Consider the following 144,179-nt stretch of genomic DNA (forward strand, 5'->3'; position numbering starts at 1 on the left):
TCCATTTTCAAAGAATAAGGCCTCATAGACACAGCTCACAGAGTCTGTATTTAGCTGCCAACTTGGCAGCTGTTCGCCATATCACATATATATACGTGATCCCGCACTACCAGGTAGGGGCCACGAATGTGCGCCGCCAACGGCTCCCTTCCGCTGTGATTACACACACATAGCTCCCAACTGTCCCTGATTTCAAGTGACTGTCCCAGATTTAGGATAAAGTCCCTTTGTCCCTCTTTCCTTCTCATTTGTCCCTCATTTTGGTCTGATCTATACAGTTGTATATAAAATACACTACTTATCTTTCAAAAAGTGTTTCCCAGTGCTAAACCTTTCATCCAATTTCTAAATTGCTGCATTTGTAAATTTCAACAGTCAGTATAAAGGAATAGTAGTGATTAACCACTTGACCACCGGAGGATTTTGCTGTCTTCCGTCCAGGCCACTTTTTGCGATTCGGCGCTGTTCGACTTTAACTGACAATTGCGCGGTCGTGCGACGCCGTACCCAAACGAAATTTATGTCCTTTTTTTCCCACAAACAGAGCTTTCTTTTGGTGGCATTTGATCACCTGTGCGATTTTTACTTTTTGCGCTATAAACAAAAAAAGAGCGTTTATTTTGAAAAAATAACAATATTCTTAACTTTTTTTTATATGAAATTCCCCCCAAAAAAAATGTAAAAATCAATTTTTTTTTTAAATTTTTGGCCAATTTGTTTTCTGCTACCTATGTTTGGTAAAAAAAATCGCAATAAGCGTATTTTGATTGGTTTGCGCAAAAGTTATTGCGTTTACTAACAAAGGGAAAGATTTCTGTCATTTTTGGTGTTTTTTTTTTAACGCGTAATGGCGGTGATCTGCAATTTTTTTTGCGGGACTGCGACATTGCGGCGGACAGATCGGACCCTTGACTGACATTTTTGACACTTTTGGGGATACCAGTGACATTACTGCAGTAATCAGTGCTATAAATATGCACTGTTACTGTAAAAATGACACTGGCAGGGAAGGGGTTAATTTTATTGGAGAGGGAGGGGTTAATGTATGCCTGGTGCTTACTGACGTGTGGGAGGGGAGGTGACTGAGTGACAGAAGGACAGATCGGATGTCCAGCTATGCTGAACACTCCGATCTGTCAGTCCCTGTCACTATGGAGATCCGCCCGCTCTGTTTACACAGGCGGGCGGATCTCCTCACTAGATTCCCCGACGATCGGGGCAGAGCAGCGGCGATCGTCGGGCCCGACTCCCGCTGTGAATGAAAACAGCGGGAGCGCGCCTCCGGCGGCGCGCGAGCGCTGCCTACAGGGGGAGGAGTCCAGCGACGCAGGTCTACGTCGCTGGACGGGAACGAGCCACTTTGCCGCAGTACGCTCCATGTGAGCGGTCGGCAAGTGGTTAAAAAAAAGTTCTTGTGGGTTTAATGAGTCATTTATTTTTTATTTTTTGTATACTTTTCCTTTAAGGGGGGTTGCAGGGAGAGTATCCTATGACTACATACTTTTGGTAATGGGTGTCCCCATCTCAAAAAGTTGGGAGGTACGCACACAGTGGGAGCCAATAAGCGGATAGCGGGTACGGCATGTCCGCTGACACCCGACGATCATCAGGAAGAGAGAGACAGAACAGCAATCTGCCTATGTAAATGAGGCAGATCGCTGTTGTAACATATCCCCATTACTTGGACCCAGTATTTCTGTCTTAGGTCTATAGAATCTCACATGATGCAGTGACCTGGCCTCTCAATTCCCCCAAAACATCAGCCCAGGCTTGATGAAGGGTAAAACAAAAGACACTTTATTCACCAACTCACTTCCAATATATACAGTATCATGAGTTTGATTTCACTATCATATGCAAATGTAATTATATACAGAACTTAGTTAACATACCTTGGCCTTCTGAAAAGAGACAATAGGTGAAGGAGACTGCAACATTATCATAATTAATTCAACAAACAACAAGCCCACAACATAGCCGAATACGCATTCCTAGAAGTGTGAACACACTTCACCTCTAAACAGATGAAAGCAGAAGACATAGGCTCTCAGACTGCCCGTCTCCATTTTCAACACACCTTATCATAACTTAAGTGTCAATTCACTTCCCCCCAGTATACCATAGTTGATGTCTTATGTCATTAGCATCTGTTTAGTCTCTCATGGTGTGAAGTCCTTTGTTGTAATATGCAGCTTAGGCCCAAAGTCTGTGTCGCTTGGGGTGACAGGGACTTGAATTCAAAGTAACAGTACTCCAAGGGCCCCCCAGCATACACCCCCAACCAGAGCCGCGCTCCCCTACAAGCCAGGGCCATAGTCCGTGGGCAGGAGGCTGGCCTCCACACTCCTCCAGTAACCCGTGACGAGCTTCCCAGCAAATGGGCGTTCGTCACATATCTCCCTCCTCCTGGGAGACTAATCAGACCCCAGACCTCCAACTGGTTTGGGTCTGTGTTAGTCTGGTGTCTTTTGCCAGGCTGTGTCATGCTCCAGAGGGCCTCCTGCCCTACGTCCCAATTAAAATATCCGGGGTCTTCCTAGGCAGGGCATCAGCTATAATCCACTCCAGAGGCATTCCATGGTTGCTGGAGGGGCAAAATCAGGGTGACATGGGCCCCCATACTAGGGGGTTGGGGATCTGGGCCGATTGCCCAGCATCTCTGTAATCCAGGGGTGGAGGTCATGGCCCCATCCACCCTTCCATGCCAAAAGCTGCATGGACTGGTGGGCAGATACCAGTGGGGTTTTGCCCAGCTGCCAGCTCTTCCGCTGGGTAGGCACTCAGCTGCTGGGACAAGGGACCTACAATCGCCTCTCCTGGTAATGCTGGCTGGTGCTGGGTAGTGGGCACGACCATCTCCACCCCCAGTGCTGTTGGCTGCTGCTGGGATGAGGGACCTACTATCGCCTATCCCGGTACCGCTGGCTGGTCCTGGGTAGTGGGCACGACCATCTCCACCCCCAGTGCTGTTGGCTGCTGCTGGGAGGAGGGACCTACAATCTCCTCTCCCGGTAACGCTGGCTGGTGCTGGATAGTGGGCACGACCATCTCCACCCCCAGTGCTGTTGGCTGCTGGTGGGACGAGGGACCTACAGTCGACACTCCCGCTAATGCTGGCTGGTCCTGGGTAGTGGGCATGACCATATCCACCCCCAGTGCTATTAGCTGCTGCTGGGACGTGGGACCTACAATCGCCTCTCCCGGTACCACTGGCTGGTCCTGGGTAGTGGGTACGACCATCTCCACCCCCAGTGCTGTTGGCTGCTGGTGGGACAGGAGACCTACAATCGCCTCTCCCGCTAATGCTGGCTGGTCCTGGGTAGTGGGCACGACCATCTCCACCCCCAGTGCTGTTGGCTGCTGCTGGACCAAGTCTAGGAGGTGTTGGTAGTCCTGTTCCAACCTCCACTTGATGATAACCAGGTAGATGAGGTCTACTCTCAGCTCCAACAACAACTGGGCTGGTAACATTCTTCTCCGGTAATAATAAATAGCCCAGAACCACGACATCGCAGGACTGCCAAAATCATCATCCTCCTCCATGGCCTTCCACAACAGGCATGGGCCATCATAGCCCCCCCCCCCTCTGGTTGAATGCCTTCTGCCAACCAAGGGTCTCGTTGGACTGCGTACCACCATAGTGCCCGGTATGAGTCGTCCAGCATAATTTTTCTCTGGACCAGGCACTCAAGGTGCCTTTCCCACTGCGTCAAGGGTTGTTCTCCCAGGATAAACATCCATTGGCTCACTTGTTCCTGCCAGCGTTGCGCTGTACTTGGAAGCTTCTCTTTCCGCTGAAGCTGTGCTACCTCCATGGACTCCTGCCAGAGTTTTTGCATTACATATTTTCTCCAGTTCCCCTTGTCCTTGGCTGACATATGGCCCTGTTCCTTTGCCAGTATGTCTTGTAGTCTCCGCTGGAACTCCACCTCATATAGGAACACTGCCCGGTGACTAGCTCGCTCCATCTCCTGAGTTCCTCCTTAGACCGAGATGCTGCTGGGCTCCTCACTGCATTCCTTGTTTGGGATCTATTCAGAGAAGAATCCCACCGCTTGCCACCAGTGTAACAGATCCCCAATACTTGGACCCAGTATTTCTGTCTTAGGTCTCCAGAATCTCACGTGATGCAGTGACCTGGCCCCTCAATCCCCCCCCCCCCCCCCCCAAACATCAGCCCAGGCTTGATGAAGGGTAAAACAAAAAACACTTTATTCACCAACTCACTTCCAATATATACAGTCTCATGAGTTTGATTTCATTATCATATGCAAATGTAATTATATACAGAACATAGTTAACATACCTTGGCCTTCTGGAAAGAGACAATAGGTGAATGAGACTGCAACATTATCATAATTAATTCAACAAACAACAAGCCCACAACATAGCTCAACACGCATTCCTAGAAGTGTGAACACACTTCACCTTTAAACAGATGAAAGCAGAAGACATAGGCTCTCATACTACCCGGCTCCATTTTCAACACACCTTATTATAACTTAAGTGTCAATTCACATCCCACCAGTATACCATATTTGATGTCTTATGTCATTAGCATCTGTTTAGTCTCTCATGGTGTGAAGTCCTTTGTTGTAATATGCAGCTTAGGCCCAAAGTCTGTGTCGCTTGGGGTGACAGGAACTTGAATTCAAAGTAACAGTACTCCAAGGGTCCACCAGTATACAACCCCAACCAGAGCTGCACTCCCCTACAAGCCAGGGCCATAGTCCGTGGGCAGGAGGCTGGCCTCCACACTCCTCCAGTAACCCGTGACGAGCGTCCCAGCAAATGGGCGTTTGTCACAGCCGTTCTGACGGGGGAAGGGATGCAGTTTGTGTCTCTGCAAAGCAGGGAATAAATTTCATCTCTTTCCCTAGTAAAAGCACCTCACACAGTTCACATAAACACTGGTTAAGCACACGGTTAACCCTTTGAATGCTCCTGATGTTAACCCCTTCTCAGTCAGTGCCATTAGTATAGAGACAGTGCATATTTATAGCACTGATCACTGTATTAGTGTCACTGGTTCCAAAAAGTGTCAGGTAATGTCAGAATGTCTGCCGCAACATCATAAATCGCTGATCACAGCCATTACTAGTCTTAAAAATAAGATTTTTTGTAAGATCTTACCATAAAATCTTTTTCTCTGATGTCCATTGACAGGCGCAGTCTCATCTCCATGAACTGAGTGGGTTTATGCTCCTCCCATCAGGAGTAGTCTATTCAGGAAAATTTGAATACACACGCCCAGGGCGCTGTCCCTCCAGGCATAAACCCCCGCTGCACAACCCAGCACATCCGTTTAGTTTAAAAGCAGTGAAGACAACAGAACCAACCCCAAACAGAGGGGGCAGGTGCTGCCTCTGTCAATGGGCATCAGAGAAAAAGATTTTACTGTAAGATCTACAAAAATCTTATTTTCTCGATCGTCCATCGATAGACGCAGCCTCATCTCCATGAGCTGAGTGGGTCGTCCCAAAGCAGTATAGGCATGGGGGGGTAAGAAAACGCAACCAGACAGTAACTTTAACTCCAAAAGGCTAAATGTAGCCAACTGGGCAGCATGGAGCTCAACCAAACAGGAGCTCATCCAGGTAAAAGACCCTGAAGAGAAGTACAAACAAACATTCTCTTATGAAGTGAGTGAGTACTGTCGTTTTAAGAGCGCCGATTGCGGTATCCACCACCGATCGCTGTGGCCCTTTAAACCAAACTGATAGCAGAAAGTGCAAGGATATGCTTGTAGGGACCCTCAATACTTTACCACCTCAGACACACATCCTCCTGAATCTTCTACAGCATGGAAAGAAAAGCAGGATGCCCATAAAAACAATAGGAAGCTGCAGGGAAAACGGCTGCCCCATACAAGTCTATGGGGAAAAAAATTCCATTGCCCACACCTAAGATGGCGGCATCCACGGCGCACCATGCGGCTAGGGACCGACACATGAAGGCCTCAGGAACCACAACAGGGACCAGCAAAATTAAAGTACCATGTCAACCCCCCCGAGCACTCCAGGCACACAGCCCCGCAGGGACAGGGAGAAGGAAGGACACACCGGCAGACCAGGAGGATCCCTTGGGAGGCACAAATCCCATTATCCCAAGCAGAGGGCCCACATCCCCCCCAAGGCCAGCAGGGACAAGGGGGGCACAGTTACTCACCATACCATGGACTGTGTGGGTTCCGCTCCGGGCATCTGCTTGCAGGCTCATTCCCCTACGGACAAGGGGGCACCGTCGTGGCTAGGCCTAGGTCGGAACTATAACCTGCTCACGTTCATAGGCCAGACTGGGGGGACCATAAGCATCTAGATTACGAACTCCCAGCTGGCATCGTTGCTTGTAGATCACCAGGAAAATTCTTCCCTGAACACTAGCTAGCAAGTGAGTAAAGAGAAATAAAAGAAAAATTCTGAAAAGAATAAAAAAACTGAGAACGGAATCCCAGCAGGAAACCTAGGTCTACTCCTTCTCTAGGCAGAAAACAAACTGATGTGCTGGGTTGTGCAGTGGGGGTTTATGCCATGAGGGACAACCATCTGGGCGTGTGTATTCAAATTTTCCTGACACAGATACAAGAACATGAGAATGGCAGCGCATAAACACACCGGGATGCAAAGGATTAAAAAGGCAGGTGGACATCCACTGGAAAAGGGGTTAACAGTTTATTGGTAAGGGGACCAAGGAAAAAAGTACATAAATTGCTTACATCACCCTGGACTGGAGTGGAGTGGACAAGGGCACCGGCAGTGAGCGACACGAATGCTGAGAGGTTAATTTCCAAGGCTCGCTGAACGGTGTGTATGCAGACGTAATAAGGAAAAATAGACGTCTATGCATTAAACAATTCAATAGCACACAGGATTCATCCAAAGCTTTGGAGCAGCCTGATCCACCAGTCCTTTAACGGTCAGGTGAGGATACTTCTATTGCTACCCCCATCAATTCCATACCCATTGTCATGGAGATGACAGCATCTCCCTCTGACACTCGCATCCCCAGTACCAACATATTGGACACAGTTTCCCAAAACAAGGTTGTTGTGTCCATACCCACTTTCAATAAGTATAGCCCCCTGTCTCGCGACCTGGAGGGCTGCATTAGGGAAGGTGGTCGGCCTAAAAATATCAATCCTCCCGACATTTCGGTTTTTCAGAATCGGCCTCCAAAGGGAGGGATAAAAGAGAAGAGAAAACTAAATGAGGACAAAGGGGTGGTCATCGTTTTAAGGGTAAACAAGAAAGAATAGAGCAAAGGGACCTCATGATTCGGTAAAAATGTATAATCTATCCTCGCATGTCCTCACCGAGGATGAGTCTGGAGTCATAGTTTTTCTCCTGCTGCTGGACCCAATAATTTTGGTCTCTTTAAAGATCTGAACAAGTTTGTACGCTTACTAACTCTTAGAAGACATTATGCCAGGGACACCAAGGTGGGTGGGGCTACTATGCTCCACCCCCCTCTACCCAGCATGATGATCTTCCGACCGACATGAGTTCTCAGGACGAGTCCATTCTGAACGTTTTGGAGCAATTCTGTTTGGAAAACCAAGTAGATGTCTGGCCCTGGAATATATTTCTTGATCCAGACATCAGGCACACAGGCCTGAGACCGCAGTCCACTTTCAATCCGGTCCAATCCAAAGGACCATACATAGAAACGTTCTATCAAGCCGTGTATAAGGATTTTACACAACTTTGTGAGACTTCCAGGAAGGTTACCCAATGCAATCTTTCGGTAGTAGAAAAACAGGCTCTCAAAAAACTCACCAACAATATTGGAATAATTGTCAAGCAGGCAGACAAGGGTGGCAGTTTGATTGTGCAGGACAAGGCTGATTACCTCAAAGAGGCTAGTCGCCTTCTTGCTGATACAGACACTTATCTAAAACTGACCCAAGATCCTTTGGCCAGATTTCAGTCCGGATCTTGATAAAGAGAGCATGGTGTGGGGGGGGGGGGTTGGTGGATGATAGGGAGAAGAAGTTTCTACTTCCTCCGTTATGTAGTACTCCCTATTTCTACCACCTACCCAAAGTCCACAAGTCCCTCATTAATCCTCCAGGTAGACCTATAGTCGCCGGCACTAATAGTTTCACCAATGGGTTATTTAAATACATTGATTATTTTCTTCAGCCCATTGTCTGTGAACTTCCATCATACATTAGGGATTCCCAACATGTCCTGGAGGCACTCAAACCTTATGTTTGGGAAGATCATTACCTGTGGGCATCATTGGACATTTCGTCCCTTTATACATCCATCCCTCATGAGGTGGGCCTTGCTGCTCTCCAACAATTCTTGCTGAAGGCTGGTGACATCAACTCGGGACAGGCAATTTTTCTAGTTGATGCCACTGAATTTTGTCTGCGACATAACTATTTTACCTTTCTGGATCAGTTTTTCTTGCAGGTTAAAGGCACTAATACAAATCCAAAAAGATCCTGCGTTAAAATAGGTGAACATATAAATTGATAATGGTGAAAGCAGCTGAAACACTTGATCAATAGTAAATCAAACACTATAAGGCAAACAATAGTGCAGCGCTATCAAATATGGTGCAACCCATACAAATGTGAAAACATGAAAAAAATGGGTTGACTTGCATATAGGCACATCAAAGACAAAAGGCAAAACCGCGGCGTCCTGCGTGTGTGGAAGAGCCGGCGTCTAGGGGGCGTGACAGTTGTGCGTGACGCACAACTGTCACGCCCCCTAGACGCCGGCTCTTCCACACACGTGGGACGCCGCGGTTTTGCCTTTGTCTTTGATGTGCCTACATGCAAGTTAACCCATTGTAAGTGCAATTTAAATACATTTCTGTGTGTATTTAAAATGGGATTACGCTATGTGCTACTTATTTCCCCTTACACATTTATGATATTACGTCTGCAGTTCCATATCTTATACGGTGTAGTGGAATATACTTGGTTTTCCTGGTCCATGAAGGATGCGACCCACTTGAATTATATCTAAGCGTGTGTGGCCGTTCCATTAGGTTGGAGGCCTCAGCTTCTGGTAAGCTGCCACTTTGATAAATATATCACGGGTGTATTCCTGCCTTTTACCTTGGGACTCAAGTCTTCCGCTTTGACATCACCTTTCTGGGACTTTTTTTTTTTATTTACATTTATCACTTAATGGACTTTTGTGTTTACCCAAATCATTTAGTGTAATTCACTTAATACTCTTTTTTTTCATTTTTTCACATTTGTATGGGTTGCACCATATTTGATAGCGCTGCACTATTGTTTGCCTTAGATTAAAGGCACTGCCATGGGGGCTAACTTTGCCCCGGGCTATGCCAACCTCACAATGGGTTTTTGGGATGAGAGGTACAGCTGGGCACACAACCCCTTCGCCCAACACATAGTGTTTTATGGGCGCTACACAGATGATATACTTTTGATCTGGGATGGTGGCCTGGAAGTCTTCTCCTCTTTTGTTAATCATTGCAATGCCAACACCATGGGGCTATCCTTTACCCATGTGTTAGATCCCCTGAAATTTGTGTTTTTAGATCTTGTTTTGTCCCCATGAGGGTGGTACCATCATTAGTAAGAATCAAATCAAGCCTAGTGGCAACTCATATCTTTACTATTCTAGTTGCCACCACCCCTCCTGGAAGCGAAACATCCCTGGAGGCCAGTTTAACAGGCTAAGGAGAAATTGCACCCAGGTGGAGGATTATATTAAACAAGGCTCGTCTATGACCAACAAGTTTGTAGACAAAGGGTAGCCTCCATCTTTAATTAAGGAGGCCTTTGATACTCATTTGAGTTCTGCTAAGAGTGCACGTAAGGCCATTACCCATGATCAGGGCACAATTAGGTTCACCACAGTGTTCAACGACAAATATAGAGCCATATCTGGCATCATAAAGAAACACTATAAGATTCTCCAGCTTGATAAACGTTTAGCCCCCACATTACCTTCTGCTCCCCAGGTGACGTTTAGGAGAGCACAAACACTCAAGAATATTCTTACTCCAAGTAAATTACATTCCAGCAAAAATACATCGCCTCTTGATATAAGATTATATTTTGATCATAGGACCGGAATATTCCAATGCAAGAAAAGAGGGTGTCTCACATGCCAGTCCATCCCACACATATTGACTGGCATTAGAGACAGTAAAGGGAGATTGTTTAACATCAAACAATTTATTACTTGCTCGACGGAGTTTGTGATCTATGTCCTTAGGTGCCCCTGTGACTTGCTGTACATAGGGCACACTATACCTTACGTACGCAAATCGGTGAACATTGCAGACTCATTAAGAAGGGTTGTGACAAACACAGCATTCCCCGGCATTTTTTATACACGCACCATAAGGACGTCTCTGTATTAGAAGTAATGGCAATAGAATCAATCCCAAAGGGTACATTGACAGACAATGAGCGGTTTCTACTTCTTTGCAAAAGGGAGGTTTTTTTGGATATGTTGTTTTGGCTCATTGTCACCCAATGGCCATAATGAGGATTTGGAGGTTTACAATATAGTGTGAATCCCATACCGAGTGATTTGTATTAATTTGGTATTTTTGGCTGTTTTTTTACATAATTATTCACCTTTATGTGTTCAGGTTTATATCTTTTTTTTAAATCTTTTCTGTATATGGCACTGTATTTACAGTTTACAGTTTATATGGATTTACATTCTGATGTGTGCATGTATCATAGTTACACATAATGATATCAAGAGATATTGCTGACAATGCCTTTTATTTATTTATTTATTTTTTGCTTTTTATTTTATTTTTTGCTGTTCTAAATGTTTGTTTATATTTTATATCCAGTATTTTATATATTGCATCCTCTAGTTATTATTATTGTTATATATTTTTATTTGAGAGAATATGTGCATATTTTAAATTTTTTTATTTTTATGTTAGTAAGGAGTAAGATAAGGGCACCGAGAGGTTAAAAGTTTCACGGTTTGCATTTACAGTCCCGCCCTTTCACCTTTCTTTAAATTCTCCCGTTGCCATTCTTTTCCATGACTTGATAAAGCGGATGTCACAAAACATGTAGTCATGGCAACTAGATCGTTTGTTTTCCACCCTGGTTCCTGGTTCCTTCCCGCAAGTGGTGCCTGTCCGGTTGACGTCACAATACCGGAACTACAGCGGACTTATTCCATCCCTGCGCCGGCTGGTTTCTGGCACTGCATACACACTGCTCAGCGGTCCTTGGAGTTTGACCTCTCAGCATTCATGTCGCTCGCTGCCGGTGCCCTTGTCCACTCCAGTCCAGGGTGATGTAAGCAATTTATGTACTTTTTTCCTTGGTCCCCATTACCAATAAACTGTTAACTGTTAACCCATTTCCCACTGTATGTCCACCTGCCTTTTTAATCCTTTGCATCTCGGCATGTTTATGCGCTGCCATTCTCATGTACTTGTATCTGTGTCACCTTTCCTATGCTCGTTGGCTGGCAGCATAGCAAATGCTGGGGAGCCCAACAGACTTGCTTTTACCCTCCATCCTACAGGCACCCCATGATAGAATGATATGTGTTTATTGATTCAAATTTTCCTGCCTAGACTACTCCTGATGGGAGGAGCATAAACCCACTCAGCTCATGGAGATGAGGCTGTGTCTGTCTATGGACGATAGAGAAATAAATAAAAATAAGAAATAAATAAAAATGTCCCTGGTCATGAAGGAGAGTAAATCTTCCAGAGGTCAAGTGAGTATCGACATTACCTGGACCCACTGCCATTGCGTAGAGCATTAGGATAAAGTAAAAGAAGTAGCTCTAAGACATGTGTGTCCAACCTTTTGGCTTCTCTGGGCCACATTGAGTGTAGAGAAATTTTCTCGGGCTGCATATAAAATATATACTATAGTTAAGGGATATAATTAATAAAACGCCGCCGCGCCCTTCCCGCACTGCCGCACAGCTCCACTCTTGTTGAGAAAAAAACATTCCCCTCTGGGTGATCTCAGTACATTGCAGGGATTTTAACAAACTTTGTTGCAGATTCCTACCTTTTTTTATTCTGAAGAAATCACTGTTTGTTCCTCTGTGCCTCTGTGCTGACTCTGAGTGGGTCAAATGGGAGTGGTGCCATAATTATCTATCAGCTGTGGCAGCTGCAGGGGTCTAATGAGAAAAGCTGCTGGGCCTGCATCCCTTTAGACGTGTTACTATTGGAAGTATCTAACCAAAAATGATTGTTGCAGGGGATGCCAGAAATCTGACTTGTATCTTAGGCAGACTCATGGGAAAATTGGTGAGCCAATCACACAAGCAGGAAATTATGTTTCTGGGGTGTGGTCAGTACACATTCTGTAGTAGTGGACAAGAAAACAGTAGGGATGATCGAATGGTTCGGGTCGACCATCGGTTCGACCCCAACATTGACTGTTCGAAATTCGACCGAATTCCAAACTTTTTGGGGAAAAAGTTTGGAATTCGGCAACCAGAACCGACCAAAATGCAATGGGACAGGAACTGGGCTTTAAAAGCCTATGATTGGACCAGAAACATCAGTAAAAGCCAATTGAGGGGGCAGGAGGATGCTAGGAATGTGATTGGAGTGACTAGGGGGTCCAGAGGCCAATCAGTAGTGAATACGCCCCCCAGTATATAACATAGCCCCGCCAAATTTCTAGCACTGTAATACAGGGGCTGTGGAAGAGAGTGGAAGCAGTTCTGTTACTCCTGCTGCAAAAGTGTCATTTAGCAATTATTAGTGTGAGGAAAGGGATATCTAGTGTAGTTAGGGTACTATATACCACTATAGTTAGATTCAATAATCTAGTTTCTGTAGGGAAAGTGTTAAGTGTCAGGGTGACCATAGTGTAGTGTAGGGTGAACTGACTCTGACTGTTTTGTCAGGTTGACCGCCATAGAAAAAGATCATTTTTCTTAGAATTTTTAGTAGAGCAGGGATGGGGCTCCGCTCCTTGTATGCCAGGGTGACCGAATTCATCCATGTCAGGGTGACCGCCATAAGAAAAAGATTGTTTGTCTTAGAATTTTTAGTAGAGCAGGGATGTGGCTCCGCTCCTGTCACACCTAGGCGTTTTTGTTTCAGGCGTTTATTGGGCTTTTTTGTGGATGTCTTTGGAGGCAGGCATGACATCTGAACTTCTGTGTAGGGGTATATATATACACACACACATATATGAATATATACACATACTGTAATGTTCTGGTACCTTTGGGTACCCTAATTACTCTTTCATAAGTGTATGCGCCCCACCATTCTCTTTTGGTAAGGTGCGCATACACCTTTAAGACTGATGCTGTCATCACTGAGCGCTGGACTGGATGGCTATTTAGATCGCCGGCTCTCACTCACATGTGTTCGTTCAAACTGCTTTGTGCCTTGATGCTAACCTGTCTTGAAGCTCTCATGCTTGCAAGCATACCTCGCTGTCGCAACCACGCTGCGATGATCCCTGTATCCCGCTACCGGATCATCCGCTCTTGCCGAACCTCTCCTCTGCTACATTGCTATTAGTGATAAGTACCCCACAGGGGAAACCTCTATAACTTTCATACTAAAGCTTACACTATCTAGCTCTGCATACTAAGGACTATTACTACATCTGCATTATCTAAGATTGCTAGCTCTTGAGTCTACTACCACCTGTTCTTGCACTGGGTTGATCTCTCTTGTATGTCCACCTGCTACTCTGTCATCTGCTACCATACATGATTGCTAAACCTATCTACATCCCATCTGCTACTATCTTACTTTCAAGAACATTTCCTTTCAAGTGTCTGTCATCTACCATCTCTACCCAACCTGTCTCTTCAGCCTATCATCACTGTGTTACTATATACATAAGTCACTCTAGGAAACATCTTATTGAGTGTGTGTATTTACTTGCTGAATTGAGATCATCCACACATGATGAGTCATTGAGAGTTGGGAATGGTGTCTCAGCGTTTCTCTACATGACTACTGAAGTGGAATATTTCTGCAGCTGAAAATCCACATCATACATAAAACGCAGGAGCGTTACACATACACACATATAGGTGTGAAAGTAGCGGAACCCCATCCATGCGCTAATGAAATTATTTGCAGGGATGGGGTTCCGCTCCTATCACACCTATATGTGTGTATGTGTATATATATATATATATATATATGTGTGTGTGTATATATACCACTATACAGAAGTTCAGATGTTATGCCAGCCTCCAAAGACGCCCAAAAAATGCCCAATAAACGCCTGCAACAAAAACACCCAGGTGTGTTGTTGCAGGTTTTTTTTGGGCATTTTTTGGGCGTCTTTGGAGGCAGGCATAACATCTGAACTTCTGTATAGGGGTATATATACACACACATATATGTATATACACACATACACACATATAGGTGTGATAGGAGCGGAGCCACATCCCTGCAAATAATTTCATTAGCGCATGGATGGGGTTCCGCTACTTTCACACCTATGTGTGTGTATGTGTATATATACATATATTTGTGTGTGTATATATACCCCTATACAGAAGTTCAGATGTTATGCCTGCCTCCAAAGACGCCCAAAAAATGCCCAATAAACGCCTGCAACAAAAACGCCCAGGTGTGTTGTTGCAGTCATTTTTTTTGGGCATTTTTTGAGCGTCTTTGGAGGCAGGCATAACATCTGAACTTCTGTATAGGGGTATATATACACACACACACATATATGTATATATACACATACACACATATAGATGTGATAAGAGCGGAGCCAGATCCCTGCGCTAATAATAATATTCTAAGAAAAATTATCTTTTTTTTCTGGTTCTGGACATGCTACAGAGCTGAAACTTCACAGGTACACCTTTTAGACCCCCCCAGACACTAAATCCAAAGAAATCTATTTTTTTTTTTCCTCTAATTATTATTTCAATAATTGTCTCTCTATCAAAAACAACAATTTTTAAGAACTTTTTTTTTGTGTGATTAATAGTCCCTGGGGCATGATCCAGAACCCTGGGCACTTTTTAGGGGCATTTATTGGGTTTTAGGGCTTAAAAATTGTGTTTTTTGATTACCGAAGTTCGGGTCCCATTGATTTCAAAGGGGTTCTAGAATCCGGACCCAAACTTTCGGGAAGTTCGGGTGTTCTGGTCGAACCGAACTTTTCAAAACAGTGCTCGCAAAAATCAATATTGGTGATGTAACTATCAAAAATAAATAAGTGTTACCAGTGCTAGTAATAATTAAAGTAATAAAAACAGAATGGTGTAGCGCTAAATTATGAATGACAAACACTTATACTGAATCAAAGTATGATGTTAACATATACAGTCCAAAAAATGAACACTGAAGTCCACAAAGGAAGGTATTGGCTGAAACAGATACCCAGGAAAGGAAAAGCTCCAAACAAATGAAGAAAAGTGAAGATCAGGTGTGTCCAGGAGTAGAAATTAATCCACCAATATAGTGAGAGATGGCTTCTTACCAAATAGCTCTTGCCACTAGATTATAGGTGGCTGAACACTCATATGAAAGAGAGATCCTACAATGTAGTGGAATGGCCAGGCAGGAGCATAGGTCACTCTCTCCGGGGACAACCAATCATAGGTCACAGGGATATCCAGTGTATAACCATGGAAATAAAAAGGGGAAACACTCCCATAGTGCATTACCAATGCATAACTTTAATAAATAAAAAGGGATGCACTCACATGTAAAAACTTTGTATGTCAGCGGAACAAACAATGACATGCAGCCGCAGCGTTCCTGCAGAACATTCCTCCTCGGATCATGGGTCACCCGGCAATATGGTGGAGAGCTAACGCTGATGATCCATCTAAACACCAGGGACCAATACGAACTCTCGCGCCCTCAGGATAAACCACTACATGTTTCGTGATAACTCACGTCCTCTGGGGGTTGGACCAAAGGTGACTATCACCGGTAAGTGTGAAAAGAAAGCATTCTACGAAAAGTGCTAGGTGGTGTGACCGTAGATACATGGTTAAAGTAGTGTGCAGAGGGAAGTGAGTGAAGAAAGAGGACCTACGCAATGCCAGGGTAGGGACGGCTCTCAGCGTCACAATGCAATTCAGGATCGTGGGAGTCCATCGAGCAGACAAGTGTTGCCCAAACTGGTCTCCCTCAAATGAATGCCGGTGGAATCACGTGTCGGGATGCCGGCGCCATTGGAATGACGCCACGCTCCGCACAGAATGACGTGACGCCGATGCGCCGCGGCCGCGACCGAACCCCCCGCCCCCACCCGGGCAAAAGCCGAGGCGGTGACACCCACACTTACCGGTGATGGTCACCTTTCTTCATTGTTCTTTTTTTAGCACTCTGTTGGTTGGTTTATGTCCAGGTTTTTGTTTCTTATTGTCCTACACTCTTCACCCACTCCCCCTTTATCACCTCATCTAGACTGGCTGATATACAGCTTTTCACAATTCTGCCATTTTCTCCTGGTACTCTGGTCTTGGGTCTGTGTACTTTACTAACACAACCTGGCATCTTGGTTTTGGGTCTGTTTATTATATTAACACAACCTTATGGTTTTTATATAATTTATTGATTTGATATTTTTATACAGTCTTACTGGTTTCTCAAGCTAAGCCCTTCAAGACCCACTATGGAGATCTTTATTATTTATATGGACCATGCTCTTTGGCTCTGTGCGGGGGATTATACTCTCTCAGTTCCCAACTTGGACTTACTTCTGGGTGATGTGCATCCTCACCGACAGCTATTACCCTTATGTAAGCGAATATTCTTACTTAACACCCATTATACCCTTTTGTTGGATGCAATATCATTTATTTATATGTATCCTTCTAGATATCAGTATTATGCCTGCTCCTGAGGAAGTGAATACTTTGTTCACGAAATGCGTTGAGCTTATGAGGCAATCTATATTTGCAAGCTCCGTCATGCACCTAAACCTATGAGGCAATTTCTATTTGCTAGCTACATCATGCATCCAACCATTTTCTATTTGTTTTAAACAATTTTTTCTTTTAATATTCTTTTACTGTCTTTTTTCATTGCGTACGGCTTTATCAGACAAATTTTATTATACATACTTCGTGTGTTTGTACAATACATACTTTGTATGTTTGTTTATTGTTCTTGTACTTTGATATGTACCAATGTTAACTGCCATGATATGTTAAACAATAAATGTGAGGTGTTAATTAATTGTACATTTTTGTGCTTACCAGCATATGTATACACCATTAACAATATTTGCATACTGGCCACACCTCATACAAAGTCCCACTCACTCTTTGAACACTATGTGTTCTATTGTTTAATCATATACATAGGGATGGAGACTCATCTAAAGTCCCACTTTTTCCCATTCCCATTCCCATGTTGTCCCTTCCCTTCCCCTTCCCTTTATATACACTGATAGAAAATCAAATAGAGTTGTACAAATTTGTAATATAAAGTATCAAGGTGCAATCCAGTAAAAGTGCAAAAAAACGGAAAATCTATATCAATACTTACCGTAATTTTCCTTTCCTGATGGACTCCATGGCAGCACACGTATGGGTAGGCTCCGCCTCCTCTCCTACCCTATAGGACCCCACTCCCATAAATCTTTGCTCCATACCAGGAGCCGTGTTCCATAACTAGAACTACTCCAGCAGATGGGAGGGGACTCCTGCTGCCATGGAGTCCATCAGGAAAGGAAAATTACGGTAAGTATTGATATAAATTTTCCGTTTTCCTGACAGACTCCATGGCAGCACACGTATGGGAAATAACTAGCCATACACACCCGGGCGGGTAACTGCTGGTTTAACAGAAAAAGGTTTAATTTGCACCGTCAACAGACAAGACTTTTAAACCAAAGTTGACCGAAGATAAAGAAGCCGGTTCAACACAGTAATGCGACATAAAGGTATGAATTGATGACCAAGAAGCCGCTCTGCAAATCACGTCAGGAGCTACATGAAGAGAAGCTGCCCACGACGTAGAGATCCCTCTAGTGGAATGAGCTGTCACCACCTCTGGAGGAGCCAGTCCCTTGGCTTTATATGCCCACTGGATGGTCTGAACTATCCAACTTGCTATAGATCTTGAGGAAGCTTGTTTGCCCTTGTTTTTTCCACAGATGAGGACAAAAAGATGGTCTGACTGGCGGAAAGGAGCTGTAGTCTCCAGATATAGCCGAAGAGTTTCCCCCACGTCCAAAGGATGGACAGAATTTTCATCTTGAGATTTGAACGTGGGTAGGACAATTTCCTGGTTGACATGGAATACCGACATTACTTTCGGATTGGAGCCAAGCATCGGAACCAATACTACCCGATCAGGGAAAAACGTAAGGAATGGTTCCTTGTAACCCAAGGCACCGAGTTCAGAAACCCGTTTGGCCGAAGTAATAGCCACCAGAAAGGCTGTTTTCATGGAGATGTTTTTAAGGAAGAATGGATCCTTCTGATTCAAGGTAAGTGAGGAAAGAAACTCCAAGACCGTAGGAAGATCCCACTTAGGGAACCTGGGCTTTCTAGGAGGTCTTAACCTAGTAGCGCCTCTGAAGAACTGGCGAACCAGGGAGTGTTTCGCCCATGCAGTCCCAGTGAAGGCCGAAATGGCTGAAATTTGGACCCGAAGGGAGCTTACTGCCAATGACAGGTCCAGACCGGACTGGAGGAAGCCCAAAATATCCTGGATTCCTGGGTCAGAGACAGAGCTAGATCTGCTATCCACATAATCCTTAAACTTGGACCAGATTTTTTCATAGACCTTGTTCGTGCCGGGTCTTCTGGCACTCATCATTGTAGCGATTGCCTCGTTTGGACAACCGAGCGCTTTCAATCTTTCCCTCTCAACAGCCATGCCATGAGATGAAGCTGTGCTGGGCAGGGGTGAAGAATAGGCCCTTGGGACAGAAGGTCCGGCCTGACTGGCAGAGGTATCGGGTCCCGACAGCTCAGCTGGAGCAACAGAGGAAACCACGGTCTCTTTGGCCAGAAGGGAAGAATCGCTATGATCTGCACTCTCTCTGTCCTGAGTCTGTGAAGAAACTTGAAGATGACTGGCACTGGAGGAAACGCATAGGCCGTTTGAAAATTCCAATGATCCGTCAGGGCGTCTACCCCGTAGGCCTGGGGATAACGCCACCTCGTGTAGAATCTCTCCAGTTTGGCATTGCTTGGAGATGCGAACAGATCTACCTCTGGATGGTAACCTAGAGACATGATCCATATGAAGGTCTCTGGATGGAGTGACCACTCGTTGTTGTCCAGAGCAGACCTCGAGAGGAAGTCTGCCTGGACGTTCTGGGCACCCGGAAGATAGGCGGCTGACAAGTTGGACAGATGTCTTTGAGCCCAATCCATAATAGGTTTCACTTCTTTCAGAAGAGAAGGACTGCGGGTGCCCCCTTGTCTCTTGATGTAGGCGACGGCTGTCGTATTGTCCAGTCTTAGGAGGACCGAGGCATCGGTCGCCAGATGCTGAAAGGCCTGGAGAGCACAGAACGCTGCCCGAAGCTCCAGCACATTCGAGACCACCCCGTATGTAGGGAAGTCCCATCTGCCCTGGGCCACCTCCGACAGGCAATGCGCTCCCCATCCCGTCCTGCTGGCGTCCGAGGTCATGACCAACCAGGACGCTGGAACGATTGAATGGCAGTTTAAAAGATTCTTTCGCTGAAGCCACCAGGTTAAGCTGTCCTTCATGGACGTAGTTATCCGAATGAGGACTTCTGGATTCTCGAAATTCCATTGTTGGAGGAATCCCATCTGAAAGGGCCTCATCTTCCACTGTGCCCACTTCACCATGGGAGCTGTGGAAACCATGGTCCCAATTATCTTCATGCACTGGGACGCCCGGAGATGAGAGGCTGATAATGCCGGACGAATCCTGTTGCGAATTGTCGGAATCTTCTCTAATGGAAGGGAGATAGTGCCTCTGGAAGTGTTGAAGAGGGCCCCTAGGAAGACCAACGACTTCGTGGGTTCCAGATGACTTTTTTCCAAATTCAGGAGCCACCCGAACTCTTGAAGGGTGGAAATTACTTGAGATCTGTGAAGCAGAATTTGATCCTGATGTTCTGACAGAAGGAGCAAGTCGTCCAAGTAATGGTAAAGACGAATCCCTTTTGCTCTGATCAGGGCTACTACAGCCAGTAAGATTTTGGAAAAGATTCGAGGTGATGTGGTAAGCCCGAAAGGGAGACAGGTAAATTGAAGATGCACCTGACCCACTGCGAATCGGAGAAATTTTTGCATTTCTGCTGCGACTGGGACGTGAAAGTAGGCATCTTTCAAGTCTATGGATATCATCCAATCCTCTGGCTGTACCACTTGCCGAATTGTAAAAAGTGTTTCCATCCTGAACCTCTCTTTCTTGATGAAGGTGTTTAGGTGTGTTAGGTCTATAACCGGCCTCCAAGAGCCGCTTTTCTTCAAGACCATGAAGAGCGGAGAGTAGATGCCTTGGAACCGTTCCTCGGTTGGGACAGGCACTGCCGCACCCTGGGCAACCAGGGATTCTACATATGTAAGAAGAGTTGACTTCTTCACTTCTGAACGGGGTAAGGCCGTAGGAATGAAGCGAAGAATGGGGCTTCTGTCGAAAATCCACACATGTCCGTGTGATACGGTTCTGACGGCCCATTGATCTTCGATCGAGGCTGCCCAGACGTGCGCAAACTGAAGCAAGCGTGCGCCTACCCGCACCGTCTGGACAGGTTCGATGTCAAAAAGACTTCGTCGCCTCTCGGCTTGCTGAAGATTTTCCTTTGGAGAACTTCTGCCCTGTAGACTGAGGGCGCTTCCAGTTCTTCCTGAACTCACGACCGGGCCTGTAAAAACGGGCCTCTCTGGCACGATCAGGATTTTGTCTGTTTTGAGGTCTTCTCTGATCTATCAACCGGCGATCCTGGGGAAGGAAACCAGATTTACCACCAGTGGCACGGGTAATAGCACTGTCCAGTTTATTACCAAAGAGGGAGGAACCCTCAAAGGGAATTTTGCACCAGGCCTGCTTAGAGGCAGGGTCGGCCAACCAGGGGCGCAACCACAAGGCGCGTTTGGCCGTGACAGAGGACAGCATGACCCGCGCCGCCAAGCGGATTATATCAATGGATGCCTCACCCAAGAAAGCCGTTGCCAGTCTCAACTCCTGAATGGCTGAACTCCTGGCCACCTCTTCGGAGACACTCTGAAGTGTAGCCTCCACGCTGTCTACCCAGGCTTCCATTGCCTTGGATGTGGCTGCCAAAGCCAGAGCCGGCTTACACGCCATACCTGCGGAGAGATAAATCTTCTTAAGATCTGTGTCAATCCGCCTGTCAAGAGCGTCTTTGAATGAGACTGAGTCTTCCAATGGTAAGGTTACGTGTTTCACCAACCTCATCAAGGCCGCATCCACCGTGGGAGCGGAGTCTAGATGTTTCACCTTATCATCCTTAAAGGGATACATTCTGGAGACCTTAGATGACAAAGAGTTTCTCTTTTCAACTCCCTGCCACTCGTCTGTAATAATTTCTCCCAATTCCCCTAGGAGGGGAAAATGGGAACGCTCTTTTTTGAGATGTTTGAAGTATTTCTTCTGTTTAGCTGGGGACTCAGCTGGATCTTCCCATTTTAATGCCTCCTTAACCGCCTTAACTAGCGGTGGGACCATAGCAAGTTCAAAACCTACATTCTGGTCTACCAAATCATCTTCACTGTCTGTAGAATCTTCTGACAGACGACTTGGTTGGGAAGTACCTGGCTCCACTTCATCCCTTGGGAGGAAACCAGGAGCCTCTGAAGAGTGACCCGAAAGCCTGCTCGAATCCCAATCTCTAAGGGATTCTTTTACAATCCGCCTGACCATAGCCTCCACTGGTTGTGCAGTGTCTTGCTTTTCCCTCAAAACCCTGGAATAACAGGTATCACATAGGGATCTATCCTCAGGGATATGGGCTCGACAGCCCCAGCATGATTTCCCTGAACTGCGGTCAGAATAGCGGGATTGCCGCGGAGCGACTGAACTGGAAGTGTGCTCATGTCGTTTAGACCTGGAGCTAGACCTATGACCAGACTTTGATGAAGAATGCCGATGGGCTGAAGGAGAACGATCCTTTGATCCAGAAATAGGGCGTTGGTCAGACCTAAAAGGGCTAAATAGGGAAAGAAAAACACACTTAGGCTCCATTCCACCAGCCAACGCAAGCAGGTAAGGGTTAAGAAAAACTAGCTCACCTGTTGCGCAGGGACTGGCCACCGGGGGGTGGTGAAGCATCCATTTGCAGATAGAAGCAAAAGCCTGCACAGGAAGAAAGTAAGCATACATGTACTGACTTTCGTCTCCACACCAACCCTTTTACCCCAAATGGCACCTGGATCAAAGCATGACTCACCGCTGAAGAGCAGAGAAACAGCACAGGGAAGCCACCGCAACGCCCGCAGACATCCCATTGTAAACAGGAATGACAGCTGCTTAAATCTCCCGGGCGCCGCAAAGCCACGCCCCAAACGACGCAATATCGTCATAGGAGATCGGGAGCGATGCGCGCGCATGCGCAGACGATACCAGGGCCAAGCCTCATCCTGGACAACCAATTGAAGGTCCAGCGAGGCAGGGGGAGGAGCCTAAGCGACGATCTGGAACGCAGGAGCGCTCCACCGCACAAACAGGAAATGCAATGAAACCAAAAGAAAGTTTTATACTTTACCACCATGACGATAAACGAACAGTCTCAGGCCTGGATGAATTCATGCGTGTGTGACAGGGCACCAGGGCCTATCCGCTCAATAGCAAGGACGTATTGGCCATCAATGCAGCCCACCTCTCATTCAGGATTTACGGCATCTTCAGCATTTTAAAATAATATTGCCCGGGTCCACCCGATAAATATCGAGATTGCTGAACATAAAACAGGAGGCATCCGACATCAACAAGGTCCACACGCCACCAGCTCGCCTGAAACCGATAGACGTCCTATAAGGTAAGACTTCCTTCTCGCAGGAGGAGGACGAAAAAGGAACACGGCTCCTGGTATGGAGCAAAGATTTATGGGAGTGGGGTCCTATAGGGTAGGAGAGGAGGCGGAGCCTACCCATACGTGTGCTGCCATGGAGTCTGTCAGGAAACAATAATTTGTGCAAATTAATAGACAATTGCAAAAGTACTAGAATATCATGTGTAAATGCTGATAAAAAGTCCAATAAAACTATACAAATTTATAATATAAAATATCAAGGTGCAGTCCAATAAAAGTGCAAAAAAGGTGCTTGAAGTGCTGCTGACATAAAGTGCAATGGTGCTCCAAGTAGTGCAAAGGTGCTCAAGTCCCTTTGAGAATCCACTCACCAGAACTGATGGACCTTCATGGAAGGTCAAATGAGCCTTATAGTAAATCCCCAGGACAGGACTCCATCCAAAGAACCACTGTAAAAAAACTTTCCTCTAGGCAGCAGACCCTCATAGGAGGTCAAATGAGCCTTATGGTAGAACCACAGAATAAAAATCCTCCAAAAGAATCCCAGTGAAACCACCTTCCTCTGGACGGCTCAAAAGAAAGGATGGACCGACATATTGAAGCCTTATATGTATATTTTATTATCTGCTTCATAGAATACTTACAAGATTAAGATAAAAAGCATGCATGTATAAGAGAGATGGTAAAATCACAATCCTTCTGGGAACGCAGCCGGTGTGCGTTCCACGGACTCCAGGAAGTGACGTCGTAGGTTTGCCGGGACCGGAAGTGCATTGACGCGTTTCACCCGCCTACAAGGGCATTATCAAAGACATATAAACATATTTCCCATGATGCTCATGTACTCTGCAGTGTAGTTGAGCATCATGGGAGATGTAGTTCCAAAACATCTGGGGAGCCAAGGTTCGCCATCACTGGCTTAGGCCATCTTTATGTAGAGCAACATTTCTTTGTTTCAGATCCTCAAAAAGTTCTTTGCCATGAGGTGCAATGTTGAACTTCCAGTGACCAGTATGAAATAGTGAGAATGATACCACCAAATTTAACACACCTGCTCCCCATTCACACCTGAGAACTTGTAACACTAACGAGTCACATGACACCTGGGAGGGAAATTGGCTAATTTAGCCCAATTTGGACATTTTAATAATTGCATCAAAGTGTCATTTCTTCAGTGTTGTAACATGAAAAGTTATAATAAAATATTTACAAAAATATGAGGGGTGTACTCACTTTTGTGAGATACTGTAGGTCACCTGGAGGGGAATGTTTTTTTCTCAACAAAAGTGGAGTTACGCTTTAACATTATGTAGCACTACCCCCATAGGGGTTTCAGGTGACAGGGTTCCCCACTGCTGCACAGCCAGGCACACCACAGCTTCAGCTTTCATCCAGATAGCTGAACTATGGGATGCCCAACTTGATAGTGACAAAACCAGGAACAACTTCCTCCCTATATACAGCTCCAATTGATTCTCTGTACAACTCCATTTGATCCTCAGTACAACTTCAATTGTTTCTTCTTTAAGTAGCTAACAGTCCCTGTTAGATCAGCATCAGCCCCTTATAGGCTAGGAAATCTCAGCCCCTTTGGAAATTGGCACAATGTGTTCTGAACTGCATCCTGGAGTACCTCCAGCTCCTCTGTAGACATGGGTCCCTACTCTACCACTGCAGGAAACACTAGCCCACCTGGCTGCTTCTTTACCAGTCTTCCCAATTGACTCTCTTCACCAGTCTACCCAACTGACTCTCTGGAGACCTCTGATGGCAAGGTAGGGAAGATTTAAGCACACCGCTATCTTTCAAAGAGACCTGCTACATGTGGCAGTCTCTCCCCTTGTAGATCTAAGTGCTGTAGTACTCACACTGTCCTCCTTGCTCTTGCTGCCTCTCAGGGAAGACTCCCTCCAAGCTTTTCCTGTTAGAATCCTCCCAGGCCAGCACCCAAACCCCCGGCTTGAGGCAGAGCACACCCCCCCCTTAGACTAGGGAGTTTGCCTCAAGGGCCACCAACAGTCTCCTGAGCACTGCATCTCCATCTTCTACCTGACTCCTCTCCCAGCATGACTCGTTCCTATTTAGGGGCTCACAGTCCCTTGCCAAGCCCACCTCCTGGCGATTGACCAAGCTCCCCTAAATATGCAGAACAACCCTCCTAGCCTCCGCCCTCTAGTTTCCAGAATGTTCTCCAACTTTCCAGAACCAGGGGGAGGCACCAGAGAGCTGTCTGTATCAGTCATGCTGCCCTAAACTCTGATAACCCTGACCCAGATTAAGACTCACAGGGTTTAGACATGAATCAGAATATGTTTTACCTACTCTGACACTAGTACCACACTAGAGCACATATGTCAAACACAAGGCCGCGGGATCAATCCGGCCCCCCAGGCTATGTTAGGTGGCCCTTGCACCCAATTTTTGGCTAGAATGTGGCACCTCCGGTTCTCACCCTTCTCTGCCTGCTCCCAACTGTCACTTGTAAACACAAAAGCCTTCTGTATTTAGAAGGACAACTTTGCCCTGGGTGGCTTGCAGCTCTAAAAGACTTCTGATGTACTCCTCAACCCTGCAATCTGTACACAGTGCACCTCTGAACTCTGCACTCTGTGGGTAGTGTACTTCTGAACTTTGCATTCTAAGTAATGCACCCCTGAACTCTGCACTCTGTATGTAACACACTTCTGAACTCTGCACTCTATACATAACACACTCCTGAACCCTGCACTCTGGACGTAGCGCTCCCCTAGTACACAACCGGTGCAGCCTGAGATTAAAATATACAAGATATTTTATACCTTCCCATGCTGTGTGTGTGATATCTCCCTGATTAAGTACCCCAGCCCCAGGCCCCACCTACATATGCAACCCTTAGTGTGCAACCACATAAAGCCGCCTCTTCTAATAGTTGACTGTACAAAGCAGCAGCAGATTCTGGTAATTTTACTATGTAGGCTCTGCACTCAGTACAGCCCTTGTGCAGCCATGTGCATGAGGCTTAAAGAGGAGGACACAGCTATACACAGCTGAGGAGTCCATGGCCTAATAATTTTACTGGAGAATCAGCAAATACACAATTCCTGCAGTTCTGTGAAGATATTTTCCCTTTATGGGGCCACTTTTCATTTTTTTACTTCACTGACAGAGATTGATAACTGGAAGATAAATGACTAAGCAAGACTGAGGCTAAAGCTGGCTGTATATGTGTAGATATTTCCCATTCTAACAGATTGCTCTTTCCATACCATACAGCGAGGATTGATGAATCTCCTTTGAGGCTATTGTATTATGTCAGCTACTCCCGCCATCTGTCAAAGTATCACAACAGCAGATTCATCTGCTCGGATGCATCTGCTGTTCGGTAGACAATTTTCCACCCAACTACTTTTATTTTGGCTGGTTCATCAGGAAGCAGATGAAATTCGAACAGTGTGTGACCAGCTTTAGTCTAGCCATACATGTTAGGAAATCAGTGGATTCCTCCATTCATACTTTTTAGAACGCTTGAACAGTGTTTGGATCTGATTGGCTGCAATCACTGTTCGGCTGGGAATTTTCCAACTGCATCCTGCAATTTTCAGATTGAAGTTTGACAAGCCAGGTCACCCCACCCCCCAGTTGGAATTTTAGCCAATTCCTATTGAATTGCAAACAGTCATACTTATGGCCAACCTTAGCCTATAGAAAGGACACCGGTCTCAGTTTTCTGTCACACCTCGATTGTGGGCAGATGGGAACATACAGAGACAAGCAAACATTCATTGAGTCTCTCTTTAGAAGTCATTTTCATAAAACTTTGAAGAAACACTGCAACCATGCTAAGATCAGAAAGTCCACTCAGTATTCTTTTATCCAAATTGTATTTGATACATTGCCACCCTAATTTACTAGACGTTTCTGAGGAGTAGGAATGCAGTCTATTGTCACATGAACATACCCTTTAATTTTCTATAAAGAAAAAATATGTTTTTTAGCATTAGTGTTTTGAGGCAAAAGGTACATATGTAAATATGCATAGGCAACTCACATACAGGTGCATATCATTAAATTAGAATATCATCAAAATGTTAATTTATTTCAGTAATTCAATTCAAAAAGTGAAACTCGTATATTTTATATAGATTTGTTATACACAGGGTGATATATTTCAAGCATTTCTTTCTTTTAATTTTGATGAATAAGGCTTACAGCTAGTGAAAACCCTAAATTCAGTTTCTCAGATAATTAGATTACATAAGACCAATAAAAAAAAAGGATTTTTAATACAGAAATATTGGCTTACTGAAAAGTATGTCCATGTACAGTATAGTATGCACTCAATACTTGATCGGGGCTCCTTTTGCATGAATTACTGCATCAATGTGGCGTAGCATGGAGGCGACCAGCCTGTGGCACTGCTGGGGTGTTATGGAAGCCCAGGTTGCTTTATTAGCGGCTTTCAGCTCGTCTGTATTGTTGGGTCTGGCGTCTCTCATCTTCCTCTTGACAATACCCCACAGATTCTCTATAGGGTTTAGGTCAGGCGAGTTTGCTGGCTAATAAAGCACAGTGATACCATAATCATTTAACTAGGTATTGGATATTAATGGCATTTTGGGTAGGTGGCAAGTCCCCCTGGAAAATTAAATCAGCATCTCCATTAAACTGGTCAGCTGAGGGAAGCATTAAGTGCTCTAGAATTTCCTGGTAAAGGGCTGTGCTGACTTTAGACTTGATAAAACACAGTGGACCAACACCATTGGACATGGCTCCCCAAATCATCACCAACTGTGGAAACTTCACACTGGACATCATGCAACTTGGATTCTGTGCCTCTCCACTCTTCCTCCAGACTCTGGAGACCTAATGTCCAAATGAAATGCATCCTTTTCCACAGTCTGTGATGATTTCGGAAGCCATGTCTTCTGCTGGTGTTGGTCCACTGTGTTTTATCAAGTCCAAAAGTCCACCTAATGCAGCACAATAGTGTGAGCTGGCCCTTATGGTAGATTTACACTTTTGCTTTATGTGTTTCCCATTGAAATCAATAAAAACATATTAAAATGTATGTTTTTATGCATTTCTATTGATTTTAAGTGTAAACCGCATTGAGGGAAAACACTTAGGTGTGAATCTAGCCTAAAAAAAAATTGAAAAAAACTCTGGCAAGGATTAAAGTGGAACTATGTGTAAGCATGCTCTTCCAGAAAGGTTATTGTGCTATGTAATTTTCTGTTTTTCTATTATGTTGTGGCTGTATTGGCTGTTACAATGTTTGGGTAATGTTGCCCCGCTGAGCTGGCACCTCCTGAGACTCAAGGATTTAAGAGGTCATAAACCCCAAAGTAAAAATGTATTATATTGCAGCTTACCAATCCTTAGATGTGGTGGCTGCATCAACTTTCTTTCCTTAGACTTTTTAGCTTTTATTTATCACCTGGTGATCTAGCCAGCAATGCACCTCTGTGTTAGTGAGAAACAACTCTGGAGGAGTGAGAACATAAGGCAAAATCAGGCAGCAGCATGGTCAGTTGGGGGGGCTGTTAAATGTAATAGCAGATTTATTAAAGAAAATGAACTACCCAACTCGTGCCATCATCCAAAGATAATAAGGAAAAAAGAGAGAGATTGTGAGGGATCATGGGTTGGAAAACCAAACCACAGTTAAAGCGGTTGTAAACCCTAAAAAAACAAAACAAAAAAAACCTGCAAGACAAAGGCATAATGAGCTAGTATGCATCGCATACTAGCCCATTATGTGTAACTCACCTTAGAACGAAGCCCCGACACGGACCTTCGGACATTGCTGCGGGCGCTGCCATGATTCCTCGCCGTCTCTTCCGGGTTCGGCGGCTCCGGCGCGGTGATTGGCCGGAAGAGACGGCTCCGGCGCGATGATTGGCCGGAGCCGCGATGACGTCACTCCCGCGCATGCGCGTGGGAGTGATTTTTCCGGCAAGCTCCCGGCAAATTAATTGAAGGTCCCCCGGACCTTCAGAGCGCATGCGCCGCTCGCGCGAGCGGCTGCATGCACTGTAAATATCTCCTAAACCATGCCGGTTTAGGAGATATTATTTGTACCTACAGGTAAGCCTTATTATAGGCTTACCTGTAGGTTAAAGTGTCAAAAAGCGGGATACTACCGCTTTAACTCCTCACAAAAACATGTGACTGGACTTTCTAAGGCACATCATGAAATGAATCGTAGCGACTCACAAATTTTGTTTAAAATCATTTTATTTAATACACAAAAAAATATAAAATATAAACACGAGGGCAAAATCTAATTGTCCTCATTAGAGCATGCACGACACATAACGAACAACCAGGGATTGTTTAAAAACGAATAACCTAGGACTATTTTTTACCCATATAGTCTCCAACGACAAATGGGAAAAATGTGTAGGTTATTATATATTCACAAATTTTTTAACATCATATAGTACGTAATCATATCTGATCTTTGGGTCTACGCATTTCGCAGCGTGCTTCTTCAGGACCACATTTTTACATCAGAGATTTCTGCAGCAGGGTATAGCCAATGTCTCCCAGGCGGACATAGAAGGCGCAAAAAAAGGGGGGTATATGCGGCAGAGCTGGTAAGTAAGTAGATATGTTCTATGACATCTTATTTTTAGTTTTAAATAAACATTCAGGGTAGAGCCTTTACTGCATAGGGTTAAGCAGGTAAAAAAAGCCTCCGGATTGATAAATCCTAGAGTCAAAACAATCCCTCAAGATGTCTATAGCTGTGGTTATGATGATAAGCAGGACAGCCTATATGTTATCTATAGTCCAGAAGTAGAAGGGAAGATGATATAACAGATCTTTTTAGCATGAGTATTGGCCGACTAGATGTATATTCTGGTCAATGCCTTAGGCTCAGATTTCTTGGACACGAAGATCCTGTTATCCTGCTGGTTTAGTCCCTAGGGACCAATCAGCGGTGCCATTTAAGTTGCAAGATGTGTAGGTTGAGGATATTGCCTATCAGGCCATATGCATCAGATCCAGCCAGTATATGTATAATGGGTTTGTTCCCTTAAAAGCTGGATGATAGGGCTGGATGTTCTATCCTGATGTATCGAGTATCTGCCGCATGTCCCGCCGCCATGGCAATAGCAGATTTAGATTTTTTTTTTTAACCAAACTCCAGCTCACACTTAGCATGCAGTTACAGCAAATAGTTTTCTTTCCTTTTGGGATAACGTTTTTGCATAAATAAAAGCTGATCATTTTATTCATCCCTGCCAGTGTTAAATGGTTTGTTTGATCCATGTAAACTGATACATTCTGCTGGAGAACTTGAGCTTGTGAAAAAAACAGACTTGCTGGCTCGATCACCAGATGAAAATAGAAGAAAGAAAGCCTAAAAAGGAAACTAATACAGCCATCACATCTAAGATTTGTTAAGCTGCAGTATAATAAGTGTTTACTTTTGGGTTTATTACTGCTTTAAAACTGCTGGCCAGGTTTTCCTAGACTTTTTGGGTGGTTTTACCCTCTGCTGCGGCAAGTAGATCTAAGCGAGAGCTGCCTTTAGTGTGTGTCCAGGTCGGTCCATGTATGGCAAGGGAATTGGAGTATTGCTGAATATGTGATCGGCATTTTGCCGCAGGAACCCAGCGAGGGTTCCAGGACTTATGGACTTGTGCAAGTGTTCAAAGGACTTTGAGGACTTTTACTACAATTTTAAAGCATGACTACCTAATGGGCCCTGGGAGGCACTGCTTAATAGCACTTATATTAGGAATAGAATAGTCTGTTAACAAGTAAGCTGTAATGTTTAATTATACCTAAAAAAAATTTATTAAATAACTTTTTTTGTTACAAATCTTTGCCTGGTTTGAAGTTACTTGAGGAAATATTAATAGGGGTGCATGCAAGATGTAACACACATATGGTTCACACCAGGGGACAAGACAATACAAGAGAAGATGCAAAAGTGTCAGATTACCGTACCGGTTAAGCTAACCAGAGATGGTGGCTATATTGCCATTTCCAATTAATACAATATTAGTGTCTGTGTGCATATACAGTGCCTTGCGAAAGTATCCGGCCCCCTTGAACTTTTCGACCTTTTGCCACATTTCAGGCTTCAAACATAAAGATATAAAACTGTAATTTTTTGTGAAGAATCAACAACAAGTGGGACACAATCATGAAGTGGAACGAAATTTATTGGATATTTCAAACTTTTTTAACAAATAAAAAACTAAAAAATGGGCATGCAAAATTATTCAGCCCCTTTACTTTCAGTGCAGCAAACTCTCTCAAGGAGTTCAGTGAGGATCTCTGAATGATCCAATGTTGACCTAAATGATTAATGATGATAAACAGAATCCACCTGTGTGTAATCAAGTCTCCGTATAAATGCACCTGCTCTGTGATAGTCTCAGAGGTCCGTTTAAAGCGCAGAGAGCATCATGAAGAACAAGGAACACACCAGGCAGGTCCGAGATACTGTTGTGGAGAAGTTTAAAGCTGGATTTGGATACAAAAAGATTTCCAAAGCTTTAAACATCCCAAGGAGCACTGTGCAAGTGATAATATTGAAATGGAAGGAGTATCAGACCACTGCAAATCTACGAAGACCTGGCCGTCCCTCTAGACTTTCAGCTCATACAAGGAGAAGACTGATCAGAGATGCAGCCAAGAGGCCCATGATCACTCTGGATGAACTGCAGAGATCTACATCTGAGGTGGGAGACTGTCCATAGGACAACAATCAGTCGTATATTGCACAAATCTGGCCTTTATGGAAGATTGGCAAGAAGAAAGCCATTTCTTAAAGATATCCATAAAAAGTGTAGTTTAAAGTTTGCCTCAAGCCACCTGGGAGACAAACCAAACATGTGGAAGAAGGTGCTCTGGTCAGATGAAACCAAAATCAAACTTTTTGGCAACAATGCAAAACGTTATGTTTGGCGTAAAAGCAACACAGCTCATCACCCTGAACACACCATCCCCACTGTCAAACATGGTGGTGGCAGCATCATGGTTTGGGCCTGCTTTTCTTCAGCAGGGACAGGGAAGATGGTTAAAATTGATGGGAAGATGGATGGAGCCAAATACAGGACCATTCTGGAAGAAAACCTGATGGAGTCTGCAAAAGACTTGAGACTGGGACGGAGATTTGTCTTCCAACAAGACAATGATCCAAAACTTAAAGCAAAATCTACAATGGAATGGTTCACAAATAAACATATCCAGGTGTTAGAATGGCCAAGTCAAAGTCCAGACCTGAATCCAATCGAGAATCTGTGGAAAGAACTGAAAACTGCTGTTCACAAACGCTCTCCATCCAACCTCACTGAGCTCGAGCTGTTTTGCAAGGAGGAATGGGCAAAAATGTCAGTCTCTCGATGTGCAAAACTGATAGAGACATACCAAAAGCGACTTACAGCTGTAATCGCTGCAAAAGGTGGCGCTACAAAGTATTAACTTAAGGAGGCTGAATAATTTTGCACGCCCAATTTTTCAGTTTTTTATTTGTTAAAAAGTTTGAAATATCCAATAAATTTCGTTCCACTCCATGATTGTGTCCCACTTGTTGTTGATTCTTCAAAAAAAATTACAATTTTATATCTTGATGTTTGAAGCCTGAAATGTGGCAAAAGGTCGAAAAGTTCAAGGGGGCCGAATACTTTCGCAATGCACTGTAGCAGCCAGCCTGTTAGGAAGCGGCATGTGACTTGGAATAAGTGACGGAAGGCCAAGGCAATAGAAGAGTTTGTGTGCTTATGCTCCTTGCCTAGAAATTGGTACCCCAGTCTTGGGACCGATTCACAGTATGGGGCATCCTAGGGACCCAGCCTATATGTCAGGGAAGATAGAGCGAGACCTCAGAAGAGAAAAAGCATGGGTTATGTACAAAAAAAAGCTTCCTGGATTCAATTGTAATCACAAGTAGAGTCGAGTGTAATCTTATGGATCAGTGTTACTGGGATGAGGTGACAAATAACTGGGCAGGTGGAGTACAAGGCACATCACGTGGCACTGGCTCAGAAATGCTGCACGGAAGCAAGAGAAATGTAAAGAAGACTATTATCCATTGTGTACAGTGTATAACGATAAGGAACTGTGCCACAGAATCTGAGGAGTTCAACTACTGTCTGTATGGAGAAGTGGCGCTCATCAGGGAGATCGCTCCTATAACGCCATACTCATGTTTCTGCATATGCCTCTAGGCGCATGAGTATGTACTCCTACCTGTCCCCATTGGGCACCGCCAACATTCAGGCAAAATAAAAAATTCGATATAGGTTGCAATCTGGCACTAGTATTAACACAGTAGTTTTTTGTAATAAAGTTTAGTTGCAAGTTATTCCTGCCAGTGGATTTGTTATTTTATTTTTCACTTTTCAGTTCCCTAACAGTGACAATACTGTTTATCATGCAGTCTATAGTGGAGACCTTAGTGAAAGGGTTTGTTCACACCAGCAAGCTCTGCTGATTGCACTGCCATTTTTATTTTGGTGAGTGGCCAATTTTGCACTAGGTGGCGGATTAAACACTGAACACAGAGTCTGAATAGGAGCACATATCATTTTTAGAAAAATCGTTCTGGATGGAACTTTATGAGCTTATCATTTATTGTTGGACTTTTATTTAAGTTTTTAAAGGCACTATAAGCACCGAATCACCTTTCATATGATTGTGCATGAAGATTTTGTTGCACTATAATTTGTGGTCACTTGTTCACATATGCACTTTATATTTATATTCAGTAATTTATTTACATTTTTATAGCTATATTATTGTGTTTAGTTCACATTTTATTCTAGGAGGATTTATATGCACTTTATATTTATAACATTTTTAGCACCTATTGTTGGAGAAATATTTTCATGGTAATTGCAATTTTTAACCAATAAGCACATATCTGCTATTAGACATTATTACAATTAGCTAATTTGATTTTGTGCCAATTAGTAGTAGCGCCTCATTCACCATGTACAATAGCCATTTTTTGTGTGCTGGGAGGCACAGTGCCAATGCACCGATCCCAGTGGTGGTTCGCAATGCAACCTGCTGTGCTGAAAAAAGTACAGCATGCCATAATTTTAATCTGCACACACCACCGCACTTGTGGAACCCAGGCATTTTGCCTTGTGTATATGTTGTGGCTGCTCTAGAAATAGCTGCCCAGCATAGCCTCAATGTGTATGGTGTGATGAGCCCTTAGATGGACATGTACTATAATTGAATTGCCTCCTAAGTGAATCTAAACCCAAGAACAAAAATATACTATATTGCAGTTTACTTTTCCTTAGACTTAAAGTGGTTGTAAACCCACTTTAAAGACTTTTACCTATAGGTAAGCCTATATTAAGGCTTACCTATAGGTGCTATAAATATCTCCTAAACTTGCACCGTTTAGGAGATATTTACAGTGCATGCAGCCGATTACGTCATCGGCGCATGCGCTCTGTAGGAACGGCCACCCGTGCCGTTCCTTCAGAGCCCAGTGCCGTGAGCGGCGACTCCCGCGCGCATGCACGGGAGTGATGTAATCGCGCCTCCGGCCAATCAGATGGCTGGAGGATGCGATCCAGGAAGCAGGACGGCCGAACATGCCGGCCATCCTGTCGGCACTGCAGGGGCTTCAATTTTAGGTAAGTACTTCATAATGAGCTAGTATTCGATGCACACTAGCTCATTATGCCTTTGTCTTTACAGGTTTTTTTAATTGTTGCATTAGGTTTTTTACAGCCTTTTTCCCTTTATTTTCACCTGGTAATCTTGTCAGTAATACATTCCCTGTCTTAAGTTGACAACACTTAAGCCTAATACACAAGGGCTGAATGTCGGCCAACATTTGGCCTGTGTGTATGGCATCCAGTCTGATAGAAGCTGGCTGTACTTCCCACTTCTGTTGATGGCTTATGACTTAAAAAGGTCTGCCGATCAGAGCTCTCAGCCAATGAGAGGGGCCAGGTCTCCATACACCTGTTTTCTTTGGAACAAGGAGTAGAGTGGAGTAGAAACCTGTATACTGCTCCGAATGGGGCACTGGAACCACTGTGCTCTGTACTTGAAGTGATGGTATGAACTGTAGAAGAGCTTTAAATTTTTTGTGGAAATGTTGGGATTCCTGTCCCCTTGAAGTAATCTTGAGGGGGCTGAGGGGAGAAAGTCCAGTAGTGTCCGTGTCGTATTGTGGATAGGACCCAAGGGTCTTGGCATCTGTTTGCCCCCGGGAGTGTTTGGGCCTGCCTTATGTCAAAAGGGTTTTGTTTTATCCTGCGGGGCAGAGAAAGGTTTACTCTTTCTTGTTCCCAGAAATGAAGACTGGGTACCCCTCCAGGTTTTTTTTCGGCCAACTCTACTTTGGCAAGACTGTCTGAAATCTCTTGATCTGGATTGCTGAAATCTGGAGGTGAAGTTTCTGGATCTTCCGGCCATTTGTCTTGGGGGAGTTAGCCTGACTTGCCATCAGTTAGTATGGCCATACATGATCCAATTTTCTTACAATTTTCTGTCCAATTTTCTTGAAATTTACCTTCAAGTATGTAGTACAAAGGCCTGCCTAATTGGATACAAGTGAAAGTGTTGTTTAGCTTTGACATCACATTATGTGGTTTGTGGTTAATCTATCAGAAAATTGTACAACAAAAATTGAACATGTATGGCCAAGACTTTTTCCTTCAGATTTACCTTTTCTATGTAGTGCAAGGGCCTGCCAGATTGCATACAAAATGAAAGTGTTTAGGTTTGACCTCATATTATCTGGTTTTGGTAAATCTAAAGGAAAAAGTCTTCAGAAAATCTTATAATGTGTCGGCCCATTAGGCTGGCTATACATGTTCAACTTTTGTTGTACAATTTTCTGTTAGATCTACCACAAACCACATAATGTGAGGTCAAAGCTAAACAACACATTCACTTGTATCTAATTAGGCAGGCCTTTGTACTACATACTTGAAGGTAAATTTCAAGAAAATTGGACAGAAAATTGTAAGAAAATTGGATCATGTATGGCCAGCCTTACTCTGGAGATTGCTTTGTCCAATTTCTCCCCAAACAGTGCTTTCCCATCAAAGGGAATCCTGCACCAGTTTTGTTTGGAAGCAATATCCATTGCCCCTGGCTTTAGCCATAAAGCCCTTTTTCTCCATGACTGTATGCAGCATTGCTCTGGCTGAGTGGAGTCAATTGCTGCTTCTCTGATGAAATCGGCCGACATCTTCAGCTCGTCCAGTGCCTTCATGATATCTTGCTTTGGCACATCTCGTCTGATAGCCAACTCTATGTTTTCTGTCCAGGCTCTTATTGCTGTGGACAACGATGTAAGGACAATTTCTGGTTTACATGCAATCACCTTCTTTATTTCAGGCATCAAAAGAAAAACTGCTTGTTTCCTTTTTAAGTGTGGGCAGTGCCTATTGACTTCAAGGGGGGCTCTTTGGGATCTTCCCATGCGATGGCCGATTTCACTGCCTCTATAAAGGGCTCAATGAGTGAGAAACTGAAACCTCCTATCTCTGGGTCTTCTGAAGATGTATCCAAAGGATCCTCCTGAAAAGGGGTTCTGGCCCTCTGCCCTGAAGGGGGAATTGGCATGCTATCTATAGAGGGGCCTGGTACCTCTGGGTCAGCATCTGCTGCCTGCGGGTCCGGAGGTATTGCATCATGGTGGCCAGTTCTGAAAGAGAATCTTTCATGGTCTTTTTCAAAAGCTCGGCCACTTGTTGATTTTCTTGGTCTGCAAAATCTGCAGAAGGGGTTCCCAGACTTATCAGCACTAATAGCGGAACAAGAACAGGGACTGTGCTTGGTAGAAGCTTAAAGCCCCGTACACACGTACCGATGGTCGGCTTACAAATGTTCCTCTTTTCTCCCCGGGATGTCGGTGTCTGCTGAAAAGTGCAAAGACAGCACAAGGACAGCACAAGAATTTTGTCCGCCGACTGCAGAAGTGATGTCATGTAATGGTTAACTTTCCCTGTGTTTTCTATTTTCTGAGCATGCCCAGTCTTGCAAATCTGCGGTCTGTCGGCCGAATTGTGTACTGACAGGCGAACAATCGTCCGTTCTGGTGTCGGCATACAAATATTTTCATGTTTGCACGAAAGACTTTTGTCCGCGGATTGTGCGCAGACATCTGTCGGAGGCACCATACTAACACGCGTACAATCGGCAGATCCTTCGTCCACCGACGTTTGTATGCCGACGATCGGTACGTGTGTACGGGCCTTAACCCAACAGAAGCTGCTCAGAGGCAGAGGTAGGGACATACTGCTACTCTTCACCAGTCCAGAGGTATGAGGAAAAAAAGGAGAATGCTGGGGGTAGGGGGGCGTCTTTATTTTATGCTCTTTACTAGTTCTGAAGGCAGAGTAGAGGGGGAGCTCTATCACAACATGTATTACATGTATGTTACCATGGAGGCACCAGGAAAATGTTTTGCCTTTAGTTATAGTTGAAATGTAGTTCTGCAGGTGGTAACAGGATTGGAAAAACCTCTGCAAACTGTAATGATCACTTTCAACATTTACATGCGCATGTTGACAATTATGTTTTTTTTTTTTACAAAGCGACACCTGTAGTTGGTGTCCCTTGTGAATATTGTGCACAAAGTTTAGCAGCTATGACCTAATTTAAAGGCAACATAACTAATACAAATTAAAAATCATGCAAGCAATACAGAAAACCTGCTTACTTCACACAAAAAAATGTATTTGTTCTGTGTTAAGTGTTGTCGTGTCAAGCAATAAACGTTTTCACCTAAACATTTCACATTAAAATGTACAACCTTCCATCTTCTTCTATAAAGATATGTATATAAACACTTCAACACTTTCCATTTTAATTACCAAAGAGCCACGTATTTAAACTTGCATATACTGTAGTTATTTGTTGCTTAGTTGCCAGTACCAACACAACACATATAGAACATAGCTTTATTGTTATGGTGCTCAACATTTGGCCCTTTGCTACTTACTGTGCGACCCTCGGTTCCCAGTGATCTGTAGCAGGAACATTTGTAAGATGGTAAGAGGTAATATCAGTGATTTCTACTACCCTTATGTGCTATGCCCAACGTCTCTCTGTTGTCTGCAGCATATTACCAGTCCCTAACTGAAAAGGCAATACACTTACAATGTAGTATTCTCAAAACAATTGAATAAACAGAAGCCTGGGAAAGTGGTTTCCATAAGATGCCGACTCAGAATTTGAAATAATCAGTTTTATTCAAAGTTAGATCTCTCGCTGATTGTGCACTTTTTTAGAGACCATGCATTGTATCAAAAGTGTACCTGGTTTCAGATGGCTGTGCAAGCACATGGGGAGCTTTGGACTCATTAGGGCTCTTTCACACGGCCACTCCATGTGAAAGCTCCGCTGCGGGACTTTTTTTTTTTTCACAGAGCAGATGACATTTGTGTCATCCGCGCCGTATGCCCGCATATCATCCCATCCATTTGCAGATGATATGCGGACATAATGTAAGTCTATGGGCATTGCGGATGTCAGCGGGTGACACCGCTGACATCCGATTTTCCTTCCTTTCCGTTTTTTGAACGGATGAAAAATAGGGTTTTGTTCCATTCCTAAAAAAGGGAACAGAACTGAAAGGAAGAAAATCATCTGTCAGCGGATGGTATTCCGCTGACATCTGCAATGCCATAGACTTACATTATGTCCGCAAATCAGGATGATTTGCGTACATGCGGAGCGGCCGTGTGGAAGAGCCCTTAAGCACAAGCTGGCACCCAATAATGCCTATCTTGCTGAGCTGTTGATAGTTTTAAAGGGTTACAGATACCAAGGGATGACCGTGCTGTAAATATACAGTACACAAATATATTGTAGTAAAAAAACTTGGTACTTGCTAGGATCTGCCTAAATCTGCAATATGCAAATGAGTTCTTCCAGCAAAGGCAACAACCAGAGTATATAGTTTAGTATATATAGTAGAGTATATATAGTAAATATCCATTGGCTTCGCTGTGGGTAGATGAAGGGAGTTTTGTGAATTGCAGATTTTCACTGTTGGTGCTCTAGATTTTACCTCTTAAGGGGTCTCACAATCTACAGGCAAAGAAGAAAAGATTCGTGTTTTTTGGGGCCAAAGAATGCTGGGTTTTATCTTAGAGCGGGACCTACACAGACATGCTGCGTGTCATGGACTGTTAATGCCATGTGAACAGTATGCTTTTTCACACATAAAGGGTAATAAATATATATATATAGTCAGTAAAACATGCAAGCCCGAATTCATGGCTAAGCCAAAAGCCAGGGACTTGAGCCATATGGCTCCTGGGCTTTGCAGCCATCTGTTTAGCCAGCAGCCAAGCCTATGGGCACTTAAGAGGATTGGAATGATGGTGCTAGGATCCCTAGGCCAGTGTAAATTCGAGAAAGGGAAGGGAGGCACTTGTAGTCGTGGGTAGTCTTGGATAGATAGAGATCACTGCTTGGCTGTCTTCACACACATGGACAGAACTACATTAATAAGGATTCCAGAAAGACATTTTTGCCAGCCACAGTTCATGGCGATGAGATTCAGGAAAGTGCTCAACTACACGTAATAAAATGGCTGAAGTGCTTTAAAGTAGCACTATGGGCAAAACTTTTTTTTTTTTCATTTTAAATTGAGTAAGGGAGGGTTTCAACCCCTGTCAGATATTTTTCACCATCTGTGTCCCATTGCAGAGATTTCCCTTCACTTCCTGTCCCAAAGCCAAACAGGAAGTGTGAGGAAATCCCTGCAAATTAGGGGAATTCCTTACCTCCCCCAGGTCACCATGACTAGTGTCCTCATTGGAAGATTTCCCCTCTATTACTTTTCTGGGGACAACCCAACATTTGGGCTTTTCTTTTACTTTCAGTAAAAATTATACTTTAAGGCAAACATAACAATAACTCTATATCTACTAAATAACATATGCACTTCCTCGGGCTATATACAACAGGAACTTGGACATCCTTTCTATGATTGCCTGGCACACAGAAATGACCCAATAATCACCCTCTTAGAATGCCCAAGTGATGACCCTTCCAATATAAAGTATAACATTGTTTTTAATTACTTGGCTTTTAGACACAATGTACCTTACAGCTCTTCTAGCTTTCTATGTTCATCTACATGAGCTTTTCACAACCTTTTTACCCCAGAGGAATATTTTAAATAAATTTTAGGCATAGCGGAACGCTTTCTGAACAATGCATTGAAGGTCAATGGGAAAAATTCCCTCCACATTGGTGGTCAGTGGAAAGTATGCCTTTCTTACAGTGGTGGCATGAATACCAGCTTATAGACAGATAAAAATATCATTGAGTTCATTTAGCTGGCTCTACCAAGTGGCAGTGACCCCTGAATTATGCAGGCAGCAAGAAACAGGAGATCAATCAGCCACAGTTCAAGGAACCACTAGCAACCTCTGGAGGAACCCTGGGGGGGGGGGGGGGGGGTGGCTGGTCTACAGAAATTGTCCTTTATCCTTTGTATTCTATTTTTGCTCCAACAAAGTATTTGAATACAAATGTGATATAAGCCTTGAAAGAGTTTATGGGATCAGAATGTGCTGTAGTCTGTTGTTGATGGTAGTTTTCTAAGCATTGTTGTGTGGATCAGATTGCTAGGGTGGTGGGGCACCAGAAAACAGGTATGTGTATTTTTTTTTATAGGCAGCAGAGTGTAGCACTGTTAGCCATCAACAAATGTAGAAGTTTGGCTTTAGGGTAAAAGAGATTGTAGTGCTAGCTTTTGAGGCACACTCATAGATGGAATGAAATTCGGCCGGTTCAGCAGCAACCAAACAAATTCTGATCTATGTGTTGGTTTTCCTGTTTGATAGACGTTGCTTGTAAAGCCCCGTACACACGCACCGATTGTTGGCCGACCGATCGGCCGTCTTTTGTCCAGTGTTGTGTTGGTTGAAATGTGCTCTAGACTGCACACAAATTTTGTCGGCCAACAACAACCAACTGCAGAAGTGATGTCATGTTCTGGTTTACTTTTCGTGTGTTTTTTCTTCACTGAGCATGCCCAGTCTTGATCATCACATTTTTGTCGGCTGAAATCTGTACTGACTGACGAACAATCGGCCGTTCTGTTGTTGGCCAACAAAAATTTTATAGCCTGCACACCAGATTTTGTTCGGCTGAAAAGCCGCAGTCGGTTGTAGGAAGCATCATACTAACAAGCCGATAATCGGCCGATCGGACGTTGGCCGAAAATTTACGGCCAACAATCGGTGCGTGTGTACGGGCCTTTAGATTGACTTTAGTCAAACTGGAATATTGGAAAACTTTTGTCGATCAGCGGCTGTAGCCACTAATCACTGTATTCTGAGAGTGGAAAATCCTGCAGTCAAAATACAATGTGTAAGTGGAGGAGATTCCTTCATCTACCTCACGTGTGTGGCTATAGGAATCCATTCATTTTTTTCTTTTTTTTAGCCCACTTTCTGATTTAAAAAAAAATCAACCCATCTATGGCCAACTTTACTTAGGTAACTCTTGCCTGAAGAAGAGGCAAAGTTTATATGCAGTTTTTATAGTCGGACACTGTCTGCGTCCACAATGGGCAGATACACCCCATGTTTCCAAATAATCATTGACACTGGACCTGAGTGTAAAGGGAAAAAACTAAATTTTGAGTTGTCACCAGAACAGAAATAGAGGGAAAGTCTTCCAATGGGGACCATTGTTACAACTGTATATGGCTCCTTTGACACTAGTGGTGGTGTTTTCACCCCCCCAGGGATTAACAGTGTGGATTGCTTTTAAGAGGATGGTGAAACTACCTAGGATGTGTCAAATGGTCCCCTCCTGAAGAGAATTGTCCCTTCTCTGAACCCCCCTGGGGTGCAAGACACACTCCAGTCCACCTAGCTAAAAGATCGGGTTGACCCTGTTCCTCAAAGTCAGCTAAAGCTGAGCAATGATTACTGAGTGGGAGTACTCACTCAGCCCCTTCCCCTTCCAAGACAGGGGGGAAGCAGGAATCTAAGGGCCACACATCCTCCCCTAGACTTCAGGGTAGGCCCAGAGACCCACTTCCTACAATCCTGTATGGAAAAACACACACTCATGGCAAAAATAAATAAGGATTATAGGAATTTTTTTATTTTTTTTATTTCTGTATAGCAATTTTACATTGTAGGACGTTGCTGCAACTGTGAGCCAAGCACTAGGCTTATGGTTGAGGCACAGCCCTATTCATATACATGGGAGAGTTTGAGAGATGGTGCTGTCAGACAATCTCTACATGTAGTATTAAAATTGCCACATCATGATGCAAAACATTGTGGTCCCAGCAATGTGTACTCCTCTGAGCGACACCATGTCTGCTTGTAGATGGGCGGTAAATATGCAAATCAACTGCCTGTGTGAAAGGAGCCAGAGGCTTGGTTCAAATTAGTGCGGGCTGTGCGGCGTGTGTTTGCTTGGGCACGGCAGCCCATTTATTTGATTGAGCTGCTTTGCCGCATGAAATGCACAAAAAAAGGTGCATGCACTTTTTTTAAAATGTGGCCGCAGGAAAATGCATGGTCCTTTTGAACATGCGGTTTCCCTGTGGTTACTGCACCCCATGATCGCGCTGAGGGCTTAGATGCATGGGGGTGTCATTCAGAATGAATGGCAGCCCTGCACATCTTACAAGAGCAGTGTGATTTTGCTGTGGGAATTTATGCGATTCCTGGGCGCTCTGGAATTACCGGAGGACTGGGAAGTAAGCCACACCAGAGAAAGCCGGACGGATCCATTGCCTTCTGATTTGAATGGGTCCACCCCTATCAGTTTGAAGGGAGTGGGAAAACTGGTGGTGGCAATCACATTGGCTAGTACTGCTCCTGGATGTAATTGGTGAGGAATGGTGGATGGCGGTGAGAGAGCCTCTCCTCCTGGGTTGAATCTGGCCTTGCAAAAAAGGCTTGTCCCCAGTTGAAGGTAGGTTCTCCCTAAGCTGTCCAAAGCTCCAAACCTCCTGGTAGGCAAGGGCTACACTGGGTCTGGCCTTGGGCCGAGATAGAAAAAGCCCGTAGTGTATGTGCACCTGGGGTGGCAGCCCAGGGGTGCCTTAATTCTCACTGGTGAGGGGCAGCTCACCTTGAGTTGTTCAGCACCATGGTCACTGCACCTACACACTTTTTCAGCACCTGCCTCTTGGGCAAAGCCTTTTGGCTTCGACCAGAGGAATTCTTTATTCCGGCCGGAAGGCCTGCCTTTGTATTTTACAAGGGCACTAATTCACCTCTCCACTTCCCCTTCCCCACCATTTTTGTTTGTGTGTGCTTTTTCTTTGTAGTGTTTGTCACTTCACTATCACCTTTTTTCCTGCACGATGAGTACGGCGTGGGTCTCCGGGCCTACCTTGAAAGTCTTGGGAGGGGGTGGACATGGCCTTCTGGCTTAGTTCGCCCTCTCTCATGGGGTCTCCCTTCGGGGGAGCCCCACCTAGTACTTGGGGTGGACTGTTTCGGCAGTCCCCCTGGAGAACGGGGTTTGCCAGGTCTCGGCCAGGCAAACCATAGGAAGTACCTCAGTCCCTGTCAGGAGTCTTGCGCCCCGGGGGATCAAGGTATAGGTCCAACCTCTTCGGAGGTCAGACCATTCGCACACCCTGTGCAGTTTTTGTGTTTCTTCACGTTTGCGTGTGTGCACTTTTTATGCACCGGGTGTTAAGTCTTTTGAGTGTGTTTCACACGCTACGGGCTTTAAAAAAAAAAAAAACATTTATGCGATTCCTGCAACTAGAATGCACAGTGTAGGCTAGTGTGAACCTAGCCTAAGACAGGATTTCCCTCACTTTAGAAAGATTTCTTCTAGCTACGTATAATGTCCACATCATTGTTTAAATCTTCCAGCAATCCAAAATCCACAATGCTGTTCCACACTTTGCAATCAACTAAAATGTCTCAATTAGGGAGATTAACCCTCTCTATTGGTCCTGTTTCCCACTATCACCAAAAGTGAAAGAAAATCCCCAATTTTAAGTTGTCACCAGAACAGGGACATAGGGGAAATCTGTCATTAGGAACACTAATTATGGTGACAACCAGGGATTTCCTCACACTTTCTGTTTTGGTTATGGGATAGAAAGTGAAATCTCCCCAATGGGAAATGGATGACAAAAAAACTGGCAGGGTTTATAACCCTCCCTGGTGGTCCGATTATGTCCAGACTTCTGTCCTAAAAGTGGTACATTGTTTTGCACGGAAATCTGTTGGTTTACATTTTAAAACTCATCTTCCCCCGCAATTCCCTGCAGTCCTCCCGCTGTGTGCTCCGCTCATGCCAACACCTGTCTTCCGGGTCACTTCCCTGCAAGCATTGCGACGCTGCAATTTAAAAAAAATGTAAATACACTAAATGACATGATACAAAGCTGTGATCCTAACAGATTACACTGTATCATGCCATTTCACCACAGGACTTCACCTGGTGACTTTTCCAGTGCCCTGCCTGTGCATTTGCAGTTCTTTGTGCCTGAAAAATTGAGTACGACCATGGCGTCCAAAAAGCGTTCTTTTTGCACAAAAGCGCTTTTAGACTAACTGGAAAACAGCGACAGTGAAACTGAGTTACTTGAAGAACTGAGCGAATTATGGGAAAATTCATTATCAGGTACGGAAAGTGACGACAGCGACAATTCTGATGTCTCTTTCTGGCACATCGCTCCGTTGGAAATTCTTAAGAATCATTTGATATACTTCCCAAATTCCACAAGCTATGTGCCAGAAAGAGATATCAGAATTGTCGCTGTCGTCACTTTCCATACCTGATGACGCCATGGTCGTTCAAAATTTTCCAGGCACAAAGCACTGGAAAAGCACAGGCAGGGCACTGAAAAGGTCACCAGGTGCAATCCTGTGGTGAAATGGCATGATACAATGTAATCTGTTAGGATCACAACTTTGTATCATGTCATTTAGTGTGTTTACACTTTTGAATTTGTCGCCGGTTCCACCCCCCTGCGTCACAATGCTCGCAGGGAAGGAACCGGAAGGCAAGTGCTGGCAATCGGCCGTGCACAGAGCAGAGAGAGACTGTGAGGATGCTGGGGAGGAGGGTGGGGAGGATGACATCCCTTCCGGGTACTCAGCGCCAAATTAAATAAACTGACAGTATTTGAAACAGCCAAACTTGGCATTTTGAATGCTTTTCAGTGCCGAGGAGGGGTTTGGGGTCTTTTAGACCCCCAGATCCCTCCACAAGGAGTACCTTTAGAAAAACAAAAATATCATTTTTTTACATGTCCGAAAATATCGGCCGATATCTATATCCGATGACCAAAATATCAGTGAAGAAAAAAAAAAAAAAAAAACATTGGTTGATCACTAATATGTACACCCCTGGATGCTGCCTTTGCAGCTAAAGGGAGTGGGGGTTGGCGGTAAAGCTGCGGATCAGTTGCAAAGTCTTACTGCTCTCAACTGGTATTGTAAACAAGGTCTTAGTTTTCCTCTTAATTGTTGTTTCTTGGTCAGTATTAAAATACCAAACCGTGAAATATTCCTCAATAATAATCTGAAAGTTGGACTACGGTTCAGAGTAGGCCTCATGACTATAAAGGAAACATTTGCATGGCTCCGACCATTATTCTAAAATGACAAGCCACCCCTTTATTATGATTATTGTTATAAGGCAAGACTGCCACCTAAAAACAATGCATTACTAGAGAAAACAGCTGAATTCAGCAGAATGTTTTTAAACACATGCGGAACACTGAAGAGAATCATCAAGACATGTTTTATAATGCGAGTCTCCGCCTAAGGCAAACAGGCAGAGATAAACTGATCTGTGGGCATGCAGAGCCAAACTGCTTACAAGTGACTGCTGAAAGCACCGCCAGCACCGCCACTTCCTGGTTTTCGTCTTTATTACACAGCAGAACAGGGCGAGTGCCCAAAACAAAAATGGCGGCCAGACCGCTCAGTGTAATTGGGACATCAGATATGAGCCGCGCACACAGAGGGCGGAAGTGGGACAAAACGTGTTTCTTTGTCGCCGGAAGTTGGAACGTTTCTTTCACGTATTTGGCTTCACGTGTGTTCGGTACCGGTAGAGCGGTGAGCTGTGGTCGGGGAGTGAAGGAGACAGTCCTGGGAGACTCTGTGAGCCGCCATAGAGGTGAGGAGAAAGGACTGAGTGCTGTGTGGGAATTGGGTGCTGACTCCACACACCTATGCAGCATGCATAGACCGTAGCGCTGCTCCTTTTGTACATCACACCTGAGCTCTTACTAATGAGGGGTTCAGTGTAGCGGTCCCAGACTGGTCCATGGTGTTAGATGGTGGGCTGGGTGTATGTGCTTGGTGTGACAGCTGAGGGCATGCATTGTTTCCTCAGTCACCCCTACATGTGGTCACATGGCAAACGCATACTTGCCAACTGTCCCTTTTTTTCCTGGGACAGTCCCTGCGAATAGGACCCTGTCCCAGGTAATTTATATTGTAGTACGCAGAAGTAGTGCAGCTGAATGGGAGACTTATTCCAACTCTGCTACTGCGGCCTTAAAGCGGAGTTCCACCCAAAAGTGGAACTTCCGCTTTAGGTAGTTCTAACCCCCTGACATGCCGCATTTGGCATGTCATTTTTTTTGGGGGGGGGGGGGGGCGGGTACCTGGTTTTGACAGGTACCCGCTCCCACTTCCGCTCACAGCGCTGCGGGGCCCTGAGCAGAAGTTCTCTCCCCCTCCCTGCAATCTTCTGGGACATGTCAGAGGTCCCAGAAGATTGCTGGGCAATCACGATGCGTAGCGCAACTCGCGCATGCGCAGTGTGTACCCGGCTGTGAAGCCGCAAACTGTCACAGCCGGGTGCCCACACCAGTGATGCCGGCGCCACAGAGCAGAGAGGGAGAAGAGCGAGGCTTCGGGCAGCCGCATCAATGGACCGTGGGACAGGTGAGTGTGTGTTTAGGCTGGAACTCTGCTTTAAGTTTGAGATTCTCTTTTTAATTTCCTGTAATTCTCTCTATATTGAGTAGACTCTATAATCTGATAAATAGGTGATTAATTATGCAGAGTGGGTGGAGCTTCAGGGAAGTGGGTGTGGTAATTGATAACTGCTGCAAAGTGTCCCTGGAAATTTTTTTTAAATGGCAACTATGCAAAGTTGTCACCCAGGTGGGGGTCTCATCCCATCTGATTGTGCCCGGTGATCATTGCCTTAGCCCCTTGTGTCAAATAAAGGCAGTGTCTATCTTGCTGACTGTGTTGCATATTTTAACCTTATTTAGGATCAGTTCACACCATAATGCGTATGGTTGCTTGCGCATTTATGCATTTTCCTGAAAGGCTTCACTGCCGGTTTTCCTTACCACGAACAGCAGCAGCACAGATCCAAAAATTGGGGTGCCCACACCGTGGGTTCCCTGGACAGGTAAGTGTCCTAATATTAAAAGCCAGTAGCTACAGTATTTGTTGCAGCTGACTTTACATTTTTTGTATGGGCGAGGGGGCAGCGTAACTCTGCTTTTATCAATTGGGACTCATTCACACCAGAGGCAGCAGAATGCATTTTTGACTGCAGTCCAGACAGTCCAAAATCCAGGTTATCCTATGGGCATAGGTCAAACTGTGCAGTGTAGTGAATAAAAAAAAGTATGTGCTGTATTTTTTTGCACAGAAATGCTCGCAAATGCATGAAAATGCAACACTGTTCAGTGCACATAAAAGCCCAAAGAAGATAGAAGTGGCCTTAAAGCGGAGCTCCAGGCTCCTTCAGAAAAAATGAAGTCAGTGGCTGCAAATACTGTAGCTGCTGACTTTGAATATTAGGGGCACTTACCTGTCCAGGAATCCAGCAGGTGCCCTCACCCGAGCTGATTTTACATCGGCTGCGCAAAGTTTTTTGTGAATGGGCCATCTGCAGGGAAAGGAGGGGGGGTCACCTTCCAGCTCAGTTTGCTGCCACAATCTGAGCTGGAATTGGGAGCAGGTACCTGGAATCGGATCACACGGGTGTTCACACCTATGTGACCTGCTTCCTGTCTGAATTTACAGTTCGCACTGCAATCTGTAAACCGATCTGGGGGTGTCATTACCTTTGTATTGACACCCGCAGCAGTTTGCAGAGGGCAGTGTGAACAGCATGGGAGGGAGATGCGATGTGGGAACCCGCACTGGAATCGCACTGGTTCCCGCATCGCAATAGTGTCAATGTAGGCTGATTGGGCCCTTATTACCATCTGTATGCATTTCTGTGCCCATTTTCTGCACCACATGGGAACGTGACATTCCTATGTGGTGCAGGAAATGGGCACAGAAAATTACATTTTCCGCACTGCAAGTGGCATGAATGGGTCCTAATTCACAATAAATGTCAAATTCACACCTTTCAGTGTTGCTTTTTTTTTTTGTTTTGATGGGTTTGTCGCATGACAGCATAGGGTAGGCTGTTCACTTGAATGGGCGGTGCCTTTTTTGGCAGTGAGCCACTCGCGGTTTTGCAATGCACGTTTTGGCACAACTGCTACCTGCATTTGGGGTGCCATTAAGAAATAGCAGCGTGATGTGTGTTGTATGTTGCTGGCAATGCACGTAGAAATGCAAAAACGCATAGGGGGTTACATGAAACCTGGGCACAATCTGCAGCTCCCCCCCCCCCTAATGAATTCAGGGGTGCTTCTCCGGGCAGCATCCTGTCAATTGGCTCCGCCTACACAGCCTTTTCATTCATTCACAGCCACCTGTCAATAGACAGACTACTGCCTCTGCCATAGAGGGGCTTCTGATTCTCACTGGAGCATTCGTTTAGCGACATCTCCCTGCTTGTAGTCCACTAATACTTCCTCTAGGCCTGTAACTGCAGGTTTACACTGTGGCATGATCCTGTGGTTGGAGGAATAGTCAGCAGGAGCCAGAGCATTGCAGCCATTATTCACTGGTCCTGGTTGAGCTCAGGCGTTTTCCGATCTAGTCCAACCAGGAAGCGGTCACTGCACAGCCAAACATGATCAAGCCATTCCTCATCCTGCAAAAAAATCCACCATTTTTGTTTAAGTAGAACTAAAGGCAATTTTTTATTTTTGTTTTGGATGGAGTAAGGGAGGGTTATAACCCCTGCAGATTTTTTTTTCTTGCCATCTGTCACCTATTGAGAAGATATATCTTCACTTCCTGTTTCATAGTCAAAAAAGGAAGTGAAGGAAACCCTGGTGGTCACCAAAACTAGTGTCCTTATTGGAAGATTTCCCCTCTATTGCAGTTCTGGGGATAACCCAAAATTTAGGATTTTCTTTTACTTTCAAAGATAATAGTAAACACAGGACAAATGTAGAGAGAATGAATCTCCCTAATAGGAGCACAGACGGCAATTAAAACCTGACAGTTTTCATCCTGCTCTACTATCTAAAACAAAATGTCTTTAGTTAAGCCTCATGCACATTGGACGTTTGTAATGCTACGCTTAGGGTCATCTGGCATTTTTTTTTCCTGCCTCTAGACACCTCTGCATGTTGTGTCCAGGCACACACATGCATTTGGAGGAGCTTAGAGGCAGAAAAAAACCCCACTGCTAGTGCCTGGAGCAGCAGCATTCTGGCAGAAAAAACACCTGATGCTCCTAAATGTGCGTTGCTCCAGGCATGTTTAGCGCTTGAACGTTCAGTCATTTCAATGGCCAGAAAAAAAACAATCATTCTGGCCAATTAGGTGAATTTAACCCCTAAGTGTACATGCGTTTACAAGTGTTTTTTCTGCGAGAAGGAAAGGTGTCAAGGAGAGATAGCCAAAGCATCCAGTGTGTATGAGGCATTACACTTTAGACAATGTTGGTGGATTTATTATTTTTTTTATGTAAAAGGTGCACTATGCCTTTTAAGCTGAACTCCAGGCACAAAAATTTCATTTAAATATATTCTTCAATAGCCATAAAGGATGTAAATCCACTTATGTGTGCATCAAATGCCTTTGCAAACCCAGTTTTTAGCTTTTAAAAGTAGCAGCACCAACTATCACTGTGCTGTGCATAGCCTGAGCAGAGCTGTGGAAGGAGTCCAGCAGACTTACCTGCTACAGCATGGATGCTCAACCTGTGGCCCTCCAGCTGTTGCGGAACTAAAAGACCCATCTGTCAACCTTGCAATGCCTCATGGGACATGTAGTTCAACAACAGCTGGAGGTAAGAGAAAAAAATGGGGTGGGGGAAGGAAAAGTGAGTGTGCTGCCTGAGTGGAGCTGAGTCAATTTCTGTTAAGGTGAAAGGCATCACCACAGGAGGAGAACGGTCAAGGGTGTCATGGTTAGGAGCCGAGAATATCTGTGACAAATTTACATTGGTTTGACAGGCTGTACAACCTGTGAACCTCACTCACTGAAGTCAATGGGACTGCGCCACAACTGCGAGCCTTACGTGGATTCACCGTGGATCACTTTTCAAAGAAGTCATAGAGGCCGGTGTAAATGAGACCTTATTTAGCCACTACTAAAATAGTTCTCTAGACTGTTACGACCTCATGCGCACAGGTGGTTTGACCCATCGGCATCAAATTCCAGCATTTTTGGGCATCCCAGAGGCACAGGCAGCCAGCAGCCCAACAAACTCTGAGATCGGCTGAAATACGTGATAGCTGGATATTGTACCGAGCAAAACCTGCGTTCAGGGCTGTATACGTTCAGAGACGTAAATGTGGAATATTACCTTATGAGAAATGTTGTTGAAATTAAGTTTGGGGACAGGGTCTCTTTAGGCACTCTTTGCAAGATAAATCAATTCATTGCCCTGATGTGTGTTTTTTTTTTTTTTTTTTTTTTTTAGAAATGTTTGAAAGAAAAAAAAAAAAATTCTGCGAGTTTAAAGTTTAGAAACCTAGGAGTTGACAATGTTTTTTTTTTTTTTTAATTTCAGAATTAGGTCTGTGCTTCTGGTCCTGGCATCAGTACCTCTAGGGGCTTGGATCAAGCATGAGGCCAGTAAAATCAGACATTTTGTGTACTAAAGCCTGTTTCAACAGGGACCGGCTGAGATTTGAACCATGTATGGGCAGGCTGATTGTTCCCAAGTCGATCCATCAGTTGATTTGGGTACAACCAGCATGTCGGAATTTAAGGTGTGATTATTGCCAGTGGCTATAGCTGCTAGCAATGATCTCTGTGATTTCCCGGTGGGCTCCCCCTGCCTGAAGAGCACAATAGGGGGAGGGATTCCACCATCAGCACGGACTGTGTTGATGGGGGAATCAAGTGAACATATGATCCAAGGCAAGGTAATTCTGACTCAGCAACTCAATAGAAGAAACTAGAATAAAAAAATAAAAAGAAGGCTGACCTGTTTCTGCACCTTAACAATCATTTGGCGATGGCAATTTTCATGTTTCTGTCTAATACATTTATTTCTCTATATTCAAACAATGATTTATTGGACTTCCACCTATTGTGACATCTTTTTAATTGCCCTGACAGGAGGTCAACCCCATTGTAGCCTCTCTAGTCATGTGACTATGATTCAGCCGATAAAGGCAGACCATTCCCCAGTTCTGCCGGTAGTCTGACCCAGTGCCTTTCAAGTCTGTAAGTATTTGGTGGTGAAGACCTGGAAAAGGAGTCAATTGCTCTTTCTGGGTTGAAAATAAATGTAGGTACAGGTATGTCATTGGGTAGGCTGTGGTTCCCTGCTGTCATCCTAATATTGAATGTAGTAACTTGTTGAACTCAACACTTGAGTATCATCTGTGCTTATTGCAGCTGTCTTCCTGAACCTGAAACCTATTAATAGACCAAGCTGGCCAAACGTATATCTGCAGAATCGGTGTAATGTTACTAGCTCAGAACGGAAAGAGGAGTTCACACATGGGCGGCCCGTGCTTGTTTTGTCTTCTTCATAATTCATATAATCACATTGTGTTGTGGTCCCGTTATTTTAACCACTTAAGCCCCGGAGGATTTGGCTGCTGAAAGACCAGGGGGTATTTTGCAATTTGGCACTGCGTGACTTTAACGGACAATTGTGCGGTCGTGCAACGCTGTATCTAAACGAATTTGACGTCCTTCTTTTCCCCACAAACAGAGCTTTCTTTTGGTGGTATTTGATCACCTGTGCGATTTTTCTTTTTTTTTTTTTGCGGTACTGCAACATTGCAGCAGACAGATCGGACCCTTGACTGACATTTTTGACACTTTTGGGGTTACCAGTGACATTTCTACAGTAATCAGTGCTATACATATGCACTGTTACTGTAAAATGACACTGGCAGTGAAGGGGTTAACTTTATTTGAGAGGGAGGGGCTGTGTGTGTCCCTAGGGGTGTGATTCTAACTGTGATTGGCTGTGGCTAGAGCTGTAGGAACAATGATCAACGGTCCTACATAGTAGAACCGTATGATCATTGTTTCTACATAGGGGAGAATGACAGGCGGCTTGTTTACACTAGCTGCCTGCCTTTCTCCCTCTCCCCTGACGATCGCTGAGTGACTCGCTCCCCAGAGCCTCACAGGCTAGTGACGTACCGATACATCACTCTGCCTGTGAGGGGCTGACTGCCGCAGTATATGTACTTGCGGCGGTTGGCAAGCGGTTAAAAAGATAATACTGTTTTTGAAAACTGCATGTGATCTGATCAAAACACCTATGCTACCAACATTGCACAGAGGTTGTGTTGTAGGTCATTTATGTAGGATTTACAAGTAAATCTGAAATTCTAAAGCCAATCAAAACTGCAGATTTTTTTTTTCTTTACTCTACATTTAATCCGCTTTTGTCTTCAATTAAGCAAATGAAGAACACTGTGTCATTCACACCAGATGTGTTGGTGCAACGCTGTCAGCTATTTCCAGTGCAGCCCTAAAGCATGAACTAGGTAATATGCCTCGTTTACAGTGGCATCAGTTAAAGAGGAAGTAAACTTCCCTCTAATGTTTGTACCTATAGGTTCTGTTAATATCTCCTAAACTTGCACCGTTTAGGAGATATTAACTGTATATTGGACCCATGATGTCATCGGCGCATGCACTCTGAAGAAACGGCTGCCCGTGTCACACAGCCGAGTCTGTGGACCCGTAAGGAAGACGGGTGAAGATGGATGCGGCCTCCAGCGGGGACGACGAGGGCTTCATTTGCAGGTAAGTGTCACATAATGTGCTAGTATGCGATGCTTACTTGCACATTGTGCCTTTACTTTGCAGGTAAAAAGTTTTCAACCTCTTTAACCCCAGTGTTTAAGTGTGCACTGCAAACTTTTTTTTTTTTTTTTCTCAGCTTAGGGGTTGCGACGCAAACCTTTGCAATGCCACTTCCATTAGTAGAAATGTAACTCCTTGTAAGTTATGTGGGGGGGAAAAAAAAAAAAAGTAAGGGTCCTTTCACACGGAGCGGACCATTTTTTGATCCGCTCCAGCACTTTTTTTTTTTACAGACACGGCCGTATGTTCGTTTATCATCCCATCCGTTTGCGGATGATAAACTGACATAATGCATGTCAATGGGATTGCGGATGTCAGCGGATGACACCGCTGACATCCGTTTTTTGCGTCCGTTCCGGTTTTTTAAACGGAAGAAAAATAGGGTTCTCTTCCGTTCAAAAAAACTGATCGGAAAGGACGCAAATCGGATGTCAGCGGATGGTCATGCATCATGTCAATCATGTCATGTAATGATGCATTATGTCAGTTTTTCATCCGCAAAAAAATGGGATGAAATACGGAGTGCCCGTGTGAAAGGACCCTCGTATGAAGGTTCAGGGAAAGTGTCCCAGTATACATGTGTTCAGCGCAGCTCACTGGTGTGAACAGGTCCTGGGGCCAGAACTAGGGAAGGTGCAAAGCATTAGATCATCAGCCTTTGCTTCACAGCTTAATGAGTCACTAAGCAAAAATGTGCAGTGATTGAAGTCTGCATGGTTGACCTGGAAACTTCTCTTAGACCAGGGACCAATGAAGCCTGATTTTATAAACTGTGATCTTTAATTGTGTGAATTTAATTACGACTTTGTTTATTTAAAACAACCAATCCTGTGAGGGTGAAGCTCCATTTTTAAATTTGTTTCTATCCTGCACATGATTCAATGTGTGAAATTAACCTTGCAAAGTTCTACTTTTAGGAGCGGACATTCATGTTAGGTTCCTTATTTCTGTAGCTATAAAAATTATAGCCGGAGTTCCCTAAAAGCGGAAAGCTTTTTGAAAGGTTGAGAAAGGCTTCTTTAAAGTAGAATAAGCAAAACTTTTTTTTTTTTCCATTTTGGATGGAGTAAGGGAGGATTATAACCCGTCAGATTTTTTTTTCCATCTGTGTCATTTTGGGGATATTGGGGGAGATTTCCTTTTTCAAAGCCAAAATTGGAAGTGAGAGGAAGCCCCTGCAAATTGGGGGAATACCTAGGGGAAATTTTGTTGATTAGAACAGCCTGGCAGCAATAGTTTTCAGAAGGGAGTCCATGATGGCACTTCAGTATCTCTGGTATTAAAAGTTTACTGTAAAAATGTCTACATTAGTGTACATGACCTGTAGGAGGAAAGAACTCATCTGTTACTATAAAACTGTGTTTTATTTATTTTTTTTAATGCTGCTGTAATAGATTTTCACTTCATAGTATATGTAGCAACAGTATTACAATTTGAAGCCTGATAAATAATTTTTTTCCTACTTGCTTGTTTTTCAGGGTACTTTGACATGTCCTTACCGGTGCTGGCAGGTTACAAGTCATATAACACAAAATAAGCCAATGGGTCACCACAATGGCTTCAGAGACTCCTGGATCTACGGTGTCATTGGTTGGACAAGGGTCATTTTTAACTAAGCCTTCACTTCAGATGGTGGGGTACACGGGAAAAGTCAGTGAAACTTCTTTTCTATGTTTACATCTGCGCATATATCCTTTTTTTGATTTTTATTTTTTCTTGTTCTGTTTTCCACGGAAATTAAAAAAAAAAAAAGTAAAAGGCGAAAGATTGGAATGTACAAAGATACATTCTATATTGCTAAGGTTTTGTGTGTGTGTGTTTTTGTTTTTTGTTTGTTTTTTTTTTTTCTTCATATAAACCTGCTATATGGGGAAAAAAACTGCATTTTGGTTAAATCTGCAATTATTGAATACTTGAATACCCTTCAGGTAATCTGTAAACCATTTTAAAGGCTCTTTCAAAAAAGCTGTATCCTTTTCCTCCCGCTGAGATACTTGTCTGTTTAATCTAAAGCAAAAACTTGCTTTAATCTCTGTACATGTGAGTCCATCATCCATTTTCTGCAGAAAGACTGAGGAGCAGTGCTTGAAAAAGGGTTTGTTTTTCCTGCCAAATAGTAGATCCCATGGAGGTTGATTTACTAAAACTGGAGAGTGCAAAATCTGGTACAGCTCTGTATAGAAACCAATTGCCTTCCAGGTGTTTTTTTTTTGTCTTGTCAAAGCTTAATTGAACAAGCCTAAGTTAGAAGCTTATTGGCACCTATGAACAGCTGCACAAGATTTTGCACTCTCCAGTTGCGGTAAGGCTGGGTTCACATGTGCCACGGCTCACAGCAGGGGGTCAGGTGCGAATCCGGTCTGAATTTTTGCCTGAATTGGCACCTGAATCGGAACCAAAGACAGCCAGGGACCTTTCCAAATGCGGACCGCAGCTGCCCCGGAGCTGTGTGAACTGGCTCCATTCAGAGCTGGTCACACTCTCCTGTAATGCGAATTGGATGCAGGGAAACCCGCATCCAACCCACATCAAATTCACATGTGTGAATCAAGCCTAAAACAACCCCTATGAGACATTGTTAGGCAATTTTTTGCTGCCCTAAAAACCTAGTCAGGCCAAGTTTAGCTTGGCTCTAGTTTAGCTCTGTATAGCACTGGGAGGGTGGTAGACAATACAAATATTACCAAAAGAAAAATTGTGTGAGCATGAACACCGCCATGCAAGGGAATCCCAACTTGCCTTTTTATGTTCAAAATTAAAATATAATTGTGAAATTAGGATTTTCTTTAATTTCACTTTAATTGAATTCATTAGAAAAGATCCGTATAAATAGTTCATCTTATCTACAGCCAGCAGGTGGCACTCTGGCATCTAACTGCAGGTTTTCCAGTGTTGACCCTATCCTATAAAATTCCCAAATCTGGTGTAATTTTTTCTTTAGTTCTACTTAGACCTGACAACTTGAGTTGGCTACACACTATACAACTTTTATACAATTTTCTTGTACACTTTCCTTTAGATTTACCAAAGCCATATAATGAGGTCAAACCTAAACACTTTTTAATTTGTATGCAATCAGGCAGGGCCTTGCACTACATAGTTGAAGGTAAATCTAAAGGAAATTGAACAACAAACATTGTATGTGTATCAGGCTTTAAAGTGGAGTTCTAGTCATTTTTTTGTTTTAGATGTCGGCAGCTACAAAAAGTGTAGCTGCTGACTTTTAATAAACAGCCACTTGCCTGTCCCATGATCCAGCGGTGTACTTACCCCAGCCGTGTTCTCCCGTGTCCTCCCTCGGTGACGGCATCTCTACTATGGGCACCCTGCCGTGACAGCATGCGGCTTCACAGACGGGTGCCCACTGCGCATGCGCGAGTGGCACTGTGCTCTCTGACTGATCCCAAAGTCTTCTAGGACTTGTCATGTGTCCCAGAAGACTTCGGGAAGGAGAACTTCTGCTTCCGATCGCCTAAGGTGACTGGAACGGAAGTGGGAGCAGGTACCTGTCAAAAATCGGGTACCTGCTCCTCCCCCTCCCAGCCATTTGGTGTACTGCAACAGTATGTCACAAGGTTATACATAAAATAATAGTGTGCGAAGAAAAGTAAAATGTTTGCTATATGATCCTAAAATTACATTAATCCCCCAGTTCATTTTTAATAATTTACATTTAAATCTTTTACTTTTTTGCCACCAAGTTTTGTAGATAATTGTATTTCATGATTCTGATCAGTGCTTACAGCTCATTATTAAACTTCATTGTCTTGATGAACAATTTTTAGATATCAGTGCATTAATCGGTAAATCGTTCTTGGTTCTTAAGGGAATCCGTTATTGACAAAATACCTAAACTGCAATTGCTCAACTTTTTTTTTTTTTTTTTTTCCTTGTTTCCTGGCTGCAAAGACTTCAGTACTTTGCATTAGAGAATTTGAACAGGAGAGCTTTGACTTTCCCCTGAATTAACTCACTTTGTGCATGTTCTTGGTCAGTGTGATGCAGAAAGTATTGAAGCCACAGGCAATCAGGAAACTAGCATTTTCAGTCAGCAGTGACGGTATCCTCATGTTTCTCAAATATGAATTTCAATCACTGTGACCAGAAAAAAATTTTGTTTTTCTTCTCTTATTCTAGAAAAGTAGCACCTTTACAAAACCACCTGATGGATTGTGTCCACTGTGTAAGGCCAAGGGCCAGAGCCAAGAACTCAAGACCTACCGCATCAACTTTACTCAATCAATCTTCCTCTGCTCTGATCCACAGGTATGATGGCCTAACTGCTTTAATGGACAAGTAGAAGATTTAAAAGGCATTTTTACTTTGTACTGTATGGGCAAGCGCATAACGGTTTTTTTAAAGCTGAAGTCCAGGGACCAGGCTGCGTTTGTTTTTTGAATTCAAGGTGTAGGTCCCCCTAAACCCGTCCTTGGACTTTACCTTGTGTGCTTTGTAATTTCTGTAAAACCTTAATAAACAAATATATATTGTTACAAAAAAAAGTGGGGTATATATAAAAACACCCTGACAGTTGTGTTTTCAAAGTGTAAAGCTGGATACACACTATCCAACCTTTGTTGTTAGATTTCCTTCAGATTTACCTCTTCTATGAAGTGCAAGGGCCTGCCAGATTGCATACAAATTGAAAGTGTTTAGGTTTGACCTCATATTATATGGTTTTGGTAAGTCTAAAGGAAGAAGTCTTCAGAAAATCTTATAGTGTGTATGGCCCATAAGTCTTGTCCAAAACAAGTAAAGGTTTTAGCAAATTGGGAAGGGTCTTAAAGTAGAACTATAGGCATAACTTTTTTTATTCTTTCTTATTGGACAGAGTAAGGGAAGGTTATTACCCCTTGCTACTTGTTTTCACCATCGGTGTCCCATTGAGGAGATTTACCCTCACTTCCGGGCCTTTAGCCAAAACACAAGTGAGTGGAAATCCCTGCAAATTAACCACTTACCGACTGCCCACCGCAGATGTACGTCACTACTTTGACGCTAAATAACGTGGTTATGGCAGCAGATAGCTGCCATAACCCCGGTATTTTTAAAAACGGCGGGCGATCAACTTTCAGGTAAGGGTGGTCCCAGCGGCGGATTGGCCGTGAGATCACTCTTACGGGGCGGAAGAGGTGACCCCGTTCCCCCCCCCCCGCATCCCGGTCCTTTTCCGCTCTTACCGGACCTGCTGGCAGCAGGTAAAACAATCCGGTTCCGGATCCTCTTAGACAGGAAGTTGAGCGAGGGCAAGATGGCCCTCACTCGACTCTATGGTCTTGGAGGACCGGAGCGACGTCAAACGTCGTTGCCTAGCAACCGGCTTAAAGCGGTTGTATACTTAAAAAAAATAAATAAATAAATTTAAAAAAAACCCTGCAAGACAAAGGCATAATGAGCTAGTATGCATCGCATACTAGCTCATTATGAATTACTTACCTTAGAACGAAGCCCCGACACAGACCCCCGGACACCGCTGTGGGAGCTGACATGATCCCTCGGCGTCTCTTCCGGGTTCGGCGGCTCCGGCGCTGTGATTGGCCGGAGACGCGATGATGTCACTCCCGCGCACGCGGGAGTCATTTTCCGGCAAGCTCCCGGCAAGAAACGCTGAAGGTCCACCAGACCTTCAGAGTGCATGCGCCGCTCGCGTGAGCGGCTGCATGCAGTGCAAATATCTCCTAAACCGTGCCGGTTGGGCTAACTTTACTGTTTTCTTATTTTTTATTGAAAAAAAGTGAATTTTTTCCAAAAAAATTGCGGTTAGAAGACCGCTGTGCAAATACGGTGTGATAAAAAATATTGCAACAATCTCCAAAATATATAATGTTTGGGGGTTCTAAGTAGTTTTCTAGCAAAAAAAACTGATTTTAGCTTGTAAACATCAAGTGTCAAAAATAGGCCGGTCTTAAAGTGGTTAAGGAAATAACTTGGAGCTCTTGAATTCACCAGAACTAGTGTCCCCATAGGAATATTTACCCTTTATTACTTTTCTGGGGACACCCCAAAAATTTGTGATTTCTTTTTACATTCAGGGAGAACGGTAAACAGGACAAACAGATTGGATCTCCCTAACAGGGGCACAGACCGCAATAAAGACCTAATGGGTGTTCTAATCCATCACCACTCTGTCCAAAACTAACAAAAAATAAATATTTTTTTCCTTTAGTTGTATTTTAAAGTGATTCTAAAGTCAGAAGATTTTTTAACCTTTAAAAACCTTCCTTTTCTGTGCAGCAGTGCAGAAATGACCTTCATTAGGGGATTGTGGGTCCCTTATTGCAATGTAGTATTCATTCATTTTCCTCCCGTCCTCTCCCATCCCTTTTCCTTTTTATTCCTTTTAACATCTGTGTCTAAGCTACTGATGGAGTAAAACACATAGGGTGAGGAGCAAGGTCTGGCAAGAGGTGTTATGCTTGTTGTATCAAATACAGCTGAATAAAGTTTATTGGAAAGGGAGAAAAAAATATTTGGCAAAGGTGAGACTTTCTTGTCTGGATTTTGAATATTGGGGAGAAGGCAAACATTCTAACCATAGCAACCGCAGTTGGTGGCGGTGAGTTGAAGTCCAGTTGGAGCAGTACCAACTATTACCATTTGCTGCAAATTATTTCATATACTTTTTCAGGTAAAATGGCTTAAATGGAAGTATTTAATCAGTGTTTTTAATTGTGTGCTATGAGTTACTGTGTTGGCCTTTTATTGGTTTAACATTTTTCATTTCTAATTTTTTAAATAGTGTATTTATCCCCTGGGATACACCCCCTTGGATAACCTAATCACAAATACCACAGACTTGAGGAATCTCTGCCCAAACAAACCGGTAAAGAGGGGTATCTCAGAGCTGTCACCCCCACCCCAGCCAAATGTTAAACGATCAAAGTCTGATCTGCCTCTCCTTGGTCAGTACAGTCCCATAAATGCAGCTACTTCTGCTCAAGCTGAAAGCAGCACATCTGCAGAAAGTGTGCCACCATTGGAACATGATACAACACCTTCAGAAATATCTCCATGTGATTGGACCGAGAATATAGAGGCTACAAAACAAAATGTGCCAGAAACCTCAGAGTTATTCAGTTCTAGCCCTGTTCTGAATCGGCTTTGTGAAAGACCTCTGCAGAGTGAAGATGTTGGAATGATAGACCAGTCCTATAGCACCAATGATGCTAGTAAGAGCTTAAATACGTTGTCTGAAACTGAGGACCTAGAGGAAAGTGAAGACAAGGAACCGAAGAAGCCAGAGCCATATCCTTTGCCTGAAATTAAAAAATTGTTAAATCCTTTATCAGAAAACAGGATCACTTTAAATGGAAGTCCGGGCATTCTGGAAGACAGTGAATTATCTTCAGAATCTGTGATATTTTCTAAAAGTAAGGATGTGCCTACTGGGCTTCAGCAGAATCTGCTCTGTTCACAAATGAAGGACAAGGAAGTGTCGAGCACACTTAGCAATGGAGAGAGCGCTATGCCAGTTTATTTGGGTTCTTTGGGAGACATGGCGTCAGCACAGCCGTGTGCCGTTATGCAGAAGACTCCACAAGATTTCAGTGAAAGCAGGGACTCCCACTTACTGCAGTGCACAGACAATGTACTGCACAACACAGTTGCTACGGTAGATGGCAGTTGTGCAGAGGATAATCAACACAGAGATTTGTCAATGCCCCGTGATTTAATTGAAGACAGTCAGCCAGCATCATTTGAAATTAAAGTGTTCCCTGTTCAAGAACCGGATACGTTCAAAGAGAATTTGAACAAAGCTTCATTAAAATCTGTTTCTCAGCATCATGTTGAGGCTGCTGCTGAAGAGAACAATAACAACCCTGTAGGCGCATTAGAATCTGCGCAAAATTCTTGTGGAATGACAAGCCCATCCTATTCACTGCATGACATTCAGCCCCCATGTTTATCAGACCATGGTTCTGTGGATGTGTGTGAGCCACCTTGTTCTATGGATTCTGTCATGAAAGCCATTGAAGAGCTCAAAGCTGCACCTTTGAAGGTCTGTCACTTGTCAGCGTCTCTACAGCTGGCGGAAGGTACTGAGAAAATGCATGTTGAAACAACCCCTTCTCACTCAGTGGAAGGTATCCAACCTGAATGTCCTTTAGAAGTGGATTCCTCATTGAATTTGCCTGGCACATCTTTTGTGACCGATGCTCTTGTGGTCTCCAGCAGGGTTGTAAGTCACGAAGAAGCCTCTTTACCAGAAGGTCATTTATCAGACCAGGGTGATTTTGTAGGAGACTGCCAGCAAAACAGCTCTGAAACAGCCTCTACATCTGCTTTAGTGCAGGAAACCCTTCCAGAGTGCCAGTCGAAGGAGAAGTGGTTAAGCAATATGCCTTTAACCCCTTCTATTTCACCATCTAGTCCCATTGATAAAAACAGTGGAGCCTCTGCAAAAATAATACCACCCAATACTCTGAAGTCAGAGCGACTGACTCTAATACATGGCTGTCAGAAGAGTGTCTTTAATGAAATGATGCCCTTAGACTTCCTTCCAGTGACCAGGTCTGTGCATGAGGATTCTTCCCTCATAGGGGTCTGTGAAACCGTATGCTCTGTATCTGAAAAAGACAATAGCGCAGAGCAAGAGATTGCACCTTTACCAGGCAATTCTTTATTAGGAACTGAGAAACCACCTTGTTCTATGGATTCTGTTATGAAAGCCATTGAAGGGCTCAAAGCTGCACCTTTGAAGGTCTGTCACTTGTCAGCATCTCTACAGCTGGTGGAAGGTACTGCGAAAATGCATGTTGAAACAACCTCTTCTCACTCAGTGGAAGGTATACAACCTGAATGTCCTTTAGAAGTGGATTCCTCATTGCATTTGCCTGGCACATCTTTTAAGATCAATGCTGTTGTGGTCTCCAGCAGGGTTATAAGTCAAGAAGAAGCCTGTTTACCAGAAGGTCATTTATCAGACCAGGGTGATTTTGTAGGAGACTGCCAGCAAAACAGCTCTGAAACAGCCTCTACATCTGCTTTAGTGCAGGAAACCCTTCCAGAGTGCCCGTCAAAGGAGAAGTGTTTAAGCAATATGCCTTTAACCCCTTCTATTTCACCATCTAGTCCCATTGAGAAAAACAGTCCTAGTGGGGCCTCTGCAAAAATAATAATACCCAATACTCTGAAGTCAGAGCGACTGACTGTAATAAATGGCTGTCAGAAGAGTGTCTGTAATGAAATGATGTCCTTAGACTCCCTTCCAGTGACCAGGTCTGTGCATGAGGATTCTTCCCTCATAGGGGTCTGTGAAACCGTATGCTCTGTATCTGAAAAAGACAATAGCGCAGAGCAAGAGATTGCACCTTTACCAGGCAATTCTTTTTCAGGAACTGAGACCTTATACCAAGACTCTGTGGAACCATGTGGAGTGAGCACACCTCTTCGGAACATTCACACTGCACTAACTATGAAAGCTAATTCCATTCTTGGGGTCACTGGTTCTTCATGTAACATAAATTCTCCTATGGATGTGGATGATGGCGACAATGCTAAAATACCTTCCCCCTTGACAAACGGCCAGTTGGAGAACAATAGAAGTGCCCTAACACCCTGTTCACAAGTAGAAGATATTGTAGAGACCAAGGACCATCCTTTGCATGATACTGTTGGTGCCATAGACTTTGACAGTGAAGACCATTCTGCTGCCCCATTAATCGATTCAGCAGAATCTAAAAGGTCCCCTAAGAAAACTTCCTTTGAAAATACTGTCCTACCTGACCTGTTGCTAGACATACAGCCTGAGCACCGCATGGAAGAGCAGTTATCAGCAGTCCCCAGTCCTACGTGTGATGCAGATTTAACAGAAACCATTTCAGCAGATTGCAAACGGCTAAAAGAAGGAAATCTATTGCAAGCTAGGCTAGACAAGCTCTGTGTTCAGGACACCGAAACAAACAAGATGGAGATAACAGACCCAAACCTCAGTAATGATGATCTTCAGAATAGTATCAATTTGTCAGATACTTTGTCTTCAGAAGGCACTCTGAACAATGAAAGCATTGAAAGTGGTCTCTTAGACCTTTCTGTAATGAATGTAGAGCAAAGTCTGTCTGATGAGATACCTGAAACCAGGACTTATGAGAACTCCCAGAGACTCCTGCAGTGGAAGAACAGGAAATCCTTATGTTGGTTAGATTGCATTTTATCAGCCCTGGTGCAGTCCAGAACTCTTCGTTTCTTTGTGGCAAAGCATGAATACAGTAAAGATTCCCTCATTCTCAACCTTTTTGCCAAATACAATGAAGCTACTGCATTGAGCAAACAGATTACCAGAAAAAGCAAAACAGGTGAGTTTCCTTCCACCATAAATTTTATTTTCAAGTTAAAGTGAAACAATTTTTATACTGCGTAAGGAAGGATAGAAATGTCAGATTTTTAGTTTTGCCTGTCTCCCGGTTTTTGAGATTTACAGTGTATTGATAACACAACAGGAAGAAATCTGAATGTAGATGAATGACCAGTCCAATACTCACATTTTTTCCCACTCTGTTAATTATAGTGCTTTTGAAAAAAAACGATAAAATTAAATATCCCCTGTAAAGTAACATGGAGAAATAAAAGCCGATTCTTGAATTTGAATGAAGTACAGATACTAGTCAATCTGACCACTGGCTCAATCTAATGGCATTAGGTGGTTAACCACTTTAGGACCGGAGGATTTTCCTGCTTTACGTCCAGGCCACTTTTTGCGATTCGGCACTGTGCGAATTTAACTGACAATTGCGCGGTCATGCAACGCCGTACCCAAACAAAATTTACGTCCTTTTTTTTTTTTCCCCTCAAACAGAGCTTTCTTTTGGTGGTATTTGATCACCTCTGCGCTTTTCATTTTTTGCGATATTATTAATAAAAAAAAATGCGACAATTTTGAAAAAATAACAATATTTTTCTACTTTGACAGTTAAAAAATATCCAATATATTCAATTTTTGTCATATATTTAGGCCAAAATGTATTTAGCTACATGTCTTTGACAAAAAAATTCTCAATGAGTGTAATTTTAACCGCTTTAAGACCGGAAGATTTTACCCCATACCTGACCAGGCCATATTTTGCAATTCGGCACTGCGTTATTTTAACTGACAATTGCGCGGTCGTGCGATGTCTACCCAAATTACATTTTATGTCTTTTTTTTCCCCACAAATAAGCTTTCTTTTGGTGGTATTTGATCACCTGTGTGATTTTTTTTTTTTTTTTTTTTTTTGCGCTATAAACAAAAAGAGCGACAATTTTGAAAAAATAACAATATTTTTTTCACTTTTTTTTTTTTATATGAAAATCCTACCCCCCCCCCCCCCCAAAAATGTAAAAATCAAAATTTTTTTAACATTTTAGGCCAATTTGTTTTCTGCTACATATTTTTGGTAAAAAAAATCGCAATAAGCATATTTTGATTGGTTTGCGCAAAAGTTATCGCAGCTACTAACTACGGGAAATTTATGTAATTTTTTTTTTTTTTTTTTTAACTAGTAATGGCGGCGATCTGCGAGGGGCGTTTTTTTTTTTTTTTTTTTTTTTTTTTTTTTTTGCGGGACTGCGACATTGCAGTGGACAGATCGGACCCTATACACTGTTACTATAAAAATGACACTGGCAGGGAAGGGTTAACTTTTATTGGGGATCAAGGGGGTTAATGTATGCCTGGTGCTTACTGACATGTGTGGGGGGAGGGGACTGTGTGACACGGCACAGATCGCAGGTTCAGCTATGCTGAATCCTGTAATCTGTCCATGCCTGTCACTTAGGAGATCCGCCCGCTTGTGTAAACAAAGCGGGCGGATCTCCTCACTCAATCCCTGACGATCGGGTAAGAGCTGCAGTGATCACCGCCGCTCCTCCCCTGGCCCGCCTCCCGCTGTGACTGAATACAGCGGGAGCGAGCCTCCGGCGGTGCGCGTGCTGCCCACAAGGGGAGGAGTCCAGCGATGTAGACCTACGTCGCTGGACGATAACGAACCACTTTGCCGCAGTACGATCAATGTGAGCGGTCGGCAAGTGGTTAAATATGAATGGCATAAGCCTTGTGTGCACAGGCATCAATAAAGTGGACCTCCCAAGAGATTTTTTTCCCCACAAACCTATATATTTCAAATTTTTAGAGTTCGCTTTCTCCTTGTTTATCTCTAGTAAATTATACACAGGTATTTTCTGCTGCTCTGTACTCTCCTTGCTTTTTGGAATTTCACCAAGCTAAATCTTCTATTTTTTTTTTTTTTGGTAGGAAGGCCAACAAAAGCTGAAACCTGTCTCAATGAAGTCAGAATACACATATTTGACACATTAAAGCCACTGTTAAAGTGTGAATTGGGTAAGAATTTTTCATGTTCAGTTGATGTGATCTCTTTTTAACAGAAGTGCTGTGTAGTCTCTATATCTGTCTGGTCAGTTTTATTGTTGTCCTTTAGAAACATTTTTGTTGTAGTTTCGAGCAGCTGTAAATGGCTGACATTGCCTGGAGTAGCAGTCTCCAAACTGCGGTCCGGAAGCCGAATGCAGCCCTTGACTTGCCTTTATCCGGCCCTTGGGGCACTTTTCCATCCACTGACACCATCAAAGGGGGCACAATTTCTGTCGCTGACACATCAAAAGGGCAGTAGTCCTCCAGTGATGGGGCCCCACTGGCCCTAGTCTTTCCCCTAGAGTCTGAAGGACAGTAAACTGGCCCTTAGTTTAGAAAGTTTAGAGACCCCTGGACTAGAGTATTGTTAAAGGTATAGTCCACCTTAACTGCCTATGCAGGTAAAGGTTGTCTGTAAGTAAAAACAAAATGTGCAGTTTTGGCTAAAGTTAAATGATGCCCTTACTATAGATTTTGGCAATTTACATACCTCAGAAGCCCAACTAAAAAAACTCCCAGATATATCCTCATCCCATTCTGCCTTGTTGCTAGGGTGTTGCTAAAACTCCCAGCTGTTGCTGCTCATTCGAGCTCTCAGATGCTGAGCTCAGAGCTACTGTGTCAGGGGAGAGGCGTGTGAGGGGGTATGAATCAGAGAAATGGCTGGGAATGTCTTAGTAAAGTCCTAGCGACAATGTGGAACATGATGATGCCATCTCTGGGATCATTTATTCAGGCCTCAGGAGGTACAAAACTGGCTTGCATCTATAGCAAGGGCGTTATCCAACATTAGTCAAAACTGCAGTTTTTGTCTACAGGCGCCTTTTAACTGCATAGGCAATTTTTTTTGGTGGTAAGGGTAAACTATGCCTTTAAGCCTTTACAATAGCTAACTTGCATGCAGCACTCATGAGTTTTCTAAATACAGGTTTTATTATTATGATTGCAAAATTAATTAAAAAAAAAAGGGTCCATACTCTCCTCAGTGCTGCAACATTGGTGTGATGCTGCAGCTGTCCCCTGCTGGTTTGAAGACCGATACCTGAGTGATCACATGACCACTAATTACTCAGTTCTTGGTGTTCTCAAAGTGGAGAGCAGTGACTGTCAGTTACCACTCTCCTGTCTGCCCCTCTAGTGCACACAGGTGCACCAGGCTGGAGAGGGGCACATGTAGCCAAACTTGTCCCTCAACCATGTGCTGAGGGTCGGAGCCAGCTGTCAATCAGGCAGCTGGGTAGATCCTGACCATATTGTGGGAATCATTCCTGAGCCTGGAGTGGCTTTGTGTCGTCGGCTCACAGAAGAGCAGACATAAGTGCACTACTGTGACCCAGAAGACAAGTATGGGCAAAAATAGGTTTACTGAGGTCTAGGTAGAAATTTTATTTTTTTATATTAATCAGATTAAATGATTTGAGATTATGTGAGTAAAGGTGGAAATAATGTAAAAGTAATGCCATGCACACAGCAGTACATCATAAAAATACAGCATGCACCCTCCCCACCCCCTGTATATTGTTAATGGTGTGTCAATAGAAGCAGGAAAACCAGTGATCGTCCATGATTGTTTTTTTTTTTTTTCCTGTATACAAAATAAAAATTAATATTTAGTGCTCCAATGCATAGTCTCACAGACAAAATACAAAAGGGACAGTTACAGGGGTTGGGGTACTCACAAGGTTGACTGGTTCTGCTTGATGATGCCTGCAGTTACTGGTAAACGCGTAGGATACATTTCCCCTCCGCACTGTGTTTATACTCTGCAATCAGACAGGAAGTGATAGAAAACACTCTGCAATCAGACAGGAAGTGATAGAAAACACTCTGCAATCAGACAGGAAGTGATAGAAAACACTCTGCAATCAGACAGGAAGTGATAGAAAACACTCTGCAATCAGACAGGAAGTGATAGAAAACACTCTGCAATCAGACAGGAAGTGATAGAAAACACGCTGCAATCAGACAGGAAGTGATAGAAAACACGCTGCAATCAGACAGGAAGTGATAGAAAACACGCTGCAATCAGACAGGAAGTGATAGAAAACACGCTGCAATCAGACAGGAAGTGATAGAAAACACTCAAACAAGCATTCAAGCTACTACAAAGTGGTAATAATGGTAAATTCTCACTGGCTTTAAATCTATGGTTTTCCTCTTGCACAACTTTCATAAAGAAGCAGCAGGTCAGACAGTTGTTTGAGTGCCACACTCCACCTCCACATATGCTGTGAACACAGGTGCATTAGTGTTTTAGGACTGAAAGAGATGCATAAAAAAAGTGCATCTCATTTTTCTTCTACATGGCTGGCAGGGTTTTTCTACAATCATAATCTCCTGCTTTTTTTTTTTTGGAGTGGAAAATTTTGACACAAAGAGAGTTCAATTAAATGGACCTGAGAAATTTTCAAAACCGATTAAGGTTTCAGAACAGATGTAGAATAGGTTAGACAAATGCAAATTTATGCACTGGCCAGTCCAATCTTGGAAGCAGCATCCCAGTCTAAAGGGTTTCTGTAATGACAGTGCAGTACATGAATGCTTTTACTACACAGCATATGGATAGGGCAAATGGCTTTTATGAAGTTAGTACCTACACAGGTTCTTTGGTGAGCTCTGGTGGAAGATTCAGCCAGTTTGAGAAAGTATATCTTGGGCACCTTTTTTGATACCTACTCTAAAGAAGTTTATAGTACAGGTTTGTGTTAAGGAGCCAAGGGACATGTCCTATTCACATCACTTGAAGGTTCAGCAAAAGCTATTTTTTCTTTTTAAACATCCTGACTCCTGAGATTTCTCTTACCGTTAAGAAAAGTACCACAAGATAAAATATAAGTACATTAAACAGAAAATAACTACTTTCCCAGTGGCACAAATCACTTTAATTAGCGAAGACCTCCAATCCCATGATAATTTACACCAAACGTCTAGTCATTTTACTGTACGTTCTATTTAAATCTCGGTTTGGTTTGTAAAACTAGTTTTGACTCCTTTGTCACTGGAGGCACCTCTGCCAATTGCTTTAAAACGTTCATGTGCAGTTTATTTTTAATTAGGTGGCACCCCTTCATTTCAGGTGTCTACGAAGTGACTAATACGTTTTTGGACTATTCGGACTGCAGTCTAGTGTAAATGGAATGACAGCTGCCAGGTATGGAATTGAGTAGGTTATGGCTTCTAGCGTAAATATTGCTGAAACCAATTCTCAGCAAATAAGCCTTGTTTAATTGTACATTGGTGTGCCACCCACATGCTCCAGGCTATTTTATAGATGCCCTCTGAAGGAAATCTTAAGGCTTAAGAGTGAGTCTGCTCTTATGTGGCAGTGCGTACTTGGGTAGCTGCGTTTTCTTTCGTTGTGAATCTTACCTTTTTTTTTAACCTTTTTGCCACCAGAGCCAGGTTTGCATTTTTTGCACACGTTTAAAAAAGAAAAAATCATTTTAGTCCTGAAGATTATAGAAAACCCCCAAACATATTTTTTCTGAAAGCAGAAACCCTAGTGAAGAAAATAGTGGTAGTTCCAATTTTTTTTATGTAACACGATATTTACCACAAAGGTCTAGGAAACTCAAAATTTCAGTAAAAAACACACTAAAGTGATTTTTAGGGCAAACAAACACAATAAATTACCTATTTTTTTTTTTTTTTTTTTTTTTTTTTTTTTAGTAAAATATAAAAGATGAGGTTGCACTGAGTAAATAGATACCCAACATGCCAAACTTTAAATTTGTGCAGGCCCATGAAATGACCGACTCTACTCCAGTACCCTATATTTTCTATAGGCAATGCTTCAAAAGCCCTCTAGAATTGTTGCATTCACTCCGGCGTGTGTGCCAATATGTAACGGGGCTTTCATTCTGTTTTTCATGTGTAGGTGCCCCCGACATGTGCGTTTACGTTCGTTTGGGGGGGGCTGGGGCCTCAATTTTTGGGGGGGGTGTTTATGTGCTTGGGTGCATTTTATTTATTTTTTTGCAATTACGTTTTTTTATTTATTTATTTTTAAGACTCTTTGTCCCCTATGTGATATTTTTGGTGACAGGTTCTCTTTATTGAGACATACAAGGTCTAAAAGACATTGCAAAACGTTCCTTCCTGGCCTGGCTAGCCTTGGAAAGTGACAGGGTGACCAGGAAGTGACGTCATACACAACGCTTTTTGGGCCACCAACAAGAAGGGCTCCCGCTGTCTGTCTCGGACCCGCAGATGGGCAATCAGGGCCTGGAATACATGGCGGGGGCGCCCTTACAGGAGGTGTGTGGAAGAAATCGGGGGGCAGGTTTTAAGATGTGCAAAGTGAACATACATTTTACATTTATGGGAACATGTTGTGAAGTGCGCATGGCCGGTTAAAAAGAGAAAGTGGAAGCAGAGGATTCTTGTTATAGGTCAGAGTTGCAAAAACAGTGCTTGCATCCACCTCCCTTACAAGTACAGGACAGACCAAAACAGTGTTTACAAACACATTGTAGTTGTCTGAATAAAGGCGAGAAGAAAAAAATAAAACATTTACTCAATTGTACAGTAGGGGACACAGGCCGGATATTTATAGACCCTGGATTATAGGCTGCTACCATTAGATGATTAGACACTGGCAAAATTTTGCTGGACAGGCCCTTGAACATATCCTTAAAACCCTATCCCACTCCATGAGACGTCAGTTTTTTTTAGCAAGTTTTGTAGAGTAACACATGAATAGAGGGAAGAGTGTCCTGTACGTTACTCCAAGACATAGAATTTACAGGTCCTAATTCCTTTTATCTTAATCGTGCAGTACAGGACACAGGCTGGATATTCATAGACTCTGGGACATCCCCAAGCAGGGAGTGAGAAGTAGTGCGTCCGTATTAGTGCAACCTCAGTAATACCTTGGGCAAAGTACCCGGACCCAGGGATGGCCTGTAATATTGCTTCAGCACTAGATCTGCGTGGGCACTCACCTTGTCACTTAGTGCAACATGTGTAGTTAGCTGCAGGGTGCTATACAGGTCCAGGGCTGTGGTCCATCCCTATGGAACGTCATGACGGGTCTAACCTAAATGGGGACCCACAAGGACAGGTAAGACAGGTTCTCCCTGTATTGAACTGGATACTGTAGCCTCATTATTATTTATTTTTGTTTCCTGAATAGTATTAGTTTCTATGTTAGAAAACAAGGAAATGTGTTCAAGAAATTTTCAAAATTGGCAGTTAATTTTCCATCATTCAAAGCTTAGTCTTAGGTGAATGACTAGGCATTACATCACCGCACAGCTAACACTAATACCACCTTCAGCATAGAGCCCTTTATAAGGTACTCATGCACTTCCCAGCACTTTTTTGCCATGAGGACTTTTCTAACAGGCAATTGACAGCTGGGTTGCGGTTTTCTCCTTCACAGACCCATTTGCCCCATTTCTGCACTGTTCTCTGTGAGTCCCCCACAAGGGAATGTCCTAACTGATCGTAATGGTGGGAATCATTGCAAAAAGCTTAAGCAAACATTTGCTTTACTGAGGGCCTGCAAAACACCTTAACGGTCAGCATGATGACTCTTCTCTTGCATTGGAGCATACCAGGACACACAACAAGCAGCCTATTTGACCAAGGCACATTTTTTGTGCAACTGTCACACTTTCTCAGACAACTAATGACTTTAATACAGCCATCAGAGCTCAAAAATGCCAATCCCCTTTTCCACCCCCACCACCATTACATGAGTCAGGAAGTTAAAAAAAAAATAAACTCCTTTTAGAGGACACAGAAATTGAGGGGAATGAAAATAATTTATAGGCAGTGGAACATTTCTTTCCCCCAGGCTCCTATACACCTGATGACATGTCTTCAAGAAATATGCTTGACAGTTTAGATACCCTCACTTCAGCTTTGTGCAAGAGCCTCGGCACTTTCCCACTTGATTTCTCCTCTGTCGCATTACCTGTATTCATGAACAAATAGAATGGACAATTCATGATTGGGTTAACCCTGAAAAGATTTTCCCTCCTCCTGGCAATTGATGTCAGACTCTCTCCAGTGGAAAGATTTCACTAAAGGCGGACTGTTCTGGTAGTAGACCCTGCTGTCTGTTTTACAAAACCTTTTACTGAGCCTTATAGAAGGTGTTTCTTCATTTAAAGAGTCTGCTGACATCAAATTTGAGACCCTTTTTAAAGGCTCCCTTTAACTTTGCAGGCCCAGCTCTGCACCTGGCTATGGTTGCATTCTGTATCTGCTGTAATTGGACTTGAATAACCAGTAGGATCTTGTCTTCCAATAACAAACCTTGGGGGAGTACTTACGGACCATGCCCTTTGCTTTACTCTTTTGCGTTGATGCACTTGAACAAGTCATGACACAAATCTCCAGAATTGCTCTCAATTTTTTTTCCACACATATGCACTTTGATGGAGTATGTCTGTTTGGTGAGGCACTTAACAAATTCATCTAAGATGTCACAGAGGAAAGGTTCCCTTCTACATTGGAGTGTTCAAAACCACCTTCCTTGGTGGCTTATACGTCTCCAAATAGAAGTGTCCCCTTGGTCTCCTCCAGCTTTAGTCTCAAAGTGAAAACTCAGTCCTTCCTTTCTGTGGGTTCAATTGGTGATTTCAAAGGGGTATAAAAATCTATTCTCTCATTGTTTTCTTCTTAGATAAACCAACATCTCTTCAAAGGCAGTTAGATTTGTAGACTGGCTTGACTATCTCTTGTCTTAGGGAGTGGTCTTTCCAGTCCTTCTGAAGCAATGTTTCTCAAATCCAGTCCTCAAGTACCTCAACAGGTTATGTTTTCAGGCTTCAGTATTATTTTGCACAAGTGATTTGATAAGTTTCACTGCCTTAGTAATTACCACAGCAGTTTTATCTGAGGGAAATCCTCAAAACATGACCTTTTGGGTGTACTTTAAGACTGGATTTGAGAAACATTGCTCTGAAGGACAGGTTCAAAGGATTCTATTCAAACCTGTTCACGGTGTCAAAGCTCATGGGGGATATTCTTCCTGCCCTAAAGTGCCTTCACGTTCTAAAGTTTGGCATGGAATCCTTCTATTGGGGGCAAACAGCAGAGGGGAGGAGCCAGGAGGTAGCAGACTATAACCCAAGGTTAAGAAATATCCAGCCTTTGTCCTGTACTGTACTCAGACATGGAGTTGGCAGCTAAGTCAAATTTCCTTTTATTGCCTTCTGTCAAGTGTTGGTCTAGTCATAAAGGCACAAAATGCTAATGAAGGGCTTAGAGAAACACTGCAGTCAGCAATTCAGCACCTTCAAGCAAAAGGCATAATATCAGAATTTTGTACTTCAAGGCTTGTTAGAGAAAACAGAGCAAGTAGCAAAGTAATCAGTGTTCATAGCAACCAGTTGGAATCTGGTACTAATCTTCACCAAATTCATATACTGTAGATGGTTACTAATTTGCTGGTTACACCAATTATTGAATGGGCATGGTAAAGCAGATCTATCATTACAATTTGTTTACATTGTTCTGTCTCCCCCCATCCGACAAAGTGCATGTAGCTGAGTATAGCGAAGTGTAGTCCTGACCTGAAATGAACAGTTTGGATCAGCGACTGGGTTTCTTTAATAATTCTTCTGGTTGTGATCTGCAGCAATATATGCTTGGCAGATTTTGCAAATCCTTTTTGACCAAGTCAGATCAGTTTCCTCTACCCAAAGGAAGTGGATGTGGGAGGATTCCTCGTATTGAATCAATGTGCATTGTGACAAGTGGTTACTATGTTTAGAACCCATACTTGTGGGAACCAAAGTAACACTGTTAGAGCAGCTGCATTCAATCAGACACCAGCTGTTCAGGGCAGCAGTAGGAAAATCTAACCACTTAAAGCCCAACCTTTCAGAGTGAACCTGACGCGTTATCTGGTGTCGGAAAATCAATAGTTCAGTTAAAGCTATAATACAGGTTTAATGAAAGTGATCTATAGCTCCGTTATTTATATATAAATATACTTGTGTGTACACCCCCTCACATGTACTGTTTGTGTACTCCCCTCAGATTTTAGTAAATATTTTATTATATCTTTTCATGTAACAACACTGAAGAAATTACACTTTGCTACAATGTAAAGTAGTGAGTGTACAGTTTGTATAACAGTGTAAATTCTATGTCCCCTCAAAATAACTCAACACACAGCCATTAATGTCTAAACCGCTGGCAACACCCCTACCTGACACTGTCCAAATTGGGCCCAATTAGCCATTTTCCCTCCCCGGTGTCATGTGACTCGTTAGTGTTGCAAGGTCTCAGGTGTCAATGGGGAGCAGGTGTGTTAAATTTGGTGTTATCGCTCTAATTTTCTCATACTGGTCACTGGAAGTTCAACATAGCACCTCATGGCAAAGAACTCTCTGAGGATCTGAAATTATGTTGCTCTACAAAGATCGGCTAGGTTATAGGAAGTTTGCCAAGACCCTGAAACTGAACTTCAGTACGGTGGTCAAGACCATTCAGGGATTTAACAGGACAGGTTCCACTCCATGCCTCGCCATGTTCGACCAAATAAGTTGAGTGTACGTGCTCCGTGTCATATCCAGAGGTTGTCTTTGGAAATAGACGTATGAGTGTTGCCACCATTGCTGCAGAGGTTGAAGGGGGGCTGGGGGGGGGGTCAGTCTGTCAGTGCTCAGCACATACGACGCACATTGCACCAAGTTGGTCTGCATGGCTGTTGTCCCAGAAGGAAGCCTCTTCTAAAGATGATGCACAAAGCCCGTAAGATCCAAGATAGACTTATTTGGTTTAGATGGAGTCAAGCTTGTGGCAGAAACCAGGTGAGGAGTACAAAGACAAATGTGTCTTGCCTACAGTCAACCATGGTGGTGAGAGTGTCATGTTCTGGGGCTGCATGAGTGCTGCTGGCACTGGGGAGCTACAGTTCATTGAGGGAACCATGAATGCCAACATGTGCTGTGATATACTGAAACAGAGCATTATCCCCTGCATTTGGAGACCAGGCCCCAGGGCAATGGTCTAGTCCAACATAATGACCCCAAACACACCTCCAAGACAACCACTGCCTTGCTAAAGAAGCTGAGGGTAAACGTGATGGGACTGGCCAAGCATGTCTCCAGACCGAAACCCTATTGTGCATCTGTGGGCATCCTCAAACGGAAGGTGGAGGGGCACAAGGTCTCTAACATCCAACATCTAACATGGAGGAGTGGAAGAGGACTCCAGTGGCAGCCTGTGAAGCTCTGGTGAACTCCATGCCCAAAAGGGTTAAGGCAGTGCTGGAAAATAATGGTTGCCACACAAAATATTTTACACTTTGGGCCCAATTTGGACATATTCACTTAGGGGTGTACTCACTTTTGTTGCCAGCCGAGTTATTTTGAGGGTACAGCAAATTTACACGTATACAAGCTGTACATTCACTACATTACATTGTTGCAAAGTGTAATTTCTTCAATGTTGTCACATATACGTATGTACAAAGATTTTAAGGGGTGTACTCACTTTTGTTTGTTTGTGTGTGTGTGTGTGTGTGTGTGTATACATACATTTTGGGACATACACGTGTCCTTCGTCAAGCCGCCTGTATAGCACTGATTCTCTTAATTACATTTTTCTCTTTCACTCATTGACGGACACAACATATCTTCATTGGTTGAATGGGTTATGCTGTGCTTCCTAGGAGTAGGAAACTAGGCGGAAATGGGTTAACCAAGTTAACAGAACTTTTAGCTACGCCCATGGGGCAGTCCCAGGTGTTATACTCCCATTTCCTGCTCTAGGATTCAGTTTTTTTTTTTTTTCTGCTTAGTTAGGAGTAAGGACCTAGTTCCTTGCTGGGATCTCTGGTCCTGGCATTTTTAGTTTTTTTTTTTTTTAAACGGAATTACTTTCTGTTCATGTGAGAACTACAATCAACTGCCGGACTAGGCGACGGATTGGATATTCTAGATCCTTAAAGCGGAGTTCCAGCCATTCACTCACCTGTCCAACGGTCCAGCGATGCGGCCGCCCGAAGCCTCGATCCTCTCCCTCGGCGCCGGCATCACTGCTGTGGGCACCCGGCTGTGATAGTTTACGGCTTCACAGCCGGGTACCCACTGCGCATGCGCGAGTCGCGATGCGCGTCGTGATTGGCCGGCAATCTTCTGGGACCTCTGACGTGTCCCAGAAGATTGCAGGGAGGGAGGGGGAGAGGAGAACTTCCGTTCAGGGCGCCGCGGCGCTCCGAGCGGAAGTGGGAGCGGGTGCCTGTCAAAACTAGGTACCCGCTCCCCCCCCCCCAAAAAAAAATGACATGCCAAATGTGGCATGTCAGGGGGTCAGGACTCCCTAAAGCGGAAGTTCCACTTTTGGGTGGAACTCCGCTTTAAGGTCTGCCCAGTCTGGCCAGTGAGTGCATGCAGGCCTCAGCTCCGTGTTAGGTCGGCCGCGACACTGGATGGGGACTGGTCTGCGAGTGAAACACCTCGCGAGGACGCACACATTGGTCGCGACCTGAGTCGCAGCGTACCTCTAGCCTGCAAAACCCTTCCCATTCCAAGATGGGGAGGTGGTTTGCCCGGAGTGGTGCCCACCCGGTTTCATGGTGTGGGAAAGTAGTTTCCCCCCCCTCTCTTTGTGGTATCTCAGGGTAGACGTGGGCCCCTCCTTGGGATGGTTGGACCCCCGTGTTCCCTTCCATGCCCCCCCAGCCCCTCTAACAGTCATGGTGGTCTTTTGGCCCCAATGTACCCCCACGAGTGCCTGACCAAGCTGAGCGGACAGTACTGCCGACGGAGTGCCTCACGCGGCCAGATCGACCGAAAATTAAGCCGCGGCTGACGGAGCTGGCTGTCCACGTTATTGACCAAGCTGTCCGAGCGTCTGACTGGGCTTTCCAAGCTCCTAACCGAGCTATTCGCGCTGTGGATCAATCCAACAGAGCTGATGGAGGACTCTCGTCCGGATCGGGCCCCAAGTTTAGGCCGAGGCTTTGCGACCTACTCGCGGCTGGCTGTCCGAGCTGTTGACAGGCTGTTCCAGCTGCTGACCGCGGTGATAGAGTAGCGGACGGGAGTCTGTCTCCCCCCAAGGGGGTGGGGATGGACATATGGATTGCCTGGCGCCCCCCCTTGATCGGTGGAGGCTGAATTTTTTTGAGAAAAATGAAACACCCATTATTGTGTGGGGAGTACTCTGTCTGCATCACGGCGGGCCCCCCCCCTCCCCTTTCTAGGGGGCTGTGTCCTTTTTGTGTCCTTTATGGTGGGCGACCCTTAGGCCTAATAGGTGGACCTTTAGCCGGCGTCTCCGTGCGAGACTGTGGTTGGAGACCTCCCCTGCTTGTTATGCTCTCAGGGTGAGCGTAGCATATAGCGACACTCCTGGATCTGCGTTCATGCACTTCAGATGCTCTGTGGTGAGGAGGATTCCTCTTTTTATTGCAGCTGCCTTCTGCAGATGCATGGGGTGCCATTCATTTCTAATAGTTCCCCGACGCAGCTGGCAAACACGCACGTGTTCGCAGGCGGCAAAATGCAGGGTACCGCAGTACCATGTGGTTTGGGGCAGTGAGATTTTAGAAATTGTGTCTGCACTGTTTTTGCAGGCGTATGCTAGGGCGCTGGTGGATGCACTGATTGTATCGGTGCAGGAAACTTAAATCTGGAGGATGCAGCTGCTTCTGCGTCAGAGGCGCCGGTCACCTCTGGGCATGCAGATCCCTTAAAGCGGCAACGGTATTCCCTTTTCCCGCCTACTGTGACAAAATTGTTGCGGGTCATTGGAGTTGTTCTAAATGTAATATGGCGGTGTCTGAACTTTTCTATAGACGTCATCCCTTGAGTCTTTGATTATGTGGGCAGTCCCACCTGTGGTGGACTCTCAGGTTTCCAGGCTGAATAATTCTGTCCTATTTCCGGTGGAGGAGTCTCTGTTTTAAAAGATCCTTTTGACGGGAGTAGGCTTGTGACGGTATCAGATTTTCATGCTGCGATTAATTGATTAAGGTTTTGCCACGGTATACGGTATTATCACGGTATTCTATTATTAAATTTAAATTATTAAATTTCCACCTCACTTCAATTTCATTGCTGAATTTAGGGGCTTTGGTTCACTTATGCACATTATTATATAGTCAGTCAGTACAGACTCTGTGAACCAGGCCTAAAATAGGTCATCAAGCAGTGTCTGGCCTAACTGGTGATAACTGGTTCTGGCGCTCGGCTCCGATCCGATGGCCTGGTCATTAAGAGGGCAAATCCTTGTGGTCAAGAAGTGGTTAAACCTGAAGGAGGTGTTGTTTATAAATTACTTTACTATTGCTTTAGGCCTGGTTCACATGTATGCGGGTTGGTGGTTCACATGTATGCGGGTTGGTGGTTCACATTTGCACAGGCATAGCAGCCCATTGATTTGAATGGGCTGCTATGCCCTCATTTTCCGCAGAAAAAAGGTCCATGCAGCATTTTTTTAAAATTCAGTGGCCTTGAAATCCATCCTGCTTTTGCACCATGCGACTAACCTGCAGTTCCTGCTCTGGCAAGCTTTCTGCATTTTTTGTATACGTGGGCACGGCATTTAAAAATAAACAGTTTGCGTGTGCAGCAACGGCAGGTAAGTCGCATGGTGCAAAAGAAGGATGGATTTCATGGCCACTGCATTTTTTTAAATTCTGCATGCACCTTTTTTCAGCTGAAAACGCAGGCATAGCAGCTCAAGCCCATTCACATCAATGGGCTGCTATGCCTGTGCAAATGTGGGCCCCCAACCCGCATACATGTGAACCAGGCCTAAAGCAATAGTAAAGTCATTAATTGGTTAAACCTGCAGGAGGACCGGTGTTTTTATCTATTAATGACTTTACTATTGCTTTAGGCCTGGTTCACATGTATGCGGGTTGGTGGTTCACATGTATGCGGGTTGGGGGCCCACATTTGCACAGGCATAGCAGCCCATTGATGTGAATGGGCTTGAGCTGCTATGCCTGCGTTTTCAGCTGAAAAAAGGTGCATGCAGAATTTAAAAAAATGCAGTGGCCATGAAATCCATCCTTCTTTTGCACCATGCGACTTACCTGCCGTTGCTGCACACGCAAACTGTTTATTTTTAAATGCCGTGCCCACGTATACAAAAAATGCAGAAAGCTTGCCAGAGCAGGAACTGCAGGTTAGTCGCATGGTGCAAAAGCAGGATGGATTTCAAGGCCACTGAATTTTAAAAAAATGCTGCATGCACCTTTTTTCTGCGGAAAATGAGGGCATAGCAGCCCGTTCAAATCAATGGGCTGCTATGCCTGTGCAAATGTGGGCCGCCAACCCGCATACATGTGAACCGCCAACCCGCATACATGTGAACCAGGCCTAAAGCAATAGTAAAGTCATTAATAGATAAAAACACCGGTCCTCCTGCAGGTTTAACCACTTCTGGATCGCAAGGATTTGCCCCTTTAAAGACCAGGCCATCGGATCAGAGCGCCAGGACCAGTCATCACCAGGTAGGCCAGACACTGCTTGATGGCTATATAATAATGTAGTGTGTGTGTGTGTGTGTGTGTGTATATATGTATGTGTGTGTATATATATATATATATATATATATATATATATATATATATATATATATATATATATATATATATATTAGAGCTGCACGATTCTGGCCAAAATGAGAATCACGATTTTTTAGCTTGGAATAAAGATCACGATTCTCTCACGATTCTCTGTGTAACAAAAAAAAAAAAATTGGGATAACTTTACTGTTACGTTTTTTTTTTTTTTTTTTTTATTCATTAAAGTCTAATCATTGCGTTTGAAAGACTGCTGCGCAAATACAGTGTGACCTAAAATATTACAACAATCGCCATTTTATTCTGTAGGGTCTCTGCTAAAAAAATATATAAAATGTTTGGGGGTTCTAAGTACTTTTCTAGCAAAAAAAAAACTGATTTTAACTTGCAAGCAGCAAGTGTCAGAAAAAGATCCAGTCTCTAAGAGGTTAAACTTCCTTTCTCCCTGGCAGAGGGAAGGAAAAGATACAAATGTAATCATTTTTGTTTATAGTTAGGAGACTTAATGCTGAAAGGTGTTAGCTAGCTGTGTGAGTGAATGAGTCATCCAGCTCACTGAAATGTATCAATTCACAAGTCAGGCAGACTTGACAGAGAAACTCGGTATTTTAAAAATGCCACAATAACAATACCGTGGCTATGCAATACCGCGATATATCGAATTACCGAAAACCGGCATATGTCTAGACGGGAGAGCTCAGACTTTGGTCCGTCACATGTCTTCTGTGGCCACTTCGGTCCTTCAGCCAGTGTTCACCAGTGCATGGTGTCCCTGACTTTCCCGAGTGGGTAAGATTTGCGCCAGGATCTGGAGGGGGAACAGATTCCTCCTGCTTTTGCGGAGCTGGTGGACTAGTTGGTCCAGGGGTTGCAGTTAGTCTGTGATTCTTCTCTGAATGCGGTTCCCTTAATTTCTGGGCTGTCTGTGATCCTTCGGCGCACGATATGGCTAAAATGCTGGTCTGCGGACCAGGCTTTCCAGATGGCCTTATGTGAGCTTCCCTGGGTGGAATTGTCTGTTCTGAGCATCCCTGGAAGGATTTCTTCCAGAGATTCCATGAGGGGCTGGTCTGGTTTACCGACTGGGGCCTTCCAGACCTGCAGACAAACACCCCTTCGGCCTGAAGGGGCACGCTCACCCGTATCTGGGGTGGGGGAGGACGTTTTCCCCTTTTTTCCGGACCCGTGGATCTCCCTGATTCAAGACAAGTGGGTCGACGAGCTGTTTTGGATCGGCTACAAGATCGAGTTTTCGGACTTCTCCTCCAGAGAGGTTCCTTCCTTTCAGCCTGCCTTCTTTCCCAGACCGCCTGCGAGGTCTTTGCGTGGTGGTACAAGCCTTGCTACTACGAAGGGTGATTGTTCCAGTCTCAGAATCGGAATGTTGGTTTCATGTTTGCAGGTCCCAGGAGCCTATGGCATACCACCCTGTATGCGCCCGATCTTGCCTGATCTCAGAAGTTAAGCAAGGTTGGGACTGGTATGTACTTTAATGTGAGACCGCCTGCTCATATCAGGTGCTGTAGACTTAAAGAAAAGTGAGGTGCATCATATTTTGACCCTCATGCTTTGAACCCCCTTGTGCGGGTGCAGATGTTTTCAAATGGAGTCTATTCATGCGATAGTGGCATCCCTACATCAGGGGGATCTTCTGGCCCCTATCGCTATTAAGAACGCTTACCTTCATATTCCGAGATATGTCCGTCTTCAGCATTTCTTCCACTTACCGTGGGCGAGGAGCTAATGCGGTCTCACCTCAACCCCGCAGATTTTTTGCTAGTGCTGGCCCTGGTGTTGGCATTGTGCCAGCAGGGGATTGCAATACTGGAGTATCTGGATGATCTTCTGCGAGAAAAGTCTCCGATTGCTCTGGAGGACAACCGGGTGATTACTGTGGGGACTCTGCAGGAGTTTGGTTGGAAATTACAGTACCAGGCATTTGGCTCTGGTTCCGTCCACTTAGTTGGACTATCTGGGTCTGCTCTGGACTCTGCCTCAACCAGGGTGTTCCTCCCATGGGACTAGTTCCAAACTGTTTACACGAGAAGTCTGCAAGAGATTCTTGTTATATGGGGCAAGAATTCAGTGTCTATGGGGTGGAGTGGTGTTTTTTGGCACAGTTTGTGCTCAGGGGGGTCTGGGCTCTAGAAGAATCCAGACTAAGGATCGATATAGTGGTCACTTCTTTCGGAGGCGTTTCATCAGTTGTCTCCAGTGGGGTACTCCCGAGGTGGACCTGTTGGCCTCTGGTTTTCAATAGGAAGGTGCTTGGGTTTGTGGCACGGTCTTGTGATCCTCTGGCCGAAGCCAGACTCGCTCGCTCTTTTGGGACCAGTATCGTCTGATATACGTCTTTCCTCTTCTGCCAAAACTCCTGCGTAGACTCGATGCAGAAGGGATTACGGCTCCAGACTGGCCTAGCCAGTTTTGGTACACGGATCTGATACGGTTGGTTGCCAGTGCTCCCTGGAGACTTCCTTTTTAGAAGAGATCTGTGGGCTCAAGGGCCGATTTTCCATCTTGCCATATGGTTGCTGGCTTTTATGGCTTTGTCATAGATGGGATTCTTAAAACTGAAACAAAGGGAAGTGTGGTGGCTAAAACAATTTCACTCTTTGCATTCACAGGGTTTAAACAAGGATTATGACTTGTATTTATTTCTAAGAAAATATTATGTAACGGTTGGTATAGAGTACACGTTTACTGGTTGATTATTTATACAATCTATATGTATGATCTCTTAGAAAATAAAGAATTAAGGAACCCTACAGAGTGATGCATTGTTGGGATACATAGATATTTGATACGGAAATGTGGGGGTAGCCTCAAAGTTTGTGTAGATATATTTGCTAGTTAATCTTTTGACTTTTTTCTACTGTATTTTTTTGCTATGCGTATTTTAAATGATGGTATTATACATATTTGGTCTATGGGTCATCTGGGTGCTCTTCCTTTTTTTTTATGAATAACTCGGGGCATATAGCAGGTTAACTTGTGGGTTACCTTTTTATTGGTTGAAGGAATACACCTGTGTAGGTTTTTGCTCTTTGTAATATGCATGAAAATTTTTGAGTAAAGAAATTTAACAAAAATTGAGATTGCTTCTCCAATTTTTTGCTCTGTCTGGTGGTAAACAAAGGAGAGACATATCAAACGTTTTCCTTTTTTAAAAGGAACATTGGATACATGGCCGAGGTGTCCCGTCTTGGTATGTTTGTGTGTGTGTTTGTGTGTATATATGGTGCTCAGCATAAATGAGTACACCCCCAACAGATTTATCAGATAACCATTACTTTCCTTTCAGAATTGGCGTTTACTATAGGACATTACACTACAAAATACTCCCAACAAATGCGGGGCAGTGATTGAAACCGAGATTTGTTAATTTGCACACACAAAATGTTTTTCCGAACAACAAATTCATTCAAGACCATGTTTCAAAAATAAATACACCCTGATGAAAGTCTTAAGCTGGATACATACTATCCAACTTTTGTGGTTAGATTTCCTTCAGATTTACCTTTTCTATGTAGTGCAAGGGCCTCCCTGATTGCATACAAATTGAAAGTGTTTAGGTTTGACCTCATATTATATGGTTTTGGTAAGTCTAAAGGAAAAAGTCTTCAGAAAATCTTTTAGTGTGTATGGCCCATTAGGAGCAAAGCTAAATCTTAGACAAAATCCTGATTAACAATAACTACAGGTCAGTCTAATTATTTGTTAAACGGGTGTCCAGCAGACAGTTGATTATAAAAGGGTGTTACTTAACAAAGAAAACCCCTTCCCATTTCATGTTGTCAGCAATGGCACCACATGGAAGAGAAATGTCACAAGGTCTGAAAAAAAACAATTTCTTTACACAAGAAAGCTGGAGGCTACAAGAAGATCAGCAAAGCTTTACTTATCAGTCAGAATACTGAAGCAAAGGTGATACAAAAAATTTAGAAAAGCTAGAACTGCAACCATCTCAGACATCCAGGCCATCCATGAAGGTTTAACACCTCGACAGGAAAATCTTCTGATGAGAAGGAATGAAGAAAATTGCCATGCAACTTCACTGCAGTTAGCTAAAGTAGAAAGCCCAACTGGGGTGATGGTTTCCCTTGACACAATATGACGTACACTGCAGGGAATGGCATGCATGGGTGTTGTCAATGAAGGAAGCCTCTCCTAAAGCCTGCTTAGAATTGGCCAGGGCCCATGCTGAAAAAGACTACTGGAACTCTGTATTCTGAAATGAGACCAAGATAAATGTTTTTGGAACTGATTGCTTCAAAACTGTATGGCCTCACCAAGTTTGAGGAGTGCGAAGAAAAATGCATGGTGCCTACAGTGAAACATAGTGGTGGCAGTGCCCTTCTTTTGGGGCTGCATGAGTGCTGCTGGTGTCAGGGAGCTGCATTTCATTGATGGTATCATGAATTCACAATTGCATTGCTCTATATTGAAAGGGAAGATGGTACCATCACTCTGTGACCTTGGTCGTCCACTTTTCCAACAGGACAATGATCCAAAATGCACAACTAAGGCCACTGTTGCATCTCTGAAGAACTGAAAGCGCTTTAGTGGTCAAGTATGTCTTCTGTTCTGAAGACAATCGAACACCTATGGGGAATTCTGAAGAGACAAGTTGAGCATCACTCTCCATCCAGCATCCAGGCTCTAAAAGAGGTCATTCTTGAAGAATGGAAAAAGACGTTGCAATATGTCGCCAACTTGTTTATTCCATGCGCAGAAGACTTGGTGCTGTCCTTGCACATCATTGAGGTCATACAAAATACTAGATGTAGTAGTTTTTGTTGCAGGGCTTATTCAATTTTGCATCAACTAATTTGAGTAAAACTGAAGATTAAGTAATCAAAGTTATATTATTAACCTTTCATGTAATGAGCTAAACAAATGTTCTATCAACATTTTGGAAATTGTTCTTGTGTTCATTAAGATATTGATTAAAATCTTACTTTTCAAAAGGGGTGCACCCCTAATGCTGAGCACTATGTGTGGATAGATATATATCTGTGTGTGTGTGTGTGTGTGTGTGTGTGTGTGTGTGTGTGTGTGTGTGTGTGTGTATAATGTATTGTTTTATACTTTTAGAGAATTAAGACCGTGTGGTTTTTTCCTCTGCTGGGAGAAACTTAGCCAGTCAGTCGTAGAACTCAGTGATTTGTACAGTGGATAACTAGAAGTCATAGAGCACAGGCAATCAGTCAGTGGTTGCTGGTGGTCTGTAACTAACTGCCATATATTTAGCTTTATGCAAAAGCTTGTTCTATTTTGGGTTATATTCTAGTGCACATGAACTGCTTAATCCACTCCTTAATGGAAACCGGTCATATTATGTACTGTATACACTATTTGATGGCATTAAATCTTGCAGAAAAGATTTTTCACTCTATCTTGCATGTTGTTGTTGCCTTCTGGGTGCTATTTGGGTTAACACCTTGCAGATTTTATATGGACATTTTTATATGATCATCGTGTAATGGCAGTTTTTTTTTATTTCCATTCACAATAGGACACAAAGAGAGTCCAGTCTTTGCTTTTCCTCTGCTCCTGAGACTGGACCCAGATTTTCAGAAGCTCTTTGTACATTCTTTCACATGGAACTTCAAATGTGAATCCTGTGGGTACACTTACCAGGACAGGTAAGTGATTTGTATTTTAATTGCAGATAGACATTTAGAGTAATTTCTCACCATGAAACTTAGCGTAAACTGAGTAGTATCATCATGTTAACTACTCGGACAATTTAACATGCAGCTGTTAACGTACAATACAGGAATTGATTTACAGACCATGGGTTATATACCACTGCCTTCAGGTAATTGGGCAATGGTAAAAGTCTGCGCTAGGTTGGCTCCCTAGTACACCAATGTAACTCCACCCACTCTGAGGCTCCAGTTTTTGCTAGTGTCCTTATGGACTTCATCTCTTGGAGAAGAATTTCCTTTTTATTTCTTCCACCAGAAATATTTTCCTACTTTTCACCAACACTGCTTACAGGGTTAGACTGCTAATGGCCATCATGGCTTACAAACTGTTTCTTAATCAGTGGAACTTAGGAACCGCTCCCAGACCCCTTTGCAGATGGGCAGGCCTGTAAGGTTTGCTTTGGGCACTAGATCTTATGCTATACAAATCTAGTATCCTGGTCCATTCCTGTGACACCCAGACCCAGAGGACCCCTTGTCGAGACCCAGCATCATGGACAAGGTAAGACAGGGTTACCCTTTACCCAAATGCATACCGGCTCCTGGATTTCACACCTTGATGTTTCTGTAGCATACACTACATCCTCATTTTGCAAGACATGATCCTTTTTATTTTCCCACTATTCTGCCTTACAGGTAAGGGTGGCTTGGCTTATGTTTTTTTTTACCTCGCTACCAGGAACTCCTTTCCAGCTGATGTTATATTGATGAACATATTGTGCCTTCTACAATAATTGTGCCTTCTACAATAATTGGCCAAACTCAGAGGTTATTTCCTCATAACTTCAAAGTCTTGTATCCCATTTACACTCAACAAAAATGATCTGTCCCCACTGTAGATTTGGTCATTCTTGCACTATTTCCTCATTCTTTGATTATGTAGACATTTTGAGACTCTTATGATATTCTCCTTTGCATCAACAGGCCCTGCCCTATAGCCAGCCTTTGCCACCACATCCGTTGCGCAAACTGGGCTGGAGAAATGAATGAACTCTCTCCTGCCATACATAATCCTAAATCTGCAAGATTACAAATCTTGCCCTTAGCAAGCTTTTTTTGGCAGTTCCTTAAAAAAAAAAAAAAAATTTCTTGGACATCCCACAACCTACTGTTCCAGTGTCCTGTACTGCAAGATAAAATTTTGGAATTTCGACGTACCTGTAAATCTTGGAGTGCAGTACATGGGTCCCTCATCTCATATCTCTGACCTCCTTATTGCTTGCTAACAAAATTGGGCCCTGAGTGGGTAGGGTTTTATAAGTGTACTAGGGGGCAGACCCAGAGAAGTGAAGACGTTAAAGTGGCAGGGTCCAAAGTCCAGTCAGCAGACTGGGGTGGAGGGAGGAATCCACTCTTTTCTTTAACTGTAAGTGTTGTCGTTCTCTTTTCTGTACTGAGTAAATGGAATGTGTAAATCTCCTGAATGGAAATGCAAAACCTTTAGCAAGGAAAACTGCCCCCTTTTTTTATATGTACAGTGGGGATCGAAAGTTTGGGCACCCCAGGTAAAAATTTGTATTAATGTGCATAAAGAAGCCAAGGAAAGATGGAAAAATCTCCAAAAGGCATCAAATTACAGATTAGACATACTAATATGTCAACAAAAGTTAGATTTTATTTCCATCATTTACACTTTCAAAATAACAGCAAACAAAAAAATGGCGTCTGCAAAAGTTTGGGCACCCTGCAGAGTTAATATCTTGTACTGCCCCCTTTGGCAAGTATCACAGCTTGTAAACACTTTTTGTAGCCAGCCAAGAGTCTTTCAATTCTTGTTTGAGGTATCTTTGCCCATTCTTCCTTACAAAAGTCTTACAGTTCTTCGAGATTTCTGGGCTGTCTGTCACGCACTGCTCTTTTAAGGTCTATCCATAGATTTTCAATTATGTTGAGGTCAGGAGATTGTGAAGGCCATGGCAAAACCTTCAGTTTACGCCTCTTGATGTAATCCCCTGTGGATTTCGAGGTGTGTTTAGGATCATTATCCATTTGTAGAAGCCATCCTCTTTAACTTTAGCTTTTTCACAGATGGCATCAAGTTACCATCCAAAATTTGCTGAAATTTTATTGAATCCATTTTTTTCCTTCTACTCAGGAGATGTTCCCTGTGCCACTGGCTGCAATACAACCCCAAAGCATGATTGATCCACCCCCATGCTTAACAGTTGGACAGAGGTTCTTTTCATTAAATTCTGTGCCCCTTCTTCTCCAAACGTACCTTTGCTCATTCCGGCCAAAAAGTTCAATTTTAACCTCATCGGTCCACAGAACTTGTTTCCAAAATGAATCATGCTTGTCTATATGTTCATTTGCAAAGTTCAAACGCTTATTTTTGTGGTGAGTACGTAGAAGGTTTTCTTCTGATGACTCTTCCATGAAGACCATATTTGTACAAGTATCTCTTTATAGTGGAATAGTGTACCACAACTCCAGTGTCTGCCAGATCTTTCTGGATGGATCGTGCAGTCAAACGTGGGTTTTGAATTGTTTTTCTCACAATCCTGCGAGCTGTTCTGTCTATTTTTCTTGGTCTTCTAGATCTTGCTTTAACTTCCACTGTTCCTGATGACTGCCATTTCTTAATTACATTCCGAACAGAGGATATTGACATCTGAAAACGCTTTGCTATCTTCTTATAGCCTTCTCCAGCTTTTGTGGGCGTCAACTATTTTCAGTTTCAGTTTTCTAGACAACTGCTTAGAAGATCCCATGGTGTTGATTGTTGGGGCAAGGTCAGATGAGTCTGGGCATTTAAAACCTTTGAGATTGACATCACCTGGTCTTCCCAGATGATGATTGAGAACAATCCATGACACTGGCAGGTCTCAGCCTTGAAAAGGGCGCAGTGCATGCTATAAATTCTGCAGGGTGCCCAAACTTTTGTAGACGCCATTTTTGTTTTCTGTAATTTTGAAAGTGTCAATGATGGAAATAAAATGTAACTTTAGTTGACATATTATAAGAATGTCTAATCTGTAATTTGATGCCTTTTGGAGATTTTTCCATCTTTCTTTGGCTTTATGCCCATTAATACAAATTTTTACCTGGGGTGCCCAAACTTTCGATCCCCACTGTTCTTTTTCTGTATTCAGCTGTTTACCTCAAGTTCTGTTTGACAGCTAGTATTTGTTTTCTTGAAAACCACTTATAATATTGCTTTGCTGCCCTAGAACCTTTTTGTAGGTGAACTGTTGGGGGTCTTGGCTCGGAAAAAGTGTGAAGTACCTCTGTTGTAAATGTGTAGGAGTCACAGATAGGTACTCCCTGTAATCACCCTTTACTGTTCTGATTTTCCCCCCTAATACATACTAGCTGCTTTGCAGTACCTGATTTGATTTCAGAATTTATCAGCTTTTTGTCTCTGCTCTGCCTTGTGTTTACCAGTCCCAAACAATGTGTTAAATTAAATTTCCCATCACTGAAATTATTGATCTCTACACTAACAGATGTATTTCTTGAGGTTCGAATGCACACTGAAGGCATCTCTGAAGCTGAATACTTTGCCTGTAATGCAAAAAGGCTCAGTTAAAGGTCTGCGAGAAATTGTCCTATCATCCCATGCTAAGTTTATTGGGCAGGTAGATTAGTGGCACATGCTGGACCACTTCAGAGACACTGCTGCTTACACAGGGTTAGCAATGGTCCCTTCTGTAGTCAGTACTGGAACTTGGGTTTTACTACTGCCACTGGAAAGCAATTAAAAATTATTGTACAAACTTTTTTTTCTAATTTGTGCGTGGCTCCGTTTAACCCTTTTATTGTCCATGGAGTCTTTGGAGCATGTATCACTACCTGATCCACTCCTGGAAGCTGCGGGACCCTCTGGGTCTGTCTTCCCTAGAGGCCATGACGGCAGCCCTGCAGGATAAGTCGTCCTCCACAGCTGCGCATGAAAAAGCGCTGGTGGAGGCCCTAATTGTGTCAGTGCGGAAAACTTTAAAGTTGGAAGACTCTGCGATGCTGGTGCAGTTGGGCACCCGCAAATTTTCCAAGGTGACTAAGGAGTTTCCCTTTCCTGCCTATTTTGACGAGATTGTCACTAGTCAGTGGGGTTCCCCGAAATGCATGGTTGGAATACCTAAGCGTTTTGCTAGGAGATATCCCTTTTGAGCAGTCTATTCTGAAGAAACGGTTCCACCGTCAGTGGACTCTCCGGTTTCCAGGCTAAATAAAGCCACACTGTTACCGGTGGAGGATTCCCCGTTCTTTAAGGACCCCATGGACAAAAGAGCTGAGTCTCTGGTCCAGTACTTCTTCATGGTGGCTGTTTCAATTTTGAGACCGGTGTTTGCTATCCCCTTTTGGTATCTCAGACCTTAATGGAACGGGCTAAAATTTTATGACAGGATCTAGAAGGGAGTCAGCACCCTCCTGAGCTGGCGGATCAGTTGATCCAGGGGTTTACAGTACATTTGTGATGCTTTCTTGGATGCAGCCCCCTTGGCCGGCAGGGTTTCTGTGACGGCGGTGATCCTTCGCCGCATGATATGGTTGAAGTACTGGTCGGCCGCCTTGCACACCTGAACCACTGACGCCTGATGACAAAAGGCCCAGGAGGCCCTCAAAGAACACGCTTGAACAGGGAAAGGAGGAACCTGACCCTCAATAGGCCTGCACCACCTTATACCTGATCCACATGGAAATGGTTGCAGCAGACGCGGCCTGTCCCTTACCAGGTCCATCCGTAAGAACAAACAATCAGATTTTCGAATCGGTTCAGTCACCGCCAGGTATACCCGAATAGCCCTTACCATATCCAAGGAATGTAAGGCAATATCCTTAGGAGGTTTTGGCTTAGGACATAGGGACGGTAACCCAATATCTTCATTCAAATGAAACCCCGAGACAACTTTAGGAAGGACGCCCGACAGGGTCGCAAAACCACTTTGTCCCTATGAAGTGACCGACAGGACAACGCAGCCTACTGCGACACCTAACGTGCAGAAGTAATGGCTACCAAGAAAGCCACCTTCTGCGACAGAGTGAGCAGAGGAAATTCTCAAATATTTTCAAAAGGAGGCTTTTGAAGCACCAACAATACCAAATTGAGATCCCACGGAGGTACCAGGGATTGCACCAGAGCCAGATGAACTCCCTACACAAAAGCGTTAACCAAGGACTTTGCCGCCAACGGCTTTTGGAAAAATATAGCCAAGGTGGAAATCTGGCTCTTGATGGTGTCAAACATTGACCCACACCTAATTGTAGAAACTTTTAACAGTATGGAGGTCTCGGCATCCTCCGGCGTGTACATTCCAGGGGTGGACTATTAGGAGGCTGATTACCTCATTCGGCAGGCACTGGACCTAGGGGAGTGGTCCCTGCCTCTGGACGGGTTTCATCTGCTGTCGGCAGTGGGGCACCTGTGACGTGGATCTTTTTAGCGTCACGGTTTAACAGGAAGGTACCAAGGTTCGTGGCAAAGTCGTGGGATCCTCTGGCAGGCGCCACAGATCCCCTGGGGGCACTGTGGAGCCAGTATTGTCTGCTTTAAAGCATCCATCCACTCAAGCTTCTTCTGCGGCTCCTGTGCAGGATAGAAGGTGGAAGGTATTCCGGTCATTCTAGTGGCCCCGGACTGGCCTCGCCGGTCCTGGTACGCCAACTTAGTGTGGCTGGTTGCGAATGTCCTTTTGAAGAATGCCTCTCAGGAAGGACCTGTTGTCCCAAGGGCCAATCTTCCATCCTGCTTTACAATCGCTGGCTTTGACGGCTTGGCTTTTGAAAGCCAGGTGTTAGAAGCTAGAGGCTTTTGTCAGGGTCTGCGATTCCGACTATGCTGAAGGTGAGGAAGTTTATCTCTTAGGAAGGCGTACATCTCGTGGTGTGAGTCAGTTGGCGCTCACCCTCAATCCTTTTTGGTGGCTCGGATTTTGGCCTTTCTTCAATGGGTTGTTTAGCAGAAGTTGCTCTTGAGTACCATCAAGGGCCAGGCTGCTGCCTTGGCGGTCTTTCAGCGACCCCTGGCCATGCATTCTTTGGTATGTACCTTCATTCAAGGGGTACGACACATGTCTCCACCAGTGCGGGTCTCCTTTGCCTCCATGAAGCGTGCCATTCCTTTAGAGCCCTGTGCCATGAACGAGTGAAGTGATGTAATTGCGCCTCTGGTCAGTCAAATCAGACGTGAACCAGAAAGCAGGACAGTCGAACAGGTCGGCCGTCCTGTCACTGAGTGGGCGGCACTTCGGGGCTTCGTTCTAAGGTAAGTATTTCATAATGAGCTAGTATGCGATGAATACTAGTTCATTATGCCTTTGTCTTGCCTTACAGGGTTTTTTTTTTTTTTTGTGGGGGGGGGGGGGGGGGGCTTCCTCTTTTAATGCTTCTTTGGGCTTTCCATCATCTGGTGTCAGTGCCCCAAGTTTGCAAGGTGGCCACATGGTCGTCGATGCACACTTTCACTAAGTTTTATTAAGTGGATGTTTTGGCATCTGCGCATGCTTCCTTTTGGCCCCAAGGTTTTGCAGGCTGCTGTTTAGAGGGTCTGTTCCCTCTTTGGGGTGTGTGTGTTTTCAAGTGGGGTTCCTGTTACCCTGTTTTGGATTCTTGTTTAGCCTTGGGTTAAACGCGTGGACAGAAAAAAAGTTCTGGCTATACCTATTGGCAGTCCCAGAGGGTACACTCTCTTCCTGCATAGGATGTCAGTTTTAATCTGCCTACCTTATTGCAGAAGGTGGCCTTCTTGGTTGCTGTCACTCTGCGCGTGGGGTGTCTTGCACTGGCGCATTGTCCTGTCGTTCTCCCTATATGTTGGTTCATGGAGACAAGTGGTACTTTATCCGGATCCGTCCTTCCCTCCGAAGGTGGTTTCTAGTGTTCACTTGAACTAGGACATTGTATTACCATCTTTGTGTCCTAAGCCCAAATATCCTAAGGAATGTGCATTGCATACTCTGGATAGAGTTCGGGCACTCAAGGTGTACTTGGCGACTACTGAGTGAGTCAGGTTCGCTCTCTGTACTCACGGATGGCCCATGAACGGGGCTGCCTGCGTCTGCTGCCACTGTTTCCAGATGGATCATACAGACGGTGCAGGCTTATTCAATTAGGGTTAGGTCTTACCTTTCCCAGTTTCGGCGCATTCTACTCGGGCGCCGAGTGCTTCCTGGGCTTTTCGCCATACAGGCATCTATGCTTCAGGTTGTATGGTTATCAAGGCCGAGTTCAGCAGATCCCTCCTGTTGCATGTAGGCGAGAATTTAAGGGCAAACCTATCCAAAACTGTTTTTGAAGGGCAGTGGGGTAAAGTTACCCTTAAAGCGGAGTTCCACCCAAAAGTGGAACTTCCGCTTTAAGTACTCCTTGACCCCCTGACGTGCCACATTTGGCATGTCATTTCTTTTTGGGGGGGGGGGGGCGGGGTTGGCCTCCTCTTCCCCCCTCACTGCAATCTTCTGGCACACTTCAGAGGTCCCAGAAGATTGCCCTGCCATTCAGGAAGCGCAGCGCGACTCGCACCCGGCTGTGAGGCCACAAGCTGCCAGTGGGGTGCCTACGCTAGTGATGTTGGTGCTGCTGAGAGTAGAGGGAGAGGAGCAAGGCTTCGGGCGGCTGGATCGTGGGACAGATGAGTGCATTTATTAAGTCAGCAGCTACACTTTATGTAGCTGTTGACTTTTAATAAAAACAGAAACGGCTGGAACTCCACTTTAACCACTTCCCGCCCGCATATAGCAAAATGACGGCCGGGAAGTGTTTGCACTATCTTGACTGGGCGGCATATGACATCCAGCAGGGTAGACCACTCTGCGTGCCCCCGGGGGGCGCGCAGAGCGGCAATCGGTGGTGCGGTGTGTCACTCACCAGGGATGGCCCACCCATGGCCACCAGGGATGGCAATCGGGACTCAGGGAACCTTTCAGTGCCCTCCTCATCAGAGCTGCCCATGATTGCCATCTATCAGTGCCGCCTATCAGTGCCCACCAATGCTGCATATCAGTGCCACCTATCAGTGCTGCATATTAGTGCCACCCATCAGTGCTGCATATTAGTGCCACCCCATCAGTGCCTCCTCATTAGTGCCTGGCAGTGCGGCCTCAGTGCAGGAAAAAACGTATCTATTTTACAAAATTTTATAACGTAAACAAACTTTTTTTTTTGGTCTTTTTTTATTTGTGTAGCAAAAAAGAAAAAACCTTGCAGTGATCAAATGCCACCAAAAGAAAGCTCTATCTGTGAGGGGGAAAAAATGACATTTGGTATAGGTACAGTGTTGCATGACCGGGCAATTGTCATTCAAAATGCAACAGCGCTAAAAGCTGAAAATTGGCCTGGGCAGGAAGGGGGTGAAAGTGCCCTGTATTGAAGTGGTTAAAGTAAATCTATCTTTTAAAAATAATCTCTATAATGGCTATCATAAAACGCACATACTTTTTTTTTTTTTTTTTTTTTTTTTGGTTAGCTGGCCATATACTGTTGGTTTAAAAATGTTGGCAGAATCTCCCCAACGGGACATTGCACTGATCAACAGCTGCAGCTGATTTAGCTCCAGCCACCTACCGAGGAAGATTTTTTTTCATCATGTCTCTTCGACAGTTGTCAAGCAAGTGATTGACTTCTGTCAAACAGGGACAACTACACACCGATCGAAATTCAGCTAGTTATTTTTGAACCAACTGCATTTGGATCAGTAATTCCAGTTTTTAGACCACAATGGTTTAGTCTCTAGTTGACCTTCCTACTTCTTCTGCATGTTCATGTTTGCCAAATTAGCCAATTTGAAGATGCTGGAGACAGGAGAAGGTGGGTCCTGCACAGGACTGAACCAGAAAGGGCAGAATAGTGTCAGAATTTGCCTTTTGGGGCACCCAGAGATTCAGGATGTTCAGGGTACTCCTAGAGGCCCATTGAGTGGGATTTTTCTTTAGCATTTTGTCTCTATCCCCTCACAAGCCACATTGTCAGGGTGGCACTCTTGCACTTGGAATTTTTCATTGGTCTGTTTGTTGGAGAGAGTCCATTGCTGGAGCTTGACAGAATCCCTGTTCTGGTAATGCATCAGTTGCGTGAAGGTCTGAACTGAGTTGATATCGAACTACGAATGTCTCTGAAGGCTATAAAAAAACAGAAGGTTTTAATGTATTGTGATCCACATAACACTGTTCAAGTCATTTCAGTTTTAAATTTTTTAAAGTTTGTGGGGTGGTAAAATCACTTTGTTTTCTTTTTGTTTTTTTACATGCAGGTGTCAGAAAACAATGACAACATTTACAAAAATTGTCCCTGATTGGGGACCTTTGAATGCAGTTCACAGATCTCCATGCAACAAGTGTAAGGCTGCAGACCAGAGGCGAGAGATGCAGTTGGAAACGTATGTATACCCCCCTAGGGTTTTTTAAAGCGGACCTTGCACTTGTTTTTTATATAGCTTGGAACTCCGCTTTAGCCAACTGCTCACAGTCAATATACTGCGAGGGGGCAGCAGGTGCAGGCACAATGGCGTACCTGTATGTTGACCTGTATGTTGACTTTCTGTTTTCGGAGGCACATGTCCCTTGCCAACTTGTGCTGGGATTGGACACTGCATGATTTTAGCAGCTGATTTCAGTCAGTGATTTGGTTTTGGCTGAAGTCAGCTATGTCCAATCACTCACTCATGGTTTCTTCTCCCTGCATAGCAGTGGGGAAAAAAACAGCCAGGTAGTAAAGTAAAAGCAGAACACATTACACATTGGTACAAACTATATATTAGTATCACCAGTCCTGGGATGTTTGCAGATAAAGCGACTGTATAACCACCCTTTAAAGTATACAGTGCTGTTTAGAGTGTGATTACACAAGCAAATGGTTAACCCCTTGATTTCCCCTAGATGTTAACCCCTTCCCAAGCTAGCGTCATTAATACAGTATTCTCCCCTAAACATTGTATTAGTGTCACTAGCGCGACGTTAGTAACCCTCCCAGATAGTGTCTGTCTGTGCCAGATTGCCCACCACCCTATCACCGTTTGTAGACGCTGTGTGCATATGCATATACAGGTGCATCTCAAAAAGATTTTTAATATCCTCAAAAAAAATTTCAGTAATTCAATTCAAAAAGTGAAACTCGTATATTATATAGATTCATTACAGAGTGATGTAGTTCAAGTATTTCTTTTAATTTTGATGATTATGGCTTATAGCTAATGAAAACCCAAAATTCAGTATCTCAGAAAATTTTAAAATTACATAAGACCAATAAAAAAGATTAATACAAAAATGTTGGCTTACATGTACAGTATAGTATGCACTCAATACTTGATCGGGGTTCCTTTTGCATGAATTCCTGCATCAATGTGGCGTGAGGTGATCAGCCTTGGGGCACTGCTGAGGTGTTATTGAAGTCCAGGTTGCTTTGAAAGCAGCTTTCAGCTTGTTTGCATTGTTGAGTCTGGCGTGTCTCACCTTCCCCTTGACAATACCCCACATATGGGGTTTATGGGGAGTTTACTGGTCAATCAAACCCAGTTTATACCAAGATCATTAAACCAGGTATTGGCACCTGCCCACACTGCCAAAAGTACCAAGTCCTGCTGGAAAATGAAATCCGCATCTCCATAATGCTGGTCAACAAAGGGAAGCATGAAGTGCTCTAGAATTTCCTGGTAAAGGGCTGCGCTGACTTTGGACCTGATAAAACAGTGGACCAACACCAGCAGATGACATGGCTCCCCAAATCTTCACTGACTGGAAACTTCACACTGGACCTCATGCAATTTGGATTCTGTGCCTCTCCACTCTTCCTCCAGACTGTGGGACCTTGATTTCCACATGAAATGCAAAATTTACTTTCATCCGGAAGAGGGGGCTTTGGACCACTGAGGAGCAGTCCAGTCCTTTCTCCTTCACCCAGGTAAGACACTTCTGATGTCTCTAATTCAGGAGTGGCTTGACACAAGGAATGCGACCAGCTGTAGCCCATCTCCTGGACACGTCTGAGTGTGGTGGCTCTTAAAGCGCCTACACCAGTCGTAGTCCACTTCTTGTGACTCTCTTCCAAATTCTTGAATGGCATTTGCTTCATAATCCTCTCAAGGCTGTAGTTTTCCCTGTTGCTTGTGCACTTGTTTCCTACCACACGTTTTTCCTTCCATTTAACTTTCCATTAATATGCTTGGATACAGCACTCTGAACAGCCAGCTTCTTTAGCAATGACCTTTTGTGACTTGCCCTTCTTGTGGATGACTTGCCCTTCTTGTGGAGGGTATCGGTGACTGTTTTCTGGACAACTTGTCAAGTCAGCAGTCTTTCTCATGATTGTGTAACTTTTTTACAACATTCTAATTTTCTGAGATACTGAATTTTGGGTTTTTATTAGGTGTAAGGCATAATCCTCAAAATGAAGAGGGAGAAATGCTTAATGGATCTATATAAAATTCACTTTCTGAAATGAATGACTTTTTTGAGCTGTGTGTGTGTATATGTGTGTATGTATATATATATATATATATGTATGTATGTATGTGTATATATAATATATATATATATATGTGTGTATATATTATGCATTTTTTTTCTACGGGGGGGGGGGGGAGGAGTATCTTACCCCCTGCTTATTTTGTTTGTTTGGCCACTGACCTGAAAAATGATCCGTCTATAATTTTAATGGTAGGTTTATTTTAACAGTGAAAGACAGAATAACAAAAATATCCAGAGAAATGCATTTCAGGAAAGTTATAAATTGATTTGCATTTTGAGTGAAATAAGTATTTGATCCCATATCAATCAGCAAGATTTCTGGCTCCCAGGTGTCTTATACAGGTAACGAGCTAAGATTAGGAGCACTCTCTTAAAAAGGAGTGCTCCTAATCTCAGCTTGTTACCTGTATAAAAGACACCTGTCCACAGAAGCAGTCAATCAGATTGCAATCTTTCCAACACGGCCAAAGACTAGAGAGCTGTCCAAAGATGTCAGGGACAAGATTGTAGACCTACACAAGGCTGGATTGGGCTACAAGACCATCGCCAAGCAGCTTGGTGAGAGGGTGACAACAGTTGGTGCGATTATTCGCAAATGGAAGAAACACAAAATAACGGTCAATCTCCCTCGCTCTGGGGCTCCATGTAAGATCTCACTTCATGGAGTTTCAATGATCATGAGAACAGTGAGGAATCAGCTCAGAACTACTCGGAAGAATCATGTACATGATTTCAAGGCAGCTGAATCTTGCAGCGCCCGAAAGGTCCCCCTGCTCAAAGCACATGTACAGGCCCATTTGAAGTTTGCTAATGAACATCTGAATGATTCAGAGAAGAACTGGGTGAAAGTGTTGTGGGCAGTTGAGACCAAAATTGAGCTCTTTGGCATCAACTCAACTCGCCATGTTTGGAGAAGGGGGAACTCTGCCCATATCCCCAAGGAGACACCATTACCACCATCAAACATGGAGGTGGAAATATGCTTTGGGGGTATTTTTCTGCTAAGGGGACAGGACAACTTCCTAGCATCAAAATGGGGAGGATGGACAAGGCCATGTACCTTTTTTTTTTTTTTTTTTTTTTTTTTTTTTTTTTTTTAATCTTGGGTGAGAACCTCCTTCCCTCAGCCAGGGCATTGGAAATGGGTCGTGGATGGGTGTTCCAGCATGACAGTGACCCAAAACACACACCCAAGGCAACAAAGGAGTGGATCAAGAAGAAGCACATTAAGGTTCTGGAGTCTCTAGACCTTAATCCCATAGAAAATATGTGGAGGGAGCTGAAGGTTCAAGTTGCCAAACGTACGCCTCAAAACCTTAAAGACTTGGGCAGGATCTGCAAAGAGGAGTGGGACAAAATCCCTCCTGAGATGTGTGCAAAACCTGTTCGCCAACTACAAGAAACATCTGACTTCTGTGATTGCCAACAGAGGTTTTGCCACAAAGTACTAAGTCCTGTTTTGTGAAGGGGTCAAATACATATTTCACTCAATGCAGATCAATTTATAACTTTTTTTTTTTAAATTGCGTTTTTCTAGATATTTTTGTTCTGTCTCTCACTTGTTAAATTAATCTACTATTAAAATTATAGACTGATCATTTGTCAGTGGGCAAATGTGCAAAATCAGCAGGGGATCCAATACATTTTTCCTCTCACTGTGTGTGTGTTTGTATTAGGGATTGACCGATTATCGGCAAAGCCGATCCATCGAAGGCTGATATGCACTTTCCCCGATATTTCGGAAAGTGCTTGTACCAGAGTGATGCCTGCAGCTAGAGGCATCACCCCGGTCCCGGGCGTGCATAGCCAACGGTCGGCTGTCTTGTAATGACGACCTATGCGGCTGAGAAGCCGCTCGACTGTCATTACAAGGAGCGGGAGGGGACGCTCCCGCCGCTTTCCGCGGTTCGCCCGGGTCTTCCGTCCCACCAGTCTGCACGGCCACCGAAGACCCTATCAAAGCGGCATTTGGCTCTGATCAGGTCTCCATGCAAAAACCTGGAAGTGATATCATAACATCACTTTTGGGTACTAGCGCCAGATTCAAAAAAATGACAACTCAAAACAGCCAAATTTGGCATTTTAAATGCTTTTATGTGCAGAGGAGGGGTTTGGGGTCTTTTAGACCCCCCCCCCCCCCCAGATCCCTCCACAAGGAGTACCTGTCAAGTAAAAATAAATTTAAAAAAATGTACAATTGGGCCCAAAGTGTCAATATTTTGTGTGGCCACCATTATTTTCCAACACTGCCTTAACCCTCTTAGGCATGGAGTTCACCAGAGGTCCACAGGTTGCCTCTTGTTAGTGTTACAAGGTCGCAGGCATGTTAAATTTGATGTTGGAAGGGGAAGAATAGTGGGACTTTATGAGACTCAAGACCAACTGAGTCTCCATCCCTGTTGCATAGAAGCAAAAACAAGAAACAAAAAAAAAGTTGGGACTTTATATGAGGTGTGACCAGCTGCAAATAAAAGTACATCATGAGAAAGACCAGAAGGGTAATGATACATCCGTTTATTAAAGGTCTGTGGACCAATTAACAGTAAAACTAAAGTGTTCACAGAAAGTATGTAAACCCATGGTAATAGGATAAACATAAATGATACACATATGGGTGTAATGGTCCAAGGCAATCATACTAGAGGGTACAGTGTAAACGTGGTACAGTCTGATGCATTGTAATAAGGTCATAAAATATAAAGACATAAAAAACTTGTAATGAATGGAGTGCCTATGTTGGACTCTACGCGTTTCGTGAAGATTTGCTTTGCCAGGAGTATACATAATTCACATGTCTAGAGAAAATATATATATACATCATAAGTAACAGTATATCAAATAAATACATATACCACGAAAACCTAACAAAAGGTGTAGCTTACAATTAGGTAACAGCTGTATCAGGGGTCATGTATCATCCGGAGGAATGTTCATCACATGAACATAGTTATTTCCTCAAGCTCTAGTACAATGCTATACAATGCTTTGATTGTTGCCGTTTTGTGGTACTTCAATGTAATTTGAATGTTTCTTGCAGGCTACAACCTATGTTCATGCTTCACTTTGTGGAAGGGTTGCCAAGCAGTGATTTGAAGGGTTATGTGTTTCAGTTTGGAGAACACTGGTATGATATTCGTACAGTTATTAGATATCGTGACCAGCATTTTTCCACATGGATGGCAAATGATGATGGTGAGTATTGTCAGTTTCCTAATTTAGTGTTCACTATTTAGTTTTTGTCATCGCCACCCTGCAAAAAAAAAGGTTGTCCTTTTTTATATAGTTTTTTGTTTTCACTCTTTAGCTCTGGTTCACACCGATGTGATTTCTCATGCAATTTAGAATGCATTAAATCACATGACAAGTGAAATAACTTTTTCACATGCATGCAGATCCGACTTTAAAAATGGTACTTTACGAGTTGGTGCGATGCAGTGCAGTTTTGTGGTCTATAGACTTTAATGGACACGCATCAAAATAAAATCTGCTTTCTTTTTTAATCCATTTTAAACTGCGATTTGTGCTCATTGTTAGGAGCTGGCATGTGCCGGGGTCCTACCAGCTAATGACTCATCCCTGCCGGCGCCTCATTATTCAGCCCACCTCTTCTGCCAGGGTACCAAATTCGATGGCATACTCGGCAATGGTTCGTATACCCTGCTGAATGGACAGGAGCAGTTTAGCGGCAGAGAGAGCAGGCACATTGAATACCCTACGAAAGGAGGCAACAAAACTCAGGTAATCGAGTATCACAGGATTATCTTTCTCCCATAAGGGATTTTCCCAGGCCAAGGCCTTGTCCGGGAGCAACGAGATTAGGAAGCCTACCTTGGATCTGTCAAAGGGAAATGCCTGAGGAACCATCTCAAAATAAATGCCCACTTGGTTTAGGAAGCTACGACTCTTGACTCGGTTCACCCCCATAGCACTGCGGGAGGGGGGCTGAACCAGCCATCCCCCTGGTAACAGGGACTTCAGCTGTAGGAGAGTCAATAGGAGCAGCAGCGGGTGCAACAGGAGGATCCACTGGCCTAGCAGCACCAGGAGCAAGGTGTGCTTTGCGTGCACGCAATGTCTGCAACGCCTGAGTGAACTGACCCAAGAGGTGATCTTGTTGATCGGGCCTGGTAACCCGCTTGGGGAGCGTAGGAGCCCCTGCATCGTCAGGAATCATGGCCCTTGTGTACTGTCAGGGTGCCAAGAAACCTGTCCACATAGGGATGCAGGTAAAATTAGCAGTTTATTGGAGAAAACCATAATCCCAAAGCAAGAGTGAGGAAGAGCGTGCAGGAACAAGCCAGGGTCAAGTCCAGGAGCAGGTAGTAATCCATGTCGGGGTTAGGTCCAGAAGTGGGTAGTCTGCCAATGCCGGGTTGTCTGCCAGGTCGTCTGCCAATGCCGGGTCGAGAGCCAGGAGAGTAGTCGGTCAAGCCAGGTCATGCATGTAGGAACACAGAACAGAAGACTGCTAGCAGAGATGCACCTTGGAGCACAAGGACAAGGATTGCAACCCAACAGGTGATATAGTCAGGTGTGCAGCATCATCAATGTGTGACGCCCAGGCAGCAGGAAGTGATGAGGCATCAGTCTGCACATGTCCAAGATGGCTGCCAACAGGAGGGCAAGGTAGGACCTTGACACGCCCCCCCCCAAAGAAGTGTAGAATCAGCAGTTTACTGTCACTTCCAATACACAGCACACTAAACCGCAGCATCAGGTCTGATCCCTGCTAGCACTAGCCGTTACATTTTTTGGTAGAGGCTCAAACAGTCCTTGGCACCCAGGTGCTTTTGTACCTGTGAGTCACACTAGGTACCTATAACTTTATTGGCCAAAATGTCCAAACAGAGGTACACTAGTGAAGAGGCCTATACGATGCTGAGCATGACAGATGAGATCAATGGGGAAGCTTCACTGTCAGAATCAGGCTCAGTATTTGAACCTGTAGAGAGCAGCGGCACCCTGACAGATAGCTCTGACGACGGATTAGTGGTCCCTGCTATGGTCAGGCATACCCAACCCCATTCTGTTGCTGAGGTGCAACATCCTCAGGGTTCTCGTATGCAGCAGAGTGTCTGTACTAGTGCCCCTCAACCTTTTGGTAAACTGGCAAGCACCAGCGGCCTAGTGCGTCCTGGTTCTAGTCAAACCAGCACTTCAGTAATACTTGGTGATGTGGCGAGTCCCATAAGTGCAGTTCAACCTGGTGGGGTGGGTAGCATAAGTAGTGTCCCACAGACACCAATAATTCGAAGACAGCCCTGTAGAGCCCATAGTGTCCTTCCTGATGTGCTTGCAAATCCTGATTGGGAGCCCACCACTTCTGCAGCACCCGTACTAGCCCCCCCATTCACTGGCCAACCTAGAATTTAGGTGGAAACAGACAATTTTATTCCCCTTGGTTTTTTTTGAGCGGTTTTTCACAGAAGATCTGTACAGATCTATTGTGGACCAAAGCAATATATATGCCAATCCAATTCATCACCGCAAATCCAAATTTGACCCTTGCCAGAAAATTTGCATGGAAAAGTATCACGGTTTCCCAAATTTAAAACCTTTCTAGGCCTATCCCTCCTCATGGGCATTACTAAAGAGTGAGTTGCGGTCATATTGGTCCACTGACCCAATTCACCATAAGCCAATGTTCTCTGCTGCCATGGCCTGGACTTGATACAAGCAAATCTTGCGATTCATGCACTTCAGTGACAATGAACTGTCATCCTCGGGGTGACCCTGGATATGACCAGCTCCACAAAATTTTGCCCCTCGTAAATTTACTTCAACCAGAAGTTTGCAGCCTTGTATATGCCCCAACAAGCTGTCTGCATTGATGAGTCCCTGATTACATTTTCTGGCCGCCTTGCTTTCAAACAGTTTCTCCCCAGCAAGAATGCCAGATATGGTGTTAAGATGTATAAGCTCTGAAAGGGCAACAGGCTATACATGTAGTTTCTGGATTTACGAGGGAAAAGATAGCAATGTGGAGCCCCCCAAATGTCCAGACTACATGTCGCCTTTATTCAGAAAGGGGTATCATTTATACGTGGACAATTATTACACAAGGGTGCCACTTTTTAGTCACCTTTTTTGATTTTGGAATTGACGCATGTGGCACCGTGCGACCTAATCGCCGGGGCTTCCCCCAAAGGCTTGTAAATTCCAAACTTAGGCGGGGGGGGAGAGCCTGCTTAAGTGTAATAAATTGCTTGCAGTGAACTGGAGGGACACACAGAATGTTTTCGTTCTGTCCTCCATTTACGCAGATACGACAGTCCAAATTGCAATGGTGACTGGTGGTGTTGAGAAGCCCCTCTGTGTCCACAAATACAACCTTAACATGGGAGGGGTGGACTTCAACAACCAGATGATGGTGCCGTACTTAATTGCCCGTAAGGCAGAAGCTGGTACAAAAAAGTGTCTATACTTATTCCAGATGGCTTTACTGAACACTTGTATCCTATACAAAGCGTCAGTAAGAAGTGGATCCTTCCTAAAATTCCAAGAAGAGATCACAGCCCTTCTGTATTGGCCCAAATTCACAATCCAGATGCAGTGAGCCGGCTGCATGAGGCATTTTCTAGGTGTTCTCCCTGGAACCCCCCTACCAAAGAGCACCCCAAAGAAGATATCTTGTCTTTATTTTTTAACACTTTTCCTGGCATAATTTCTTCATCCACATCGATGCGAATGGAGGAATCGTTTTTTTCCATTCAGCGCTTGGGCTGAATGGAAAAAAAAAAGAACATTGCATGTATGCCCGTCATTAGAAGTGGGTGGATGCTGGGAGGACTAATGGTGGGCATACCACACACTTTCTGGTATTGTTTTTTACAGCCCGTGGTCGACTTTCATGTAAAAGCAATCCTAGCAGATAATTAGCTGCTAGACTGCTTATACAAGTAGTTGGAGGGGACTCCCCGCCGCCTTCCACGGTTTTCTCTGGCTCTCCTGTACCACCGGGTATCCCGAGACTGTAGCCGGTGGTTCCATCAGCTGACCATAGAGCTGATTGGAGACCAGAATGGCTCCAATCATCTCTATTGCCTAAGCTACCAGAAGCTACAAGCATGTCATGACTTTGGTTTTGCTAGATATAAACAGCACCATTAGGAAAGCATCTTATCACACCAATCTTGGTGTGGTCAGATGCTTTAGGGGCAGGGGAGAGATCTAAAGTCTAATAGACCCCAATTTAAAAAAACAAAAAGGAGTACCTGTCACTACTTATTGCGATCATAGGGGATATTTAAAATTCCCTGTGATAACCATAAAAATTATCAAAAAAATGAAAGGGAAGGTGTGAAAATAAAGTAAAAAAGCAAAATAAAAATGCCAGTGGCAGTAGACCACCTCTGTAAATCTAAAGTGGTAACCTGTAAAGGCTTTAAAAATGTACGTAGTTTGTTGCCGCTGCATGGGCGTGTGCAATTTTAAAGCATGTCATGTTTGGTATCTTTGTACTTGGCATAAGATCATCTTTTATATCATACCAAACAATTGGGCAATATATAGTGTATTTGTGCATTAAATTAAATAAATTGCGTTTGGAAACTTTTTCGGCAAATACCGTGTGACAAACAAATTGCAACACCCACTTTTGTTCTGTAGGGCCCTGCTTAAAAAAAATATAATGTTTGGGGTTCAAAGTAATTTTCTAGTAAAAAAAAAAAAATATATATATATATATTTTTTTCATGTAAACAAAGTGTCAGAAAAGGCTTGGTCTTCAAGTGGTTAGAAGTGTGGGTGATGTGTGGCATAAGCTTCTCATATTGGACATAAAATGGCAGGACAGTTCAAACGACCCCCCCCCCCAAACTACCCCTTTTTGGAAAATAGTCACCCCAAGCTATTTACTGAGGCATGTTGAGTCCATGGAATATTTTATATTTTGCCACAAGTTTCGGTAAAATTACAATTCTTTGTGTTTTTTTTTTTTTTTTTACACAAAGTTGTCACGTAAATGATATATTGCTCAAACATGCCATGGCTATATGTGAAATTACACCCCAAAATACATTTTTCTGCTTCTCTTGAATATGGGCATACCAAGTGTGAGTTTTTAGCAGCCTAGCCGCGTACAGGACCCTGCAAACCAATCACTGCCTTCAGGCTTTCTAAGGGCGTAAACTGTTGATTTTACTCTTCACTACCGATCAGTTTCGGAGGCCATGAAATGTTTGGGGGTCCTGTACACGGCTAGACTGCCAAAAAAGTCTCTCACATGGGGTTTCCCCATACTCAGGAGAAGCCGCAGAATGTATTTTTGGGTGTATGTCTACATATACCCATGACATATCTGAGAAATGTACCATTTCAATGACCACTTTCTGTTTAAAAAAAACAATTATTTTTTGTAATTTTTTTCAAGCACCTGTGACAAAGAACTTAAATAGTCAATGGGCTCAACATGCCTCTCAGTGTCTACTTTCCAAAAAGGGCTAATTTGGGGGGGGGGGCGCCAGTCACTCGCGCTAGCTCCCCAGGGAACAAGCGGGGGCGGGAGCAGGCTTGTGGGCGAGCGACGTAGGTCTACGTCGCTTTGCCTAGCAGCGGCAGAGTGCCGCAGTAAATCTTCATTAAAGCGGAGTTCCAGCCATTCACTCACCTGTCCAACGGTCCAGCGATGCGGCCGCCCGAAGCCTCGATCCTCTCCCTCGGCATCACTGCTGTGGGCACCCGGCTGTGAACGTTTGCGGCTTCACAGCCGGGTACCCACTGCACATGCGCGAGTCGCGCTGCGCGTCTTGATTGGCCGGCAATCTTCTGGGACCTCTGACGTGTCCCAGAAGATTGCAGGGAGGGAGGGGGAGAGGAGAACTTCCGTTCAGGGCACCGCGGGGCTCCGAGCGGAAGTGGGAGCGGGTACCTGTCAAAACTAGGTACCCGCCCCCCCCCCCCCCCCCCCAAAAAATGACATGCCAAATGTGGCATGTCAGGGGGTCAGGACTCCCTAAAGCGGAAGTTCCACTTTTGGGTGGAACTCCGCTTTAAAGAGGTTGTAACCTGAAATTATTATTTTTTTTTTATACCCTGAAAGAGAAACACATAATGAGCTAGTATGCATCGCATACTAGCTCAATATGGAAACCGTGCTGCCCGCTTACCTCTGAGGTCTTCCGGGATCGCGGCATCCGGCCATCTGGCCGTAGCCGCGGTGACGTCACTCCCGTGCGCGGGAGCCGACGGTCACGGCACGGGGCTCTGAAGGAACGGCACCAGCGGCCGTTCCTTCAGAGCGCATGCGCCAGTGACGTCACTGGCTGCATGTAAGGTAAATATCTCCTAAACGGTACTTGTTTAGGAGATGTTTACAGTACCTATAGGTAAGCCTTATCATAGGCTTACCTATAGGTACAAGTTGCAGAGGAGGGTTTACTTCCTCTTTAAGTGGTTAAAGTGTTTTACCCCAGCATTTCATATTCCTGATATGTGGCTGCTGTACCATGCACTTGTATAAAAAAAGTAACCTGTTCTCTTTGTATTGCTTCCTTTGCGAGAAATCCCTGGTGTTCCCGCCAGTCCCTCTGCTTTTCTATTAAACATTTACCACACTAATCAGAACACACCGTGGTCAGTTCTCTAGCTATACTGGAAACTCTGCCTGCTCTCCCCCAATGATCAGACTTGTCCTGACACACCCCCTCTGCAGAGCCATTCACTAGAAAGTTCAATGTGCAGCTGCTTTTCCTCACCCAGCTCTTATGCAGCTGAGAACAGAGGGAATGTGATCACTTATTAAAAAAAAAAAGGGAATAAAAGGTAGTTATAATAATTTGTTTACATACAATTGTTTTGTTTTTTATTTTTAAATTGAGTGGGTTGTTTTAAAAGGTGATCATTTTACAATCACTTTAAATTGTAGTGAGACTAGTCATGTTGTAGAGAAGGTATATTGTACACCAGCTATAATTCTCTTCTTTTTGCAGGTACTTGGCTGGAATCAGATGACCTTAAAGGCTTATATTGTAGAAGGCACCAGAAGTTTAGAATGCGTGCTGAGGACATTCATATTGTCATATGGGAGAGAAGCAATGGAAAGACTATGTGGGAACAAAGTTCTATGCTTGGCAGTACAACTAATGTTTCTGAGATAAAATCTGAAAATCAATCTTGCATACCAACTGCTGAAATCGGTCTCTCTGATACTTCCATAGAATTCCCGCATGTTGCTCCTGAAGAGGTCTGTAAACCAACTTGTACAGAGCACTTACCACAAGTAGCTCCTACATCTTCTACACCTCCTGCAGTTGAGACCAACCTTTCAGTTCTGCCTTCGGCTGTCCCAGTGTCTAGGTCTGTGACAGATAACGCATCCAATCTCCTTGCTGGAATGGAGGGATATGCCGATGATGACATCATTACACTGACATTGGTTGAAGTTCCACTTGATTCTGTTGGCCAACCAATTGGCTCTGTGCCACTGAATTCTGGTGTCCCTCAGGTGGAAACAAATCCAGGTGACCTTCTCCAGCCTGCTGCTGTTGAAATGCAGAATGGTTCTGCAAAGCTGCCGCAACATACTGACCAAAGTCATGGTACACATTTGCCATCTGAGCCACCCGTGTCTGATGCTACTCCAGCTCCAGTTTGTACCAGCCAGCAGATGCCAGCTCAGCCATATCGTCGAAAGTTGCAGACTAGTAGCATGCCAGCAGCTGCAGTAGCCACCAGTACCCCCAGCTCAAAGACTTTCATTTCTAAGAAAAGCATAGTTGACAACATGATGAGCCCTTTGGTCAAAAATGATAACTTCTTTATAAATTCTAATCTTTCTAGTGCAAATAGGAAAACCATAGCAAGTAAACCATGGCAACCAGCTACTCTCTTAAAGGAGTCTGATTTCAATGGGGTTACTAAAAAGGCTGATAACTTTGAGGGTTTCCGAGGTAAGACTGTTAATAACATTAAAACTGATGAATCCAGCTTACTTATTTCCAAACTTTTAAAAAATGCATCCAGTTTTAATGCCCCTAAAGAAAAGACTGCCTCGTCTGTTAAATCATTTCTTGCACCAGCTCCTTTGGGTCCCATTAATCCTGGAAAAAATGGTTTAAGTGCTGGGAAAATGTCAGTAAAAGATGGTGTAAGTGGTGAAGATAAGGTTAGAAAACTGAGAATGAAGTTGTTAAAAAAGCTAAAGGCAAAGAAAAATGAACTGGCCATGCTAGAGAAGGTGGCAAAATTACAACAAAATGGCTCCTGTCCTGGTGAAAGTAACGGAGTTCAGCCGGGCGTTGTAAATCGTCAGGAGCATTTGCGTGGATTTTTGCAAGAGTTACAGGAACAGATAGACAACGCAGACAACGAATCCATTGGCACAGTGAGTTCCTGCACATCCATATGCAGCAGCCCTGGAGATGCGGAGTTCTTTGCTGAATTTTTCACTCCATCACCAGTAAACAATCCAGAGAATGACAGCAGATTTTTGGAGATGTTGGCTGATGGATATGGAATATCTGCTGAGCCCTCCCAGCAGGCTGCCAGATTTAATTACCCAATGAACACTACTGCAGAGTCTACTTCAGGAGCCAACTGTTTCCCCAACACTTTGAACCAGTCCTCTTCTGGAGAGGAGTCTTTGAACCTTTTGTCATCTTCTACTATGGCAGTGTTGACTGAGGACACTGTATACTTGGACTCATTTGATATTTTCTGATGTTGGGATTTTTTTTTTTTTTTTTTTTTTTAAGCAAACATTGTAATGTTCTAGCAGCACTGAAACGTCTTTTCATCTTGCACTGTGTATGCTAGGTGAAAAGGTTTTTTGGTGCCCAATTTGTGCTAAGCTCCATTCACTAATCACTGACCTTAAAGAGTGTGTCTAGCAAAAAAGTTTTTTGGTTTGAATAGAATGGGGAAGGATTGGAACCTCTGTCATGTACACAGTGGTTTAATCAAGAAATGAGGGAACATCTGCAACAGGGACAGACAGTAATACAATATTTACAGATTTTCCTTTCCCTACTCCTTCCATCCTTTTTTTTTTTTTTTTTTTTTATGTTTGTGATTCTCACACACTTTTCAGCCTGACAGTAAGCAGGTGGAAATTTTACTACACTACACAGCAGTAAAACCACACAGGGGTTCTAATCCTTCACTCTATTAGAAAAAAAAACTTAAGAACAAAAATTGTTTTAGTTTGTCTTACACTTTATTCAGCAGTACACATTGAGTACAAGCAAACTGATGGAATGTCTGCTAGCCTTGATAATGAGTGGCTACTTTGAACACTATTGATCATTCCTGATTTTTTGTTTTGAGGTTCAAAACCCAATACAATTCAATTCTACTTAATGTGTTTACTAGAAGTATAACCATTTTTATAGTATTTTATATTGGTCATTACCATTTTGTCTTTGCATACCACTGGTGGTCAAAATAAATATTTCTCCATAAGTGGCAAGTTGCAGGTCAATAACTGCCAAATCCCAACACCTTGATTACCAGATCTGTCATCATTGGCTCAGTCCTCAAAATGGCTGGTTTCTAAGCACACAATCTAAAACCTGGTAGGCTATGGGAGGAAAAAGTCAAAATCTATAACCTCTAAAAAGTTGTATTTTTATGTCGCCATTACTAGACCTGATTGTCTTAAGGGTAAAGTGTCCTGCCAAACTGGGGAAGGCTTAGAGCGCCTGTTTGGTTTTACTGCTATCTTGGCTTTGTTAGAGAGGTTTCCCTTCACTTACTACCATGCTTTCACCAGACATGAAGTGAGGGGCAGTCTTGGAAGAAGAAAAAAAAAAAACAAACATTTAACCTCTTTCACACAGACTGGCCAATCTGGTCCGCCTGTCAGTTTTTTTTATTTTTAAGCGAACCCGATCGGACCATTTATTGCGCTCTATGGAGTGCTGACCTGAAATGCTATCCACTTAAAACAGACGGATGGTGATCCATTCCCTATCCATCTTGCAGATCGGATCAGATGGCTGTCAGGTGTAAACGCACAGGCGACCCATTTTGCAACCGACATGTAGAGGGCTGTGTCTGCTCTGCATAAGCGGACAAGCCATCCACCTGCTCCGCAGGGATCAGCAGACAGATTCCCCGCTAAGCAGGTGGACTCCTGGCAGAGTCTGCTCCACGGAAAAGGGGCCTTAATAGGCGAGTGAGGAAGGTTAATGACTTCTGACAATGTCGCCTTCCTGTTCTGATGACTGCACCCCCCATTTATTGTAAAGGCTTCATGGAGACAGAAGTAAGGAAAACATTCTCATTGGAAAATAAAAACATGGCAAATATTAACCGCTTGCTAATGCTATAGAAAACTAGAAAAACTGTCTGGCGTTAGACTTTAAAGTTGGCTATAACCAATTTAGATTTTGATTTCAGATTCTATATACCAAATAACCAAGTAGTATAAAAAAAATTACCCGATTGGATGTGTTTGCAGTTGACTGTTTTGGTCAGCCTACATACTGTATATTTGTCAGTAAATTTTATTAATCTTTTACAGCATGTGACTGTGTAGCCATCATTAGATTCACTGTTGGCACCAGAGGATAATAATCAATCACCGAACCACCTAAAAAGACTGCAGAAATGGCCATATAACCTAGCTAATGTCCTTACAGAAACAATTGCCTGTGAGAGTGAGATGCTGTAGCACTCTGGTCATCAAAGTGAAGGAGGGCTTCTCTGACATTTTTAAGCTAATGTTGTGGGTCACATGACCCTGAGTTAAGTTCATCAAATACGATGCATTTGGAATTTAGGAAACCTACCATTTGTTTGATCTTTGGCATGTCTAATAATATGCACACAGGTTTTGTTTTTTGTTTGTTATAGAGGTAGGACTACAAATCGCTCATAATTGCAATAGATTTCATTGCAGATTACTAGAGGAAAGGTAAAACTTAATTTGTTGTGGGATAGACCATCATTTCTGCATAATCCTCTGAGAAATGAGCTACAGTAGAGTGTCACATATTACTCTATGCACCTTTTTGTTCTCTTCTGTACAAACCAACCTAAAGCACTTAATTTCATGATATTTATGTTGTATAAATGTATTATAATTTGACATACAATATTGCAATAGGGAATTAGCTGTGTGTGTGTATATATTTGTGTGTTTCCCTCCCTATTATACTGTAGCCCTTAAAAAAAATCTTAAATATCGGCAGGGTTCTCTTGCAGCTTTCCTTCTATTGCTTTTCCTCAGCTGTGATGTTGATGGCTTTCCAGCACACACAGCCCCACTGGATGTAGACTATGATTTGAGGGAACCCCTGGTTTTCCAGCACATGGTGTCACTGGATGCCAGCATCTTAGGCAAATTCTGGCATCTCTGTGTTTTGCAATATGGCATGCAATTAGCACCACATATTTAATTCTAGCATTAAAGTCCTAGAGGGTCAGAAAAGTTCTGGTTTGCTGACCTTTTGTGAGCTACCTTTTTTTTATAAAAACCTGTATAAAGCTAAACAACCATACAATGCCCACTGTGCTTGTGACCCTACAAACTTCCTATGCAAATAACAAAATTTGGTAGTTCGAAGCATATAGGTATGCATCCCACATTACATACCTATGTATATTATGCCCCTCATGCAATAGCATTGCATTAGAGGAAAGGTAGTGCAGTGCCTATGCTCCATCTTTCAGAATAAGATACAAAGGGTATATGGGATATGTTTCGCTTTTTGGTTATATTGGTTTCTTTGGGAGGACTGGACATTGGGAAACAAAAAAAAAAAAAACTTGGGAGGAAAGCTGTACCAAGTTCATGATCATAAATACAAAGGTGGAGCCTGTGTCCCTCAAAGGATTCCAAGAAAATTATTATACAGGGAATACAAATACTTTTCTTGGAATCCCCTGAGAGACACAGGTCCCTCCCTTCTGTATTTATGCTCGGTACAAGTATGCTACGAAATGCTTGTAGTTTTAGGGGTTATGCTGGGCTAGTCTACAGTTTGCCAGTTTCCAGTCATCATCCTGTGGGTTTCTGTAAAACCCAGAGGGGAAAGACCACCTGTGTCCCTCAATAGACTCCCCAGAAAAGAAATGTATGGCGAGTACAACAATCCTATTTATTTGCATTTGCCTTTATACAAAAAGAAATGTAGTATTCCAAGATTTCTTAACCCAGCAATACAAAAGTGCCGTTAAAGGAGAATACAGAGCTCAGTATTGTGTACATTTGTAAATAATTTTGCCTGGTCTGTACATTTCCTGAGTTGACTTGAAACGTTTCCATTTTTTTTTTTCTAGAACTGAACTGAAGGAATTTGTTCTAGAGCTTATTATATGATATTTAAACATATAAATTAAAAGTTATATTTTATTGTTTTTGTGAGTCTTCTATTCTGTAATAATTGAAATATGAAAACTGTAAAGGGCTGAGGCTTCGCGATTGGTAACCAGTCAAACCTGTATAGATTTAATGTGTAAAACTTTTTTTTTTTTTTCTGTTTTGTTCATTGACGGACCAAATGGGACAAGACTCCCCAGTCTCTGGAATATCAGACTAGCTGTCGGGGAAAGAGGGAGTCCTTGATATAGTGGCTTCATTCTCCAGCGCTTCGGCTGGGAAAATCCTTCCTCCCCTTGTATTGGACAGTGGTCACTAAAGATGCCAGCCTGTCCGGCTGGGGAGGTGTCCTCAGCAAGCATTCTGCTCAGGGGATCTGGTCGCTGGTAAAGTCCAGACTATCGATCAATGTCTTGGAACTCTAAGCGATCAGACCGTGTCTGGATCATTGGACGCATCGTCTTCAGGGTTGTCTAGTGCGCATTCAATCCGACAATGCCACGGTCGTGGCTTATGTGAATCATCAAAGCACAAGAAGTGTCCTGGCAGCTCTGGCAGTAGCAGGCATTCTAGGGTGGGCAAAAAGGTTAGATCCAGCCCTCTCCGCCATACACATTCACGGGGTGGAAAATTGGCAGCTGGATTATCTCAGTCGGCAGGCGTTGGACCAAAGGGAGTGCTCCCTTCATCCAGAGTTGTTTTATCAGCTGTGTCTCCAGTGGGGCACTCCCGAGACTGATCTGTTGGCGCCTCGACTCAACAGAAAGGTGCAGAGGTTTGTGGCTCGGTCAAGGGATCGTTTGGCGGAAGACACAGACCTGCTGGTGGCCCCATGGGGTCAGTATCGGCTGATTTACGCCTTACCTCCTCTCAAGCTTCTGCCCAGACTTCTACACAGGATCAAGGCAGAAGGGATTCTGGTCATCTTGGTGAACTTGCCTCACTGGCATGGTATGCCGATTTGGTGTGGCTGGTCACTGACGTTCCATGGAAGCTTCCTCTCATGGAGGATCTTATGTCCCAAGCACCTATCTTCCATACTGCTTTAGTCGCTGGTTTTGACGGCTTGGCTGTTGAACACCGGGTGCTGAAGGATAGGGGTTTATCGGAGTCGGTGACTCCTACCCTGTTGAAAGCTAGGAAATCTATTTCTAGGAAGATCTACCATTGCACGTGGAAGGCGCACATTGCGTCTCTTGGGGTTCCTCCTCGCTCCTTCCTTCTCAGTGGCTTGGATCCTAACCTTCCTTCAACGGGGGGGTTGAACAGAAATTGGCCTTGCGTACCATCAAGAGCCAGGTGTCTGCTTTGGTGGGCTTCTTCCAATGACCTTTAGCCACACACTCCCTGGTGCATACCTTTCTTCAGGGTGTCCGGCATTTTGGTTTCTCCAGTGCGGGCTCCATTGCCGCCTTTGTATCTAAATTTGGTCCTTTCAGCTCTGCAGAAGCCTCCTTTTAAAAATATTCGGGAGATTCCCCTGCTTACGTTGTCTCAGAAGGTGGCCTTTTTATTGGCTATCACTTCTGCGTGCTGGGTGTCGGAACTGACTGCGTTGTCCTGTCGGTCACCTTACCTGGTAGTTCAGAGGGACAAAGTGGTGCTAAATCCCGGTCAGTCATTCCTTCCAAAGGTCATCTCGGGTTTCCACTTGAATGAAGATATTGTGTTGCCTTCCCTGTGCCCTAAGCTGACACATCCTAAAGAAATTGCTTTGCCCGAACCACATTCAGGCAATGCAATCAGGTTGTACTGAGTCGATTCGAAAATCGGATTCTTTACTTGTCCTTACGGATAGATCTCGTAAGGGGCAGGCCGGGTCTGCTGCGACCATTTTCGGATTGATCAGGCAGACTGTGGTGCAGGCCTATTCCATTTAGGGTCAGACGCCTCCTTTCCCTGTTAAGGCGCATTCTACACAGGTGCTTAGTGCCTCCTGGGCCTTCTGTCATCAGGCGTTCAGTGGTTCAGGTGTGCAAGGCGGTCATCTGTGCATACATTCACTAAGTTTTACAAGGTGGATGAACTCTCATCTGCAGATGCTGTGTTCGGCCGCAAAGTTTTGCAGGCTGCTGTTGCAGAGGTTCCTGGCTCTTGAGGGTGTATTCTTTCTGGTTGGTGAGCTCCAGTTGTTCCTGGTTGAGCTCCTGGTTTACCTAGTTGGCTATGTTTAGCCCAGTTTGGGAATTTATGTGCATTTAATAATAGATAAAAATTCAGCGCAACTGTATAAGATAATATAATAGAAAGCTGCTATGCACTAAAGGATCAATAAACCAAAAGTCCCAATAACAAATATATAACAAAAAGTGCAGCGCTATCAAATATGGATTATGAAGAAGATATCGAGGAGAGCAGTCCACAGGTGAAAATTATGGTGAAGCATGCACAAGATATAAACATTCAGTGCTCTTCAATGTGCTGGTAATCCTCCACCCAGTCTCATTAGCCTCTCACCTCACACTTAGCCCCTGTGTCACCAGACGGGCTAGTAAGACAAACTTTATCCAAGGATATCACAAATATAGATCAAATCAGTATTCCTCTTCATCAGAAGATAAGGCTCACAGGTAACAGATCACAGGTCCATAAAGCGGGTCACAGGTCCATAGGAAAACAAAGGTCCGGACATAGTGCATTATCGCAATAAATTACTTTATTGAACATAGCATAAAATCATAAAAATTACCTTGTAAAGCACTATACAAGTGCATGTGATGAGCAGATTGTATTACACACAGCGGTCTCGACCGCAATGGATGGCGGGTGACGTCACCGGCCCCTCCCCCTTCGTTTTTTTTTTTTTTTTTTTTTTTTCACGCGTTACGTCCCACTGCACGGGACTTCCTCAGCTATTGGTAAGGGAGAAGGACAGGGCTACTTATAGTCACTCATAGCCATCAGACCCGGAAGTGCAACCAAGAGAACACCTCAGACAGGAAGTGAACACCTCACACAGGAAGTGAACCCCTCACACAGGAAGTGAACCCCTCACACAGGAAGTGAACCCTTCACACAGGAAGTGAACCCTTCACACAGGAAGGGATACTCTGTTGCCCCGGGGACAGCCAAATAAACAATAAAGACGCCAGGACTCTAAATGCAAGCTACAAAGCAGATATACAGGAATCAACTGGCGGTGATCACCTTCTATGAGCACATATAAACATATTAAAATAATGGCTAATTGCATATACATAACTGATCAGACCTGCTGAATCAGATATAATATTTTAAAATTTTAAAAGCGAATTACTTTTATAAAATAGGATTTCATGGGCTGATCTCAACTGAATAGTTTTAGAAACACAACCCAGAATCTGCAGGAAAAAAGGGGCCAGGACCTCAAAACCAGCCATCCATATAACACAAATAATACACCACATACAAATCGGTAATAATGAAAAAAATAATAAATAAAATAGGATTAATATATATAAAAATAAAACAAAAACAAAAATGCAAATACAGATACTAACGGTCAGAAATAAAACAGTTTAGATCGAACTCCACGTTAAGACCTCTGGGGGCAGACACCTTAGTTTCGTGAATCCAAAAAGATTCACGTCGGCTTAACTGGCGTATAAAATTCCCTCCTCGCCAGTGAGGTTTAACGTGTTCGATGCCCCAAAATTTAAGACTACGTGGATCACGGTTGTGGACATTCCGAAAATGTCTTGACACACTGTGTGTTTTTAAACCCTTTTTGATATTACTCACGTGTTCTCGGAGCCTAACTTGTAGTTGTCTGGAAGTCCGCCCTATATACTGCTTGCCACAGCCGCATTCTAACATGTATACGACTCCTACACTAGCACATGTTATGAGACCTCGGATGGTATATGATTTATTAGTGGCAGTCGCAGTAAAATCTTTGCGTTTTTTGCAATTGGTTTTAGAGTGCCTGCATGCCACACATCTACCACATGCATAAAATCCTGATAAAAACAGAAAAGATCTGTTTTCAACAGGAATCGGAGGATCCACCACACCAGGGGCTATACGGTCCCTTAAGGTGGGTGCCTTCCTATAAACAAATTTGGGTATCTCAGGGAGGGTAGGACCCAGTACTCTGTCTTGCTTTAAAATGGACCAGTTCTTTTTGACTATTTTTTCTAACTTCTTATGTTGTATATTATAATCAAATATGAGTCTGTATTGATTAATTTCAGGAAGATGGTCAGCACTGGGTTTAGGAGCCACCAGTGTATTTCTATCAAGCTCCTTTACTCTGACTACCTCATTGGCCAATATGTCCCTATCATAACCTTTTTGCGCAAAGCGTTCTACTAGTACCTCTGCTTGTGACAAATAGTCACCTTCAGTGGTACAGTTACGCCGTAATCTGACAAACTGGCCTTTTGGAATATTGCAGAGCCATGAATGATGATGGCAACTGTCGAGCGGAATATACGCGTTTCGATCAGTTGCTTTGAAATGGTTCTGCATCTTAAAATGGTCATTCTCAATAGAGATCTCTAAATCCAAGAAGACAATTTTCTCACTACTCATATTCCAGGTCAGAGAGATGTTTTTATTGTTGGCATTCATTTTGTTCATGAAGGAATTAAGGCCACTGGTATCTCCATCCCAAATAAGTATCAGGTCATCGATATACCTGTGGTAGCACAATAATTCGGTGCATTGGGCATTAGAAACTTCTGATTTACCCAGGAAGAATAAAAGGTTCTTGTGTAGAAGTCTTACTTTCTGTCTATCCAGAAATTATTTCTGGTACAATAGACAGTATTATCTTCAGACGAGGGGGGTTGCCATGGGAGCCCGTTTCGCTCCCAGTGTGGCCAACTTATTTATGGCTCACTGGGAGTCGGAGGTGGTGTTCCGTGGCCGCCCCCCTGAATTATTGTGCTACCACAGGTATATCGATGACCTGATACTTATTTGGGATGGAGATACCAGTGGCCTTAATTCCTTCATGAACAAAATGAATGCCAACAATAAAAACATCTCTCTGACCTGGAATATGAGTAGTGAGAAAATTGTCTTCTTGGATTTAGAGATCTCTATTGAGAATGACCATTTTAAGATGCAGAACCATTTCAAAGCAACTGATCGAAACGCGTATATTCCGCTCGACAGTTGCCATCATCATTCATGGCTCTGCAATATTCCAAAAGGCCAGTTTGTCAGATTACGGCGTAACTGTACCACTGAAGGTGACTATTTGTCACAAGCAGAGGTACTAGTAGAACGCTTTGCGCAAAAAGGTTATGATAGGGACATATTGGCCAATGAGGTAGTCAGAGTAAAGGAGCTTGATAGAAATACACTGGTGGCTCCTAAACCCAGTGCTGACCATCTTCCTGAAATTAATCAATACAGACTCATATTTGATTATAATATACAACATAAGAAGTTAGAAAAAATAGTCAAAAAGAACTGGTCCATTTTAAAGCAAGACAGAGTACTGGGTCCTACCCTCCCTGAGATACCCAAATTTGTTTATAGGAAGGCACCCACCTTAAGGGACCGTATAGCCCCTGGTGTGGTGGATCCTCCGATTCCTGTTGAAAACAGATCTTTTCTGTTTTTATCAGGATTTTATGCATGTGGTAGATGTGTGGCATGCAGGCACTCTAAAACCAATTGCAAAAAACGCAAAGATTTTACTGCGACTGCCACTAATAAATCATATACCATCCGAGGTCTCATAACATGTGCTAGTGTAGGAGTCGTATACATGTTAGAATGCGGCTGTGGCAAGCAGTATATAGGGCGGACTTCCAGACAACTACAAGTTAGGCTCCGAGAACACGTGAGTAATATCAAAAAGGGTTTAAAAACACACAGTGTGTCAAGACATTTTCGGAATGTCCACAACCGTGATCCACGTAGTCTTAAATTTTGGGGCATCGAACACGTTAAACCTCACTGGCGAGGAGGGAATTTTATACGCCAGTTAAGCCGACGTGAATCTTTTTGGATTCACGAAACTAAGGTGTCTGCCCCCAGAGGTCTTAACGTGGAGTTCGATCTAAACTGTTTTATTTCTGACCGTTAGTATCTGTATTTGCATTTTTGTTTTTGTTTTATTTTTATATATATTAATCCTATTTTATTTATTATTTTTTTCATTATTACCGATTTGTATGTGGTGTATTATTTGTGTTATATGGATGGCTGGTTTTGAGGTCCTGGCCCCTTTTTTCCTGCAGATTCTGGGTTGTGTTTCTAAAACTATTCAGTTGAGATCAGCCCATGAAATCCTATTTTATAAAAGTAATTCGCTTTTAAAATTTTAAAATATTATATCTGATTCAGCAGGTCTGATCAGTTATGTATATGCAATTAGCCATTATTTTAATATGTTTATATGTGCTCATAGAAGGTGATCACCGCCAGTTGATTCCTGTATATCTGCTTTGTAGCTTGCATTTAGAGTCCTGGCGTCTTTATTGTTTATTTGGCTGTCCCCGGGGCAACAGAGTATCCCTTCCTGTGTGAAGGGTTCACTTCCTGTGTGAAGGGTTCACTTCCTGTGTGAAGGGTTCACTTCCTGTGTGAGGGGTTCACTTCCTGTGTGAGGGGTTCACTTCCTGTGTGAGGTGTTCACTTCCTGTCTGAGGTGTTCTCTTGGTTGCACTTCCGGGTCTGATGGCTATGAGTGACTATAAGTAGCCCTGTCCTTCTCCCTTACCAATAGCTGAGGAAGTCCCGTGCAGTGGGACGTAACGCGTGAAAAAAAAAAAAAAAAAAAAAACGAAGGGGGAGGGGCCGGTGACGTCACCCGCCATCCATTGCGGTCGAGACCGCTGTGTGTAATACAATCTGCTCATCACATGCACTTGTATAGTGCTTTACAAGGTAATTTTTATGATTTTATGCTATGTTCAATAAAGTAATTTATTGCGATAATGCACTATGTCCGGACCTTTGTTTTCCTATGGACCTGTGACCCGCTTTATGGACCTGTGATCTGTTACCTGTGAGCCTTATCTTCTGATGAAGAGGAATACTGATTTGATCTATATTTGTGATATCCTTGGATAAAGTTTGTCTTACTAGCCCGTCTGGTGACACAGGGGCTAAGTGTGAGGTGAGAGGCTAATGAGACTGGGTGGAGGATTACCAGCACATTGAAGAGCACTGAATGTTTATATCTTGTGCATGCTTCACCATAATTTTCACCTGTGGACTGCTCTCCTCGATATCTTCTTCATAATCCATATTTGATAGCGCTGCACTTTTTGTTATAAATTTATGTGCATTGCTGTGTTTTTCCCAACCCTCATGTTGACACTGCTTTGGGACATCCCAAGGTTCAAAGCAGATATGGAGCTGTGTCCGTCAATGAACGAAGGAGAAAACTGGAGGTTTGTCTCACCGTAAAATCCTTTTCTCTTGACGGATACAGCGCCCACTCCTCTGAGTTGGGTTATGTTTTTTCTTTTGACGCTGCTTGTTGCAAACTGATGTCCTATAGCAGGACATGGGCAATTTACCCTCCTAGGACTGCCCTAGGGGCATAGTCAAGTTTTTGTTTCCACCTTGTCCTACTCCTATGACTAGCAGCAATAACCTAAGGGTCGAAGAAGAAATGGAGCTGTCTGTCAATGAACATCAAAGAGAGGATTTTACAGTAAGGCAAAAATCCAGGTTTTGTCTTTTTTTTTTTTTTTCAGTATCACGTTTTTGTAAATATTTTGTCTTTTTTCATATGACAACACTGAAGAAATTACACTTTTACTACAATGTAAAGTAGTGAGCGTACAGCTTGTATAACAGTCTATATTTACTCTCCCCTCAAAATGACTCAACACACAGCCATTAATGTCGAAACCGCTGGCAACAAACGTGAGTACACCCCTAAAGGGAAATGTCCAAATTGGGCCCAAAGTGTCAATGTTTTCTGTGGCCACCATTATTTTCCATCACTGCCTTAACCCTCTTGGGCATGGAGTTCACCAGAGCTTCACAGGTTGCCACTGGAGGAGTCTTCCACTCCTCCATGATGACATCACAGAGCTTGTGGAGACCTTGTGCTCCTCCACCTTCTATTTGAGGATGCCCCGCAGATGCTCAATAGGGTTTAGGTCTGGAGACATGCTTGGCCAGTCCATCACCTTTACCCTCAGCTTCTTTAGCAAGGGAGTGGTAGTCTTGGAGGTGTGTTTGGGGTCGTTATTATGTTGGAATACTGCCCTGAGCCCAGTCTCCGAAGGGAGAGGGATCGTGCTCTGCTTCAGTATGTCACAGTACATGTTGGCATTTATGGTTCCTGCAATGAACTGTAGCTCCTCAGTGCTGGCAGCACTCATGCAGCTTTAGACCATGACACTCCCACCACCATGCTTGACTGTAGGCAAGATAAACTTTTCCTTGTGGAGGCAACCAGGTGAGGAGTACACATGCTTGACACCATCTGAACCAAATGGGTTTATCTTGGTCTCAGACCACAGGGCATGGACCACAGTAATACATGTCCTTAGTCTGCTTGTCTTCAGCAAACTGTAGGCTTTCTTGTGCAAGAGAATTCCTTCTGGGAAGACAACTATGCAGACCAATTTTGATGCAGAGTGCAGCATATGGTCTGAGCACTGACAGGCTGACCCCCCCCCCCCCCCACACCCCTTCAACCTCTGCAGCAATGCTGGCAGCACTCATACGTTTACTTCCCAAAGACAACCTCTGGATTTGACACTGAGCACGTGCACTCTACTTCTTTGGTTGACCATGGCGAGGCTTGTGCTGAGTGGAACCTGTCCTGTTGAACCGCTATATGGTCTTGGCCACTGTGCTGCAGCTCAGTTTCAGGTTTTTGTCAATCTTCTTATAGCCTAGCTCATCTTTATGTAGAGCAACCATTATTTTTCTCTTTCGTTCTTTTGATGGACACAACTCCTGATTCTTTTTAACCATTGGGTTATACTGCCCCCTACAGGAGTAGGACACTAGGCAGGAAAAAGCTTGACTACGCCTATGGGCAGTCCCATGGGGTATACACCCACACTTAGCTATAGGCACTCAGTTTTCTCTTTTGTTCATCGACAGACGTAGCTCAATAACTTTTATTACCATTGGGTTATGCTCCTCCAATCAGGAATAGGCACTAGGGAGGAAAAAAAACTTTACCACGCCCATGGGGACTGTCGCTGCAGGCATAACCCCACACACATTGCAGTTTGTTTCTGCCTAGTTTTAGGAATAAGACCTAGCTCCCTGCTGGGACTTTGGTCTTAGCTGTAAATAGGGAATTTTTTTTTTTTTTGTGATTTTATTATTTTTATGTTCACTAGTTATTTCTTGGAGGACTACAAGCAACAGCTGGCTGTGGTTGCGGACTGGATAATGTAGATCCTTATGATCTCCCAGCCTGGCCAGATCAAGCCCTGGTGCTCGAGTGTGATACCTGCCCTGGATGCGGCTCCTCTAGTGGCCAGGGTGTCGGCAGTGGGGATTGTTATTAGACGCATGGTGTGGCTAAAAAGCTGGTCTGTTGACCAGGCTTCCAAAAAGGCCTTGACTGATCTCCTCTTTACAGGGGAAAGGTTGTTTGGATCCTCTCTGGATGAGTTGATCAAAGGTCTCAGTGGGGGAAAGCATACTCTTCTTCCTCAATCCTCTAAGGGTAAGGCGCCACGCTGTAGGTGGGGGCCTTCCTTCTCTGGTCATAAGCTGTTTTTCTCTTACGTCATCCGACAGTCGCCGCCTCCTCTAAGTCATCACTGTTTGGTATTGTCTTCCTATCCGTAGGAATAGCTAGGCATATAGACTTAGTCCAAAGACAAAAGGCATTAGCATATACACACCCATGGGGGCTGTCCCATCTGGTCAATACCCCCCTGCATCACCACTCCCAACTCTGTTTTAATCTGCCTAGTGTCAGGAATAGTCAGGCTTCCCTTGTGCTGGGGCTTCAGTCTCAGCCTTCCTAATCTTTTTATTTGATTTTCTTTGGGAATGTCAGTTTTTTCCTTTACTAGCTGTTTATTTTGTCAGCTTCTAGTGTTAGTCTTCTCTTCGGATGAAGATGGATCATGCGGTGCTGGGATTCGGACTGGCCACCCTGGTTCTCCAGAGCAAAAGGGTCAGATGGACCCCCAGCCCGCCATCGAGCATTCAGCTATGGTTCGCCCTGGCATTACGAATGACCCATCCCTGTTCACTACAGGGATGCAGCCGTGAGGTGGTTACCTCACAGGACTCGTCTGCGGTGCTGCAGCGTCATGTCCCTGGCTCACGGCACTCCCTGTCAGATGAGGACAGAGGTTTTCCGTGCATGGAGGCTCCCCACGCCATCTGGTACAGGTAAGTACTTTTCTGTGTGGGGCCTCTGTTTGGGGTGGCAGTCTGTGTTGCTGTGTGTTCCCCGTGTCTGTGCCTGTGTGACTCCCTGTGCGATCCCTGCGGGGTTCGCTTGTGCAGATCTGTATGTTGCCTGGGGGTCCCTGTCCCTATGTTACCTAGGTGCACTGTTGGGGGTGCAGACGTTTGTGCTTGTGCAGCGACCGCAGCGGTGCATTTTCGCGCGGTCCACCATCTTTACTCTGGGCACACATGTATAGCTCCTCTGGGGCGATCATGCATGTCATTTTGGCGCCATCCGCCGCCATTTTGTGGGCGGTGGAACGATTGGTTCGGCCGCATGTTGGTGGCCATTTTGGCGTAGCCTCCAATGCATCCCTATGGGGCAGCCATTTCCCCGGGGTCTGGCTTATAGTCCAGCCCTCGCCAGCAGCACTTCCTTTCCATCAGCAGCAAGGACACTGGTCGCAACACTCTGCGGGCTCTGCAGGTTATCACTCTCAATTTCCCTCTGTATATCGCTTCTGGCTCAGTTTCTTTTCTTCTTTGGGGGTCTTTCATCGCTGTAGCGGTGGGCTGCGCACACCGCAGCGTTCTTAAAGGGGCCAGTACACCGTTTTTGCACTGTAGTTTGTTCTGATAACTTGAGCCATGGCTTCTCAGGAAAGCAAGTTTCCTCCAGCTTCAGTGGGGGGCCCCAGTTCTCCTGTGGCTCCGCTGCGCCACAATCTGGTTGCTCTGGCAAATTTGGAAGTGCTGATGTCTGAACGGGCTGCGAGAGAGTCCCAGGTTGTCTCTCTTCTGATTCAGATGGGGATATGGCTGCTGCTGCGACCGTTCCCTTTTCAGGGTCCCGCTCATCCTTGGACTCCCGGGGTCTGAGGGGGAGGCTGAGATGGAGAGGAATGTTACCTCCTCCCTAGGGTCACGGGCGACCATAGATGAGTTGGTTGTGTCTGTAAAGGACACCTTACATTTAGAGGATGAGCCCTGTCCTCTGGGCGTTGTGTCCTCGTTTGGGACGCACGGGACCCGCTCCTCTGCGCAGGTTTTTCCCTGCCCAGATGAATTCCATGATATTGTTAATGAACAATGGCGCACATTGAAACGTCCATTCCTGGTGCCTAGTCGGTTCACATTGCTGTATCCTTTTGAACCGGCTACGGAATCACGATGGTGTGTGCCTCCACGGGTAGATCACACTGTGGCCGTGTTGAACAAGGCTACCTTGGTTCCTACTGAGGATACCCCGGTTTTCCGGGATCCCACGGACCGGCGGTTGGAGTTTCTTGCTCGCCAGTCCTATACGGTGGCGGGTTCGTTGCTCAAACCCGTTTTCGCGTCCGTTCTGGTGGCTCAGGCGGTGACTGATTGGACTGAGGTGCTTAGGAGCCCTCTCGTGTCTGAGGGTGTTCCGCCTGCATGGCTGGAAATGGTGGATCAGATCCCCCGAGGAGTCAGGTACTTGTGTGATGCAGCCTTGGCTGAGGCCCCCTTAGTGGCTCGCCTCTCTCTAGTGTCGCGGTGCTTGTCCGGCGACTGATTTGGCTGAAGAGCTGGTCGGCAGACCAGTCCTCAAGGGAATCTGTTGCTGATTTCCCCTATACTGGCTCTCGCCTTTTTGGCAAGGCATTGGGCGCCCTGGTAAAGGGCGTCACGGGGGGCAAGAGCACTATGCTGCCCCGGAACCCGAAGAACATGTCTTTTCGAGGCAAGCAGGGTTCTGCGCCTAGATCCCGCCAAGGGTCCGTTCGGGCCAAATCTAATGGCAAGGCCCAGGGCACCCGGAAGAAGTCCTGGGCGGGTAAGCGGGAGTCTGGCAATGCTGGCTCGGCGGGTCAATCCGCCTCTGCCTGAAGGGACGCCCTCACCCATTTCAGGGGTGGGGGGGCGTTTGCACGGTTTCCTCCAACCTTGGCTGCTCCGGATTTCGTACAGGTGGGTTCAGGACATCGTTCGATCAGTTTTCAAGATCGAATTCCTTTCCCGGCCGGCGGACAGATTCTCCCCCTCCAATCTCCTTCTGCTTCTGGGGCGTCTGTAGGACTTGCATCACGCGGCGCAGGACCTGCTTGCTCAGGGGGTGTTTGTCCCGGTACTTCATCGGGACAGGTTTCGGGGGCTTTCTTCGAATCTAATGTGGGGGTGAAGGGTTGGAAAATGGGCGCTACCTACCACATGTGCAACGATGTGAGTAAAAGAGGAAAAAGTGCTTAGTGCATACAAAATAGTGCAAAAAGTGACAATTATAATTAATCTTGTAAATGAATAGATAATAAATCCAATAAATAAATAAATAAAAAATAGAAAAAAGTTATTAAATATATGGTGTTTGAAGTGAAGTAAAAAAACTGGGTATGTATACAAAGTTAGTGGTTACAATTGCCACTATAAAATGCTGAATGAGGTAGTTGTGAATTAGTCATAAATACTATAAAAGTGCCATTTGTATATCCTTTTGTTAAATGCTCATGTAATGTGTCGGTCTGGACACTGGGGGTCACACTTACCCTGGGACACACAGAAGTGTATAAGCCAGATAACAGGAACTAAGTAATTCTCAAACCTGCCTGTTGGTGGTCCCACAGGACCAGAAAGATCCCATCTGGGTGTAAAGGGAAAAATAAAAGATCCTTAGTGTGACAAGTAGAGAGCAAGTATACAAGGCAATAGTATCGACTCACGCTTGAAATTGATGCAGCAGATCTTCTCAGATACTGGCAGTCTGCGCCGGGGAAAAACTACAGCGTTCCAAGCATCGGCGAGCTGCGGACCGAAAGTGACGTGGGTTTCCGCCCGACGTACGTTTCGTCATAGGACGTCTACGGGGAGCGGGCCTGTGGGACCACCAACAGGCAGGTATGAGAATTACTTAGTTCCTGTTATCTGGCTTATACACTTCTGTGTGTCCCAGGGTAAGTGTGACCCCCAGTGTCCAGACCGACACATTACATGAGCATTTAACAAAAGGATATACAAATGGCACTTTTATAGTATTTATGACTAATTCACAACTACCTCATTCAGCATTTTATAGTGGCAATTGTAACCACTAACTTTGTATACATACCCAGTTTTTTTACTTCACTTCAAACACCATATATTTAATAACTTTTTTCTATTTTTTATTTATTTATTTATTGGATTTATTATCTATTCATTTACAAGATTAATTATAATTGTCACTTTTTGCACTATTTTGTATGCACTAAGCACTTTTTCCTCTTTTACTCACATCGTTGCACATGTGGTAGGTAGCGCCGATTTCCAACCCTTCACCCCCACATTACATTCCTGCCCCTAAGCTTCTTAGAGGTCGGTTGGTGGCTGCAACCTTTTATATTTTCACTGCCTGGCTGTTCTTATTCATAGCGCTGGTTCTACACCCCCCATTTTCTTCGAATCTGTTCTCTGTGTCCGGGATGGAGGGCAAGGTACGTCCTATTCTGGACCTGAAAGCACTGAACCGCTTCGTGCGTGTTCGGGAGTTTCGAATGGAGTCTCTCCATTTGGTGGTGGCCTCTTTGTATCCAGGGGTATTCCTGGCTTCGATAGATCTGAAGGATGCGTACCTGCTCATCCCCACCTTCGAGGGTCATCAGCGGTACCTTCGGTCTGCTTTCGCAGAGGACCACTGTCACTTTGTGGCGTTATCCTTCGGTTTAGTTTCTGCACCAGGGGTGTTTCCCAAAGTGTTGGTGCCGGTTCTGGGCCTGCTGAGGGCCCAGGGCATTGCGGTCCTGGGTTCCTGGACGATCTGATTCTGAGATCACGTGCCAGCCAGGACCTTGTGCGCGATCTGTCCGTCACGGTGCAGGCGCTCCTGGAGTTCGGCTGGACCATCACCGTTCAAACTTCGGTGTTGTCTCCGTCGCTTCATCTTCCCTACCTGGGTATGGTTCTGGGCTCTGCTCAGGCAAAGGTGTTCTTGCCGGAGGACACGCTCCGGACTTTGCAGGACATGCTGAGGTCCCTCAGGGACAACCCGTCCTCGTCACTCAGGACCTGTATGGGGGGCCTGGGGTTGGTGGTATCGGCCTTCGAGGCGATACCCTTTGCTCGGTTCCACACGCGGGATCTCCGGACGGAGATCCTGGACAGGTGGGACAGACTGTCACAGTCCTTGATTCTGGATGTCTCCTTGAGTCGTCAGACCAGATGGACTCTTCTGTGGTGGCTCCGGTTCCCGTCGGTGGCGGAAGGCAAGTCCTTCCGTCCGTTGGTGTGGACGGTGGTTACCACGGGCGCCAGCCTGTCGGGCTGGGGTGCAGTCCTGGGCACACTGTCTGCCCAGGGTACTTGGTCGGGGGAGGGGTCCTCCATCTCAATGTGTGTACTTGAGTTGCGAGCGATCAAACTCTGTCTCTTCCAGTGGTCGGACCGTTTCCGGGGTCTGCCTGTCCGCGTACAGACGGATGATACTACCGCGGTGGCTTCGGTCACCAACCAGGGTGGCACCAGGAGTGCTCGAACAGCCCGGGAGGTGACCGACATTCGGTCTTGGGCCGAGACTTATGTCCCGGCGCTCTCTGCTGTTCAGATGCTGTGTGCGAGGTGGGGATCCCCGGACGTGGATCTTTTCGTATCCCGGCTACATCTAACGGTGGAAAGGTTTGTGGCAGGAACGCGCGATTCGTTGGCGGATGCCTCAAATGCGTTGGCCTCTTGGCATCAGTATCGTTTGATGTGCGCCTTTTCTCCGGTTCAGTTGCTATCCCGTATCCTCCGCAGATTGGTCTCGGAACCGCGCATGATGATTCTGGTGGCTCTGGACTGGCCTTGCCGGTCCTAGTACGCTGACGTTGTTCACCTGGCAGTGGCGCCTCCTTGGCGTCTGCCTCTGCGGGCAGATCTCCCCTCATTCTTACTCGGTGTCAAGCATCTTGGCTTTCCTCCAGTCTGGAGTGGTTCAGCGTCTGGCGCTGGCCACGATAAAGGGCCAGGTGTCTGCACTGGCTGTCCTTTTCCAACGCCCTGTGGCGTCTCATTCCTTGGTGCGCACCTTCATTCAAGGGCGACAGTTGGCTCCTCCCAGGAAGGAGCCTTTACCTCCATGGGACTTGAACTTGGTTCTGTCCGTGTTAGTGTGCTCCCTTTGAAAACATCAGGGAGATATCGTTGCCTCTGCTGTCGATAAAGGTTGCCTTTCTGGTGGTGATCGCTTCGGCTCGCAGAGTGTCGGAGCTGGCGGCGTTGTCTTGCCGCTCCCCTTACTTGATAATTTGCAAGGTTAAGGTGGTTTTGCGACCACCCCCATCCTTCCTTCCCAAGGTGATCTCTAAATTCCACCTTACTGAGGACATTGTCCTGCCTTCGCTTTGTGCGAAGCCTATACATCCAAAGGAGATTGCCTTACGTTCCTTGGATGTTGTCAGGGAGATCAGGTTTTCCCTGTCATCTACGGAATCCTTTTGAAAAACGGATTCCCTATTTGTCCTTCCTGAGGGATCTCGGAAGGGCATGGCTGCGTCCGCAGCAACTATTGCCAAAGAGACCATTCAGCAGGCTTACGCCTTGAAGGAACGGGTTCTGCCCTTCCCTGTTAAGGCGCACTCTACCAGGTCTTTGAGTGCATCCTGGGCCTATTGGCATCGGGCCTCGGTGGTCCAGGTGTGCAAGGCGGCGACTTGGTCGTCGGTGCACACTTTTTCCAAGTTCTACAAAGTAGACGTTCTGGCATCAGCTGATGCTTCTTTTGGCCGCAAGGTTCTCAGTGCGGCAGTGCCGTGATGGACCCTTGAATTTTTTTCTGGGTCCCTGGCTGTTGGCATTTGCTTTCCTGGGCTGTTGCTCCTGTTGAGCATTGTTGTTTTTTTCTGTTGCCCAGTTGGTTTTCTTACGGTGCATGTAAGATTCCTTTCTCTGATGTGGGTACTGCGTTGCCTTTTCTACGGTTGCGTCTCCCACCCCTCATGTCTATACTGCTTTGGGACATCCCAACAGTGATGACTTGGAGGAGGCGGCGACTGTCGGAGGACGTAAGAGAAAACGGAATTTTTGTAAAATCTTACCTATAAAATTCCTTTCTGAGTCCTCCCAACAGTCGCCGCCCCTGCCCCTCTTTTGGGGTTCTTATTACCTACTGCTATGCTACCAAACTGAGTTGGGAGTGGTGATGCAGGGGGGTATTGACCAGATGGGACAGCCCCCATGGGTGTGTATATGCTAATGCCTTTTGTCTTTGGACTAAGTCTATATGCCTAGCTATTCCTACGGATAGGAAGACAATACCCAACAGTGATGACTTAGAGGAGGCGGCGACTGTCTGAGGACTCAGAGGAATTTTACAGGTAAGAGTTTACAAAAATTCAGTTTTTCTCATTTCACCCTTCCAGGATGGCCTACATACGAGAGATTGTGGCTCCACCCTACAGGAAACACAACTAATTTGCAGCTGTTAAAAGGCCCCACCCGTCCCTTGGGCTTCAGTTCAGTTGTGTTTCCAACCTACATCGGAACGTTTGTTTTTTTTCTCTTACCTGAAGGCAAATTAGTGTCTCATAGGTACCCCTGTAAGGAAGTACGGACGACCTCTGTATGGTTCCTCCCTATATGCTTCCTTGTAAAAAGATCTTACAGGTTGCCAAAAGCATGCCAGGTAGTCGGTACCTTAATGAGAAGGACCCTCCATACCTGAAGTCCTGTTTGTCTCTGCAGGAAAGTCTCCTCCATTGCTCCACTGAAGATCGGTTTGCGGCAAGTTTTGAATTTCCTGCCAGGTAAGCGCGCTTCAAGCCTCGGTTTGAAGGCCGGAAGTCCCGGTTGGAAGAGGTGGAGCAGAGCTAGTCCGGGAGAGGAAGCTCGTGGCTGGAGGAGACGCCGGACCCACGTGTAGCGATGGAGGAGTCTCCGGTTGCTAAGGGGCAGAAGATCCCCAAAAAAGAGGCAAGGTCAGCCGCAACCTATCCCGTAGAGGAACAAGCGGCGGTACAGGTGGCTGCAGTGAAAACTGACCTTGGACCGGGTAAGTGACTTTCCGGATGATGGGGCCTAATGCTGTCTAGTATTTGGTCAGGCGTGCCCTTTTTTCTTACGTCCTCCGACAGTCGCCGCCCCTCAAATAGTCTTCACCAATGGGTATTGACTTCCACTCCGCAGGAATAGCTAGGCATAAGACTTGTTAGAAACAAAAGCTTTTAGCATAGACTGGTCAATACCCCCCCCCCCCCCCTGCAGTAAGCCATCCCAACTCAGCTTGTCTCTGCCTAGCGTTAGGAGTAGATAGGCTTCCCTGTGCTGGGGCTACTCAGCCTTCTAATCTTTTTTTTATGATTTTTTTTTTTGCATGTTTTTTTCTTTGCTTTACTAGCTGTTTATTTTGTCAGCTTTAGTTTTAGTCGGATCTTCGGATGAAGATAGATTCTGCGGAGCTGGGAATCGGACTGGCCGCCCTGGCTCTTCAGGGCAGAGGGTCAGGGGGATCCCCAGCCTGCCATCGAGCGTTCGGCTATGGTTCACCCTGGTGCTATGAACGACCCATCCCTGTTCGCAGCAGGGATGCAGCCTGTGAGGTGGCTACCTCACTGGACGCATATGCAGTTGAGTGCTGCAGTGTCCTGAGTTTTTGGCTGACGGCATTCCCTGTCATCTGAGGACAGAGGCTTTCCGTTTAATAGAGGCACCCCACGCCATCCGGTACAGGTAAGTACTTTTCTGTGTGGGGCCTCTGTCTGGGGTGGCAGTCCTGTGTTGCTGTGTGTCCCCTCATGTCTGTGCGTTTGTGGGGCTCCCTGATGCGATCCCTGTGGGGGTCTTTTTTTATTGCACTGCTGGCCCTGTGTGGTTTTGGGGGCCCCTCTCCTGTGTCACTTCAGTGTTTGGGAGGTGCAGACTGTGTGCGGCTGCGGCTAAAAACCGCGCGGTCCGCCATTTTGGATGTGGGCAGCATGTCTGGCTTCACTATGGGCTTTGCTAACAGCTTGCTATGTAGTGTTTTGGCGCCATCTTGTGTGTGGCAGAACGATTGTTCCGAGCACATGTCGGCGGCCATCTTGCCGAAGCCTCCCATTACTTTCTATGGGCAGCCATTTTCCCTTAGCCTTGCAGCATATAGTTCAGCCTCTGGTGACCTCACTTCCTTTTCCTCTGGAGCAGCGATCGGTGTGGTAACACTCTGTGGGGCTCTGCAGATTGTCTCTTCCATATCTCTCTGTTTTTATCCTTCCTGGCTCAGTTTTGTCCCTTTTTTGGGGGGTCTGTGTACACAGTGTATTTAACGGTGGGCTGCGCAATCCACAGCGCTTTTTAAAGGGCCAGTACTTTTTGTCATTGTTTTTTGCAATGGAATCTCAGGACAGCAAATTCCCCCCAGCCTTGGTGGGGGACCCCAGTTCTGCTGAACCCCCCGTTATACCTAATTTTGCCGCTGTGGTGGCGACTTTAGTGTCAAAAATGGAGGTGCTGATGGCTGAACGAGCTGCTAGAAAAAGGCCTAGATTATCTTTCTCCTCTGATTCAGATGGTGATGTGGCTGGCGTGCCCTTTTCAGGGTCGCGCTCGTCCCTGGACCCGCTGGGGTCTGAGGGGGAGGTGGAGGTGTCCCCGGGGTCGCCTGAACGCGCAGCTATGGATGCGTTGATTTCTTCTGTAAAAGAAACTACATTTGGAGGATGAGCCCAATCCTCCGGGCATTGTGTCCTCCTTTGGTACACATAGGACCCGCAAGTCGGCGCAGGTTTTTCCCTGCCCCGCTGAGTTTCATCACACTGTGAATGAACAATGGCGCAGTTTGAAACGCCCCTTCACGGTGCCTTATCAGTTTAAACTGCTTTACCGCTTTGCGCCTTCTACGGATTCGCGCTGGTGTGTGGCTCCCCAGGTGGATCACACGGTGGCCGTGTTAAACAAGGCTACTTTGGTTCCCGCTAAGGATACCCGGTGTTCCGGGATCCTATGGACAGGAGGTTGGAGTCTCTTGGCCGCTATGTCTACATGGTGGCGGGTTCCATGCTCAAACCTATTTTCGCTTCTGTCATGGTGGCTCAGGCTGTGGCGGATTGGACTAAGGTGCTTGGAATCACACTTGTGTCTGATTCTGCCCCACCTGCTACACTGGCCATGGTGGACCAAATTCATCAAGGGGTCATGTATTTGTGCGATGAGGCCCCTTTGGCTGCACGCCTGTCTAGTGTCGCGGTACTTAACCGTCGACTGATCTGACTGAAGAGCTGGTCGGCTGACCAGACGTCACGGAAAACGGTGGCTGATTTTCCCTACGCAGGGTCTCTCCTTTTTGGCGAGGCTTTAGATACCTTGGTGAAAGGAGTCACTGGGGGCAAAAGCACTCTGCTGCTCCAGAATCCGAAGAACAAGCCTTTTCACAGCAAGCGGGGTTCCGCCTTTAGACCCAATCAGGGGTCCTTTCGTGCCTTTAAGCCACAAAACAAGGGCAAACCTTTCAGGGGCCAAGGTGGCCAGAAGAAGCCCTGGGCGGGCAAGCAAAAGTCCGGCCATGCCGGTGCGGTGGCTCAATCCGCCTCTGCCTGAAGGGACGCCCTCACCCGTTTCAGGGGTGGGGGGATGTTTGCGTGGTTTCCTCCAACCTTGGCTGCTCCGAATTTCGGACAGGTGTGTTCAGGAAATCATTCGATCAGGATACAAGATCTAATTCCTTTGCCGGCCAGCGGACAGATTCTTTCCCCTAAATCTTTATTTGATCCCAGGGCGTCTACGGGACCTGCATCAAGCGGTGCAGGACCTACTTGCCCAGGGGGGGATTGTCCCGGTACCTCATCGGGACAGGTGTTGGGGGTTTTACTCAAATCTGTTCACTGTGCCCAGAAAGGAGGGCAAGGTGCGTCCTATCCTGGACTTGAAAGCTCTGAACCGCTTCATGCGCGTTCGAAAGTTCCGTATGGAATCCCTCCGCTCGGTGGTGGCCTCCCTGAGTCCAGGGGAATTCCTGGCCTCTATAGACCTGAAGGATGCGTACCTGCACATCCCCATTTTCAAGGGTTATCAGAGGTACCTCTGGTTCGGCATAGCGGAGGACCACTATCAGTTCGTAGTGCTACCTTTCGGTCTCGCTTCGGGTCCAAGGGTCTTTACCAAAGTGCTGGCGCCTGTTGTGGGCACAGGGCATTGCGGTCTTGGGATATCTGGACGATCTCCGGTTAAGATCGAGTGCCAGTCAGAGCCTGTTGTGTGATCTGTCGACTACGGTACAGGAACTACAGGAGTTCGGTTAGACCATCAACGTTCAGAGGTCGACGTCTTCCCTATCTGGGAATGGTTCTGGACTCTGCTCAAGCAAAAGTGTTTCTGCTGGAGGACAAGCTCCGGACCCTTCAGGACGAGATCCGGTCCCTCAGGGACAACAAATCCTCGTCACTCAGGACCTGTATGCGGTCCCTGGGGCTGATAGTTTTAGCCTACGAGGCGATACCCTTTGCTTAGTTTCACACATGGTCTCTTCAAGCAGAGATCCTGGCCAGGTGGAACATATTACCTCAGTCCTTGGATCTGAGTGTCTCGCTCAGTCGCCAGACCAGAATGGATCTTCTGTGGTGGCTTCAGTCCCCGGTGGTGTCGGAAAGGAAAATCCTTCCGTCCGTTGCTGTGTACAGTGATTACCACGGATGTCAGCCTGTCGGGCTGGGGTGGAGTACTGGGCAGCCTGTCTGCACAGGGCACTTGGTCGGAGGAGGAATCCTCCCTTCCGATCAACATATTGGAATTGGGAGTGATCAAACTGTCTCTTCCAGTGGTCGAATCGACTTCAGGGCCGTCCCGTTCGGGTACAGATGGACAATGCGAACGCGGTGGCTTACATAAACCACCAAGGGGGCACCAGAAGAGCCTGGGCGGCCCGGGAGGTGACTGACATTCTGTCTTGGGCCGAGACTCGTGTCCCGGCGATTTCGGCAGTTCACATTCCCGGTGTAGAGAATTGGCAGGCCGATTATCTGACCTGCCAGACCCTGGATCAGGGGGAATGGTCCCTACACCCAGGTGTCTTCCACATGCTGTGTGCGAAGTGGGGATCCCCAGACGTGGATCTGTTCGCGTCTCGGCTAAACCACAAGGTGGAAAGGTTCGTGGCAAGAACGCGTGATTCTCGGGCGAACGCCTCGGATGCGCTGGTGGCCCCTTGGCGTCAGTATCGTCTGATGTATGCCTTTCCTCCGATTCAGTTGTTATCCAGGTTCCTTCGCAGGCTGGCCTCGGAACCGCACTTGGTGATTCTAGTGGCACTGGACTGGCCACGCCAGTCCTGGTACGCGGACATCGTTCACCTAGCAGTCGAGCCTCCTTGGTGGCTGCCGTTGCGGGGAAGATCTACTGTCTCAGGGACCGATCTTCCATCCTGCTTTAGTCGCTGGCTTTAACGGCCTGGCTGTTGATAGCCAGGTCTCTCCCCAGAGGTAATTCCTACTTTGATCAAGGCTAGAAAAGCCTCGTCTGGTAAGATTTATTACCGTACCTGGAAAGCTTATTTTGCCTGGTGTGAGTCCAGGGGGTTTTCTCCTCGCTCATACTCGGTGACGAGAGTGTTGGCTTTCCTTCAAACTGGTGTGGACCAGCGCCTGGCGCTGGCCACGATAAAGGGCCAGGTATCTGCACTGGCTGTTCTTTTTCAATGCCCTGTGGTGTCTCATTCCTTAATTCGCACCTTCATTCAAGATGTGTGACATTTGGCCCCTCCCCGGAGGGAGCCTTTACCTCCATGGGACTTGAATTTGGTTCTGTCCGCTTTACAGCGTTCTCCCTTTGAAAACATCCGGGAGATATCGTTCCCTCTGCTGTCTAAGAAGGTTGCCTTTTTAGTGGCGATCACTTCAGCTCGCAGGGTGTCGGAGTTGGCGGCGTCTTACCGCTCTCCTTACCTGGTGGTTCATAAAGATAAGGTGGTCTTGCGACCTAATTCGTAATTTCTCCCTAAGGTGGTGTCTGACTTTCACCTTAATGAGGACATTGTTTTGCCTTCGCTCTGTGCGAAGCCTAAGCATCCTAAGCAGGTTGCGTTGCATTCCTTGCATGTTGTCAGGGCAATCAGGGTTTACCTGTCGTCCACTGAATCCTTTCGGAAATCGGTTTCCCTCTTTTGTCCTTCCTGAGGGATCTCGGAAGGGCATGGCCAAATGGAATCAGACATACGATTGTCCAGGGTTATGTTTTGAAGGAACGGGTTCCACCCTTCCCTGTTAAGGCGCACTCTACCAGATCAATGAGTGCGTCCTGAGCCTACCGGCATCAGGCCTCGGTGACCCAGGTGTGCAAGGCTGCGACTTGGTCGTCGGTGCACACCTTTTCCAAATTCTATAAGGTTGATGTTCTGGCATCAGCTGATGCCTCCTTTGGCCGCAAAGTTCTCAGTGCGGCAGTGCCATAGGGGACCCTGGTTTTTTTTGTGGGTCCCAGGCTGTTGGGGTGTTTATCCCCTGGGTTATTTGTTTTCCTGGGTTGTTGCTCCTGTTGAGCCTTTTCTGTTGCCCAGAAGGTCCTCTTACTGTGCGTGTAAGGTTCCTTTCTCTGATGTGGGTACTGCATTGCCTTTTCCACGGTTGCGTCTCCCACCCCTCATGTCTACACTGCTTTGGGACATCCCATTGGTGAAGACTATTTGAGGGGCGGCAACTGTCGGAGGACGTAAGAGAAAACTGAATTTTTGTAAAATCTTACCGTAAAATTCCTTTCTCTGAGTCCTCCGACAGTCGCCGCCCCCGCCCCTCTTTTGGGGTTTTTTCTTGTACACTTACTGCTATGCTACCAAACTGAGTTGGGATGGCTTACTGCAGGGGGGGGGGGGTATTGACCAGTGGGACAGCCCCCATGGGTGTGTCTATGCTAAAAGCATTTGTTTCTAACAAGTCTTATGCCTAGCTACTGCTGCGGAGCGGAAGTCAATACCCATTGGTGAAGACTATTTGAGGGGCGGTGACTGTCGGACTCAGAGGAGTTTTATGGTAAGATTTTACAAAAATTGTTTGTTTTTTTTGCCCTCACTTGCAGCCTCTGTATTTAAACTGTGTCTTGTAGTTTACACACGTTACTGAAAAGAGGAGTTAGTCATTTTCTCTTTCATTTGTTACAGGTTCTACCATGGCCCAGGAGGCCTCTATTAGACCCCCTTCAACTTCAACCAGCACAAGCAGGGCTAGAAAGTGCAGGAACTGTGGGGATAGGTCTTGCACAAAACCCTTATGCCATACATGCATTTATAAATTGGCAGGACAGGAAGCATCGGTTTTAATGAAGGATTTTCTAAAATCGATGCAGGATGAGATGTCTACTATTCAGTCTTTTAGGACTATAGCAGCTACTCCTCCTCAGAGCTCAGTGCAGTCAGAAGAAATTCTAAGAGATAGTATGTCCTCTCAGGAAAGTGTATTGTCTAGAGCAGGACCCTTGTCCCTCCTTTTAGGATCTCAGATCCCCTCTGCACAGTCAAGGGATGAGGAAGGTCCAGGAGAAGAAACTAGTCGGGACAGATCCCTATCTAGTTCTGAGGACTCAGACAGTGACCGTGAAAGGGAAAAGTTCCAAAAGGAACAAGAGTCTTTTTTTTAGAAGACATGGAAGGGCTTCTTAAAGTAGTGCATGCCACTGAAGGGATCCCTACACCAGCTAAAAATTCTTCCATTCAGAATAAAATGTACAAGGGCTTGGGAAGAACCCAGTCCAGAGTAATTCCTATTCATCAATCACTGAAGGATATTATTCATCAGGAATGGAATCTCCTGTGAATGCTCTGCACAGGCCCAAAACCTGGAAAAGGAGGTATCCTTTTGAGGAGGAAGAGCTGGAGAAGCTTACTAGAAATCCTAAACTAGATGTTCCCCTGGCTCAGTTATCCAAACAAGTCAGACCTGTCTTTTTGAAAATGCTGGTCATATTGAAGATGTCAAAAAAAAGTCCTTGTTTAAAAAGGCTTGGTTTGCTAATTCATATATAATATGACCACGGCACTAGCAGATACGTGTATGGCCAGAAATGCAGATTTCTGGGTTAAGGAACTTACTAAACATTTCAGCAAATGAAGGGTCACAAGATATCCTAGGGAGGGGTATGTCTCTATGTCAAGAACAATGTAAAGGTGATAGAGAGGAGTGACATTACGGAAGGGATGAGCATGGATTTAGAATCTGTGTGGGTAGAACTCCATAGGGGAGGAGAAAAGGGAAAAGTAATTGGGGGGGTTTGCTATAGGCCACCTAAACAAGGGGAGGAGGTAGAGCTGGAATTTTTAGCACTATTGGGTAAAGTGGCAAAACTGGGATCAGTTATCATATTGGGGGACTTCAATTATCCCGACATTGACTGGGAAGAGGGGATTACACACTCACAGAAGACCTGTCTATTCACGGAAACCTTACAGGATAATTACATGTCACAGTTGGTGTACTCTCCGACTAAAGAAAATGCAGTCCTGGATCTATCACTAATGACCCAGACCTAATCTCGGAGGTAGGAGTCCAGGACTACAGTGCATTCCTATGAGAAATAAATTTAGAAGAGACAAAGCCAAACCTGGCTGGCTAAACCGTAGCGTTAGACTTATTAGGGGAAAAAATTGGCCTTTAAGAAATATAAATCAGAGGGCACAGTATCGGCTTTCGAGCAATACAAGGAGGCAAATAAGAAAAGTAAACACGAAATCAAGATTGCTAAAATCAACTTTGAGAGACAAATAGCGGAGGATAGTAAAAAAAAACCCAAAGAAATTATTTGAATATATCAACAGCAAAAAAACTAGGGCAGAGCATATTGCACACATAATTAACGATGATGGGAGGATGGTTACAGAGGACACTGAAAAAGCAACCGTGCTGAATGCTTTTTTCCTCGTCGGTCTTTACACAGGAAACGGAGGGGTACACTGACCATGACTGTATGGTTAGTAGTAATACACAGGACTTGCCACTATGGCTAACAGAGGGTGAAATCAGGGAAAGGCTGGATAAACTTAACACAAACAAATCACCAGGCCCGGATGGCATACATCCGAGAGTACTCAAGGAACTCAGGTTGTATCTAGACCACTGTTCCTGATCTTTGCTGACAGTATTAGGACAGGAGATGTACCAGGGGATTGGAGGAAAGCGAACGTGATTCCGATATTCAAAAAGGGCCAGAGGCATATCCCGGGAAATTATAGGCCTGTCAGTTTGACATCAATAGTATGTAAACTTCTGGAGGGGATGATAAGGGACTATATCGTAGAGTTTGCCAAAGACAACAATATCATCAGCAGTAATCAGCACGGGTTTACAAATGGGCATTCTTGTCAAACCAATCTCTTAACATTCTACGAGGAGGTGAGCTGTGAGCTAGATAGGGGCAGACCAGTGGATGTGGTGTACTTGGATTTCGCTAAGGCGTTTGATACAGTTCCCCACAAGCGCTTAATTTATAAAATTAAGGTCTGCAGGTATCGACAGCAGGGTTTGCTCTTGGATAGGGAACTGGCTAAAAGCGCGTGTCCAAAGGGTGGTAATAAACAGCGCATATTCAGACTGGTCTGAGGTAGTAAGCGGGGTCCCCCAAGGCTCAGTCCTGGGACCAACCTTGTTCAATTTATTCATAAACAGCATTGAGGTCGGGATCAGTAGTTCGATATCAGTTTTTGCAGATGACACAAAATTGGCCAGGGCAATAACTGCACAGCATGAATGGATAAAATAACGGAGTGGGCAACGACATGACAAATGAAATTTAATGTGGAGAAGTGTAAGGTTTTGCACTTGGGGACTAAAAACATAAAAGCACAATACACGTTAGGAGGGGAACCCTTGGGGGAATCAAAAATGGAGAAAGATCTGGGAGTCTTGTTTGATGATAGATTAGGCAAAAGCATGCAATGTCAAGCGGCAGCTGCCAAAGCCAGCAGAATATTAGCATGCATAAAGAAAGGGATGTATTCCAGAGATAAGTCTATAATCCTTCCACTTTATAAAACTCTGGTCCGACCGCATCTGGAGTATTCTGTCCAGTTCTGGTCGCCAGTCCTCAGGAGGGATGTGTTGGAGCTGGAGAGAGTCCAGAGAAGGGCAACTAAACTGATTAGTGGATTGGAGGACCTTAATTATGAAGAGCATCTGCAATTGCTTGATTTATTCTCCCTGGAGAAGAGATGCCTGAGGAGGGACATGATAGCAATTTATAAATATCTCAATGGGGATCTCAGCTTAGAAAAAAAGAGGTCAGTCGAAGGGATTGCATGAGGACTCAAGGGCATACAATGCGATTAGAGAAGTGTTTTAACCTCAGGCAACTTGGGGGGTTCTTTACTGTTAGGGCTACAATATTGTGGAATTCTCTACCACAAGAGGTGGTTTCTCCGGGAAGTATGGTGGCTTTCAAAAGACTCTTGGATGTACATCTCAAGGATCAGAACATTCAGGGCTATGTGAGATGATTACAGCCACACACACCTACACAGGTTGAACTGGATGGACTATTGTCTTTATTCAACCTCACCTACTATGTAGATTCCCTGTCTGTAATTGGGAAAGTGGTATCTTATTTAGCAGACTCAGCTGTTGAGTCAGTGATGGCCTCTGCTAGAATGGCGGCTTTTGTGAATTCCACTAGGAGAGCAGTTTGGGTTAAAACTTGGGAAGGAGATGTATCTTCCAAGTTAAGACTTTGTGCTTCACCTTTTTGAAGAGTCTTTTGTTTGGGTCAGGCCTGGATAATGTGTTATCCAGATCCTCAGAGAAAGGGAAGAAATTTCCTACTAAGAGGAAAGAAAAGGTAGGGAGGTATTCCTTTGGAAACTCCTAAGACAGGAACCAACAAAGGTCCTTTAGGGGGCTTGGCAAGGGGTAAGCAAAGGTCTAATTTGCTGTTCCTCAAACCTGGGCCCAACCCCAAAGAGACCAAGTGACGTCAGGGTAAGGGGCAGGTTATCCCATTTTGTTCCCCAGTGGGAAAACAGTTCAACCAGCCCCTACGTTCTCCAGATTATTCGGGAGGATACCGTCTGGAGTTTTCTTCTCAGCCAGTGGCAGAGATAATTGTAACATATCCTTCAAAGGATTTGCAAAAAAGGGAAGCCCTGTTAAAGGGGATTCAAGAACTCGCGGAACAGAGAACAATTACCCCTGTGCCATTAAATCAGGTCTTCCAAGGCTTTTATTCCCACATATTTGTGGTTCCAAAGCCCTCAGGAAGATTCTGTTCAGTCATAAATCTCAGGAATCTGAACAAATACTTGATGTACAAAAAGTTCTAAATGAAGAATATTTATACAGTCAGAAAAAATCTGCTAAAAGATTTCTTCATGACTACCCTGGATCTGAGGGATGCCTACCTGCATGTTCCAATCCATCAGGAACACCAGGCATTCCTGAGATTCACAGTGTGAAAGTCCTAGCAGAAGTGGTAGGCCATCTTCATCTTCAGAGCCTAACCTTAACTCCATATCTGGACGATATTCTGTTTTTTGCAAATTCACCAGAACAAGCCAGTGCAGACACCCAAAGAGTGTTATCTGTTTTACAGACACTAGGGTGGCTAATAAATGTGGAAAAATCATCAATGAAGCCAGCACAGGTTCAGACCTATTTAGGCTATCAAATAGACTCCAAAGCTCAAAAACATTTCTCCCAGGGGAAAAGGTGGAAAAAGTGGTCTCGGCAGTAAAAAATGTGTGTTCTCTTCCTCTTGATTTCCAGGAGACAAGATTCTGAGAATTCTGGGCTTAATGACCGCTTGCATTCCAGCGGTAGAGTGGGCCCAAATCCACTCACGAGACCTTCAGTTCTTCCACCTGTCTTGGGACAAAAGACAGGAGTCTCTAGATGAGAAAGTGATTCTTTCCCCCCAGGTAATATCTTCCCTGCAGTGGTGGACAATTCCTCAAAATTTGAGGAAGGGCAGACATTGGGGTCAATGGCAACCTTTAAGAATCACCTCAAATGCAAGCACCTGGGGTGGGGAGCTCATCTAGAGGGAGCTCAGGTTCAGGGCACCTGGGATATCCAGGTAAGTCAGGCCTCGTCCAACTATAGAGAACTGAGAGCAGTAGGAGAAGCCCTAAGGGCATTTGAAAAGGACATATCAGGAAGGGAAGTCCAGATCTGCTCAGACAATGCTACAACAATAGCTTACATCAACCATCAGGGAGGAACCAGGTTCAACACCCTGTTAAGGTTAGCTCAGGAAACACTGTTGTGGGCAGAAGAGAGAGTGGTCTCCCTGTCAGCCGTACACATAAAAGGAAAGGACAATTGGAAAGCAGATTTCCTCAGTCGCCATTCCATCAAACAGGCAAGAGTGGGAACTGAACCCCAAAGTGTTTCAGTGGCTAGTTCAAAAGTTTGGTCATCCAGAAGTGGATCTGTTTGCTACTTGGCAGAACAGGAAAGTAGGCCTGCTCTTTTCCCTATCTCAACAGAAGGACATGTTGGGCTTGGATGCTCTGGCACAGCCATGGCAGTTCAAACTAGCATATGCCTTTTCTTCTCTAAGTCTGATTCAGAGAGTTCTACAGAAGCTCACCGGATTTCCGGACCCAAGTCTTATTTTGATTGCGCCTTGGTGGCCCAAGAGGACTTGGTTCGCTGCTCTGATGTCAATGTCAACACCTTGGAAACTCCCAGAGATTCCAGACCTGGTTACTCCAGGGACCAGTTGTTCACCCCAGACCGCAATTTTTTCAATTAACAGCCTGGTTAGTGAGCGCCAAATCCTGAAAAACAAGGGTTGTTCAGATAAAGTCATTGATACTCTCCTAAGTAGGAAACCGGCGGCGAGAAAAATGTATTCAAGAATTTGGAAAATAGTTCTGTACCTGGCAGAGTCAGAAAAGGAATTCCTCTGCCTCTTTTCCTGTGATTCTGGAATTCGTTCAGGATGGAGTAGATAAGGATGGGGATTAACACCCTTAGGGTACAGGTAGCAGCACTTTCAGTTTTTCTAGATAAAGGCCTTTAATAAAAAGATTTTTGTTAGCAAGGGGTAGAGTTACCCCTATAAGGGGGAATAGTTTTCCTCCTTGGGATTTATCTAGGGTACTAGAGGCGTTTTATCTAGTAAACCTTTTTGAACCTCTAGATGAGGTTTCCCTGAATATTTTGTCTGTTAAATTAACCTTTCTGTTGGCAGTTAACACAGCCAGAAGGATTTGAGATTTACAAAGTTTGTCCATAAAAGAGCCCTTTATGTTAATCCTCCCAGACAGAGCTATTCTCAGGCCAGATCCATTATATCTGCCCAAAGTAGCTTCTTCCTTTCACAGGAAGCAAGAGATAGTCTTGCCCTCTTTTTGCAAGAAGCCTAGATGTGCAAAGGTACAGAAATTTCATTATCTAGATGTAAGGTGTCCTCTCACATATTTATAAAGAACCTAAGGGTTTAGGAGATCTAGTCACCTATTGGTTCTGCATTCCGGACCAAGGAAGGGATTGCAGGCCTCAAAGCCTTCAATTTCTAGGTGGATCAAACAAGCCATTTCTATGTCTTATAAGTTTTCAGGTGTTCCTGCCCCAGCCAAGCTGAAGGCACATTCTACTAGGGCCCTGGCAACATCCTGGGCCGAAAGAGCAGGAGCATCCCGGGAACAGATCCGCCATGCAGCCACCTGGTCCAGTCAAGATACATTCCTAAAGCACTGTCGTGTGGAAGTACTGTCTCAACAAGACCTTGCCTTTTGGCAGAAAGGTTTTACGGGCAGTGGTCCCACCCTAAGGTTGGCCAGTATGGATTCCTTGATTATCCTCTCATATGTAGGCCGTTCTGGAAGAGTGAAATGAGAAAACGTACCGTTAGTTTACCGGTAACAGTCTCTCTATGAACCCTTCCAGGACGGCCGACCAGCCTACTTCCCACCCTGGTTATGATGGGGAGTTAAAAAAAATATATATATATGTGATGTGATCACTATGTCCCTGGGATTACTTTTCTATTACTGAAGCCCAAGGGACGGGTGGGGCCTTTTAACAGCTGCAAATTAGTTGTGTTTCCTCTAGGGTGAAGCAACAATCTCTCATATCTAGGCCGTCCTGGAAGGGTTCATAGAAAGACCGTTACTGGTAAACTAACGGTAAGTTTTTATACCTCTGGGTCGCAAGAAAAAGATTGCATTCCGGTCTCAACCGTCGGACAGGTTTTTCCCATCCAATCTTCACCTATCTCCAGATCGGTTAACCACTTAAGCCCCGGAAGATTTTACCCCCATTCCGACCAGGGGGTATTTTACGACTCGGCACTGCGTGACTTTAACTGACAATTGTGCGGTCATGCAATGTGGTACCCAAACGAAATTTACGTCCTTTTTTTCCCACAAACAGAGCTTTCTTTTGGTGGTATTTGATCACCTCTGCGCTTTTTATTTTTTGCGATATTAATAAAAAAAGAGCGAAAATTTTGCAAAAAAATGACATTTTCAACTTTGTCTTTTAAAAAATATCCAATATACTCAATTTATGTATTTTTTTTTGGCCAAAATATATTTAGCTACATGTCTTTGACAAAAAAAAATTCAATGAGCGTATTTTTATTGGTTTGCGCAAAAGTTATAGCGTCTACAAACTATGGTGTAAATACAGAAATTTACACAGCTTTAATTTTTGACTGCCTATCTCATTTCATGAAGTGCTAAAATGGCAGGGCAGTACAAAACCCCCCCCCCAAACTACCACTTTTTGGAAAGTAGACATCCTAAGGAATGTTCTGAGAGGCATGTTGAGCTCATTGAATATTTCATTTTTTTGTCACAGGTGTTTGAAAAATGACTAAAAATTTTTTTTTTTTTTTTTCACACAAAGTTGTCATTGAAATGATATATTGCTCACACATGCCATGGGTATATGTGTAATTACACCCCAAAATATATTCTGCTGCTTCTCCTGAGTACAGGGATACCACATATGTGGGACTTTTTGGGAGCCTAGCTGTGTACGGAACCACAAAAACAAATCCCCACCATCAGAATTTCAAAGGGCGTACATTTTTCATTGCATTTTCTCACTACCTCTAACGGTTTAGGAGGCCCTGAAATGTCAAGATACCACAAAACCCCCCCAAATGACCCCATTTTGGAAAGTAGACACCCCAAGCTGTTTGCTGAGAGGCATGGTGAGTCCATGGAATATTTTATATTTTACCACAAGTTTTGGGAATATTACTATTTTTTTTTTTATTTTTATTTTTTGCACAACGTTGTCACTAAAAGATAAAATTCTCACACATGACATGGGTATATGTGGAATTACACCCCAAAATACATTCTGCCACTTCTCCTGAGTATGGGGATGCCCCATGTGTGAGACTTTTTGGGAGCCTAGCTGTGTACAGGACCGCGAAAACCAATCAACACTCCCAGGTTTTCTAATGGCGTAAATTGTGCATGTCACCTCTGCACTACCTGTCACAGTTTCGGAGGCCCTAAAATTCCAAGATAGCACAAACCCCCCCCAAATGACCCCATTTTGGAAAGTAGACACCCCAAGCTATTTGCTGAGAGGCATGGTGAGTCCATGGAATATTTTATATTTTACCACAAGTTTTGGGAATATTACTATTTTTTTTTTTTATTTTTTTTTTTTGCACAACGTTGTCACTAAAAGATAAAATTCTCACACATGACATGGGTATATGTGGAATTACACCCCAAAATACATTCTGCCACTTCTCCTGAGTATGGGGATGCCCCATGTGTGAGACTTTTTGGGAGCCTAGCTGTGTACAGGACCGCGAAAACCAATCAACACTCCCAGGTTTTCTAATGGCGTAAATTGTGCATGTCACCTCTGCACTACCTGTCACAGTTTCGGAGGCCCTAAAATTCCAAGATAGCACAAACCCCCCCCAAATGACCCCATTTTGGAAAGTAGACACCCCAAGCTATTTGCTGAGAGGCATGGTGAGTCCATGGAATATTTTATATTCTGCCACAAGTTCCGGGAAATACATATATATATATATATATATATATATATATATATATATATATATATATATATAATTTTTTTTTTTTTTTTCACAAAGTTGTCAGTAAATGAAATATTGCTCACACATGCCATGGGTATATGTGAAATGACACCCCAAAATACATTCTGCTGCTTCTCCTGAGTACAGGGATACCCCATGTGTGAGACTTTTTTGCAGTCTAGCCGAGTACAGGTCCCCGAAAACCAGTCCCCGCTTTCAGGCTTTCCAAGGGCGTAAATTGTTGATTTCACTCCTGACTACCAATCACAGTTTCGGAGGCCCTAAAATTCCAAGATAGCACAAAACCCCCCCCCAAATGACCCCATTTTGGAAAGTAGACACCCCAAGCTATTTGCTGAGAGGCATGGTGAGTCCATGGAATATTTTATATTTTGCCACAAGTTCCGGGAAATATATATATATATATATATATAATTTTTTTTTTTTTTATTTTTTTTTTACACAAAGTTGTCAGTAAATGAAATATTGCTCACACATGCCATGGGTATATGTGAACTGACACCCCAAAATACATTCTGCTGCTTCTGCTGAGTATAGGGATACCCCATGTGTGAGACTTTTTTGCAGTCTAGCCGAGTACAGGACCCCGAAAACCAATCATCGCCTTCAGGCTTTCCAAGGGCGTAAATTGTTGATTTCACTCCTGATTTTCATTCCTGACTACCTATCACAGTTTTGGAGGCCATGAAATGCCAAGACAGCACAACCCCCCCCCCCCCAAATGACCCCTTTTCGGAAAGTAGACACCCTGAGCTATTTGCAGAGAGGCATGTTGAGTGTTTTGCAGATCTCACTTTTTGGAAATTGAAAAAAAGAGGAAAAAAATGCATTTTCCTGTTTTTTCTTCATTTTC

General features: G+C 44.6%; 1 protein-coding gene across 1 annotated transcript; it reads left to right on the forward strand.

Annotated features, from left to right (window-relative positions):
* Window positions 1-45,834: 45,834 nt before the first annotated feature.
* USPL1 (ubiquitin specific peptidase like 1) lies at window positions 45,835-107,579 on the forward strand. Its single transcript, XM_082245833.1, has 10 exons — window positions 45,835-45,949; window positions 54,420-54,591; window positions 57,079-57,207; window positions 59,681-60,940; window positions 61,643-63,236; window positions 65,171-65,257; window positions 84,307-84,436; window positions 93,690-93,815; window positions 98,939-99,093; window positions 105,831-107,579. Exons 2-10 carry the CDS (start codon window positions 54,496-54,498, stop codon window positions 107,558-107,560), a joined length of 5,307 nt encoding a protein of 1,768 aa, XP_082101959.1. The 5' UTR covers window positions 45,835-45,949; window positions 54,420-54,495; the 3' UTR covers window positions 107,561-107,579.
* The last annotated feature ends 36,600 nt before the right edge of the window (window positions 107,580-144,179 follow it).

This window comes from Pelophylax lessonae, assembly GCF_965119305.1.
Source record: "Pelophylax lessonae genome assembly, chromosome: 2".
NCBI lineage: Eukaryota > Metazoa > Chordata > Amphibia > Anura > Ranidae > Pelophylax > Pelophylax lessonae.

Bases quoted from the DNA above. Each gene is read 5' to 3' on its own strand.
- USPL1 (XM_082245833.1), top strand. From the start codon at position 54,496: ATGGCTTCAGAGACTCCTGGATCTACGGTGTCATTGGTTGGACAAGGG. The intron at 54,592-57,078 runs GTCAGTGAAACT...CTCTTATTCTAG, and splicing joins TGGTGGGGTACACGGGAAAA to AAAAGTAGCACCTTTACAAA. The intron at 84,437-93,689 runs GTAAGTGATTTG...TTTTACATGCAG, and splicing joins GGGTACACTTACCAGGACAG to GTGTCAGAAAACAATGACAA.